Source organism: Canis aureus, chromosome 14 (assembly GCF_053574225.1).
Source record: "Canis aureus isolate CA01 chromosome 14, VMU_Caureus_v.1.0, whole genome shotgun sequence".
NCBI classification, from domain to species: Eukaryota; Metazoa; Chordata; class Mammalia; order Carnivora; family Canidae; genus Canis; species Canis aureus.
Window position 1 is genome coordinate 44,511,162 of NC_135624.1, and position 121,896 is coordinate 44,633,057.

Genomic DNA, 121,896 nt, shown 5'->3' on the forward strand with positions numbered 1-121,896 from the left:
AAGGCTCCACTTATGCGAGGTATTTAGGGTAGTCAGAATCATGTAGAGAAAGTAGATAGTGGCTGCCAAGGGATGAGAGGGGCAGTAGATGGAGAGTTATTATTTAATGGGTATAGAGTTTCAGTTTTGCAAAATAAAGAGTCCTGGAGATAGATGGTGGTGAAGGTTGTACAGTAGTATGAATATAATTAATGCCACTAAACTGAACACTTAAAAATGTTAAGATGGGGGCGCCCATGTGGCTCTGTCGGTTGAGCATCCCACCCTTGAGCTCAGAGTCCTGGGTTCTAGCCCCAAGTTGGACTCCATGCTGGCCGTGGAGACTACTTAAAAAAGAAAAAGGGGGATTAAGATGGTAAACACTATGTACAGCTATTTTTCAAAATAAAAATAATTAAAAATTATAGAACAAAAATAAATGTACCATTTTCTCTAAGAAGAAAAAAAGAGAGGGGGAAAATGACTAAAGTATGAAAGCAAGGAGAATTTCAATATGGAGAGAGCAATCACCAATATAAAATGAAGTAGATAACCATATCCACAAATGGCTTATTTCACTGAGGAAATAACATTCTGCAAGGACATATTGTCTTTATACACTTTCTGTATATCTTCCCAGTAAAATCTTGTGCCCTCATTCAAGTAAAAATACAATGTTAAGTGCTGCTGATGTTCCTCCAAATTACATTTATCCACTAAAAAATTGCATCTCTGTTCTTTATGAGTGAGGCATTCATTGATTTTAGAAATATTCATAGAGAAAACATTTTCTTAATAAAAAATATAAAGCACCAAAACATAAAACAGGCTAAAAGTTACAGAATTACTGGCAGCTGCCCTCTCCCCAGGCCACATTCTCTCTAAGCAGGATATGAAAGCACCAAATAAATAACCATAACATTACAACCTTAGGCCTGTTTTCCAGAAACATACCAGGCTGGCATTAGGCAGATGTGGCTGTAGACTGGTTTGGTAGACTCTTAATCCATTGGAAGACCAAGATTTCTTGAGAAACATCTTGAATTCCCACTCATTTCACTTTAAGCATCCCCTAAATCCACAGGCTAGAGTTGCCATCTCTGAAGCACAGAGATGCAGTGCATTATTGGGAACTTTTAGTTCTTCCAGAAGCACTTATCTTTCTGCATGCTCACAGATCTACTTCCTTTGGACTTTCAAGTGATAATTAAGTGTCCTGTATACGGCTTTATCTTTTCCAGTCCTCAAATATTTGAAAGTGACTATTTCTTAAAAATACATCTTGCTACTTTCACAACAAGATCACACATATTCAAGCAAAGAGCACACCTTAATTTTTAGATGCGAATAATGGTGAGGATTATCAAAAAAATGTCTATATCCCAATAATTTTATTTGGCTTTTAAGCTTCCAGGAAAGTACAAATTTATCACACTAATTATACCTATCCTGGACTTAAGTTAATGCTTATGTGGATTTCTCTTCCTGGAAACAAACGGCATCCTCCTAAAACCACTACCTTTTTCACTTCTTCACTACTATTGAGAATTTCTCTCATCGTGTACTTTGGCCATTTCATATTGGCTATTTTCATAGTTTATCTGTCCATTCTGACCCTAATCACTTATTTTTTTACATCTTGCACCATATCATTTTAAAGCTGTTTCCTAAAAGCTTGGCCACTTTGATATCCTTTTCCACTACAATGTCAATCTTTCTTCCCACAGTAATTGCTACAACACATGTTGGTTGGATGCCCTGAGAATTTATACTGTATTTGAAATTTCAAAGGAAGCATGGATAGTGGTTAAGTGGCCAAGTGACATTTAAGCTGGGTTTTGGTAATTATCTGACCTCTCTGGTTCCTGTTTTTTTCATTCGTAAAACAGCGACAATAGAAGACTTCCAGCTAGCTGCATAGTTTTCTAAATCCAAACCTCTCTAGCCAGCCTCTAAAACTATACAGATAAGCAAACAAAGAGAAGGGAAACAAGTCATACAACTTCCATTCTTTCAGCAAAGCAAACTTAAAATTACCTGTAAATAAAAAGCGAATTAAACTAAATTAAATCAGTAACAGTTCCTGGCATACCGATTTAACAAGTCCCTAGTGTAAGTCTTTGGAGAAAGGTACGGAAGCCTAGAAAAACTGTGCTAAATAGAGAACAAAAGTTTAAGGTACAATCGCTCGTGGAAAAAGAAATCTTCCATACATGCAAAAATACTGAAAAATGAGTCCTGGTATATCAGAACACTGACTATGGGTTTAAACACACAGGATTCAAGGAGTCAGTCTGGGAAAGATGATAATTCTAGGGAGTTATATGTAAAACTGAAGTGAGAGATACTCTTTGAAGAATGTGTGATGATGATGAATAAAAGAAGAAAGAGAGGAAATTTTTACAGCCCCTCAAGACAAAAGGAAAGCAAATGTTTCAAAAGAAACAACTCTCTCGGGGATCCCTGGGGGGCTCAGTGGTTGAGCACCTGCCTTCAGTCCAGGGTGTGATCTGAGAATCCCAGGATCAAGTCCAGTGACCGGCTCCCCACAGGGAGCCTGCTTCTCCCTCTGCCTGTGTCTCTGCCTCTGCCTCTCTCTGTGTCTCTCAAGAATAAATGAATAAAATTTAAAAATATATCTCTCATTGACAAAAACAAAAGAAAAAAATCTGCTAATGAGACCACAATCTTTTAATCTGAAAGAATGTGTTCTTTAACTCCAATTGTATAAACAACCCCAAACTACACCAGTCCAAGAAATATAGACATGCAGGAACTATTTATTGTACAAGTCTACTGGAAAGGATCATCTTTTTTACAATGGGAATTAAACATTCTTGCTAGTGAGCAACCCCACTCCCTCCCTCAAAAAAACAAGAAGAAATTAACTGTAAAACAACACTCTACAATTGATATTAAACTAAAACACCTTGAATCACAAATTCAAAAATTAAAAACAGAAGCATATAAAAAGCAAGAAGGAATGAAATGAGAAATGATTGAACACAGGGAAGAAATGGAGGACAAAGACAACATGTCATAAAAATGATGAAATAATTGTAAGATGCTCAAAGAAGAACAAATTCAAAGAAAATGTAATATTTGCCATTGAATAAAAGGAGGAAAACAATTAAAAGGATAAAATTAAATAGTAAAATAAGTTTAAGAAATGGAATAGAGGGCAGCCTGGGTGGCTCAGTGGTTAAGCGCCGCCTTCAGCCCAGGCTGTGATCCTGGAGACCTGGGATTGAGTCCCGCGTCGGGCTCCCTGCATGGAGTCTGCTTCTCCCTCTGCCTGTCTCTCTCTCTCTCTCTATATATATATATATATAAATATATATCTATCTCTCTCTCTGTGTGTCTCTCACGAATAAATAAATAAATAACATTTTAAAAATAAAAATAAAAAATAATAAAAAAAATGGAAGAGACAGAGCAGCAAGAAGACATCAAGGAAAATTCAACAGATTGTTCAGTCAATAATTATATATTATTTATAGTTATATATATTAATTATGTAATATATTATGCATATAATTATTAGCTTCAGACAAACAAAATAACTGAGCAAAACTAATGTTTAAAAATATAATCCAAGAAAAACTTTCAGAAATTAAAAAAAAAAAAAGACTCAATCTACATATTGGAAGGGTCTACTAAGTTGCTGGGAAAATTTGCCTGCGACAACCCACTGAGTGATAGAAACTATTAAAATATTAGGGTTTGGGAGGTGGCCCAAGACGGTGGGAGAGCAGGGGCCTCCCCGCACCTGCCGCACCTGCCACACCTGCTGCACCTATAGAACTTACACCCACGAAACTGAACACCCATGAACTCCACCTGAGATGTAAGGAGAGGACAGCCGTGCCACAGGCAGAAGCGTTTTGGCTTCTAGCAGGTAGGGAGGCGGGGAAAATAGATAAATGAAAAAGAATCTTGGGGGGGGGAGGGAAGCCTCCAGAATCCCAGGGTCACTAGGAGAGGAGAGGTGCCGCGGGGGGAGTGCACCCACACCGTGGCCCATCTCCATAAAAGGCTGGAATGCATGCCCAGCAGGGCCTCGGGGAGAAGCCAGTCTGTCGGGGGGGTTGGTGGAGGGGCTGTGCCCTGCTGCCTTAGGAAGCCGCAGCCCCAGGAGCGAGATCCCAGCAGCACAGGCTCCAGACCTCAGGGAGCGCAAGACTCAGCTCAGGATCCTGCGGTTCCCCCAGGACGGGTGGAGGAGGGGAGGGCACAGGACTGCGAGGACCCTCCTGCCCTCAGGCGCCCCCGAGCTGTGCAGGTCAGCGCCCCCTCACCTGCCCTGGGAGCACCTAGGCTAGTGCGAGCCTGGGAGAGTGACCAGAGCTGGAGAGCTGGCTGCCGCCAGTGGTGTTGTTCTTCCTGGTGTCACCCGTGTGCCTGGGAGGGGAGGAGGGCCGTCCTAGAACAGAGGACTCGGGATAAACAGCTCCCACTGAGCCGTGCACCTGGCATGGGCGGGACATCTCCCCCAGGTGCACACACCTGAGAACCAGCACAGCAGCCCCTCCCCCAGAAGACCAGCTGGAAGAACAGGGGAAGAGCAAGTTCTTGATGGAGCAGTGCTGGAAAGCTCCAGGACCGAGGGAAAATTGAGGAAAGATAATATATAGAAATAGAGGGCCCCCTTCACTTTGTTTTTAATTTTTTTCCCTTTTTCTATTAGAACTCCTTTTTATATCAGACTAAAAATTTCCAATATTTTTTCTCTTTTCCCACCTTAACTACAATATTTTACCACCTCTTCATTTTTAAGTTTTTTCCTTTTTTGACTTTCATATTTCTACAATTACATGTCTTAGATATGTTTTTTACTTCTGGATTCCCTTCAACATATTCAATTTAATTTTGGGAGATATATGAGATATGGGTTTTCCTTTTGTGTTTTTTGTTTTCTCTGCCTTGTTTTGTTCTACAATGGTGGAAGTTAATACCTTCTAGAACATGACCAGCATGCACGCAAAACCAAGGGGAATACTATGCTGGTTCACTCTGTGAGGTTATAATCTTTCTTCGTTCCCATTCGGTCCCCCTCTTTTATCTTGTATATGTTTTTGTGGTCAATGTTGGGGCTTTCTACAAGTATTGCTGGTTTATATAAATTATATATAATTTATTTAAATATATTAAATATTTTTAATATATTTAATATAAATGTATTTATTTATATAAATTTGGGATTGAGCGTCTTCTAACATACAGAACAAAATACACTCAGAACCAAGAGGATCATCCTCTAGGACCCCTCAGGTAGAATACATTCTCCCTCCATTATAACTTCATCACCATCACCATCCTCCTATCCCCCCCTCTTTTTATCTTTTTTTCTCTTTTACCCCTTTAATTTTTTTCCTTTTATTCTTTTTCTTTCTTCTTCTACTTTGGGGTTTTTGCCTTTTATTTTTTACTACTTTGTTTTAAAATTTGTTTTTCACTTTAGTGGTCCTCTTGTTTTATTTCGTTCTGATCTTCTTTTTCATTTTCTGGTCTCTGACCTCCTCAGAATCATCTAGGGTGGAATTTACCTAGGTGTGGTTGATATTTTTGACTCAGCCCCCTCATACAGCCACTCTGCACTGAACAAAATGACTAGAATGAAGAATTCATCACAAAAGAAAGAATCAGAAACAGTCCTCTCTGCCACAGAGTTACAGAATTTGGATTACAATTTGATGTCAGAAAGCCAGTTCAGAAGCACAATTATAAAGCTACTGGTGGCTCTGGAAAAAACCATAAAGGACTCTAAAGACATCATTACTGCAGAATTTAGATCTAATCAGGCGAAATTAAAAATCAATTAAATGAGATGCAATCCAAACTGGAGGTCCTAACGATGAGGGTTAATGAGGTGGAAGAGAGAGTGGGTGACATAGAAGACAAGTTGATGGCAAGGAAGGAAGCTGAGGGAAAAAAAAAGAGAAAAACAATGAAGAGACCATGAGAAAAGGTTAAGGGAAATAAATGACAGCCTCAGAAGGAAGAATCTACATATGATTGGGATTCCAGAAATCGCCAAGAGGGAAAGAGGGCCACAAACTATATTTGAACAAATCATAACTAAGAGCTTCCCTAATTTGGGGAGGAAAATAGGCATTCAGACCCAGAAGATAGGTCCCCACCAAAATCAATAAAAACCATCCAACACCTTGACATTTAATAGTGAAACTTGCAAATTCCAAAGATAAAGAGAAGATCCTTAAAGCAGCAAGAGACAAGAGGTCTCTAACTTATATGGGGAGAAATATCAGATTAACAGCAGACCTCTCCACAGAGACCTGGCAGGCCAGAAAGGGCTGGCAGGATATATTCAGGGTCCTAAATGAGAAGAACCTGCAGCCAAGAATACTCTATCCAGCAAGGCTCTCATTCAGAATAGAAGGAGAGATAAAGAGCTTCCAAGATAGGCAGGAACTGAAAGAATATGTGACCACCAAACCAGCTCTGCAAGAACTATTAAGGGGGACTCTAAAGAAAGAGGAAGTCCAAAGAAATAATGCACAAAAACATGGACCGAATAGGTATCATGATGACACTAAATTCATATTTTTCAATAGTTACTATGAACGTGAATGGGCTAAATGATCCCATCAAAAGACACAGGATTTCAGACTGGATAAAACAGCAAGACCCATCTATTTGCTGTCTACAAGAGACTCATTTGAGACCTAAGGACACCTCCAGCCTGAAAATGAAAGGGTGGAGAACCATTTACCATTCAAATGATCCTCAAAAGAAAGCTGGGGTAGTAATCCTCATATCAGATAAATTAGAATTTATCCCTAAGACTGTAGTAAGAGATGAAGGGGGACACTATATCATACTTAAAGGGTCTATCCAACAAAAGGACCTAACAATCATGAATATTTATGCCCCTAATGTGGGAGCTGCCAAGTATATCAATCAATTAATTACCAAAGTAAAGACATACTTAGATGATAATACACTAATAGTGGGAGACTTCAACATGGCACTTTCTGCAAATGACAGATTTCTAAGTACAACATCTCCAAAGAAACAGGGCCTTAAATGATACACTGGAGCAGAGGATTTCACAGATATTTACAGAACTTTGTATCTGAATGCAACTAAATACACGTTCTTCTCAAGAGCACATGGAACTTTCTCCAGAATAGACCACATACTGGGTCACAAATCAGGTCTCAACTGATACCAAAAAATTGGAATTGCCCCCCTGCATATTATCAGACCACAATGCTTTGACACTAGAACTCAATCACAAGAAGAAATTTGGAGGAAACTCAAACACGTGGAGGTTAATAAACATCCCGCTAAAAGATGAAAGGGTCAACCAGGAAACTAGAGAAGAATTTAAAAGATTCATCACTAATGAAAATTAAGATACAACCATTCAAAAGCTTTGGGATACAGCAAAAGCAGTCCTAAGAGGGAAATACATTGCAATACAAGCATCCCTCAAAAAATTGGAAAAAACTCAAATCCACAAGCTAACCTTGCACGTAAAGGAATGGGAGAAAGAACAGCAAGTAAAACCTACACCAGGCAGAAGAAGGGAGATAATAAAGATTCAAGCAGAACTCAATTAAATAGAGGCCAGAAGAACTATAGAACAGATCAACAAAAGCAGGAGTTGGTGCTTTGAAAGAATTAATAAAATAGATAAACTACTAGCCAGCCTTATTAAAAAGAAAAAAGACTCAAATTAATAAAATCATAAATGAAACAGGAGATATCACAACCAATACCAAGGAAATACAAAAGATTTTAAAAATATATCATGAGCAACTATATGCCAGCAAATCAGACAATCTAGGAGAAATGGATACATTTCTGGAAAATCACAAATTGCCAAAACTGGAACAGGAAGAAATAGAAACATGAACGGACCAATAACTAGGGAGAAAATTGAAGCAGTCATAAAAAACCTTCCAAGACGCAGAAGTCCAGGGCCGTATGGCTTCCCAGGGGAATTCTATCAAATGTTTAAAGAAGAAATAATATGGGATTCCTGGGTGGCTCAGTGGTTTGGCATCTGCCTTCAGCCTAGAGTGTGATTCTGGAGTCCTGGGATCGAGTCACATATCGGGCTCCCTGCATGGAGCCTGCTTCTCCCTCTGCCTCTCTGTCTCTCTCTCTCCCTACCTCTCTCTTTTTCTGTCTCTCATGAATAAATAAATAAAATCTTAAAAAAAAAAAAGTCCCACATCAAGCTCCCTGCATGGAGCCTGCTTCTTCCTCTGCCTGTGTCTCTGCCTCTCTCTCTGTCTCTCATGAATAAATAAATAAATAATTAAAAAAAGAAGAAACAATACCTTTTCTACTAAAGCTGTTCCGAAAGATAGAAAGAGATGGAGTACTTCCAAACTCGTTCTATGAGGCCAGCATCACCTTGATTCCAAAACCAAAGACCCCACCAAAAAGGAAAATTATAGACCAATATCCCTGATGAACAAAGATGCAAAAATTTTCAATAAGATGCTAGCCAATAAGAATCAAGAGTACATTAAGAAGATTACTCACCCTGACCAAGTGGGATTTATCCCTGGGATGCAAGGCGGGTTCAACACTCGTAAAACAATCAACGTGATAGATTACATCAACAAGAGAAAAAACAAGAACCATAGTATCCTCTCAATAGATGCAGAGAAAATATTTGACAAACTATAGCATCCATTCCTGATCAAAACTCTTCAGAGTGTAAGGGATAGAGGGAACATTCCTCAACATCTTAAAAGCCATCTACGAAAAGCCCACAGCAAATACCATTCTCAATGGGGAAACACTGGGAGCCTTTCCCCTAAGATCAGGAAGGAGACAGGGATGTCCACTCTTACCACTGCTTTTCAACATAGTACTGGAAGTCCTAGCCTCAGCAATCAGGCAACAAAAAGAAATAAAAGGCATTCGAATTGACAAAGAAGAAGTCAAACTCTCCTTCCTCGCAGATGACGTGATACTGTGTGTAGAAAACCCAAGACTCCACCCCAAGATTGCTAGAACTCATACAGCAATTCGGCAGTGTGGCAGGATACAAAATCAATGCCCAGAAGTCAGTGGCATTTCTATATACTAACGATGAGACTGAAGAAAGAGAAATCAAGGAGTTCATCTCATTTACAATTGGACCCAAAAGCATAAGATACCTAGGAATAGGGGATTCCTGGATGGCTCAGTGGTTAAGTGCCTGCCTTTGGCCTAGGGCATGATTCTGGAGTCCTGGGATCAAGTCCCACGTCAGGCTCCCTGCATGGAGCCTGCCTCTCTCTCTCTGCCTGTGTCTCTGCCTCTCTCTGTTTCTCTGTCTCTCTCATGAATAAATAAATAAAATCTTAAAAAAAAAAAGATACCTAGGAATAAACCTAACCAAAGAGGTAAAGAATCTATACCCTTAAAACTACAGAACACTTCTGAAAGAAATTGAGGAAGACACAGAGATGGAAAAATATTCCATGCTCATGGATTGGAAGAATTAATATTGTGAAAATGTCAATGCTACCCAGGGCAATTTACACATTCACTGCAATCCCTATCAAAATACCATGGACTTTCTTCGGAGAGTTGGAACAAATAATCTTAAGATTTGTGTGGAATCAGAAAAGACCCCGAATAGCCAGGGGAATATTGCAAAAGAAAACCAGAGCTGGGGGCATCACAATACCGGATTTCAGGTTGTCCTACAAAGCTGTGGTCATCAAGACAGTGTGGTACTGGCACAAAAACAGACACATAGATCAGTGGAACAGAATAGAGAATCCAGAAGTGGACCCTGAACTTTATGGTCAACTAATATTCGACAAAGAAGGAAAGATGATCCACTGGAAAAAGGACAGTCTCTTCAATAAATGGTGCTGGGAAAATTGGACATCCACATGCAGAAGAATGAAACTAGACCACTCTCTTGCACCAGACACAAAGATAAACTCAAAATGGATGAAAGATCTAAATGTGGGACAGGAATCCATCAAAATCCTAGAGGAGAACACGGGCAACACCCTTTTTGAACTTGGCCACAGAAACTTCTTGCAAGATACATCCATGAAGGCAAGGGAAACAAAAGAAAAAAAGAACTATTGGGACTTAATCAAGATAAAAAGCTCCTGCACAGCCAAAGGAACAGTCAACAGAACTAGAAGACAACCTACAGAATGGGAGAAGATATTTGCAAATGACGCATCAGATAAAGGGCTAGTTTCCAAGATCTATAAAGAACTTATTCAACTCAACACCCAAGAAACAAACAATCCAATCATGAAATGAGCAAAAGACATGAACATAAATTTCACCAAAGAAGACATGTGGCCAACAAGCACAGGAGAAAATGCTCTGCATAACTTGCCCTCAGGGAAATACACATCAAAACCACAATGAGATCCCACCTCACACCAGTGAGAATGGGGAAAATTAACAAGGCAGGAAACCACTAATGTTGGAGAGGATGGGGAGAAAAGGGAACCCTCTTGCACTGTTGGTGGGAATGTGAACTGGTGCAGCCACTCTGGAAACCTCTGTGGAGGTTCCTCAAAGAGTTAAAAATAGACCTGCCCTACGACCCAGCAATTGCCCTGATGGGGATTTACCCCAAAGATACAGATGCAGTGAAATGCCAGGACACCTGCTCCCCGATGTTCATAGCAGCGATGCCCACAATAGTCAAACTGGAAGGAGCCTCGGTGTCCATCGAAAGATGATGGATAAAGAAGCTGTGGTCTATGTGTACAATGGAATATTACTCAGTTGTTAGACACGACGAATACCCACCATTTGCTTCACTGTGGAGGGACCTGGAGGGTATTATGCTGAGTGAAGTAAGTCAATCGGAGAAGGACAAGCATCATATGGTTTCACTCATACAGGGACTATAAGAAATAGTGGCAGGGAAGATAAGGGAAGGAGGGGAACTGAGTGGGAAATATCAGAGAGGCTCACAATACATGAGAGCCTCCTAACTCTGGGAAACAAACAAAGGGCTGCAGAAAGGGAGGTGGGCGGGGGGATGGGGGGACTGGGTGACAGGCACTGAGGGGGCACTTGACAGATTGCACTCGGTGTTATAGTATATTTTGAAAATCAAACTCCAATAAAAAATATTAGAGTTTAAAGATGAAAAATATCTCAATGTCCTGGCAATATTATCAAAGAATTTACGAGGGAATAAGAATTAGACCAGTGTTGGGAGGAAGACTTTTCCTCTGTCCCGTGGTCCTTCTAGCTGGACCTAGAATCACATTAACACAAAACAGATTAGCAGGAGAAAATCAAATTTAATAGGTGTACTTATGGGGTATCCACACAGATATGAAATTCCAAAGACAGAGTGAGGCAACACGAAGCTTATATGAGCTAAGGAGAGGGGCTGGGTCTGAGGAAGCAAAGGATAGAGAGCTCATTAGCAAAAAGGTAAAAACAGATGTTTAGAAAAACAAGGTGGCCCTAGTACAGAGACAAATTCCTTATGTAAAGAGGTGTCTCTATTAGTAGTTTTCTTCCTACTTCAGGCTCTTCTTTCTAATGTAAATGTAGGCAGTTGAGAGGGAGGCATAGAGATTCTCCTGCCATCTGCTGGGTTTTGATTACTTTTAATTCAAAATCACTTTTATGCCAAAGTGGCCCATCTTGGGGCAGCCTGCCCTGGGCCCTTACACCGGCCTAAGACTTTCAAATCAGCATTCGGAACAAAACAGCAACAAAGCAGAATATTCAAGAAAAGATGAAAAGTATGAACCAAGTATTTTTATTCCCACCAAAGGTGTCCTTCAAGTATCAAGACGTAGAGAACAGTTCTAAACATTCTATCCCAGGAGTTTTCAGATGTATAGCAGAGACTGAACTTAATTCAACCATAAATAATTGGAGAGATTTTGGCAAAAGGACTGGTGGTAAAGATATTACATATTTAATTGCAGATCTATTTTTTTTTTTTAAATATTTTTTTAAATTTTTATTTATTTGTGATAGTCACAGAGAGAGAGAGAGAGAATGAGGCAGAGACACAGGCAGAGGGAGAAGCAGGCTCCATGCACCGGGAGCCCGACATGGGATTCGATCCCGGGTCTCCAGGATCGCGCCCTGGGCCAAAGGCAGGCGCCAAACCGCTGCACCACCCAGGGATCCCTAATTGCAGATCTAAAATGAAAACAAAGGTTGGAGACAAAATTGAAAAAAATAATACATAAGTCTTGTAGGATTTGAAAAAAATATTGAAACTAAGAAAATGGGAATAGAGGAGGAGGAAAAAAAATAACAGCTGAATAAATTCATTGACTGTTAGGTAGGCAAAATGTAGTTGTCACTAAAAACGAACACCAAATACTAACAACCCATATAGCAAATTTGTCATACACAAGAACATAGTAAAGAATGTTAAAGAGCATAAAGTTTTTTTTTTTAAGAGCATAAAGTTTAAATACAAAGGTAACTTCTGAAATAGAACTACAAAATTTTCTAAAAAATGATTTTTATAAAAGAAAACCTATCATATAGAGAAAGAAACATAGAAAACATGACATTATATTTATATAATTATATGAGAGTTCAGTTCAGAAAGATCAGTCATATCAGTAAATGAGAACATGGTTTAATCCACGTAGTAAAAGAAAATATATCTCTTTGCCTCACAATGTCGTACTCAATTATATGTTGTGTATAAGAGACATACCTAGGGGTGCCTGGGGGGCTTAGCCGTTGAGCGTCTGCCTTCGATTCAGGGTGTGATCCCAGGGTCCTGGGATCAAGTCCCGCATCGGGCTTCCCGCAGGGAGCCTGCTTCTCCCTCTGCCTATGTCCCTGCCTTTCTCTGTGTGTCTCTCATGAATAAAAAAATTCAAAAAATCTTTTAAAATTAAAAAAAAATAAGAGACATATCTAAAACAAAGAAATTCAGAGGGGCTGAGAACAAACATTAAAACTCTATTAGTCAGATGGAAACAATATGAAAATTGGAGTTTCAATGTTTATAGCAAGTAAGCCAAATCAAAATTCAAGCCAGAAAGAATTCAACCCAAAAAATGTTTACAAACATCTGTCTATCACATAATACAGCAACCAACTTTGTAAAGCAAAAACCACAAGAGACTGAGACATAGGAAAAAGAACTTCTCCTAGGAGACTTACACACTACATTCAGCAAGTACAAAGACAGACCAAGTAGACCAAAAATAATGAAAGATCTGGACAATTACAGCAATCTGTAAAGTATATTAGATGAATGTACACTGACGTTTGCACTCTAGTGAAAAAGAACACACCTTCATCTCAAATGCATAAGAAACATCCACAAAAATCAATCTTATTTTAACTCAAAAAGAAAGCGTTGGTAAATTCCATGACATAGAATTGCTATAAGAAGCACTTTCTGAATACAATACAATAAAACTGGAAGCTAATAATGAATGAATAAGTGAATAGACATATGGAAAATTTTGTACACCAGGATGATTGACACCATGGACGATTATCAAGAAAGACTGTGAACTGTAGAAAATATTAACAAGAAAAGTGGTTGGGGTGCCTGGGGGCTCAGATGGTTGAGTGTCTGCCTTTGGCTCAGGTCATGACCCTGGGGTCCTGGGATCGAACCCCAGGTCAGGCTCCATGCTCAGTTGGGGGGTCTGCTTCTCCTTTTCCCTCTGCCCTTCCCCTTGCTTATGCTCTCTCACTCACTCTCTCAAATAAATAAATAAAATATTTAAAAAGAAAAAGAAAAGTGGCTATCGGATTTCAGTCATTTGGCAAATGATCTAAGTGGGATAAGAGCTTAGCTGGGTGGCTTCTTAAAGCCTCTTCTATGGTGCTTTGATAGGTTATTTAAGTAAAGTACGCATCTCACTGGCTATTTACTTAGAATGTATTCAGTTGTTAAATTTCTTTTAAAAAAATAATAAAACGGGGAAATATATATATATCTCCAGAGCAGAACTGAGGACAGAGCAAGGAGTACTGAGGTTATCTAAGATCCGACACCTTCAAAGAAAGAGCTGGGCTTACTCTTGATAACCCTGCCCAAAAGACAAAGTACCTTGAGCGAAAGCGGCCAAGGATGATTGGCAAGTGTTCTATTTAAGGAGGGATCATATCTTATGTCCTGCAAACACCACCGCCTTTGGAAGGACGCAACGGCAGCGTCTTTATCAAGATGAAACAGGAGAGATGGAGTAAATACACTTACACTGAAGCGATACCATGTGTGCTCCCTTTCCGGGGTTGTCAAATTGTTCTACACGGAGGGAAAAAAGTATCCTAAATCCAGCAGAAGGACATTGAAAGACAGATGATCTTAGCCCGAAAATTCTCCTTTTTTGGCAGCATTAACTCTATCCTTCTACTTGCACAGGAGAATCGTGAGATAATGCCTTTCATGTGCTCCTGTCATAATTATTATCATCCTTCATGTTTGTTTAATAACCTACCCGCCAGCAATTCTATTTGATGATTTCAGATTTTACTTAAATATCCCCGGGAAGTAGAGTTTCCCCCCTCCCTTTCTTCTCAGTTATCAAAAGTTTACAGGCCATCAGGAAAATTCTATACCTCTGCTTCACAGGTTCTGCTACTACGGAGTAATTGCAGAGCATGATTCCCTTGCTTCCCAAGAAAAGAAGGGCAGGAAACACTAGAATCAACTGGTTCTATGTCAACGAAGCCAAAATCAATCAGAAGTTGGTGAGCCTCTGCTTCTGTTCTGTACCTACTTCTACCACATACAGCTATTCAGGTTGTTCACTGCACACAGGTGTCTTGACAAACAGGTTGGGGGTGGGGCTGAAACTAAGTGGCGCTCCAGTCCCAAGGTATGTGCCAACAGAGAGCTGCATTCCTTCAGGTGGAAATTACCTTTTTCAAATTCTCACGAAGATACCCAAGGAGCTCACCACAGCTTTGTGGAGATAGAAATGGTGACCTCACTGAGATGACAAGAAAGCTCCCTGTGGAAAACTGCTAATGGTGACCCAATATCCTGTTCTCCTTCTTCCTGAGAAGCCCTGCATTTATTCATGATGACAATACGTCCGGTTAAAATCATTCAGCTCTTTAGAACTCTTAGAAAACCCATTTGGGCACATAAGATAGAAGCTGAGACTTTCCGGAAAAGCTTTGCTCTTTCTGATATAACCGTCAACCATGTCTGCCTCCTTTTCTTTTTCTTTTCCTTTTTTGCTCCTAAAGCAGCTGATGTGCTAAGGATGCCTCAGTCATTTGGGGGTTAGATGACAATACGAAGAAAAACTCCGTCCACTAAGGAGGGCACAACGGGATGGTAACAAGATCCAGAATATTCATGGCATCACGAGGATGCTTCACAAACTTCCCGTCTCCAGATTGCTTGTTGTGTGCAAAGAATAAACATCTTTATGAAGCCACTGTACAATGGCTATTTGCCGGGGCAGCAGGAAGCACTCCTGACTGCCTGACCTCTACCCTGGCCTCTACCCTGGGGATGGTGGGTGAGAAAGTTTCTGCTAGTTTTTGTATCCAGAATATTTATTGAGTTTTTTAGTCACCCAGTTAAAAAATTTCATCATTAATTACCAAGGAGAACCTGACTTACTGTTTCTACCTCATCGATAAATAATTTAAGTAGGTTTTAGTTAAACAGTACAGATATATAACTAAAGACAAATTATGACTTTTCCCAAAGTCTTGGTAAGAGTCCAAGAAAAGGGGAATTGCAGTTAAAATTTGGTGGAGCCCTGCTGTGTTCTCTGCTGAGCGTGCTTTGGGACAAAGAATTTTTTAGCAGATCCTGGCACATGGTAAGTAAATATTGAATAATGATTACAGTAGCGGCAATATATCCCATTTTACACAGTTTCCAAAAGAACAGTTTAGGCTATAGATAAAAATAGACTGGATAAATTATAGACCCCGATCTTACATCTCCTAAAATGGGACATCTTTTCTATCTTTGAAAATTGGAAAGTTTTACTAACAGTTTAGTCACTAAAAGTAGAGTTTACTAAAAGTCTACTTCCTTATTTTCATGAAGTAAGATATTTTGTGACTGTCATTCAAAAAGAGAGTTCTAGAGGGGAGGTATAGGTGCAGTATGTTTGTGCGCCTAAGCCTGTAAGAAGAGAAGTAATCACTTAGCAAACATGTTCTGTGCCTTCGTCCTGTTAGAGCATAGACTCCAGAGAACCCCAGTTCTCATCCCATATACCCCGAGTCCCTGGAATATTGCCACCCACCAAGTAGTTACAGTTTTTCTATCGTTTTCCAGGAATCATGGTACTGGAGATGAGAAGGTAAGTCAGTCACAGGGTCTCTCTGAAAGTGTGATCTTGTCTTGGAAAAAAATCCATTTTTATGCTAAAGCAAAGAAAATCTAGTAATTGAAGTGGATAAAATTACTTTGCAATTGAAATAAATGATTAAAAACTGCTAGAAATAAAAAGGAACACTGAAATGTGTATTAACTACTAGGATAATTCAAGACATGTCTTTCAGGCTTTGATAAAACAAGCAAGCAAAATAATCCAAGAAATAATAGGAACCTGAATAACAGATTGTTCAAATAGCTCTACAGAGTAGAGTTTGTATCACATAACAAACATCATTTTAAATCCCTGGTAGAAAATTTCAAACATTGACTCTGTATTAGGACACAAAGAAAATGTCAAGTAATTCCCCAAGTAGAAAACTACATTTTCTGATGACAGTGCAATTAATCTACACATAAAAAAGATATAAACACAAACAACCCAATGCAACCATTTAGAAATGTTAAGAAAAAATGTTTCCTTAAAATAATATTGGAGCCAAGAAGAATTCAAAACCTCATTTTTGAATTATTTAGAAAATGATTATAAAAAGAATATTACACATCAAAACATGGGCTGTGGCTAACATTATACCTATGGAGACATTTATAATTACAGAAAGCTTCATTAATAAAATTAGAAAATAAGAATAAGTTAAAATTTATGAGTTAGCATGAAATTATAGAATTTAGAAATATAATTCTCTCTTCAGTTAAACAAATTGTGGATTATTTTTACCCAGCTTTGATGATTAGAAGTCAATTAAGCAAAGATTTCTACCATGGTCTCACAAATACTTTTCAATGTTCCTGTGGTATATAAGGCTTTCTTTAAGCTGATGAGCAAACTGATATAAAACAAAAAGCTTAAAATAATTGGTTAATCAAAGAAACTTCTCTGTGAGACTACATTTAACTACGAGATATAGTAAGAGAAAAACTCTGTGTATGTGTGTGGTTGCAGGAGGTTTAATTTCCCCTTCATTCAATATAAAGAGATAAATCTTGTTTTCAAAATGTGTTACTAACAAATCCCTCACATTTTATGTTATAAATGTAATATATACATATATACATATATATACATACATGTATATACATATATATACATATATAATATACATACATATGTAATATACAGATAATATATGTATACACACACACCCCACATTTTTCTTTTCCATTCATCTACTGATGGACACCTGGGCTGCTTCCATAATTTGGCTATCGTGAATAATACACAATAAACATGGGGGTGCATATATTTTTTTCAAATTAGTGCTTTGGTATTCTCTGGATAAATATCCAATAGTGGAATTACTGGATCATATGGTAATTCTATTTGTAACTTTTTGACGAACCTCCATCCTGTTTTCCAGAGCGGCTGCACCGGTTTGCATTCTTACCAACGTGCAAGAAGGTTCCCCTCTCTCCACATACTCACTAATACTTGTTGTTCTTGTGTTGTTGATTTTAGCCATTCTGACAGGTATGAGGTGACATCTCATTGTGGTTCTGATTTGTCTTTCCCTGATAATGAGTCATGTTGAGCATCTTTACATGTGTCTGTTGGCCATCTTCTTTGGAAAATGCCTATTCATGTCTTCTGCCCATTTTTATTTATTAATTTTTTTCCCTTTTTTTCAGTTTTTTTTTTCCTGCCCATTTTTAAATCGGATTTTGTTTTTTGGTTCCGTTTAAAATTTTTTTTATATGTTTTGTGTACTAACCGTTTATCACATATGTCATGTGCAAATATCTTCTCCCTTTCAGTAGGTTGTCTTTTCATTTTATTGTTTCCTTTGATGTGCAGAAGATTTTTTTTTTAATTTTTATTTATTTATGATAGTCACAGAGAGAGAGAGAGAGGCAGAGACATAGGCAGAGGGAGAAGCAGGCTCCATGCACCGGGAGCCCGACGTGGGATTCGATCCCGGGTGTCCAGGATTGCGCCCTGGGCCAAAGGCAGGTGCCAAACCGCTGCGCCACCCAGGGATCCCCGTGCAGAAGCTTTTTATTTAGTGTTGCCCCAATAGTTTATTTTTGCTTATATTTTCCCTATCTCAGGAAACGTATCTAGAAAGATGTTGCTGTGTCCAATGCCAGAGAAATTCCTGCCTGTGCTCTCTTCTAGGATTTTTATGGTTTTGGGTCTCACACTTTCATTCTCACCTCATGTTGAGTTTATTTTTGTGTATGATATAAGGAAGTGGTCCGGTTTTCCTAACACCATTTGTTGTTTAGACTGTCTTTTTCCCACTGCATATTCTTGCTTCTTCTGTCAGAGATTAATTGACCATATAATCGTGGGCTTATTTTTGCACTTTCAGTTCTGTCCCTTTAATCTATGGGTCTATTCTTTTTTTTTTTTTTTTTTTTTTTTTACGGGTCTATTCTTATGCCAGGACCATATTGTTTTGATAACTACAACTCTGTAGGATATCTTGAAATCTGGAATTGCAATACCTCCAGTTTTCTTCTTCTTTTTCAAGAGTGCTTTGGCTATTCAGGGTCTTTTGTGGTTCTGCACAAGTTTTAGGATTACTTGTTCTGGCTCTGTGAAAAACGCTGGTGGTATTTTGATACATATTGCATTAAATCTGTAGATTGCTTTGGGTAGTATACATAAATATTTCAACAATATTTGTTTTTCCAATCCATTAGCATGGAATATCTTTCCATTTGTGTCATCTTAAATTTCTTTCATCAAATTTTATATTTTTCAGAGTGCTGATCTTTCACCTCCTTGGTTAAATTTATAGCTAGGCATTTTATTCTTTTTGGTGCAATTATAAATGGGCTTCTTTTCTTAGTTTCTCTTTCTACAACTTCAGTATTAGTGTATAAAAATGCAAAGGATTTCTGTATATTAATCTTGTATCCTACAACCTTACTGAATTCATTTATCAGTTCTAACAGTTTTGTTTTTTTTTTTAATGGAAACTTTTGGGTTTTCTATACATAGTATCATGTCATCTGCAAATAGTGAAAGTTTTACTTCTTCCTTACCTAAAAATTCCTTAAATTTTAAAAATGACTACCATCTAAGAGCTGGTGGCTCAGTGGGTTAAACATCTAACTCTTGATTTCGGCTCAGATCATGATCTTAGGATCATGAGATCCCATTCCATGAGATCCCATTCCATTCCCATTTCATGAGATCCCATTCAGCAGGGAGTCTCCTTGAGATTCTCTGTCTCCACCTCCTCTCCCACCCCAACTACACTATCTCTCTCTCAAATAAATAAATAAATCTTTTAAAAAAATTTATTTATTCATGAGAGACACAGAGACAGGCAGAGACATAGGCAGAGGGCTATTAAGGCTCCCATGAGGGACTCAGTCCCTGGATCCTGGGATCACACCATGAGCTGAAGGCAGATGCTCAACTGCTGAGCCACCCAGGCATCCCAATAAATAAATCTTTTTTTAAAAAATGAATCCTATCATTTCTCCTTTGCAAAAGAGCTTAGTCTATTTTTAGAAAAAAAAGTGCTTGTGATGTTTCCAAAATCTTTTTTTTTTTTTTTTTTTTTTTTAATTTATGATAGTCACACACAGAGAGAGAGAGAGAGGCAGAGACATAGGCAGAGGGAGAAACAGGCTCCATGCACCGGGAGCCCGACGTGGGATTTGATCCTGGGTCTCCAGGATCACACCCTGGGCCAAAGGCAGGCGCTAAACCACTGCACCACCCAGGGATCCCAATGTTTCCAAAATCTTAAGTACAATATGGAATTTATTTATTTCTCATCTGAGAGAGAGAGAGAGAGAGAATAAACTTAAGCAAGTATAAGAGAAATTCAAATTATAAAAGTGAATTAGTAAGTTAGAAAACTAAAAAAAGGAGAAAAAAATCATGTTGGGGAAGAGGGCAAAAAATAAAACACTAGGTTTACTAACTAGAAGAACAAAAGTATAAACTATGAAAGAGTCATGTATGAATAACCATAGATAAAAAGAAACTTGAATTGCTTGTCTGAAAATTATTTTCAATGATTTGTGATTAAGTGTTTTTTTATTATTTATTCAATGATAAATTTTGAAATGAGGATGAAGTAGATTATTGCCTCAATTTATACTGAAATTGATCTGAGAATAAGGTTGACAGAATTAGCAAAAAAAAAAAATACAGGATGCAAAGTTAAATTTGAATTTCAAACAACAAACAATTTTTTTATTAAAATATTACCCATTCAATATTCGAGACAATATTTATACCAAAACATTATTCATTGTTCATCTGAAATTCAAATTCAGACATTCTGTATTTTATTTGGCAATCTTACTTAAAAAGGCAAAAATTAAATATGCCAAAATACATGAGACACTTAGGAAGGTGGGCAAACAGCTACCTTTGAAAATAGTGTTCAGGGATCCCTGGGTGGCGCAGCAGTTTGGCACCTGCCTTTGGCCCAGGGCGCGATCCTGGAGACCCTGGATCGAATCCCACATCAGGCTCCCGGTGCATGGAGCCTGCTTCTCCCTCTGCCTGTGTCTCTGCCCCTCTCTCTCTCTCTCTCTCTCTCTCTATCATAAATAAATAAAAATTAAAAAAAAAAAGAAAAAAAGAAAATAGTGTTCAAAGAAATCTGTCAAACCTTTCAAAAAATCCTTATTTAGTATTTAAACAGTTTCTGATCTTAGCCACATTTCCTTTTAAAAATATCAATAAAGGTGATATAACACCAATATCAAAATCTCACAAAGATAATACAAACTAACTGTAAATTATTTAAATGTGTAAGTGTGCAAAATTTTAAAATAAACATTCATAAATAAATTACAGCACTATATTAAACAAATGAATCACCGTGAGCAACTTTCCTTCATTCTAGTAACAGAAATATGATTCAAACTAGAAAACCTATAAACATAATAACCACTTCTATCTTCAACATTACCATCTAGTTCTTTCCTACACTCTTCTAACAAATTTTAGTCTTTCTACATCCATTCTTACTCTTTCTAGTTCATTTTCCAAACTGCCAGCAGAGTGATACTGTATCTTGAAAGCACATATATTAACATTTCACACCCGTTCCTAAAACAGCCCATATTGTTGGTAGAATGAATCCCAAAACTCTTGACAGGACTTAAAAAGCTCTCCCAAAACTCTATGTGTGTATGTTACTTATTTTGTCTTTCCACATGTAAATATGTAAGATTCATGTATTATAATTTATAACAATAAATAAAAACTTATGAACCCATCACTTCAAAGAATAGAACATCAACAAAAATATGCTCTTTCCTAGCTCATTCCTCTACCTATTCACCCCAGCCAGGGAAGCACAACCCTGAGTTATGTAATTATAATTCTCCTGCTTTTTTTTTTTAATAAATGAATTCTTAAGTAATTGGTTTTGCCTGCTTTTGAGATTTATGAAAGTGGTATCTTACTGCATAATTTTCCAAAACTAGCATATTCTCTTAATTTTATTTTACTAATATCAATATTGTTGAGTCTGTTTTTAACTGGGTTGACATTTTAGCATTCTACTGTGATAGATGGAAAGAGATCATGGAAGTTGAACATGTAATCAAGGATGTGGTAACAATGATTGCCTATGGAACATAAAGAATATACTGATGATACAGAGGGCTCAGGAGCATGGAAAGGTGACTTTACCAATGGCTTTATAGGTCCTGGTGGGCATCAAAAGATTGTTGGCCTTAAACAACTAGTGAAAGTAGCTAGAAAAATAGAAAGTAATATTGAGTCAATATATTTTAAATATTCATAAATATGAAAAGATTAAGAGAGAAAAAATATGAACTTCTAACGAAATACCAAAAAAACCTGAGTTTTTTAAAAGCGGAAGTAATATATTTTCTTGAAAAGATCATAAACTGGTATATTTCAAACCAACAGAATTATGTTTAAGGGTTATATCTAGGAACATGCTTATTAAAATTAGGACTAAAATAGTGTTTTCCTCATCATCAATATTATTTAGCATTGTTCTGGAGGAGCTCTTCAAAGCAATTGAATTTTTGCTCCTGCTCAGAATATTCCTGTACAAATTTCTGGCACCCTTCTCAGTAATGCAAGCATCCTCCTCAGATCCAATGACCTTTCTCTTTGTTTCACCAGACCTTTCTATCACCAGAATTGAACCACCTCCAAAAATCTGTTTCTTACACTGTACCCTCTGAGTCGCCCCACTCTCTTTTTCAAGTACATTCCCTGCAACTATAAAGACACAGACCAAGTTTGAAAACAACAACAATAATACACTGAATTACTGCACTTAAAATTACTATATTATTCTAAATTGTACTTTGTTGCTCCTATTGTCATCATTTCTTTTACCCATCAATGAACCACCTTCGACCCACTCATCTGTTGTAACCAATGAAGCCTTCAAACTTAATAAATGTAAATATTAATATGCAAATGCTATGAAAATAGTTTCTCTAGGAATCACACTCAATTTAATGTAAAGCTGAAATAAGTAATCAACACAGTCCTAAGTATATGTACAACACTTGAGAACATTAATTTTTATTACTGACATAATAAGGTTTTGTTTTTTCCTTGTTGCTGTTAGTGTTTTAAGTACTCCATGCTTGGCTTCCCAACATAGGACCTGAACTCACCACCCAAGATCAAGACCTGAGCTGAGGTCAAGATTCGGACCCCACCAACTGATCCACTCAGGCAACTAAGAGGACATAAGGTTTCTAAGGTTTGGGATTACTTAGATCAGTAGTAGGGTGCTGATGCATGCAATGAGTGAAGAAGGCTGCGTGAACTATTAAGGCACAGCCAGGACTCTGTACTTAATAATACGATCATCAGGTGTCCAGGCAGGCTCGTACAAGCCATGGTGTTAGAACTGGCCCTCTGTGTAACACAACTTCTGAGTACCTGACTGGAACAAAGTAAAGGGAAATACTGTCCTTCATTTGTTCTTCTTTGGGACTATAGGTCCCAACATTTTTATGACCACCACTCATGATAGTAGGATGATCTTTGTTGTTCCGGTTCAAGAACCATTTGAATCTTCTAGCCCAGCACCTTCTTGCATGATCCCCATTTCTCATCAGCATCCCTGGGCCTTGCCTCTGGTCTCTTCCTCTTTAAACTGTTACAAATAAAAATGTATTCAGTTTCTTCTTTTTAATGTAAAGATCATTAAAAAAAGTGCTATCAGAAATCATCTCCAGACACTGGCAACATAAAGTTTACATTTTCATTCAGTTCAAGTCTGAATTTTCTCTCAAAGAGTAGTGGGGGGACACATGGGTGGCTCAGCAGTTCAACATGTGCCTTTGGCTCAGGGCATGACCCTGGAATCCTGGGATAGAGTCCCGCATCGGGATCCCTGCATGGAGCCCTCTTCTCCCTCTGCCTGGGTCTCTGCCTCTCTCTGTGTGTGTGTCTCTCACGAATATACACATAAAATATTTTTAAATTATTTTTTTTAAAAAAAGATGAAAGGGAGTGATGCAATCTGAGTAATTTCATTGTAATACTCCAGTTTAAAAAAAAAATCTATCCCACAGTCTTTAATTTTTGAAAAACACAAAATTAAATAATTCTGGAAGAGTAAAGCAACCTTAAAAACTCAGAAGGAACACTGCTATAATAAAATACTCAAGACAGTCTTCTTCTTTTGGAAGGAAATACAATTATTTTCTCCCTTTGCATACAACCACAGCTAGTTCGCAGAGGAGGCAAAGGGAAAATTATCATAGTTTAAACAATACAGTCAATAAAGCTAACCTATTGTCATTGAAAGCCTCCCAATCCATTTAAAGTAAGAACATAAAACACTCAGAGCTTTTGGTTAGAGTTTCAAAGATAAATGAAGAAATGGAGTTATGGCAAGTGGCTTAGGAAGACAGCAAATTTAACCTTAGAGGTGGGAAATTATAAAAACATACAAACTAATTTTTGTCTTGCCTATTCATAGATAGGAAGAAAGCAGATTTACGTACTTCACGTGGAATCATTTAGGATAAACCTTCCTCCTTGACAACAGCAAGTGCTGATGCCAGTGTATTACAAAGAAGGTTGATTTCGGTCTTGGTCACTAAGTTCAATATACTTCCAAGGAATCACAAGAATCACGGACCAGATGCTAATCAAAGGAAACTTCTATGATATCAAAGTAATTGAATCACAGTATTTCAAGAAATAGAAACCAAGGCCTCAAGAAAAAAAAAAAAAAAGGTTGAAATACAAGCAGCAGCCAACATTCTGGTAGAGTCTAGTTTCTAAGTGCCCTAGAAGATTCCCTCTTCCACTGCGTTACTCAGAGAAAAGTATTTTTATCTGTAAAGAGACCCACAGAAAGCCATGGAGTCCTGACACAGCCAACCAAGGTTCTATCCCCCACGTGTGTCTGTCAGATGAGAGCAGAGAAAGGGAGCAAACAGAGCCTCGCTAAAGACAAACTGGGTTTGAGGGATTTGTTGCTTTGGGAAAACTCAGAAATATGTAATATTTGTTGGACATCTCTGGCTCACTAGCGTTATCAAACCAGGTTATAGACTTTGAGTCCAGTTCTCTTGCTGTCCCCTCCCTCTCTCACCATGTCTATCATGATGAACCAGTTCTGCTTGCTTTTGAGAGTACATTATATGGTGTCAAGGGCGTATTTCCACATTTCTGAAGGTATGAAGTCATATCTCAAGCAGGTATATGCTCATAGCTATTGGACACTTGGTTTATTTGTTAAGCTTCTAATATCGTGGGTGAATGTGTCTATTTTGAAAGTCTAACCAACAGTTTTACTTTTTTATTTTATTTATTTATTTGTTTGTTTATTTAATTATTTTAATAATAAATTTATTTTTTATTGGTGTTCAATTTGCCAACATATAGAATAACACTCAGTGCCCCCCTCAGTTCCCATCACCCAGTCACCCCCACCCCCCGCCCTCCTCCCCTTCCACCACCCCTAGTTCGTTTCCCAGAGTTAGGAGTCTTCATGTTCTGTCTCCCTTTCTGATATTTCCTACCCATTTCTTCTCCCTTCCCTTCTATTCCCTTTCACTATTATTTATATTCCCCAAATGAATGAAACCATATAATATTTGTCCTTCTCCGATTGACTTATTTCACTCAGCATAATACCCTCCAGTTCCAACAGTTTTACTTTAAACTGGGATCATTCTCGGGATCCAGCCCTGCGTGGGGCTCTCTGCCCAGCCAGGAGCCCGCTTCCCCCTCTCCCTCTGCCGGCCGCTCCACCTACTTGTGCTCTCTCCCTGCCAAATAAATAAAAATAATTTTTTTTTGGTATTTTTTTTTTGGTATTTTTAAAATTTTTTATTAGAGTTTGATTTGCCAACATATTGAAAATAAAATCTTTAAAAAAACTTAAAAATTAAAAAGGCAGCAAGACTTAAAAACACATAGATTCTGATTTACAAAGATCACGAAATGTTGCAATACAATGAGCTACGATATAGGAGATGCGACTTTAAAAAAGAAAATACAACATTACAAGAATGACATAATGCTTCCAGAAAATAAGAAAAGCTCACTAATCAGGAATCTCACACTGTGGGTGATTTTACAGCCAAATCATTACAAACCATGATTATATTGAACCCAGGCTTCCAATATGTAAGAAATAGGTGGAGTTTTGTTTTGTTTTTTAAAGAACAAAACTCCTAACATTAGTAATGAATAGAATTTGATCAAGATGAATGAATGTTCCCCATCTTTAAAGCTCAGACGGAGCATGCGGCCAAGCTGCTGTGTTCCGAAGGCACGCCTTCAGCAAGCCTGTCCTCTGATTCGAGAACCCTCCTCTACTGTCATCCTGCTGCAGCTGGAATCACCTGCACCCTCTGCACACATGACACACTCGCAGCTTCACCCACGGTGGGCTCTAGTGTCACCTCCTGAGACAGCGTGGCCAGTCCCCCGCTCCTTGACTCCTGCCTCCCGGGCTCTGGCTGCAGTGGCCTGTAGCATCCCTGTCCCTGCCACCTGTCCCGGCAGGTGCGCTGTGCCATCCTGGCCCCTGCCTCCCTGGGTGCTGGGCTTGGCACCGGCCAGGACCCAAACACCAGCTCTACTCATCAGGTCTGGTCTAGATCTGCTTCTGCTATTTTTATCTCTTATCTTTTTTTTTTTTCCTTTTTTTTCTTTTTCCTAGCCACCCCAGTAACCCTGTTCTGTTGCCAAACTGGTTCATGTCAGGCTAATTACTCCCTTGTATAAGAGCTTCTATACAAATCTCAGAGAATTCTCGGCCTCCTCTGTGACTGAGCAAAGCCGACTGCAACACAGGAGCTTTCTGGGCTGTGGGCCTGTAGCCTGATACAGGTGTGTGGCCCACAGCCTGTTGCAGGCCTTCTCCGTCCCCAGAGCCACTTCGTGTAACTGCTGTAGCCACTCTAGTATTTGGGAGCAAAAGAATAACTCCTCTGCTAAAGAAAACTCTTTTCCTAACATCAGGAAGAAAAAAAAAATCCTGTTGTCACATGGCACTGTGACATCCAAATGTCTAGGGTTCATTCTCACATCCTGCAATTTCCAATACCTACGTGGTGCACAAAACTCATTTATGATGAATAGTACAGTCTCTACTGAGATATAAAATGTATTCAACATTGGATTATATATACATATATTTTTAAAGATTTTATTTATTCATGAAAGACAGAGAGAGATGCAGAGACACAGGCAGAGGGAGAAGCAGGCTCCATGCAGGGAGCCCGATGTGGGACTCGATCCCAGGTCTCCAGGATCACACCCCGGGCTGAAGGTGGCGCTAAACTGCTGAGCCACCCAGGCTTCCCTGGATTATATTTTAATATGACGGTTTTAAGTGAACTGTAGCCATCAGCCAAGTAGGAGCCAACCCATATCATGCGTTGGTCCTCTGCAGTCTTTTCAAAACACAAAGGCTTAGAAACCTGTTTATTTTCTTTTACACAGGCAGTAGTAGGACCACTTAAAATAACAATTACTATTCACTTCAATCACAAATATGCATGTGGATATTCGTAGGATATTGTCTTCAATGCCCTGAAAGGTACAGTTAAACGTGAGCACATTCATGGAGTGCCTGGGTGGCTCATTCCATTAAGTGGCTGCCTTCAGCTCAGGTTGTGATCTTGGGGTCCTGGGATCAAGACCCATGCCTGGCTCTGCCCTCACTGGGGGAGCCTGCTTATTATTCTCCCTCTGCCCCGGCTACCCCCACCACTCATGCTCTCTCTCTCTTTCTCTCTCTCTCTTCCCACTTCAAATAAATAAATAAAATCTTATTTCAAAAAAGACAGTACACTCACATAATATTCTAAAAGGCAAAGAGAAATAGAAAGTATATACACTAGAATGTCCCAAAACAAACAGTGAAAAGATAATCTATAGGCAACTAAAGAAAGAGAAAATTTCGAATTTTAGAGATAAGAATTATATATTTTAAAAGCACACAATGAAGATAGGAAACAATAATCTTCATGAGTTGGGATAAAGCTGTTTGCCAGATGTACGTTCTCGTTTTACATGAACTCAAATCATGAATCCAGTAAAAATAAATATATTTGATTAAATTCTCAAGCAAATCCATATTTAAGCACAAAGAATATTTGTCAGTAATAATATGGAGGAAATAACAGCATCCATCGTAATGGAAAAGCCAGTTTTCATAAGAGCAGATTCACCGTTTTTCTAATTATAAATATAATAGAGGCTTATTGTAGAAAATTTGAAGATTAAAGAAAGCCACTAAGTAAAAGACTCATAATTCTATTTCTCAAAGACAATTACATTTTTTGTGTGTTTTTCTTTGCATATGCTTTACCATCTGAAATAATATTAGAAATTGTTAAATTATGTGGGTTTTTACCATTTGATACTATTATTTAAGTATTTTCTGTGTCATGGACTTATCTGCAAAGGACTGAGACCCAATTAAAAGTGGCTTAAGCAAATAAAGGCAAATTTGGGGTTGTGTGAATAAAAAGGTTACTGAAAAGGCCAGGAGTAAGCTTGTTTGGGCTTATGTGCTCAAATGAATTAATCGAAAATCCATCTTTATCCACCTCTCAGCACTGCTTTTCCCTGTGCTGGTTTCATTGTCAGTCAGTTCTCCCCACAAGATGACGGAAAAAAATCCCCAGAAGCTTTTCATTTACTTTTCACTGAGAAACTCCAATGGAAAGTTTTCTGCTTTTTCAGCAATACTCCCACGAAGGGTTCTCACTGGGGTCCTTCACTCCACCCAGGGGGGATGCAGCACTGATTACTCGGTCCTTAATTGCCTGGGAAATTTGGGAGCCATTGGCTTAAAGCTGAATCTAAACCCCTGGGTCTGCATGAGATTACTGCCTAGGGAGCGAGCACAGATTCAGGGGAGGAACGTCTACAGAGTGAGCGCTAGGTCACACCACCAGACTTGTTAGTACAGATGGGCCCCTAACTCTAGATGGTCGACTTACGATCTCTCGACTTTAGGAGGATGCGAAAGTAGTACTCACTCAGTAGAAACTGCACTTGGAATATTGAATCTGGACCTTTTCCAGGATTAGCAGCAGGACAGGATGAGGATGGTCTGATGATGCTGAGCGGGGGACATGGAGCCACAGCTCCCAGTCAGTGGAGATCACCAGAGTGAGCACACCCAAGATCACCTGATTTTCACTTTCAGCGCAGGAGTCAATAAATCACGTAAGATATTTAACACTATGTTATAAAAGATGTTTTGTGTTAGATGATTTTACCCAACTGTAGGCCCATGTGAAGTGGTCTGAGCACATTTAAGGCAGCCCAGGCTAAAGCATGATTCAGTAGATGAGGTGTATTGCATGCATTTTCAACTTGGTATTTTCAGCTTGCAGTGGATTCATCAGGATGTAGCCCCATGGTGAGGTGAGAAAAATCTGTAGATAAATATTTGGTGTTATTTATAGTCAAAAGAGAACAATAGCTGTGGGTTCTCTTTTGTATAAACTCCACATTCCCGGTGAATCGTGAGAAGGCCATGAATTAAGACATGTGTTCTAACATATCCAGAGGTCAGGCCCCAGGTACTACATTTCCAAGAGAAATTATTTCAATTAGTTGATAATACATCATTGAGAAATCAATATCTCAAAATCCAGTTAAAATACTACCATTAAAATAGTACAAAATATATTAAACAAAGCCAACATTTAATTTTGAAGCAAAAATTCATTGCCCTGTACGTAGTGTCTGTAAGTTGTGTCCTGGTCAAACAGGAGAATAAGACAGCCGGCTCGTCTTCAAAATCAAGTTCAATAATATACGGGAAGCCATGATAAAAGACAAGCTGTCATCCAAGATTAACATGTCTTTTTGCACTTGACATAAAACTGCCACTTCTGAGGACATTCAATGTCTACTGAAAATTTTATCAACAACATCAAACTACGCAAGACCAGAATTTTTAAAAGTAATTTTTACCTTACAACAGTTTGCAAAGACCTTGGCATGACAGAAAATACAAAATGAATAACTTTACTACTTGTTCAGCTCAAGTTATAATGAATAATTTGCAATATTTTCTTTGGAAATATATTAAGATATTAATTTTAAATAATATAAAGCAACCTACATTAAAATTTTTAAATAGTATCCGTACATCTGAATAAACTTATTATTAGTTTTAGAACATAGCATAATGTATAATCTGTATTATTCTTGGAAGGAAACTTACATTATACTAAATAATCCATATTTCAGTTTTTGTTAGATTTCTCTGTCAAAATAAAAACTAATTGATGTAAGTTTACAAACAAAATCTTGATCTGCAAGATCACGCGGTCTCAATTTGTAAAACGTCCTGAAAAATTCAAAGCAAACTTGTTAATATCCCCTAAAAGAAAAGATTAGAAGATAACTTTCACGTTTTTGCTATATACTTCTGTTTTGCAGAACTTTTTCAAATAATATCTTTTTATAATTTTTGAGAAGTAATTTATAGTCTTAATGAAGCACTAAAAAAATTAATATGCAAAAGGATAAAGTCTTGGAAAGAAATCCAATATCTGGGGTAGAAGGCCAGGATTGCACATTTTTTAAAAAAGGTTTTATTTATTTATTCATGAGAGACACAGAGAGAGGCAGAGACACAGGCAGAGGGAGAAGCAGGCTCCACGCAGGGAGCCCGATGTGGGACTCGATTCCGGGACCCCAGAATCATGCCCTGAGCCCAAGACTCTCAACCACTGAGCCACCCGGGTGCCCAGGATTGCACATTTTAAGTGAGCAAATCTAGGTGATTCTGGTGAGATTGCCTATAGATCATAATTGAAAAAACACTGATAGAGAATAATACATTATGCTCTAGAGGGGGAGACCTTCCTGAACCTCACAGCAAAGCAAAATCTAGGAAGAAGAGATGGACATATGTGACAGAAATTTAAAACTAAAGTATACCAGAAAATACCGATCCAAATTAAAAAGCAAATAACAAATTGGGAAATTATTTTTATTTTATATTTATTTTATTTAAAAATTTTTGTTAAGTTTTTAAATTCCAGTGTAGGTAACCTACAGTGTTATATTAGTTTTAGGCATACAAAATAGAGATGCAACAATCCTATACATGACTCAATGCTCCTCGTGATAAGTATACTCTTTAATCCCCATCACCTATTTTCCCCACCGTCACCCTCACCCCCAGCTCCCCTCTGGTAATCATGTTTGTTCTCTATAGTTAAGAGTCTGTTTCTTGATTTCTCTCTCTCTCTCTCTCTTTTTCCCTTTGCTCATTTGTTTTGTTTCTTAAATTCTGCCTATGAGTGAAATCATATGGCACTTGTCTTAGGAAAACTATTTTTACACCAAGAACCTGGGTTACCTCTGATATACTAAAATGCTTTAAAGATCAATAAAAGAAAAACAAGCATCCTAATAGAAAAGCCATATACAATTCCATATCTCAAGAAGTGTCTCTGGTAAATACCAAGAAAATCAAGCCATTAACTGTGAGAATTATACATGTTGAGAAGAATAAGGCAAAGCCTTGAAGATTAGATGGGGCCAATCGGTGTTGAGAGTTGGGCTTATAAAGGGTCATAGTGAACCAAAGTATTGAGGAAGCATTTAGAGCGCAGAGCAGTGGAAAGAAAACACAAGTCAATACAAAGAACGGAGCATTGCTGCCAAGCGCCTGACAATCCATGAACTTCTGTTGCTGAGCTTACTAGTGCTGCCTTGGATCAGGGTCCATTTGTATGATGGCCAGCTGAACTGTGGTCTCCATTCTTGGACTCTTTTTCCATCTCTGTCTCTCTAATTGCACTAAATGTTTCCTTGCCATAAATTTCTCATTATCGAGACAACTTGAGTGAGTCTCTGTTTCCTTCACCTGAATGATCCCAACTACAACATCTGCGGAGTTCTATCCAAAGCATCAATCTCAGTGAATCAACTGATAGATATTTGGCCTTGAAAGTCAGTAGGGCAGCCCTCGTTTTTACCTAGGAATAAGCAGCAGCAAAGTCCAAACATACCGTTATATTCATACCACCAGCTAAATAATCCTATTCTATATTTATAGGCAAAATCTATTAAATAAATTGTAAGCCTTTTATGGGAGGGGGTGCTATGTCTGTGTTGTTTTAAGCATCCAAACCCATACGTAGTACTGTGTAGTTGATTAGATATGTATCTAGATTTACTGCGATCTCTCCTTACTCTCCCTTGCCCTATCTTCTCAGTAATCAGAAACAGACAGATGATGAAACTGAAATATAAGATTTGCATATTTACCTTTTTTTCTTAAATTAACAGTACCATTATTTCAAATCAATAATCTCATTTTTGAAATATTTTTTCTTTAATGACACAATCGAAAAGTAACTTGGTTCTATCATGTCAGTGGCACTCTGCTTGATAAATAACAATTCAAAAATTTTCTAGCAAGCACAGATTTTCGTAAACAAGTTTAAAATACATATATATGTACAAGTTGCTATTGGTTATTGATGTCACATTATGCAGCTTTCACGTCATGATGCCTTATAACACTTTAATTATGTTAGTCAAGTCTACAGGCTGTGACCTTGGAAATGATCAAAGATAGATGGATGCTAGATAGATACATAGATAGACAGATAGATAGGCAGATAGAGATGCACACACGCACATACTTTGTTTACCTGGTACCTAAACAATTGAGCTCATGCCCGTGAATTAAATCAGAAGCCACGTGAATGAATTTGGTGGAAGTGTTCACCTAACAAAAACTAAGAAACTAAAAATTAGTCATACCCAAGGTAGAACTCTCTCCTCACGTGAAAGCAGATGAGTGTTTCGGTGTCTGTCAAATGAACGCTCCTTTTGGAATCCCTATAAGAAAGTTTACAAAGTATGTTTCTCAAGCATTACAAGTTTAAATGCTGAGTGTAATTTTGTCTGCATTAAAATCACTTGGTTTTTGAGGTTTACTGTTGAGGTTTAGAGGGTCGAATCGATCCACATTATCTTTTTCTGAAAATAAGCACTGTTTTTGTCAAGTTCCACTGTTAATTCCCACAAACACAGTCTTTTAGCAGAGACAGTAAAATCCTATTAACGCTAAAGCTAGATTATAGAATGCGATAAGCTGAATATTGTCTCCGCTCTGGGTTTGAGCAGAATCTGTACTTACAGCTTTGGGGAATATTGAAGAGGTTGATACCAGTTGACCAATTTCTTAACACTTGTGTACTAAGGACCTGTCCATCTATATGAAGACAAAGTAGAAAGTACTGAACGGGAATAAACTGTTTTAGAGTTTGTAGTTAGAAGGTCCAACTGTATGCTTGGATTAGGCTTCATGACTATCTCTGCTTCCTCTACAATTAAAACTTTAATGGATATGTGGATTATTGAAAGTACAATTCTTACCAGCATTATCTGATATTGATAGTCTACAGAAGACATGAGAATCCTCTGGCAGAGGGCCAGTATTGACACTGACCCCAAATTTGGAAGGAGATGGCTGTGTGCATCATTCTCAATGAAACACTATGTGTGACCAAGCCAAATCTTACATCCCACTGAAAGGCGGCTCCCAAGTAAAGGGAGCAGCTGCTCATATATAAGTACCATTCATAATTCAAAAACAGAGATACCTTGCCAACAGGGTCATCAGCACACAGGAAATGCACTCTAAAAGGCATGCTGATCGATGCAGACACTTCAGCTCTCATTCAGGCTTCAGAAGGTTCCATCAACATTCAGTTTGCACATTCAGGGATATAGGTAGAGATTCTGCATGAAAGAAAAACACCTTTGCAGAGTGTGCTATTCAGAAAACATCGATAGCCTAAAAAAATCAGAGAATATGATTACTTGCATGGTAGTGTGGCCCAGGAATTTTTTCAGAGAAGGGAATATGGCTTAGGATATTGTGGTATTTAAAATAGTGTTTATAGATAGTAATACAGGCAAAGTGGAGGTCAACAGGTAAATTTTTAAGAAGTATTTTCTATAAATTTTAGGAATTTTTGTCAAATTGTTGGAACAAACTCTCTTTAAAATTAAAATAATCACACGTGGTATTACTGTGAAATGTAATGTGGCTTTAGCTCTGCTCAACACATTTATTTAATGCTTTTTTTAAAGCTTCTATTTAAATTCCAGTTAGTTGACATACAGTGTAATATTAGTTTCAGGTGTACATTACAGTGATTCAACATACATCGCCAGGTACACATTGAACAAGAGAAACCAGAGCCTGAGAGCAGTTAAGGTTATTCAGGAGCTATTGCAATAGGGGAAGGGAGACTTCAGTGTAGAACTGGGCTCAATTTGAAATATAAGAACCCGTAGGGATTTATAGCCAAAGATCAGGGTGGTGGTCAGTAGATGGAAAATTAGTAAGAGGGAAATCGAGTAAAGAGGGATTCTGCTAACCAACCTGACAGGATGCTTTCTGAAGGCATGCTGGGGTGATGAGATGTGACCTGAGGGGTTGAGGGGGTGAGGAATTCGATTAGATATTGAAGATGATCAGATATGGAGGGTGGGCGTCCTGGCTAAACTGACTTAGCAGGATTTCTGCAAAAACTTGACAATGCAAAGAGAGAAGGTCAACGGTCAGGCCCTAGATGGGAAGAGGGTTCAGAGGATATTGTCTAAAGTTTGGTCAAGGGGGTCATCTGTAAGTGCGTCCCTGATATAATATAATAAACAACAGTAGAAAGAGATAAAGAGAAAAATAAGTGATGAGTGCTACCTAAAGAATCTTATACTCAAGTAGGGGAGATAGGACGCTTCTTGAATATAAACATTAGATTTGAACCCAGACCAAGACCACCATTACAATCATGTTGCCATTAATGGGCCAAATCGCAAAGGTCCTAAAACACTACTGGATTGAATAGTAGACTTTAACGTGATCTTTCAAGGATTCCTTTCCCGTCATCTCAGGTGAGTCTCTAGTGAAGATGGGCCCTTCTTTGTCAGCTCTTGCAGAAACCAAACGCCAGCATTAAGTCTTTTACTGATGGTCTCCAGCGTCCTGAGGGCACATGATCTTCCTCAGGCATTGCTACTGTCACCGCCTAGCTTGGGAGGGGTATGAAGGATCTGGCCATATATTTCCATGGCAGAGCTCAGTCTGACTTTTCATGCAACTTTAGGGAAAGTCTAAAACTGGATGCAAAAAACTAAATAAATAAACAAACAAATAAATAAATAAATAAAAAACTGTATGCAAATATTCTCAAGCCCACAAGCTCAGGGTTCACACAGCACATTCAGGCTTGGCTGAAAGGCAGATTCCACTAGGTAGGGGCCAACGGAATACCATCCTCCGTACATCTGCGTGGACCGGCACCTGTTGTAGAGTGTTGGATCCTACCTCCCACACTGATCCTTCCCACGCTCAGATCTGTCTTCCGAGTTCTCATTTCTTCTCCTACCTTTTACTTCTTTCCGGGAAATTTTACAGAGGACCTATTTGCTCTATTCAGAGAAAATACCACCCCTACAATCATCTGTAACGTGTCCTTATTCTCTATTCACAACTGGATAATCAATTCAAAACACAGTAGTTCAATATCCTCTGTTTTCCCAAAACAGAGTCATTCACCATATGTAAAACATCAGTGGTTAATCCAGATTGAACAATCACAACTCAATTTTCTTTATTAAATGGTTATTTTATCCAACTTCCCTATCTTAAAAAACTTCAAATCTTACCAAAAAAATGGCTAGAAAATAGTATGATGATCAATGTACACTGCATCTAGATTTGCCTGTAACATTTTACCACATTTTCTTTATCTCTGTGTATTTTTTTGTTCTTTTTAACATTTGAGAATTGATTGCAGGCAGTAAACAACACTTCATCTCTAAACATTTGGGCATATGCCTGCTAAGAACAAAGGCATTTCCTGACATAATCGCAATGCACTTACTGCATTTGGGAAATCTGACAGTCTGTATTCAGTGTTGGCAATTGTCTCAATAATGTTCTTCATGGAGTTTAGAAATTGGATTGGTGATCCCGCGTTGCATTTTATAGTCTTGCTTCATTGTCTCTATTAACCTAAAACAGGTCCTCATCCTTTTTGTGTGTATGTGTGTCTGTCTGGACATCAGCATTTGAGAACATTCCAAGTAAGTTGTATTATCCTACAATTTTTTTTATACTCCATCCTCCAGAATGAGGTGATGTGCAGATTCACATGGTCCTCCAGTGATTCTCTGCATCTCAATTTATTATCTCTTTATAAGCACCTGGTTATCACACACACACACACACACACACACATACACACACACACGTCTCCATAAGAAAATGCAAGTGCATCCCATATACTCACACAGGGAAAAAAATTAGGAGAAAATTCCTCCACTTCCAAATTAAGCCAACACACACACACACACACACACAAAAAAAACAAAAACAAAAACCAAAAAACAAATCTGCATGGAGTCATAGCATTGACTCATCCAAAATAACGATTTACACTGCAGAAAGAATTTTCGGTTTAAAAGAGCTATATACAAAAGACTTGTTCTTTAGTTTTTCACAAGAATAATAGGTGACTATGCCTCTACATTTGTATCAATAAAATACCCATACTAATTCTTTACCTTTTTTGAATTCAGGTTAATTTATTTCAAAAGATATTTGGTATCTCCAGCTCTTGAAAGGTGAAAGTATTTGTGGCTTTCATTTTTAATTAGTTATTATTTGAAGTTTCACAAATCTTTGGTCAGATTTCAGACAAATATACTCCATTACAAAAATTTAATATGGGAAACAACAAATAATCCAGAGGAAAGAGAGACTGAAAAAAAATGGGATGGAAAGATAGTACAGAGTTAGTTGTAAGGGTCCAAGAAACAGAAGATCCCATCAAATGACAAATAAGGGAATTTATTAGCTCATAGGGCAAGAAGCCCTGAGGAGGGAAGCTCTGCAGTTATTAATTTAGCAGCAACAATCAAATTTTTGCCATTTTCCTACTCAACAGTAAGCAGCTAGTCACTGTGTAATACAACTAGGTCTCCTGGCACCAAATATCCCAATGCCATTGAAAGGAGGCAGAAAAAAGTGACTATCTTTTCTTTGTGTTTGCATTTAAAAATTTAGAAACTCTTCTCAGACACCCCTTCATGTCTTACTGGCCATAAATGGGTGACATGTCCAAATACAAATCCATCATTGGCAAAAGTTCTGGGACTTGGTAATTGGCTTAGACCCATAAGGGTTTAACCAAATTCCACGGGGGAAGGTGGAAATAAAACCAGAATGAAATTTGGTCTCAGCACTCAGAGAAAAGATTGGCAATAAGTGTTAGGTGAGCAAGTATCAGTTTTACCTACATCCTCTCTAAGAAGGCAGCATTCTAGCCCTCAGACATTTCTAAAACTATCATTATTGGCATCTGTCAGTCCACTTCCCAATCGACGCTCTGAAGACACAGAAATTAACATAGGGAGTCAGTGTCTAGATGGATCTACTTGTGGACCAACCAGGCAGACAGACGCTTAGACCAACCCCTGTAAAGTTGAAGAGATGGGACATCAAAAAGAAGATTATTGTAGACCGGTCTTCTCCATACTCCTGGCAAGTCTCAGCTATTGTGCCAGTTTTAAAGCCCAATGGTAAGAGAGAAAAGAGAACACAGTCCTTTGATGGACAACCTCTAGAGTTACACTCCTGGTGTACCGGGTCTTGAGATTGGGTCACCCAAGCTTGTGAAAATAGAGGGTTAGGGTAGAGGTGCCATAGAATGGTGTGCTACCAGGTGTTGGCAGCCCAGTGGTAGTGCGGTGTAGCTTGAATTCACCCGTGGTGACGGCGTTAACACCGCAGAAATTCTCACATGTGACAGGCCAAGGATTCCTTCTCAAGTGGAGAGCTGTTGCTAAGCATTGATCGGCAAATCATGTTATTTTCAGCTCTTTTATTTTTTTTAGCCAGATAACCTTGGCCCTTTATACGTATTCCCTTATTTTCTTTACATGTTGAAACTGAAAGTACCTACCTCATGGACGAAGTATGTTTTGTAAAACATTTAGCTGTCTGCTAGGGATATCATAAATAGTCAACACATGTGCACTATATTATTATTACTATGACTGTGGAAGTGATTTTTGCTGAAGGTCATAGTGCAATGTGAATAAGCAACATGTGCAACGGATGCAGGCCCTGCAAACCCTCCACCTCTGACCTGTGCCTGGTCAGTATGATTAAGCCACCTGGGAGGGCTTAGTCAGTTAGGCATCTGCCTTCGGCTCAGGTCATGATTCTGGGGTCCTGGGATCGAGTCCTGCATTGGCTTCCTGCAGAAGCAGCAGGGAGTCTGAGTCTGCTTGTCCCTCTGACCCTCCCCACTCCAGTGTATGTAAATAAATAAATAAATAAATAAATAAATAAATAAAATTTTCAAAGAAGAATATAGATGCAAATACGTTTGAAAAGAACAGTAACAGTTAATGCATCCAGGTTGGAGTTTCCGTGTTTCTTAAATTTATTCAGATACCCGAGCGCCTGGACGGCCTGGTCGCTTAAGCAGGAGCTCTTGATTTCAGGGTTCATGATCTCAGAGCTCCGGGAGGGGGCCCCTCGGTGGGCTCCGCGCTCAGCAGGGAGTTGGCTTGAGGATTCTTTCTCTCCTTCTCCCTCTCCCTCTGCCCCTCCCCTTTCTCGTGCATCCATGCTCTCTGTTCTCTCTCTAAAATAAATAAATAAATCTTAAAAAGATTATTCAGATACCGTGGAGACTGCTTTTGTAGAAATCGAGGTTTGGTGCCATTGGCAAATTATGAGACATCAAATTGGGGTGAGAAATTGTGCTTAGTTTAATGGGCTGTTTTAAAACCTATGAAAGGGACGTAGAGATCCAGGGTGCCTGACGCCAGCTAGCATCTTGTGTGCCTGTTTCATCCCCCTTAATACTCGTCACCTCTCTGTGTTTAGGTGCCGACGTCTGCAAGATGCAAGGGTTGAACCTACCCAGTGGTAACCAGTGCCTCAGTCACTGCCAGCAGAGACAACTTTGGTTTCTTCTCCAATGTCGAACACATTCTACTCCTCAGAACTGGAACTCAGGTCCACCAGACCCAAAATCCATTTATTATTTCCATAACTAGTCGCCAGGTCCTATTGGCCTCATTTCACAAATATAGCTCAGAAATATTCACGATGGCTCCAAGGACCCCAGGTACACGGCTCTTCCTTGGTTTGTCCAAGCACATCAGGCTCTTTTCAGGGTGGGTTTCGCGTCTATTGTCCTGTCTTCCTGGAGATGCTCCTCACTGTGCACAGGGACGCCTCCTCCATCCTTCAGATTTGTGTAAGACGCTCAGGCTGCCAAAACGAAATACCATAGACCAGAAGACTTAACCAACGGAGATGGATTTGCCAACATTTCTAGAGGCTCTAAGCCCAAGATCAAGGTAACAGCCGAGTTCATGTCTGGTGAGACTACGCTCCTCAACTTGAAATTGGCTTCTTCTTTCTGTGTCCTCACGTGGCCTTTTCTCTGTGTACAGAGAGTTGCCTCTCTGTTGTTTCTTCCTCTTCTTATAAGGGCAGAAGTCCTAGAGCATTGGGGCCCCACATTCATGAACTCATTTAATTTTAACTACCTCCTTAAAGGCCCGATCTCCAAATACAATCACACTAGGGGTTAGGGCTTCACCATCTTAACGGCAAGGCTAGGGGCACAATTCAGATCATAATAAGGTTCCCAGTTAAGGCTCAGTTGATCAGCAAGTGCTGTCCTGACCTGACCTCACATCTCCAAATTTAATCTCTTCTGTTTTTCTCTCACTGTACCATGTTCTTTTCCTTCAATGTGCACTGCTTATCTATTTAAATATACTACTTATTTATTTGGAGTCGGTTTTCAGGTCTATGATATAGATAATAGTATAAGGATAAGGACCAAGGCCCCTGTATCTGCAACTATGTGTTCAGCAATAAGCATAGGGCCTGGCGCATACTGAGCAGTCAACACATATTGTGGTTTGCTCACTCATTTATTTACTGTGTAAGCATATTTTAAATCAAGATACAAAAGAAGAATGACTCCTAACACTCAGCTCCTCTATGTCCTGGGAGAGTTTCAGGTGTTTTGCAGGCATTATCTCTTATTCTTCACAGCGTCATAAGTTGTCGCAGTTTTGTTTCCTAGCCATAATGATAATCCTTACCTGCATTTATTATCCACAAAAGTGGAATTACTGGCTCAAGACACATAAACATCTTTAGGCTCTTGGCAAATATTAAGCTGAGTTTCAGAAAAATCTATAATAATTTAGCTACTACGATTCAGTGTCCACTTTACCACACCCTCATAAGTATTAACATTCATCTTTATCTTTGCTCATTTTTAAGGGCGAATGTAGTATAGAGCTGCAATTTTAATTTATCCAATTTAATTTATTTGGTTACCAATGAATCTGAAAGCAAGATCCTTGGCTGTGGGCTCTACCCCTGTCTTGTCTACATGCCTCCATGTGCCCCTGCTTCTTCACAGGAAGTTGCCTAGAGACCTCCAAGAACTGGTAACCTTCAGCACCGTGTTACAGAAAGACCTTAATTGAGATAAAATTGCTCGAGGGACTCATATTTTAGTTAGCAGCTTGTCTGCAGAGAATTTCTCGATAGCTCCTGACTACCTTCAAGATTAAGCACAAGGTCCTCCACAGTGTATAAGTCCTCATAGTGCTGACCATCTCCTGATGTCCAGGGCCATCTCTCCTCCCCCCTCCTTCACCCCCTCAAGATCGAACAACATGGCTGGCTGCCTAGAGTTTCTCCTTTCCTCCTTTGCTTCTCCTTTTCTCCTTTGATTCTCCTTTCCATTTCTTGGCTGAAGTACCCCCACTCCTCCGGCCATGGGAACTTTCCCTGCTTCTCCCCTTCCTGCTTTCCTCAGCCTCATACCCTCTGACAAACTCTCATTTCCGGTCAGCATTCTTCAACAAATTTTATTATATGATTTTTCTGGGCCGAGATACCACCTGCCGTGTAACTACGTAACCACTGACTGCATTGAGTGACCTTCCTCTGTCTCCCCATGGCACCCTGCGATCTTGTCTGAATCGTAATCATCTGTCCACTTGTGTCTTAGAGTCAAGACAATGGACTCCTTGAGGGCGTAAACCATCTTCACTTTATATTCTCAGGAACTAACACAGCGCCAGTGATAATAACACAGTACCGGATATTTAATAAATAGGTTTACATGAATAGGTGAATAAATGACTGAGAAAATGAATTATTAACTTTGAGCAGGAAATGTGACATTTCCTCCTGGTAAGTGGCAGAGAAAGAAGAGACACTAGTTACACGTCTCCGTAAGGGTTCTGTCAAAACAATAGAAACAACCCCAGGTATTTGATGTTGGACGGGATTTAGCACAGAGCGTGAGGACCAGAAGAGCAAAGATGAGGGGGTCTGGTGATCGGGTGTGATGTCATCAATTAGGGCAACAAGCCAAACTGAAAAGTAAGTCAAGCGTTTATTCACTTGTTGCCACAAGTGCCAGCAAGGGACGAAAGGAGACCCCGGCTTCCCCATGTTCTGTTTTTCCCCATGGGATGGCCCTGGCCAGGGCTCAGGCAGGTGTGGTAAGGGTGGCAGGGGTCCTACCACTACGGAGGAGTCCTGAACAGAGGCCTCTACCTCATTATGGATCCATCAGTGGGTGGTCGGGACTCGGGCAGGGGGGCTAGCAGTGGAAAGGTCTGGGAAATGCAGAGGCCCCCCACCCTGGCTGCCTCATGAAGTGGTTTCCAATGTGCAGACGAATGTGGCTGGCCCAGAGGAGCCTGACTCCTTGACTGTCATTCCCTTCAGAGGGTTTCAATGCCCTGGTTATGCCACAGGTCTGCTATGATGAGGGCGGCTTCCCCCTCAGACACCTGCTCAGTAACACCCTGTGATTGCCTTTGGTGCAGCCTGGACAATCACACAGGATTTGGGTCTGGAGTTGGGCGCCTAACAGTGAAGCCTCTAGAAGTCAAGAATTCAAGTTATATGGGAATTGTGGGAAAATGCCGGTGGTAATCTCCACTGCCTGTGGCATCAAACTGGATGAGTGAGGAGAGAATACCTGAAAGGTGGGAAAACCTCACACAGATCTTCCTCCACTTATGATGGACTTAGGGCCCCACGAAACCCTTCATAAGATGAAAAGAGCATGAGTTGAAAATGCACTTACTACCCCTGGCCCGTCTGATGTCACAGCTCTGCCTGGCGTACCTGACATGTGCTCAGAACACTTGCAGTAGCCTGCGGTTGTGCAAAATCGTGTAACAGTGCTGAATACCTCACCTGACTCATTGGGCATCACAGGGCAGGTGGACACCGGAGTGGCTGGATGTGTGCAGAACAGTTGTGAGTGTTCACCCCTGCCATGTGGCTGACTGGGAGCTGCAGGCTGCAGGCCATGCCATTGTGGGTCGTCGTGATGCACGCGGATCGCTTGCCCGGGAAGGTCAAGATTCAAAATGTGAAGGACGGTTTCTGTGGAAGGAGGCTCACTTTCACACTCTCCTAAAGTCGAAAAAATCGTAAGTCAAACCATCCTAAGCCAGGGACCATCTGTATTTGCCTCCTGCCAAGGCCCCTGCGTTCCCACCACTACCTAGGATCAATGATGATCCATCTCTGCTTCTTTCCAGCCACACCTCCTGCATAAAAGTCTTCCTGGAATCTTACCTGGACAACTCAAGGTGGAAGTTTGGTAAACACAATCTCAAGGTTTCTGACTCGCGTGATTCAAAATCACGCACATCAAGGGAGAAATGATCCTGAGTTGTCAGTACACAGCACACAAGACAGAGGGTATGGGAAGGGAGGGGGTAGGAATATCTTTACCACAGAGATTCGATTTCATTTGAAATATTGGAAGCCAAATTGGGAAGGTGTGGAATTGGAGCGTGTGACTACCAGACGACAGCTGTGACCACTGAGAGAGACTAAAAAGGATGGGACAGTGGGATGGTCAGGAACGGTCCAGAGAATTACTTAGATGATGTGAAGAGCTCATTCACAGGTACCAAGAAATGTATAGCATGAAAAATCTGAGTCTTACTCAAAATCAAGCAAATACATATAAATTCTGGTCGCTTAAATTAACAAAACCCTTCAGATGCTGCTCAGTTAGAATGTAGGACAAAACAGTTGTTACTTCCACTGTTACCAAAATCTACTGTTCTCAATTTTCTCAAAGATGATTTGTCAAAGTACATTGAGAAACGCAGAATTGTTTTTTTCTTTAGCTCCTAGGTTCTATTTTTAGACATTCATTCTAGAGAAAAAAAAAAAGTTTGAGTTGCTGGTCACTAACAACCTAAATATCCACCAGCAGGGGAAAGTTAGCCATAAATTGTAACGTGTCTAAAAGGGAGGATTTATGAAATTCATTAAAAGTTAAATACTGGAAATAAGTCCCATGGACTCTGGACTAAGTGCATTTTATAATGTTAAGGGGCATTTTGTGAAAATAATGTGCACCTTTTGTGTTTTACACACACAGAAATGAAATTGGGAGGAACAGCACCAAAATCTTAATGGCAATTTTTCCGTAGGATGTTGTAGGTCCTTTCTACTCTCCAGTTTGTTTTTTGTCTGTTTTTCTGAGTTGTATAATAAACATGTTTTACTCTTATAAAAATTGAGTTGCTTTGAGAACCCATTTGGTATTTGAGTTTATAAACTTGAAATCAAACTAATCAGTCGTTGTGCAATTCTCCAGTTTGCTAGCCTCTCCCACAAGACCACGGAGAAAATTAGGAAACCAGAAGTTTATGTTAATCCGAGGATGTTTACAGCTTAGCAAAGCCCGTTGGCAGAAGGTGCATTGGGCTATGGGAGTTGAGTGTGAGACACCATTGTATCTGGCCTGGATAGAAATAAAACTGAAGTGTCTTGAGACGGGAAAAGAATACTGAAATAAAAAAAGGAACGGACTGAAGAACAGATGATGCTAGTGAAATTTTTCTTTTGAGATGGAATAATTCAAGCAAACAGCAAAGTCCAGAAAGCAGCTATAGTAGTACGACGATGGAGGAGAAATAAAGGCGAGGGCAGTGATTGAGGCCCTCAGAAGGTGGAGCGCAGGACACACCATCTACATGGATATGCAGGTCCCTTGAGAAAAGAGCAGCCCCGTAAGGATCCCAAATCCTCAGTGGATACACAAGGGTCCCCTGGAGGAGGCACCACAAGAAAGAGGGTAAAGGCCTGGCCCGAGAAGCATGCACGAAGTGACAGTGGGGAAAAGATGAGAATTGCTGTACCGCCTCCATATTTGGAGTTCTCAGATTTCTGTTTTCAGCTAAAAAACAAAACGAAAACTCCAAAACAAAAACAAAAACCCAACACTTTGATTTTTTAACGTTTTTAATTATCATCACTCCTTATAAAAATGTGCTCAGATGTAACCAATTTTCCTGTGGTACCTTTATGATTACTTAGCTTCTGAAGGGGAAGAGGTTATAGTATCAGTTAATTTACTTCCCCGCTATCATTACAGTGATTAATGACTGGCCATACAGAAGAGTGTGCTTTTAATTTTTTTTCTCATTAAAATTGTGCAAGGGATGTTGACAGTACCAATTGTACCTTAACAGGCATTTCAGGTTCAAGAATATTTGAGAACCATTCTGTGGCTGGTTGCTCCAGTGAATAGATTTCAAATTACGTGAAATTGGTTTTATGTTGAGTGCAAGAGTTTGTCCTAAAAATACATTAATTTCATCAAATTGTTTAGAGGGTTGGAGTTCCCTTTGGACAGAGCCAGCCAACTTCTTGGGTAAGGACAGAAGGCAAGACCGCCTCCTTTGCCTCCTCTGGGTACTGGGCTAGTGCAAATACTGCTCTAAGCTTAGGGTACCAGTCCTTCCAAAGGTGGTAAACGGGGGGCAGGGGCTTCAGTGAAGGTGAGCACAGAGGTGGCTGTGGTCTCGAAGGACAGCGATCGGGGAGAGACATGCCTTCTGTTTGAGGTCTCATCAACGTATTCTCAGGGTAGGAGCCTGATGGCCACAACATCTTCGTCACCAAGGTTTCTGGCCTTGAGCGTTCCTCTGTGTAGTGTCTTATTCCAACAGAGGGGCCGAAACTTCTCAAACAAGCGGGTTCAAGGCTTCAAGAGCCAGGAGGCAGAAGCAGCCTCTCCTCCTAAGGGTTGGGCCCAGAACCTCGACAGTCATTCCCACCGTAGGTCATGAACAGCAGAGTCAGGAAGGGACAGGAGTGTGTGCAGAGGGACAGGAGTTGCTGGCAGGGGCCGTATTCCCTGGGAGATGCTACACACGGGGAGGGGGTGTCCTGAGGGGTATGGAAGATCGTTCTTAGCAGCCTGAGGAAGAGATTAGGAAATTACTTGGATAAATGGACGGTATGAGAGAAACAGGCGCTAACCTTTGTAGAGGATGGTGAAAGGAGATAAAAATGAGGGGCCTTGGAGAGCGCTGTAGACCGAGCTGTGCTCCCCTCTCCTCAGTTCATACATTGAAGTGCTAAGCTCCAGTGCTTCACGATGTGACCATAGCTGGAGAGGGCTTTTATTTTTTTATTTATTTTTATTTTTTATTTTTTATTTTTGCACCAAAGGCATACCCTCACTTTATTAAAGGGCTGCACCGCAGAGTCAATATAAAAACACAAAAAGTCCTATCAGTTTAATAACAATAAAAAACCCCAAAAATGGAAAACTGAGGAGGGCAGGGATGGGGCCCCTGAGCCAGAGGCACGGGGAGCCCTGCTCATGGCACCAGGCCTGGCTGCAGGGCCCCCAGTATTGCTGTTGCTACGAGGTCAGGGGGCAGCGATTGTCCTGTGGGAGCCACCATTCACCTGGGCCGAGGACCCTACTTCTGGGGTGTGCCCAGCTTCTGCATGCCCTGTATCTTGTCCAGCAGGCCAGAGATGAAGGCCTCAGTGGGTTTGTAACAGTCAACCAGCAGCTCCTTGACCCTGGCGGCCTGGGTATCATCACTTTCCAGGTCCAGGAGTTCATCCACATCAATCTCCAATTCCGGGATCTCTTCTTCCTGGCAGTCATAGAGGCGAGTGAGCTGCTCCAGGATCCACTCCTCCAGGAGTCGTACTTGCGGTCGTACTTGACTGTGACTTTCCCTTGGCACCTCACTGAGCCCTCGTCGTCTGCCCCACCTGGGCCCTCACCAGCCCCAGGGGAGCTCTGAAAGTAGACACGGGGCCCTGGGCCACTGCTGCCTGGTCCTGGGGCAGGGGCTGCCTGGAGAGGGCCTTTAAAGGGATAATTAGGGTAAAATGAGGCCCTAGGGTGGGCCGTAATCCAGTAGGATGGATGGATGTCCTCATGAGAAGTGGCTATTAGGACAAAGAAACCTGACCAAGGAAAGAATCATGGGGGCATAGGTGAAGGTGGCCCCCAGGAGCTCACTGGGGAGGCCTTAGAAGAAACCAGACTTGTTAACACCTGGATCTTGGCCTTAAGACACCCAGTCTGTGGAACTTTGTGACAGCAACCCTAGCACAGCAGAACGATCAGTGTCCTCCAGACGCTTAGCTCCACTGAAGATGTAGACAAACTCAGGCCCTTCTAACACCCACAACAGAAGGAGACACGCAACGCCGTGGGGATGCGTAGAGAAGGCACCATATTCTCTTCCTTTATGTTTTCCGTTAGCATACATTCTCATCACTTTTTCTTTCTTTATTTTTTTAAAAGATCTTATTTATTTACTTACTTGAGAGAGAAAGCAGGCCAGTTGGGGGGAGAGCAGAGGGAGGGGGACAAGCAGACTCCCTGCTGAGTGGGGAGCCCGACATGGGGCTCAATCCCAGGACCCTGAGGTCATGACCTGAGCCCAAGGCAGATGCTTAACCAACTGAGCCACACAGGCACCTACTCATTGCTTTTTCTGATGATAAAGTGAGATCTTTATATAAAACACTGAACTAGGGTAGGTGCTCACCAGGTGTTCATTCCTTATAGATACTTCCTTCCAGCATATTGTACACACACATATTTTTTTTTCCTTTTTCTACCCATCAAAGGGGGAAAAAAGTAGAAAACCAGAGTGGAAGAATCTGAAACAACTTCAACCAAAACCGCAAATGACTCTGGTGGTCAACTCCTATAGGCTGCACGCACCGAGCTCTGAGCTGCGGTGGAGGACCAGCATTGGCAGGTCACGCAGGAGAGAATGACTGCTGGGCCCATGGTTCTGTTGGTCTTTGCGCATGATCCAGGGTGTCTCTGGTGACAATTTAAAAATATTCTGGATTAAAAAAAAAAATTTTTGGATGAGTTTATTCTCCTCAAGAAGAATCTTCTCAAGATTAAACTATGATTGAGAGCAAACATCAGTAAATAGAATCTTTCATTATTATAAAATAGTAATCTATGAAAATACGTTTAAGTAAATACTAATGGCTATTGAAGGAAGGTATTTTATCAAAGCTTATACATGGTCAAAGGTTTATGAAATAGTTTGTGCCGAAGGGAATTTACCATGGGGAAATCTTCCTGGAGGTGGTATTTCTGATAGGATAAGTAAAGCGTTAACGCATATCAGGGAGGAGTTATTTATATTTCTGATTTATCATTTTAATTAAGAATCTTTTTTTTTTTTAAAGAATCGTTTCTTAATGGCACTCGTGACTCAAGGCAGATGAATAAGGTGGGTGTAAGTCAGAAGTGTGCTAAGTGTCTCACCAGGTCCTGTGGTGCCCTGCAGAGACATACCTAGGGCCAAGCCCCAACAGAGACAAGAGAAATGCTTTTGTGCACTGTTTCCAGAAGTAACGCGAGGAATAAAAATACCCTTGCATACTCTATGCATTGTTGTGGGCTCTCTCCAGTGGTCTCTCTGGGAAAATGAAGGACAGTAAACATACAAATCCGGAACAGTACCTTGGGCCCGTGCACAACCATCACGGCCAGGGCCTCAGAGCCCCAGGCCCAGGGGAGCTCATACTTCTTATTCAATAGGCATAAATTCCATTCTTTCTGCATTTTAAGAAGCAAGACAGACCAGGGTGCCCGGGCTCAGCAGTGAGCTCACGGCCCCAGCCCACGGGGTCACTAGGCCGCGGGAAGGGCCTCGGCTGCCTCTGCTCTTTCTTGCTTTGCTTTCTTCCTTCTTTTTAAAGATTTTATTTATTTATGTATTTATGTATTTGTGTATTTATTTATTTATTTGAGAGAGAGAGAGAGAGAGAACACAACCGAGCCGAAGCAGAGGGAGAGGGAGAAGCAGGCTCCCTCCAGTGCAGGGAGCCCAACATCATGGGTGGAGGGGTGGGATCAAGTCCTGAGCCGATGGCAGTTGCTTCACCAACTGAGCCACCCAGGCCTCCCTCCTGCTGCCCCAGCTTGCATCTGATCTTCTGCTTCCATGAGCAGGTTTAATTGTCCCTGGGCCTTTGTATCAGTTCACCAGGATTCCAGGAGCCAACCAGCAGGCCCTGACTGGCTGACCCTGGTTCACTGGCCCCGGGCCGCCAGGGACCAGGGAGGCTGGGACTGTCTGCTTTAGGGGCACCTGTGGGGCTCTGGCGGTTAAGTGTCTGCTTTTGGCTCAGGCCATGATCCTGGGGTCCTGGGGGCTCAGTCTATTGGGTTCCTTTGCTCAGAGGGGAGCCTGCTTCTCCCTCTGCCTCCCACCCACCACCCACCACCCACCACCCTTGTGTTCTCCCTCTTTGTCAAATAAATAAATACATTTATTTTCTTTCAATTAAAAAAAAAATTAAGTGCCTGCTTTGGTGTCTGCTCTGGTCAATGGAGGGTAATACCTTGACTATAAGAGGCGTCGATGCCTGGTGGACAAATAGTTAGACTTCAGTGGAGATCTTTATTTCAAATTCATAGAACTGTGTTAATATTTCTAATAACACTAAAAAAGTTTAGCTAGCCTTGACATAGTCCCCTCACCGATTGCATTACTATGTCAAAACAGTTGTTTTCCACTAAACATGGATATCAATTAGAGCCATTATCCTTTACTCATAATTTTATTCATGATATAATGGAAAAGCAAAGAGTCTTTCTTAAAAGCTCGTCCTAGAGGATCTATTAGAGCCAGGGCAAGTTTCCATTTACTGAGTAATTACTGTGTTCCTGGCTGGCACTAGGCTACGTCCTGTCTATGCAGCAGCTTGTTTAGACCTCATAAAGACCATACAAACTCTGCACCATTGACTTCATTTTCTGTGTGAAAAAGCCACAAAGCTGTCTCTGTGCAGAACCCAAGCCCAGAATCTAGGATTCTCCTTCTCCTCTTCTTTGTCCCCCATTCCCTTCCTTCCCTACTTTCCTCCCCTTCCTACCTTCTGTCTATCTGCTTTCCTTCCTTCTTCTTTCTTAGACATCAAAGTCCTTATACATAGTGTTTTCACCACTTTGTATGGCTAATTAGCAGCGTAAAAGCCCATGAATCCTACCTTCATGAAAAAAAATCTATTGTTTTTTTCTGAAAATATGTATTTGGTCACCATCATCATGGATTCTCTGTGATACAGCCTGGTTGGTTTTTAAACTTAAAAAAAAAAAATCATTCCAAACTTCCACTTAGAAATGAAAACAGATTTGAAAAGTTATGGATCGTTGACTGTGGCACCAAGAAACAGTATAGAACCTACTGTGCTCTAAGAAAAAGCGGAGCAGGAGACCGTCAGTGTGGTTTCGCAGTTGGCATTCTTCACTGGGAACCAGAGCAGAGTAGGAAAACATCTGTCCTCAAATGTTGCAAAGGCCACTGCTCTAGTTAAACTGTTGTGAACTGGGGCACTTGAGTCTAAGTAATTCAGGACTTTTATTTTCAGCACATGTCCCCAATCATTCCTGTAGAAATGAAGGCCATTTCTTGACTCCAAATGTGCCATTTACCCTTAGCACACAATCTGTAACTTTTATCCAACGAGTAAAGACAGAAAAGTGGAAAGATGTTACATTCTCAGATAAAAGAATCTGAAAACATTTGAGGAAAGGGAGAGTGAAAAGAGTAGTCAGAGTCCATTAAACCAAAAACATGTATTTCTAGTTGTGTACCCTAATTATGCTTCCTTTCACTTTATCATTTCTTCTGGAATATGCTCTACTGAAATAAATACAGTTCACCTTTATGAGAAAAGAAAAATATCTCCATTCCGTACAAATCTATGACACATTCATCATTACTTGGAATGGAGAAGAGGCCCGTATTTTGTGAGATTTTCCTATCTAAATGCTAACTAGATCTGAATATGCATAGCTTATTCCAACCAGAGTTCAGAAATGTGCCCGGGAGTCATGCAGGCAACATTTTAGTCCTTTTAGACATTCTGGATTCTTCTTCTATACTGTTATTCTCCATCACGTAAAGCTTCTTGGTGTCTAGTGTGGGCCAAAGTCGAGAGGAAAGGATACATGTGAGCACAATAAATGGTAGACATGTTGGGGGCCATGAAGATGTAATGAGGGTTTTTGCTCAGTAATAGGCAGTGTTATGTGGTGGTTATGGATCCCAGAGACACACTTCACCGATTCAAATCCTGGTTGTTGGTTAAATAGCATTGAGCAAGTAATTTAGCCTTCTCATAACTCAGTAGCCTCATCTGTAAAATGGAGGTGATGATACAAACACTTCATAACGTTACTGTGAAGATTGAGTTATTACTGTAGAGCATCTATGTCAACCCACAGTAAGTCCTCAGTAAATATCAAAATTATGAGAATTTAATACATGTATTTTCTCATGTTATCATTCTTCAAGATGATTTTTCTATCATTACCTAGCATTCACCTATAGAGATGAGTAAGAATTGACTTAACTCACTGCCTATTGTAATAAATTTTTAGGTTATTTCTGATTTCTCAGGGCTATATATTTGCTTATTTTTTCAGATTAACCTTAAAATCATTTTGGCAACGTCCAAGAAAAATACCCCTGGAGTTTTAATTGGAATTATATGAAACCTATATATTTGTTTTGGGGATATTCTTTTACAAAGTTCAGTTTCTTGTCCTGGGGTACAGTATATCCATCTGCATGTTCTAGTCTTCCTAACAAGTGAATCTAGTATTTTGTAATTATTTTCATAGAGATTATCTATTTTTACATTGATTCTTATGTATTTCATAATTTTGCCATTAGGAACTATTAAATAGAATTTATTCTTACTTCTTGCTGTTATGAAATATTTAGTACTTTGTTTATCTGGATATTTATGTGGTGGTTATAATTTTTCATAGTAAAAACATCAAACCTTTTCTGTGTATGACCTATTTCTATGCATAGAAAAATGTCAGCTTACATCCTGAATTTAGAGCAATTTTTACCTATTACTTATTTTAATAAAAGCACTTTTGCAAGGTAAAAATTTTAAGTCTATCATGCAGATGCACCACTAAGCAATAGGATGATTATATAAATAAATCACTTAAACAAATAGCATTCGTACTTCAGGTCTCTTAGATAAAGAGTCCATAGGACTATCTCAGTCCAAGTAGAAAAAGCAAGAACTTAAGAAAACTCCATGACTACTAACAGGTCCATTAATGGGTTTTAGCTACAGAAGTCCAACATTTACTGAAGTCCTGCCTTCTTTTCTACACATTCTTACCTTAGTATTTTTCTCATACTTTTCTAATTGTCTTGTTTATTTACTGTTTATTGTTTATTGTCTATCCTCCACCTCCCACCCCACCCCCACCATTGCCACTGTAATTTCTCTTATGGCTGTAGCCTTGGTTGTCTTGTTTGCTACAACAATCAATACCAAACCACAGTCTTATTCATTCATTCATTCAATAGGTCTTAATCTGCTATTTTTGTCATGAACTATATTGTATTTAGACAAAGTCTCTGGGTTCCACGTATTTAGAGATAGAAAAGAAAGAAACAATAACATAATTTCAGGTATCGTAAGAACTCTGGGAGTGTAAGGCAATTCAACCGACTGAGCAAAGCAAGGAGAGGTTCTGTTTCAGAAAGAATAGCCAGTCAAGGTCTATCTAAGGAGGTAAAATGTGAACAGAGACCTGACTAATATGAAAGATTTAGATTGAGAATATTGCAGGTACTGAACGGTCATAAAGATCTTGAGGTGGCTAAACGTGGTGGTCTAAGCCGTAGCAATAAAACCAGGGAATGGGGGCAAAAATGAAAGATGAGGTCAGGAAGGCAAAACATGGTCAGATCAGGCAAGCTAAGCCTTCTTCTCTCCAGTAGTGCTTTTCAAGCTTTGTTGTGTATACAAATCATCTAGGATCTTGTTAAAACACAGACTCTGGTTTAGTTGGTCTGGGGCGAGGGTTGGGATTCTGAATTTCTAATGAGGATGCTATTGCTATTGTTCTGAGGAGCACTCTGAATAAGAAGCTTTTGAGCTATGAAAAGGTGGTTGAATTTTATTGTAAATATGAATGAAAGTCATTAAAGGGCCCTGGACTTGGGATAATACAAGTGATTTACATTTTTAAAAGATCATGAAGGTTGTGTGTGTAGAAAAACCTACTGGGGAGAAAGCATGTAAGCTGGAAACCAGTAAAAAGATTGTTTTCATCAGATGACAGATGATACTGACTTAATGTAGCATTGGCAGTGAAGGAGCTCATAAGACATACTCAAATTTGGAGTACATTTTGATTACAGAGTCAACAGGATGTTCTGATGGATTAGATGTCGGAAGTGAAAATAAGAGTGATAAAGACAAACTACTAGTTTTTAGACCGAGCAGTTGGGTGATTTGTGGTTCCTGTCCAGAGTTTAGGGGAGATTGCTGGAATGGAGATGGAAATTTGGAAGTCATTAGATTTTAAAGCTATGCAATTACATGAGCTCATCTAGCAAGTGAGTATATACAGAAGAGATTTGAGATTGAGAAGGGGAAGAAAACCCAAAGAATTGAGAAAAAGCCATCAGTGAGATAGGAAAAAAAAAAAAAAAAGTGTGGTGCCCCACAAGTCTAGTGAAGTGGTTCAGCAAAGGAGTTGGTGAAGAGGGTAATCAAATTTCTAGGAGTTCAACTAAAATGAATGACTGAGAATTGACCATTGGACTTAGCCAGATGCGGAGGATTTGCTGATATGACAAAGGTGGCCTTGATAAACAGGGTAATGAATCTTGGCTGGATTGTAAGAAAGAGAGAATGGGTGGTGATAAAGTGGAGGCAGAGACAACAGACATCTGTTTCAAAGATTTGTGTTATAGAAATAGGCCTAACTGGGAAGTGGTAGTGAATCAAAGGATTTTTATTTTAAGATAGGAAATAATGAACCATATTTATGTTCTGATGAGTGACAGGTGTGATATTGGGATTTATAGTATGAAATATACATTTGGCCTTCACCCTTCCTGGCACAAAACTCCTAAAACCCTTGAAACTTTTTAAAAATGTCTTTTGTTATGTTGATGAGGTGACCTCTAGAAAGCCCCAAGGCTGGGGGCTGGGTGCTTAGGGAACCAACTGTTGAACTTTCAGTCCCCAACCTCCTGGAAGGAGAGAGAGGCTGGAGATTGAATTCAATCAGCAATAGCCAGTGATTTAAACAATTGTGCTTATCTGATGAACCCTCCATAACAACTCTAAAGGACCAGGGAGCTTCTGGCCCGGCCAGGGGAACATGGGGAGTCCTTGGAAGAATGATGCACCTAAGGAGGGCACAGGAGCTCAGTACCCTTTCCCCATACCTCGCACCTCTTCCCTCTGGCTGTTCCTCAGTTATATCTTTTTATAATAAACTTGCAATCTAGTATGTAAAATGTTTCTCTGAGTTCTATGAGCTGCCCTAGCAAATGAATTAAACCCAAAGAAGAGGTCATTGGAACCTTCAATCTATAACCGGTTGGTCAGATGGACAGGTGACAACCTGGACTTGCAATTATCATCTGAAATGGGGATGGAGAGCAGACTTGTGGACTGAGCCCTTAACTTGTGGAATCTGAACTATCTCCAGGTAGATAGTATCGGAACTAAGTCAAACTGGAAGGCATCCAGCTAGTGTTGGAGCATTGCTTGGTGGTGTGGGAAAAACCCCTACACGTTGGAACCAGAATTAGAATTTATGCAGATCAAGAGGAAAACGTTAGTTGTATAGGTGGAAGGGCTGGCTGTGAAGAGACAGTGTCAGGAGGGAATGCAGAACATTCTTGTGTGTGTCCATACACACATACACATATACATACAGGTACGTGGAAAGCTGCATATAGTCCGGTAGATTTGTTGGTGGGAAAACGTAGCACTTTTCTTCTGGCTGTTTTAATTTTTCAATAAAATGCAAAGAAAGGTCATCAACCAACAGTGAGAAATGTGGTAGGTGTGCTGGGAGATCTGAGCAGTGAAGGAGTGGTGTGATATGATCCTCTTGGAAGGTGGGAAAGCAAATTCAGTAGGGTAATGTCCTAGGATTCACAAGACAGAATTGTGGAGCCATTTAAGATATAGTAATATAATCAAAGTGAAACAAGTAGAATATCCTCTCATCACATTTGTCTATTTAGAGAGCAAATGGTTAAGGTTACTGAGGACAAATGAGAGAAAGAAATTATAATAATGAACCATGGCATCTAAACCAAGAAAAAGGCTTGAAAAGTGGTGAGTCAATGCATTGTTGGGACAAAGGTGCAGCTGTTACAGTAAATGAACTAAAAAACAGGAGATTCTTTGAATTCTTAGGTAAGTAAAACCCATATGACCCTCCTCTTCAATTCTCCAAAGGTGCTGGATGGTGTGACCTTAACCATGTGAACACAGCTTAAATTGTCACGGACTTTTCTCAAAAGACTCACCATTGCTTTACTTTACACAGTCATCATATGATTTTATTTACCTACAATTTCTTAAAAATAGATCCATTGAGAGAAGCAGGGTCCATCAGTACAACAACTGTATTCCCTTTTATTTTAAAATATTTTAAAATGTTTTAATGCACCAAACCAAAAAGCAAAACATCATTCAAACCAAACAAGTTATTAGAGTACCATCCTTAAGTGCTGTTTTGTCTCTTTGCTTATTATTCTCCCAACAGCCATAAAGCAGAAATCATATTACCAAATTTGAATGCTAACGCATTTTCAGGGTAATGTGAACAGGAAACAAATAGAATCTTGAAACAGCATTTCAAATACTCTTCAGAAAACTGTTAGGAGGGCAAAAAGTCCATAAAATAAGGCACAAGGGTAGGCGACGAGAAGCTGTTGTCCTTTCATGTCCAAGGCCGAAATGAAGATTTTGGAAGCGGAGAGACTACACCAGCCAATGATGACCAGTGCCAACACAGTTCCAAAGGTGCCCCTACGGCAAAGACAAAAGAGATGATTACCTTCTGTCAAGGGAAAAAGACATTATTGAGTCAGAGCTGCCTCTGAAACATCCTTGGTACAATATTTTTAAATACTTCCTCCGTTTGTAAAATGAGGGTGGGGAACCCTACAAACTCAAAGGCCTTGGCCATCTTGAAAATCTGTGAGCCAAATTCCCCTCATCAGAGGTAAACGTTTTATACTTCAGTAAAAATGTGAACTAGTAGAAATGCAAATTTTTGCAGTTACCCCCATCTGTCAACACTCAAATCCCAACTCCAGAAAAACTTTTATAGAAACTAGGGTCTTCTTTTATAGTTACAGATTCGTTTCCCCACACGGTCTTCTCAAATGTATGCATGGTATGAGCAGAAAGATAAATGGCCTCGCATTCCAGTAGGGGCCTCGTCCCTACTGCTCCCAGGTCCACTTTTCAGGTTTCTGAGATGGCAAAGCCTGACACAGCTCAAGGAGGGAACACAGACATGTGTGTGGCTTCCCATCTCATTGCTGAAGATTCCTTTTATAAGTGTATTGTGGATTTTTCAGAATACTGGAATGGATTTGTTCAAATTGATATCTTCAAAGACAACTGTGGAGGCACCTGGCTCTCTAAGAAGAAATGGGCAAATACGGTAGTGAAGTCTAGCTACCATGAGGACAAAAAGAGGAGATGCGCATAGCAAAGAGTGAATTTCTCTCCTTATGTGCAAAACAGAATGCTTTATTTGGAAAAATAAGCTGTAAGATTTAGGAAAGATCACAAGATATCTACTCCACAGCTTTGGATCAGTGAGGTGACACATGGAAAATTGCATAGTAAAACGGGCATTATTAGGTCAAGAGCTAATTCTAAAGGAGGCACAATTTGTATTTTTTACAAAGGCACACTACTCCTTTCACCATCAAGCGACACTGTCTCACTTGATCCTGGTATAATCTGAAGTTGAGAATTATGTTTATTATTTGTGGTAATGACAAAAATATTTACTTTTAATAACTGAACCAAAGAAAAACAAGTGGAAAACTATATAGTATAGCTTATAATGCTTTGGATTATAAATAAACCAAAAATATCTAAAATGCATTCTAATAAGGATTATATTCATTGGTTCAATATCTATTAGAAATAATTTGTAGGTTGATCTAATACACAAGGTTTTTTTTTGTTTTGTTTAATACACAGGTTTTTATGAACAAAAATGTAAAATTATGTCTAATTTATTTGAATGATATAGTAATATGCCCCAAAAGGAAATTTCAGTGTAATATTTTTCAGGGTTGGATAATTTACTCTCCTTTAACATAATTTAAGAGATTTCAAAGTCATCCTTTATCATTTGAGAATGAAAATCTAGGGATGCATGGGGGGCTCAGTGGTTGAGCATCTGCCTTCAGCTCAGGTCATGACCCCAGGGTCCGGGACCGGGTCCCACATCAGTCCCACTCCCTGCAGGGAGCCTGCTTCTCCCTATGCCTCTGCCTCTCTCTGTATGTCTCTCGTGAATAAACAAATAACATCTTAAAATAAAAAGAATGAAAATCTAATGAAAAAAGGTCCAGACTTCTAATGATTCTCAACATCTCATTTTAGTTTTTTATTTTCTTCCCCTAATAATCTGGAGTCACTTGAGGTGCCCCAAACCTTAACTCTGCTGGAAATAATCTTTTAAAGTTTTTAAATGGTAAGTCATGATAGCATCCTTTGGCAAAAGCATTTAACAAAATAGAATTTGTAGAACTAAACTCTGTATTAACATGTCAAATGTCTGTACCAAACAACTTAGTAAATAGAAAAGCTTGCTGAAGAACATGATATACAAAAAGTAGTATTTTTCCATGGATAAGACTCAAGAAATATAACTGACATTGTATTCCATATTCAAGGCATCCATTTTCTGTTTTATTTCTCTTTTTAAAATGTTGAGTACTTGCTGATAAAGTAAGGGTTTGCTCTAAGTTATTCTCAAGAATGTCACCTTTAAAATGAAACCATACTGGGGCATCTGGGTGGCTCAGGTACGCAGCCGACTCTTGATTTTGGCTCCGGTCATGATCTTATGGCAGGCTCTGCACTGGATATGGAGCTTGCTTGGGATTCTCTTTCCACCTCTCCCTCTGCCCCTCCCACTCGAGCTAAATAAATAACTAAATAAATATGAGACCATGTTAAGACAAAGAAACATTTCCAACTAAGACATCTCAATAACGTCATGAAAAAAAAACTATAGGAGGTATCTAAACAAAATCTTTAAAGGCTCTCCTTAAATGTCTACCTTTGGCATTGGTAAGTTCTTTATATAATATATTGTCCGATTAGCAATTATTAGTGCTAATGACTTAAAATATGGATCAATTATTAATGCTAATAACTTAAAATATGGATCATCCAAGAAAAAAATACAAATTGTGCCTCCTTTGGATGTGGAAGGATGAGCACTGATGGCAAATGTCTACTGGGTTCAGAGAATGTAGGGGATGAAGGACTGTGTCAGTCTTTGCTCTCCCCAAACAGTGGGGGATGTGCCCTGGGAAACTGTCCAACAGCAACAGATCTACTGGATCCTCACTAATAGTCATGAATCGCAAATGCTAACTGCCCGGGAAGTAAAAAAGAAAAACAAAAAAATCTATTGGCTGAGCATATAGGCTATAGAGTTCTCTGACATTAACGTCCTCATCAGGGGTCCTGGGAATTCACTGCAAGGAGCCCAGCTGAGGAGGACATGTGCTTGCTGCCTGGAAGGGAGAGGGCCTGGGAACTGAACCAATCTGTCAGCCTTCACCAGGTGCTTACTCTTCCAAAATCAAACAAATGAATTTTCTACAGTCATTATGTCACCCTGGACAATAGTCCTTACTGAAGAATGCAACGACTTCCAATGTGCTTGGTTTATTTTATCATTGAAATCCTCCAAATGGGAACAGTACCTGAGCCAAAATGGACCTACTTCCCTGAATCTGTGTGTGGCTTTTAATAGCCAACGTTCCCCCAATCCCACGACCCAAAAGATCAGGAAGGCTTTAACTGCGGCCCTGGTGTGGCAAGCCTGAGGGAAGGGAAGACTGCACGAGGGGCACCTGGTGTCGCAGACACTCACTGCAGTGAGAAGACGAGGCCGCAGCCGGACAGGATGACCATGGGTAGCAGGCAGTAGCCCAGCACGCTCGCCACGCAGCCACAGGACAGCCCCGGGGAGCTCATCAAGCTCAGCAAAGTGTGAATCCCCAGGCAGCCCACGGCGCTCAGGCCGTACACGTAACCAAACTGAACCTTTCCTGCCTGCAACAACGGGAAGAAAACAGCTGGACACGTAGCCAACATCAAGAGGACACTGAAATGTCAACAAGGCAGAGAGCATTTGAGAACCAATCAGCTCAACACTGTGTCATGTGTTTCCAGGATGGTCATCAGAAGGCTGGGAGTTCTGGGGAGAAAAAACACTGGCTGTCCTATGAATTCAGGTCCTGAAAATAAACCCTCCTTATTGTATTTGGGGTGGCATGTGCATGCCACAAAAAAGATGAAAATTTTCTAGGTCGTTTTTTTTTGTTTTGTTTTGTTTGTTTTTTGTTTGTTTTTAGCAGAGATCATCTATTAGATGTACAAGACATAAGTAGGAATATGCTTGTTCTCCCCCTATTTGTTAATAATTGAATGAATGAATGAATGAATGAATGAATGAATGAAATCTCCACTTTAGCTTTGAAGACTTTATAAGGCAGATTAGTAATGTTAGCAAATATCTATAGGATGTACTGTTAGGTCCTATTCTGAGCACTTCACGTGTATTAAATTATTTAATCCACACAACAGCCTGATGAGATAGGTACCATTATGATACTCATTCTGCCCATGAGCAAATGAAGGTGCAGAGAATATGTAACTTGTCCAAAGTAAAATAATGTTAAGTGGTGGAACTTGGCTTTGAACCTAGTCAGTCTGGCTCTAAAATTAGATCGTGGATGTCTACAGGGTCTCTCACAGGTCTTAAAATAATGGGATTTACTTAGCCTTATCTAACCTGGCATATCCCAAACTTACTCGACCTTATCTAACCTGGCATATCCCAAACAATCCTCTGTTTTCATAACACATATTACCAATTTAACTGAACATACCTTATGAAAAGCTGGTTTATATAAGCCAAATGGTAATGAATCAAAAAATTTAAAAAAGTACTGCTAAAGGGAAATCACTGGTGCTCAGGAGACAACACTGACTTTCTGAGGACTCATAATCAGAACCATCCCCCACAAGGCCCTCGGGATGGGAGCTGACATAGTCCCATTAAACCCACCCAGGGAAAGTCACAATCTACTATTGATTCAACTGAGGATATTCTCACGTCTGTTACCTGAGGATGCCAAAGCTCCGGTAAAGAACGCTTTTGGTGTTTCTATTTGCATAAGCTGATTAGGAATTCTAGATAAATATTGAACAGGCTGACTGTTTTTCACAGAAATTATGCAAGACAATGAAGGATCTGGTAAACTCAGAGAGTGAGCTTTTTAGCCGTCATGTTTTCTTCTCCATGGCTGTTATCTATAGTTTTTATGTCTTACAGAATAAAGAGAGATTTACTTTGCAGTTAATTAATGGAGAATATTATGATCATTTTGATGTTCCAAATTGCCTAGCCATTTTGGGTTCTTCTTCCTCTGTACAGAGGGGGAGGTTGGTCACTATCAAGTCCTTTCACAAAATGTCCCTGGGCTATGCTTGCAGAATTCTCTCTGGCATTAGCCATAAATGTTCTCAGCAACTAACTTCCGTAGTCTCATGGCTAGTTTGTGAAATAATATTAATAATGCTAACGGACATCCTTAAGAAGCCCATCAGCTATTGTTCTATTGGGTGAGTTTGCTCCACTTGGAAAATAGTGACCATTTCAAATCACTTATATGTATTAGAGAAACAGTCTACTTGATATTTTAATTGGACGGGAGAATTGTGAGGAAGCAAAAGTTGTAATGGTGAAAGGCAACTTCCCCACAACCAAAGGACACAGAGTTAGACTTTCCCAATCCCAAGTAGTTTTTTGAACAGACTGGGGTATACAGAGGCTAGACAAAACTAATTTAATAGGAAAACTGTTCCTTTCAATATCAATCGGTGACCTCTCTCTTCATCTCCTTCCTTGTTAGTCTATCCAACTTAAGCTGTAATTCCATTTGGAAGGGGCCACCACCATTTTTAATCTGTTAAATTCTAAAAAGGGCTTGTAACTGAAATGGAAAGCAAATGTTCCATTTCTTTTTAACCTCAAAACTTTACGGGCCTTCCTTGTACAAACCTCATTACTGTATCTGGATTTGAAATACTTATTATTCTTCTGACTATGTTTTCACATAGTCATGCATGATCCTTTTCCAGATTGTATTCTTAGATCTACCAGAAAAATTAAATGGAGTCACACTTTTAAACCACTTATCCTCCTCGTTTTGGGGGTGAGAATAATTTTGAGAGCAAGAATAAAACTCAGTTTATGCTGTTTGGAGCTGTCCTTTTTGGTCTGCCTCCTTCACTATGAAGAAGGGCCACTAAAAGATATGGTGTCACGCCTTATGTCTTCAGAAATCAGAAAAATAAGTATGTGACTATGAGTCTTATAGGTCTGGAGAAAATGAACAAACTGAATATTGTTTTGGATTTAGTTTTGCTTTCTCTAGTACAATGCATATAGCAGCCTATAAACTTTTCTGTTACATTTTAATTCCAGATGTCCAGGGCATGGTCAGCTTAACTTCAAATGGACTCTGAGTGAAATCTGACTTCATTAGTATATATTTGGGTGACTTTTTGTTGTTTTTGGTCCTTCTTGCTCAATGTTTATTGGAGTCAGTTCTGAAGTAATCACATCTGATGGTAAAATCAACCTGAAGAATGTCTGCCTAAAATATTTCAGAAAATATGCATTTTCACATCTTTCCCTAAATTTTAGAACTGAAGGAAATTCAAGAATACCACTTAATACCACTTACATAAACCTTTATTTGTCTTCGAAATGAAGAAATAGAAAACAAAAATGTCAAGATCATACCTAGAGGCAAAGTTAGGGGTGCATCCAATTTTCTCACTTCCAGTTGGGTTCTTTGCCTATATTGCTTTATACTTAAAACAAAAAAGAAGATATTTAAATAATTCCAACTAACAGTATATACCCAAAAAAGATTTTACTTGGATTAATGTTTTCCTTTTAGGGACGGTAATAGTAATGTTTTGTATAGGAAAACAAACAGCTGTTATATTAGAAGTCACTTGAAAAAGAAATATGGGTTAAAATATTAAATTGTTTATATTTGATTAATTGACATGATTTTACTTAGTATATAGCTAAGATAATCAAATTACTGTGACAAAGACAGAAGGGATATTAGAGATTAAATTAAAACTCTAGTTGATATAGTGTTTGATTTACAGAGTATTTGCATTTGCTCTAGTTCAAAGGAAAAAATAAGATGTTATCACTAAATACTATTGTATTGGATAAATGTGATGTGATTTTTAACCATATTACCATGCAGAAACTAGATTACTCTCAGTATTTTGATTGGTATAAAGTGAATAAAAAAGTAAAAAGTGAATATTTAGTTGCAAATACATTTTACATCTGCTTTTGAAAACTGTAGCTACACTGGGGAAAACAGACTTATGGAAAGTGAAGAGCTGTTGAGATGGAGAATTGGACTAATAATTATTTTAAGGGATTTTCCTAGAATGTTTAATTTCCTGTATTCTTTCTCCCGTCAAGTTTATCTCTTTGCACCTTAATCAAACTATACTTTTCAGACTGGCCTGACCATCTTTTTCATCCTCTGTTTTCTGCATTTGGTTTAAAACCATAGACCTTTCTTCATTTTCTCTTTTTCTTCCTTTTTTTAAATGAAATATTTTGTAAAGTATGAGCTAGAATTTCTTCAAAACTTAACTTACACGGAAATGTTTTTCTTTACTTCTTTGGTACTCAATCTCATTACTCCCAGGTTTAAAAAATGAAAGAGGCCCATACACAAGACAAATGGTAAAGTCAGGGGGAAAATGCCTTCATAAAAAGCAGAAAACTAAAATAATAGAGAAATATATAGGTTGAATACATCAAGCCATTGGTTATCATTGCAAATTAATGTGTTTATAATAACCTAAATAGAAACAAGGAAACTCATCTCATACTCATACCTCACAGGGTATTTGAAATATTTTATAGGTGCACTCCAGCAAAGAAAATGATGAGCAAAGAGAAGGGATCTCTCTGGTGTGATGAGAAATGTCACAGAAAACAAGAAATAAAATTTGGGCCTATGTTTCCCAAATTCATGTGTTTTTCAACTCTTTCAGATGGAGGATCTTTTCTAAATAACAAGAAAGACATAAAGGATCCTGTTTTGTGGAAAACTTGCTTGGTGATTTGATTTTTAAAATTCTGTTCACATTTATATTTTATCTGTTGTAATATTTGAGGGCTGCATCTCTTTGTCACTATGGTCAACTATGTCTCACTCACCAAAAAAAAAAAAAAAAAAAAAAAAGTAGTTATCAGTTAAACAAGTGACACTTTATAAAGTAACACAGTTTCTTCTGTACTAACAAAGACTTCTTCAAAAAATGACGCTTGAAAGGACACAGGTTAAAATCAGGTGCTTGCTGATATTACCAGAAGCAAGGTGGCTCCTAGAGTCACACAAAACAGGATGGGCCCAGTGAGGTCCGTTTCGTTCATGATACTGCCGTCTGCTGGCTTCAGTGGGTTTAACACGGTCAAGGTTTTTTGCCATATGTGATTAAAATTAATCCCAAGTTCTGCAAAAAGGAAAAAGAAGGGGAGGGAATAATATAAATATATATAAAAAAATCAACACGAATAATGTTTACTTACAATTAACATATCTAGTTAATTTACTTAGCACTTGATTGATTGTCACTCCTTCAAAATCTAAAGTTCTATGTAACATATAGTAATTTGAAAAAAAAAATCAAAAACAAATTTTTTGTTTGTTTCCAAACAAATACTTTAGAGAAATAATTACATCGAGGAAAAATTTCCCTCCCTTAGGGCATCAAATATAAGCTTAAAATCGAGTTGAAAATTGAGATATAGACACTCTACATTCAAACAGTAAAATGTAAAATGGTAGCTAACAGACCAAAAATCCCATCCTATTGTTTATTTAGATATTTCCTTCTCCCCCACTTTTCCTTAATAACACTTTTGAAATCATATTATACTTATATGAAACATGGTATAATTTGTTCAATTAGCAGTATTATTTAAACCAAACATATTTAGCCCAGATCAGGGATATTATTTCTACTCTGCCTGATGAGAAAAGCAGTTCTATGCTAACTGCCTGAAACTCTGCAGAGGAGAAAAGAGGATGGCCCTTTCTTGCACCCATGTTTGAAGAAGGTCAGTGCTACTGTAGTTGAGTCTGTGTGCTCAAAGATTAAATTCTTGAGACAATTTAACTTTTCCCTTTTGTGAGTAGAATAAAATATCCAAAATCAGTGGGGCTCAGTGTCCATGAATCCAAACTCATTTAAAAATACCTAATTTGAGAGGGCGCCCGGGTGGGCTCAGTCGGTTAAACATCTGCCTTCAGCTCAGGTCATGATCCCAGAACCTTGGGATGGAGCCAGCACTAGGCTCCCGGCTCAGTGGGGAGTGTGCTTCTCCCTCTCCCTCTGCTCATGCTCTCTCTCTGCTCATGAGTGTGTGCACTCTCTCTTGTGCGTTCTCTTTCTGTCAAATAAATAAAATCTTAAAATAAATAAAATCTTAAATAAAATCTCCCAATACCTTGCTTTTAAGTAATTCTGACTGCCACCTCAAAGATCCTTCTGCTAGATCCTGCCCCCTTACATCTTTTTTATTTAAAACATTAAAAAACCAGCCATCTGACACCCACTGAATACAGAAATAAGTATTAACACATCAGTTTCTTTTCCCACCACTTCTATAAAGATAAATGTTAAGATGTATCTTGAGTAGAGAAAGGAACACTCAAAAGAGAGAACATGGGTTTACTATTTAGGAATCAATAATCAAGCTGGCTACCCTCCCTCTATTATTTTAAATTTGAATAAGAGTAACGCAGAGGCCCAGAATAATTAGAGATATACTACTATAAAGAACATACATTTCAACAAAAAAGAATCGAATAGGCTTTTTTTTTTTCTTTGCTGTTTCCCCTGAATTTTGCTGTGAGCTCTACAAGATTTGTATGAATTCATTTCACAGACCTGTAATAAGGCTAGGACTGTTATTTTATTCTTATTTTATGCATCAGATGGCTGAGGTTTTGACATACTAAGAATTTGTCCAGGGACACCTGGGTGGCTCAGTGGTTGAGTGTCTGCCTTTGGCTCAGGGCATGATCCCAGGTCCAGGGATTGAGTCCCACATCAGGCTCCCTGTGGGGAGCCCGTCTCTCTCTCTGTGTCTCTCATAAATACATAAATAAAATCTTTAAAAAAAAAAAAAAAGGATTTGTCCAAAGTCACAGAACTAGTAACAGAAAGTCTAGGTTTCAACGCTAGAGGATCTGACTCAAGAACCCAAGCTTTCCCTTCTAAGACAAGCAATCCAATTACGAACTGGGCAGAGGACATGAATAGACATTTTTTCCAAAGAAGACCTGCAAATGGCCAACAGGTACGTGAGAAGGTGCTCAACATCACTAATCCTCAGGGAAATGCAAATCAAAACCACAATCAGGGGCGCCTGGGTGGCTCAGTCAGTTGGGTTGAGCATCTGCCTGGGGCTCAGGTGGTGAACAGAGGGTCCTGGGATCAGCCTGCTTTTCTCTTTCTCTGCCATTTCCCCTGCTTGTGCTGTCAAATAAATAAATAAAATCTAAAACAAAACCAAACCAAACCACAATGAGACACCACCTCACCTCCATTAGAATGCTATTATCCAAGAGACGAGAAACAACACACATTGGTTAGGATGTGGAGAAAGGGCAACCCTTGTGCACTGTTGATGGGAATGTAAATTCATGCAGCCACTGTGGAAAACTGTATGGAGGTTCCTCAAAAATTGAAAAATAAATAAATAAAAGGGCTCTCACATTCCCAGCATGCCCACTGTGGTCTGTCACCAGGCCAGGCTGGCAACATGTCCACCTGCAGCTGAGGACGTGGGCTCCTGGAGGTGGTGGCTTCGGCTCGGAGCCCTGCGGGTCAGTCCCCGGGGACTATGACCTGAGCCCTGAACCTGGCCTGTTTAAAAAAAGAAAAAAAACATAGTACTACTACATGATCCCACTTCTGTATATAAATACCCAAAGGCAGCAGAAACAGGATGCTGAAGAGATATGTGCGCTCCCACGTTCAACGCAGCATCTTTCACAACAGCCAAGACATGGAAACAGCTTCCATGTGTGTCAGTGCATGAACAGATCAAGAAGACACGGTGTTTACACACAATGGGATATTCATGCATGAGACAGAAGGAAATTCTCCCATTTGCAGCAACATGGATCGACCTTGAGAGCATTATGTTAATCGAAATAAAACAGAGAATGACAAATACTGTGTAGTGTCGTATGTGGGACCTAAAATCATGGAGGAAAAAAAGAAAAGTCAAATTCATAGAAACAGAGAGGAAGAGTGGTTAGCTGAGGGTGGGAGAAGCAGGAAGAGGTTGACATGAAGGTGCACACACACCGTCTACGCAGAACAAAATAACGCCAACAACAGGAACAAAAACCCTGCTTTCAATCACGTAGCTACGGATGCCAGTGTATATCTAATCTCATAATGGTTGTATTTTTTTTTTGTTGATTGAGCCCAATTCTCCCCCTCAATCATTCATACAAGGCATTCCGCTTCCCTTCCCAGGACTTAGGAATGGTCTTTGGTCGGGTATGGGGTCTGGTATGGGGTCTGCTTCTACAGGAGACCCCGACACCTGACATCCTGCATATCCGACACAGAATACCAGACGGATGCTTGGGACTGCCGTGACCTAGAGGGGCCCTCCTCTGTCAGGGACCTAGACATTTCCAAAAGCTTTTGCCAGACATTGATAAAGGTATTTTTTCACTCGGTTCATATCCAGGCCGACAACCGCTATCCCTAGCTTGAAAAGAAAGAATGCGACTAGTTAATAGCGAGGAAATCATGCCTATGTCAATTTCCACGCTGCGTCCTTTTTATTATCAGCATATTCATATATTTCTTAATGAATATACACTTTAGAGAAGATGAGCGGTTCATCACACTTAAAATGAAGTTAGAATGTCAATGTGATTTTTAAAAAGCCGGAGATCTTTAAAAATGAGAAATATTGTGGTTTAAATTAATTTCGCCTAAGCCTTATGTCGTTTTCAAACTTTATTTTCAATTAAGACATTTAGGCTAGCAATGTGTTTTCAGTATTTACCACGAGAAAGTGGCCTTTCATTCAAAATACCTTTTTTCCCCTCAAAAAAACATAATAATGATTTCCTGAAGAAATTCAGATGAAAAATGCCTTATGAGACATTATTACTGATTTCAAACATTTATTTGACGGCATAATTAACTTCTGCACATGTTTCAACATCGAGTCGTGAAACCGTTGAGTGAACGTTAAGACCTACTAACCATCATCACCCCAAAAAAGATTTTATGTGTTTTCTACCAAAATACACCTTCACAATATTTTGTTTTCGAATTCATTACGATATGCAAATAAGATTAAAGTATTTGTTAATTGCAGATATCCTAATATAACACCTTATTGTGTGAGATAAAAGAGGAAACTGCTGTGAAATGTGAATGTAAAATTTATTGTTTTGCTGTCATCTAGTGGTAGTAAAGTATATGATATATATGCTATAAAAATGAATTAATATCTTTGTTTTCTATGCAAATTGTGGCACTGGCCTTTTAAATATAAACATCAGGCTGTGCTACAAATATAAGTACTGAGTATCAGAGTAATTTTGCTGGTTTGACAGACTTGAATTGACTATTATTCTTCAAGATATATATTTGTTAACATATTGATTGTACATTATCAAATAGCAAAAGTTATCATGCTTCTATAAAACTACCATACGAGTCTTTTAGACAACAAGGTGTTTAAGGAATAAACAAGCACATTTTCAAATAACATATTTTGGTGTGAGGGATGTTAATTATTACAGCTTCATAATGTGATAGCCTGTTTGGCGTGTGCTCAATAAAAACTAGCAAATGCCATTTATCACCTTATCCTAGACACCCTGCCTATGGCTTTTTCATATCTTTGAAACAGATGATGCTTGAGGCTTCCACAAAGCCACCCACTCTGAAGAGCATATTGAATCAGCACCCAAGAGTTTCATAGATTCAAAATGCAAAATTATATTAGGTGCAATCTCTTGTATCCCTAATACACTAGCAATTTGCTGGGGACAATCACAGAAAAAAAAAAAAAAGTCTGAGAATTTTCTCTAAGCTATATAAAATGGGAGGGGAAATCCAGTATATTTCTTATTTGAATTTAATAAGATATTAGAGGAAGATGCTTTAAAGTTTAGAATATCACAGTAGAGACATTTAGACAAGCCAAAAAGATTGTTTTCAATAAATGTTATAGGACAAGTTTGTTAATCATTAAAGAAAAAAAATAAATCCTACCTCACATACTAACGTAAAATAATTTTTTAATGAATCAAAAATTTAAGTGCAAAACAGAAAGATAATTCAAAAATTTAAGAATACACAAGAGGATATAAAGAGTACCTAGAACTAGAGAAGTACATTCTAAACAAAAGAGCAATCAGGAAGGAAATTTACTAAGAAAAATATTGTAGAGTTGAAAACATAAATATTAAAATTTCTATACGCTTTAACGCCCTATTAAAAAATTAGATGGCAAACACCATCTAGGAAAAAAATGCTTGCCATACATATTCCAGGCCATCATTAAATATCATTACCATAAAATATCTCTAAAAATAAACAAGGAAAGGAAAAATCTTAAGATTCCAAGAAGAAAATCTGAAAAAAAAAAAAAGAAAAGCAGGAAGAATAGTCAATCAACATGAAAAAAATGTGACTTTCCTAGTAGCCAAGAACTACAGAGTATTGCTTTATGCCCACCCGATTCACCAAGACCTCTCCTATTCTACTATGAGCGAGTGAGAGAGGGAATAGCAGGCTCCCCGCTGAGCAGGGAGCCCCCAGTGGGACTCGATCCCAGGACCCTGCGGTCGTGACCTGAGCCCAAGGTGGACGCTGGACTGACTGAGCCGCCCAGGAGCCCCAGCTGGTGTGTGTGTGTGTATGTTTTTTTTTTTTTTTTTAAATAGAGATGTTGGTGGAATCAAGGAGAATGTTTAATGAGGACAGCTTATAATTTTCAGGTATTGATTATCACTGCAGAGGCAAACTAGAATGAATTGGTTAAACATAACTGATCCCAAAATCTAACTGGCTTCTAAAAAGCCAACAAATCTATTACATAATTTTCTGTGCTTCTCTAAGTGGTTTACATCTTTCACAAAAAAAAAGAGAATGTTTTAATGCCAAGCGGTTGGCTGTGTTCATATGAGGCAAACACTGGTCTTCTGATGTAGAATATTGGGAGTCCTAATGTATCCCTTCTCACTTGAACACCTATAAAGGGGTTAGAACATAATAGTTAACCTATTACTATTTCTCCGTGGCTCTTAAATTTACGTCTACTTGAATTTTAGTTTCCCGGTCCCTCTGCTTCTAGCATCAGTGCTGATTTTCTGTAACAGCAAACACAGCAGATGAGGGGGGCTGGATTTAAAAAAATAAAATAAAAATAAAAGTCAATGGTTAGAAGACCCCTGAAATCCCTGAAGGACCTTCAGCTGCACGGGTCCAGTGGTTTCCTTGCCACCAGCAGTGCTATTTACTGCAATCCTACATCCCTTCCCATTTACTGCAATCCTATATTCCTTCCCATTTACTGCAATCCTATATTCCTTCCCATTTGGCCACATGTAGCTGAGACGAGGGGGCCTCAGGGAAGAGCCAGGGAAGAAAAAAACAAAAACAAAAACAAAAACTGGCTTGTCTCCATGATAAAGAAATATTGAGAAACGACCCCCTGGGCTCCCAGGCATCATAGCAGAAGATACGACCTGCTATTGGGAAGTGGCTCCGCTCCCTGGGGTGGGAAGGGTCGTTCCCTTGGTATAGCCACTCTGCTGAAAGATGAGCACTTGAAGACACCCTCAGTAACTGCCGGGCCCCCCGCTGCCGCCCGTTGTCTCCCCACTCACAGGAGACAAACCCCAACGCTGAAGCCCCTCAGCCTGGCACACCCGGCTCTGCACCGAGGTGTGATGCATGCGGCCCAGACGCACGTGCAGGCCACGTGCTGACTCTTGCTCTCAGCCTCCCAGCTGTGCACACACGAACAGCACTTCCTTAGTGTACCTTCTAGCAAAGGAGGCTCTTCCTCAAAACTGTCCACGTAGGAAGACTGTGAATAATAATCTGGGCTGGACGCTGGCTGGAAAAGTTGGGCCTCGCCACCTGAGGGCAGGAGCATCTCCGGGGGGATGAAGGCAGGCTGACGCTGGTCACCGGCTGGCTGTCTGAAGAAAGGAAAATACCAATTTTTATTCATCTCAGAAAGGGACAGCGTGACAAATCACGGAAGGAAACTTCTATGAGTTTCTATGAGTTTCTATGAGTTCTCTTAGTGTTTATGAGGATGTACCCGTGGAAGAAAGAACTTGCTTAAAATTTACCTTTAATTAAAAAAATGAAGTCACTGGTCGTGAGAAGGTTTTAGAAGAAAGATCCATACCAACTAACATTTATTTGATTACGTGCAATGTGCTGGACACTTTCCCTCATGTTTTGTCATATGATGAATACTCTGGAAGGTTAAAACTGTGGTTTTAATCCCATTTGACAGATAAAGAAATGAAGGTTCATGGAGACTGTAAGGACTTGCCCGGTGTCACAGAGTAATATTTCAGGGGTTGGAGTCCTGAGAGAAGCTGTCTGAGCAGTGCTCAGACTATACAATGTTGTTTTTCTTTTAACTGATTTTCAGGGGCATCACCAGACATGACAACCCTTATAAACCTATGGAAGCAACAAGTAAAAATCACAATTTTAATAGTAGAGTCAATTCACAGGAAACAAACCAAATACATCAACTGCCTTTCTGGCTCTGGCCATTCCCAGACAGTTCCTGCCCAGTGAGTGATCTCTGAGACCTAAGATGATTCTCTGGCTGGCCTAACGTCCTTCTTTGGAAACATGCAATTTAGTGGTGTTGAAACATGATGTTTCCATACTTCCTTGACTGTGCTTTTTAATTTGTTTTTTTTTTTATTCCACCATTTGCGTGATCAAGTTGGAAAACAACACTGAGTACGTAATTTCTTACTAGAGCTAGAGAAAAGGAAGGAAGAAGGAAAGTATATGAGACTCTTTTGTCATTTTAAATTATTTTTACTTGAAGGAAGGGGGAGACACCTAAGGCCTTGTCCTTATTAACACGTTTAAGTTTCTTTCATCAGAGCCCCTTAGGCTGAGCTAAAAATTCAGCCCAGGATTCTGAACTTTGCAGCTCCCTGTGATCTGTGTTAAAATATTTACAAAATGGCTTTTCATACTTTCCCTCCAACATTAATCTTAATATGAAGTCTAAGGGTAACACACTCAACTTCCCTTATATGAGTAAGCCTGACAGAGAAAATCATCTTTTCTGCAAAATAAAGCTACCGAGATAGAGATATGCATTTAATCATTCACTAACTCAACCGTAAGCTCATTAGGCTCAGGGACCTGGTGATACTTCTTGGATTCCCCCACAGCAAGTGTTGATTATTGTGATTGCTCACTTAGCCATGGGACATAGCCTTTTTTTTTCTTTTTCTTTTCCCAGCGAAATAGAACCACTATCAAAAGTACCGGTAGAAATGAAAAATGAATTATAACTAAGAACCTGAATGGCCTGTTGGCTGATAAAAGCCCCCTCTTGATCTATATATACATTTTTTTTTAAAATATAAGCATTTCTAGAAGCTTAAAGGGGGGAAATAAAGTTGACTCAATGGGCCAGCATCTAACGAAAGCTACTTCACTGACAACTGTCCTGGCCTCGCCATAACTCAGGCCCTGGTGTGGCTAATCAGGCTTGCGGAGAGGGAACTTTCACGATTACTCCCTGCCAAGCAGTTTCCACGTATGGGGGAATTTAGCATAGTTGGCTGCCTTGAGCCAACCTCTGAGAACAGAAAAACACAATGGAAAAACAAATTGTGCACATTTCCAGCTAGATCCCATCCCTTTCCCTTTCTTTCCTCTCTCTGTGCTCCTTCATCCAGCAAAACTTCTATATCAGGAGCTCGGCCTCTGGTGGTCCTTATCATAATGGAGATGTAATATTAAAATTCCCCCACCATGTATTTAAGAAAGTATAATTTCAAAATTTGTCTAACAAAGGAAACCCCCAAAGGTTTTATCTACGAAAATTACCACGGTCCCCTGCTATCAGTGTCTGAATTAAAATTCTCTCTTTGTATCTTATAATTTTGTACATGTTGACGCTAACATCTTGCACTACGTGTCAATAAATGAAATCTAAGCAAAACTGATATAGTCACATGGTTAGTACACAGTTCTACCCAACAAACTCTGTAAAATAACCCAGTTCTCAGGTTTTAGGCCTTTTTCTGAAAATTGCGATGAATAACTATAGTTTTACTTAACTATGTATCTTTTAAATTTTTTTAATTCCAATATACTTAACATACAGCATTATAATAATTTCAGGTGTACCATATAGTGACTCAACAATTCTATGCATTACTCAGTACTCGCTGTGCTAAGTGCTCTCTTAACCTTGTATCTTGGATACTTTACTAATTGCTTTGTCAAGCACATAGCCCTGACTTATTAACCTATTAAAGGCAATTGCATGAGTTAGATTGGTGTCCCCAGTACTTTAGACGGTAAGGTTATATCATATCAGTATTTTGTATAGCAACGGGAATTTTGCAGAGTTTTATCAATGAAATATTCCTCTTTTCCTTGATTACAGAGCATCTTAATTAGCTCTAGGAGAAGGCGCTTTTTGATATTTTGACGATTTCAAACTCCGCACATTATTCCATGTGAAACAAGTGTCAACCGAATTAGACCAAAAGAAACGACTCTGGCTGGTAGAGTTGAAACGTTAATTTTGTTAGTAGGCATCTCCTCTCCCTGTAAGCATTACTCAAAACAACTGTGAGAGGACTGCAAAAGATTCCTTTAGGACAAGTGGCAACATTGTGGTCATACGGCTCTTCATCTGCTTCCTGGCTCTGCGGGGGTTATACTTCTGCTTGTAAAAACAGCCCAGTGATAGAATTTATCTTAAACCAAGCACAGTGGTTAGCAAACATGCCTCTGGAGTTAGACTGCCTGTGTTCCAATCCCAGTGTTATAATCTCAGGCTAATCACCTCACATCTGTGCCTCGATTTTCTCATCTGTAGAAGGAGGATCATAATAGAATTCACAGAACAACAACTTGTGGTTACTAGAGGCAACTTGAGGTTTACAAGTTTGGGGGGGGATGGGCAAAATAGGTGATGGAGATTAAAAAGTACAAGCTTCTAGTTATAAGACAAATTGCGGGGATGACAAGTACAGCATAGGGAATATAGCCGATCACACCATAATAATAATGCACAGTGACAGATGGTGAGGAGCATAGGTTAATGTCGAGAATTGTCTGATCATTACCCTGAAACTTATATAATTTTATTCGTCAACTATACCTCAAAAGATATGAACCAATAAGAACCAAATAAAAAATAAACCAAATAAAAAATGTACTATCAGTAGCAAAGTAGAATAAGGGCTTGAGGTTCTTCTACCAATATGCCCAAGCCATTAAAAAAATCTCTTACATAATAATTAATAATAATAATGGAACTCATAAGATTATTGTAAATTAAATTAGCTTAAGTAAAAAGCACCTAGACTGGTGTTGGGCATTCAAAAAATGATCAATGAGCATTAGCTATGTATTTGTATGGCCTTCTCTTCCTGAGACTTACACTAAAGCATTCTAGACCCCTCCACACGCCCTGGAACGGCATCTTCTATATTTGTTAATGGAATTGTCTCTTCCTCAAAGAAAACGACATTAATAGGAGGCCAGGAGTTTATATGCCTTCTGTGCTGTTCATCTTTAGCTTTTTATCATTTTGGTTTCCTTGCAACACCCAAACAGACTCTGACCACATCCCACCAGTCTTGCGTTTTCCTACCAGGAGAATCTCCACTACACTCATTCAGGACGTCGGTCTCTGAGCAATAAAGGCAATAGCCATATGCCTGGTCTGTAAAGAAAACACTCTGTATGTTCACCAATTCTTCAGCATTTCCCTCTTCACCACCCATACCTGGGTTTATAAAGTTCCAGCAAGTCTCCAGACGGATGATGTTAAGGTAAGGCATAGTCTCCAGCTGGGGACACTTTTTTTGCCTGGCTCTGAGGCAACAGGACCTCACATTCATCTTAAGGCAAATATAGAAGATCATTTTTAAAAGACTCGGTAATAGTTTTTATGATTACGGAAATATGTTTTCTGTGTCCTATCATAGAGTCACTAGCTGCACACTTTATTGAAAGTTTTCTTCTTCCAAAACTGTAGGTTTGGACTTCCATCCTGACGGTCCCCTGATGCTCCTTTCCACCGTCAATCTGATCCAGGAGGCATGTAGGTGATGAGCTGACTCCCAGGGTCACATGGACAGCTAGGGTGTAAATCGGCGGTAAGAAATGTACGTACAGTTCACTGAAAGATACGTACAGATATGTACAGTTCATTGAAAGTTTACCTGCACATCTTAACTAATATTAAAGTGTGGGTATATTTCACGTGGCCAGGTGACAGGAGCGTGGCTCCCGAAACTCAAACTAGGAAGGGTTTCCGAATTTGCAACACCATTACCTCCAACGGCCTGACACAGCAATATGACTGATCTACAACCAAAATACCCTGTGGACTTAAAAAAATTTAGTCTGTACTCCCAGAAACATTTTATTTATAGACGTCTCCAGGTGAGTCAGTAAAATCAGACATTTTAAATATCTTCAGTAAGAAAAAAAAAAAATGTACAGGCTCAGTTGAACGGTGGTGTGTTTTAGGGAACAGTGGCAGGGGAGTTGACTTCTACGTTTCCAGATTCTGGGTGACTACATGCCATGTACTATGTGTGGAACACTAGAGGAAGATCAGGTCTGGGGGATTCAGAAAAGCTGGGGATCCGGTATCGGTCTGTCCAGGTCCTACTAAAACATTCAAAGGGAGTTTTACAGTTGTCCCCTTTTCTGCAAAAATATCTATGTCTTTCTCCAAATCATTTGAATAGATTTCCCATTTTAAAAAAACAGAAAAAGGGCAGCCCGGGTGGCTCAGCTAAAGGTTTAGTGCCTGCCTTCAGCCCAAGGCCTGATCCAGGAGACCCGGGATCGAGTCCCACGTCAGGCTCCCTGCATGGAGCCTGCATCTCCCTCTGCCTGTGTCTCTGCCTCTCTGTGTGTGTGTCTCATGAATAAATAAATAAAATCTTAAAAAAAAATAGCAAAGTCAATTTATAAATAAATAAATACATAAATAAATAAATAGCAGAAAAATATAGTTGGAAAATACAGCCTCGACAACTGACTACAGGTGATTGGAAATAATGCCTGTCTGCATGACTGGATAGTTATTTAAAATGAGGAAACTCCTTTCTTGTTTATTCTAAAACAAGAAAACTTGTTTTTAAATATAAATATTTAATAAATAAATAAATAAATAAATAATTAAAAATTAAAAAATAAATAAATATAAATATTTTTAGGGGCGCCTGGGTGGCTCAGTCGCTGAAGTGCCTGTCTGCCTTTGGCTCAGGTCAGCATCCCGGGAGTCCTGGGATCAAGCCCAGCACGAGGCTCTGCTCAGCGGCAAGTGTGCTTCTCTCTCTGACCTTCACGCCGCTCGTGCTCTCTCTCTTGCTCTCTCAAATAAGTAACATATTTATATATATATAAAATATATATATATTTTAAAATATATATTTTTTTAAATATTTGTATAAAAATAAATATTTTTATTGTTTTAGTAAGCACAATCAGCTTTCAGATCAGTATGCCACTGAGAAAGATTTTTAAGCAAGCTCCAATAGGGGGACCTGGGTGGCTCAGTTGCTTGAGCGTCTGACTCTTGATTTCAGCACAAGGTCATGATCTCAGGGTTATGGGATTGAGGCCCAGGTCAGGCTCCATGCTCAGCATGGGGTCTATTTGAGATTTTCTCCCTCTGCCCTTGCCCCTACTCATGCATGAGTGTGTGTGTGTGTGTGTGTGTGTGTGTGTGTGTGTGTGGTCTCACACTCATAAATAAATAAACAAATAAATAAATAAATTCATTCATTCATTCATTCTTTAAAATAAGCTCCTATCTACAGGGATGGGGGTGGACAGAGACAGAGAGGAGGAGACTAATTGCTTATAACTATCCCCTGGATCCCTGTGTCTTTTGCCAGGATGGTCAACATCTTATTTTGATTTTAGGTGTATTTTAATTGCACTCACTATTCACCATATGAATAAAGGATCAAATCTCTGGTGTTCCATGTACCCGGGTAAGTCACTGACTTGACTCTGTGTTTTATGTACCTCATAAAACTACCACAGCTAATATGCCCTTTTCTAATTCCTGAGACTTGCAGTGTGGATTGGAATTTAAATGTTACTGTGTCCAAATCATGACTTGGATTTAAATGCTAAGCAACTGAAGCAGGCTGGGCCACCACCTTAATACAATATAATCTTGAATTTTCCCCACTTGATGATGTTAATTTCCATCTCTTCGTCATCTTGATTTCTGGACAATGTTGATATGCGTAATCAAACGGAGAAAGAAAATTGGGTGGCAGCTTGGCGGGGGGAGGAAGCTGTGGTCTGTGAGTCCCTGTATGAGGATAGAGCCTTGTTTCTCTCTTATTGGACATGTTAGTTTAATTTACTCTGAAAATGTAGATTATAGATGCAACCCAGGTGTTTATTCCATCTGGAGAAAAGAAACAGAAGGTGACGAGTTTCCTTCACTACAACAGGAGAACTGAGCAGAAAAATCTTATTAGATCACTCTCATTGCCGATTGCCTGTTTTGAGCTACCATCCTGTAACACCTTAATGCTCAAACTACTCCTGCTTGATTAACACTTTCCTGGCAGCAGACACTTTATCTTGAACTTCCAAAGCGGTAAATCATAAATGAAATAAAATTAAGGTCTTTTTTGGTAGTTAGAGTCTGCAATGGATTGAGCCAAGTCTCTACAGCCTTACCCTTTTGTCTTATTTTTTAATAAATATTTTTAAAAGTATCTTAATTTATCTAATGATAATACTCAGAGAGAGAGCAAGGGAAGAAAGGAGCATATAGGTTTTCATTTTAGGAGATTTTTATAGGAACCTGGCTGGCGCTGGACAACATAGACTGGGTTCATGAACGGGATTAAACTCCAGATATTTAACTTTTATAGTTTAAAAAAAAAAGTTGATACCAATACGTTTCCCTACCACCATAGAGGAATGGCTCAGCAGGAGTAGCTAGGAAACAGCACCTATCTGGCCGTGTCTTCAGGAGTGATCAGCTGGTGGAAACCATTTCCCAGTTAGTTATCCTTTGCATAGCTGGAACAGAAGGGTTCCCACTACCTGTCGTGTTTATTCTAATTTTTCCTCCTTTACCTGGAATTTCCAGGGTACTTACCTGTGCTTAGAAAACCAAAACTCCAAGAATTAATAAGTTTGAAATATTTGTTATGTGTTTTTTTTGGCTTAAACTTCTTGGAATGAGAAGCAGTAACCACACATCCCAGTTTTCCTAGGATGGTCCAATTTTTTATTCCTATTATACCAACATCATTATTACTAGTAGGCATTTTACTATTAAAAATGTCTCAGGTTTACAATAAATTATATGCCCACTCTAGTAATGAGTCTAATAAAACAATTTTGAATTAAAATCCAACCCCCATTTCTTATTACTGTGTGTCCCTGAAGAGGTTCCTTAATTTCTCTGACTCCCTGCCTTCTCATAACTAAAACAGGGAAAAATAATGGCCCTCATCTGAGGATTATGTGGGGAACCAATGAGTTAACTGACATAAAGTTTACAAGTGCACCCAACACACAGTAAGAGGTCAGTAACATTTCTCTCAGAAGTCAAAAGGTCTGACGCTTCCCACAGTTCACTAATCTGGATCCACAAAAGAACATCCAAAGCAGCAGCAACTGTATGAACAAATATAGTCCGTTTAAGTGACGTTAGACAACAAAATGTCCATTGCTATGGCAAGGTATAGCTATAGGAAAAAATAACATTTAAATAATAGTTTAACTTTAAAACACAGTTTCCTACACATTTTCACCAACTGCTCTTCATAATTCCATAAGGTAGGTATTATTTATGTCCTTATTTATCAGTGTAAGACACTCAGGGAAGTTGAAAGTCTGTTTTCTTTCTTTCTTTCTTTCTTTCTTTCTTTCTTTCTTTCTTTCTTTCTTTCTTTCTTTCTTTCCTTCCTTCCTTCCTTCCTTCCTTCCTTCCTTCCTTCCTTCCTTCCTTCTTTCTTTCTTTCTTTCTTTCTTTCTTTCTTTCTTTCTTTCTTTCTTTCTTTCTTTCTTTCTTTCTTTCTTTCTTTCTTTCTTTCAGATTTTATCCATTTATTCATGAGAGAGAGAGAGGCAGAGACCCAGGCAGAGGGAGAAGCAGGCTCCATGCAGGGAGCCCGACATGGGACTCGATCCCAGGACTCCAGGATTAGGCCCTGGACTGAAGGCAGCGCTAAACCACTGAGCCACCCGGGCTGCCTGAAAGTCTTTCCCAATATCACAAAAGCTAGAGCCAGAACTTGAACCAATTCTTCTTACCCTAAATGCCCCGTTTCCTGTAGTAAAGGGTAAATATTAAATTCTTAGTCGTTTTCACTTTCAACTCAAGTTGAATTGTCAACTCAAAATAACCAACACATTCTGAAATATGTTTATTTCAATTCCATTTAAGAGTTTTCACATTGGGACGCCTGGGGGCGGGGGGGGGGGGTGCTCAGTGGTTTAGCGCTGCCTTTGGCCCAGGGCATGACCCCAGGGTCCCGGGATGGAGTCTTACATCAGGCTCCCTGTATGGAGCCTGCTTCTCCCTCTGCCTGTGTCTCTCATAAATAAATAAAATCTTTTTTTTAAAAAAAGTTTTCACACTGTATTACAATTGCATATTTAATTACCCACTAACATAAATTCTTAAATTTTATGAGGGAAAAGATGATAGACTTCTTTTTTATCTTTGGGTTTGTAGCTCCCTTCTAATACCCAACACACAGCAGGCATTCAAGAAATGTTTACTAGTTAAATAAAATCTATCTCTTGAGCAGTGTCCCAGAAAATATCATGTAAAATGAAAACACGTTCTGTTCTATCCAGCGCCTGTATTCAGGCTTCCTGTTAAGTGATATTTTGAAGAGGAGACGAGCTACCCACCTAGAGATGGGCCTGAGGTGAACTGAATTAACTTCTCTCACCTTTCCTGATATTTCTTCTTGGGTACTTTACCAAGATATGCTGGGGAGAGCTTTTGCTTTCCCCCAGGGAAGCCTTCCCTATGTGGAAACCCTTGCTAAAATATTATGACTTCTTAAAATAAAAGCACATTTTTTCAAAGTACTTACTTTCCAGATACATAAAGATGTCCATAGGCATTAGAATCTTCAGAACTCAGCTCCTGATTATCAATAGTATAATTAGATTGGTAAAAATCAGAGTCAAATTGTCCCAAGTTTGACATCCTGAAAAATAAGAATGTTTTTTACTGAGAACTTTATGAGTCAATAAAACCTCTTTTGAGGTATTTCCAAGGATTAATTGGTGATGTGATTATGGGTGGATTCCTATTAGAGAACAAAGTATTCTTTGGATGGGTTAAACTAAGTATTAAGAAAGGGTATAGAAATGTATCTAGAAAGTCATCTATAAAATGTATATCTTCAAAATTAACTTTTCTGAAGTTTTCACTCACGAGGACTGTGACTTTAACTAAATTGGCTTTAACTGATGAGAAAGAACTAACATTTTCCACCAAATTCCTTATTCTCAGCAGTTTAAGAGAAAAAGTTTAAAATTAGTATACATGTAGATTATTTTCCCTTGAAAAATATTAGCTCCTCACTTTGAATGTGTGGACACATGTTGAGAAGCCAGAAAGCAAATGGCTGATGATAATCTTATTTGAGTTTCATTTTTCCTAGAGCTTTAAAATATGCTAACAGCCTCCCCTGCCCCCCGCCCCCCACCCACACACAAAATCCCCAAATCCTACATACCAATCTCCTAGTTTTACTCTCCAATTCCTAAAATGTATTTGGAACATTTTCCTTTTTCTCATTCCTTGCCTGCTGCTCCTAGGCTTCTGGCTAAGTCAGAGGGAGAAAGGCTCAGTTCAGCTAAGGGAGGACTCTTTCTATACAAACTCTACATAAGTTCTACTAACTAGGAGCGAAGAAGAGTGTGATCTTGACTTAGATCTACTTGGCTAGAAATACTAAAAGGAGGAAGAAAGTTTTGAGAGAAGAAGTTGGGGAAGAAAATAAAAGGTGATAGTGGCTCTTTGGATGAAAATTACAGAATGGAGAATTTTTTTCAAGTGGACAGATATGGTTATTCAACTCAACATTTTAATCTTTATTTTTCTTTGAAAAAATTTTATTTCAAAGGAATGAATTTAAAAATCATGAGGATCAATCCACATAATACAATAATTTATGGAATACTGCTAATAATAAGTTTCAAATGAAATTGCATAAACAGCCTTAGCTCTAAGATCTTCATTAATCAGAAATATTCGAGTAATTGCCAAATATATCAAGTTTTTTCAGTTCAGTAGAAATATAGGAAGTTTTTCTAAAATTAGATGCAGCAATTCATATATCTGACTTAGTAAATCAAGACTTTTCATTAGTAATGTGTATGAAAGTAGCTATGAATTATGATGAATTATGCAAATTAAAATCTGGACTAGGAGAATGTAAGTTTTTTTAACAATTTATAGTTTAAAGAATTTAAAATTTAATAGCATAACTTTCTCAGTCCATGAAAACATGTTGTTATAAAGCATAGTGAGTAATTTCAAGGGAGAATACAGTAATATGCAACACTTTATGTAACATGACTATCGGTAATGGAGTCCTTACATAATTCAGTTTCATGTTTTGTTTAAATGCCAAGTTTTTTAGAAGGATGAGACACATACCTTTATAGTTTTTATGTCAAAAGATGTTCCAAGCAATGTAGCTTTGTAGCTTTACTTGAGAAATATATAACAAATCAGTTCGTGAAATGATGACCTGCTGGCTCTCCACATAAGTTTCTAAATTTGTACTCTGACACCCTGAACAGATGCTACAGCCAAAAAAAAAAAAAAAAAAAAAGGCCAAGGCGAACAACAACAACAAACCAACCCTGCTAAAAGCTGGGATATCCAATATTGTACAGGACTTGTTAAAGTTTACAAACACAGTAAATGGTATAGAGATATATAATTTGATAAAGTGAAATGGTAGATTGAGTTTCTCTGTGTGCATCTCCCATTAAACTCTGATTTAAGATCACTCATTTGAGGCAAGCAATGGAGAGCAAGAGGCCTTAATCTTCCTTTTGCTTCATAATCTATAAGAATATATTTAACCTAGACAAGATTTCCTAATAACATGCAGCCAAAATCAATATATAGTACATGACCTTAACATAATGATTTTATCAACAATCTGATAATGGGGTACTGCCAATTTTATCCAAATCTGAACCAACTTACATAAGCAACATTTAGGAAAGGTACCTATAATCTACCTCTGATTTTTTTTTTTCCTTTCTTTCTTCTCCAGCAGAGCCCAAGACGGGTATACTTCTGTGATCTGATCTAGTAGAGCTTATTGGTAGGGCATGTTCTGTTCTGTTTTCAAGCCAATCTTGACCAATTTCCACCCCTAGAAGCTACCTGAGTTGGTTCCCTCTTGTATCTGTGGGTCATTTCCAGGAGTCATCTCCCTAGTTCTGACCCAGGTATCCTGGCTAATACTCCCCAATCCTACCAGGACCTGCCAATATCCACCTCATGGCTGAAAGCCCATTTCCTCTGTGATCTCCTTCATGTAAATTCCCCTCTATAGGACTGAGATTTCCCATGTATCCAGATCTCAGTAACTGAAATCTGCTGTTCAAGGGTGAATATATTTGGCAGTTAGAAATTTTCAACTAGAGCCAAAGGCAAGAACGATAAATTACAGTTTTTCCCACATTATTTTAAAACATTTGGAATTTGAATTTCTCTGATCAGAGCTGTCAGTCAGATAATAGTGGCTTATGTGTGTACTGAGGATCTACTATTGAGTGCCAGACTGTGTTCTAGATGTCATACTTACAGAAGTGTGGACAAAATTATAAAGAGAGATATTTTATTATCGATTCAACTATATCTACAGCAAATAATAATGACTTGCAAGGCATTGTTCTATGAACTTTAGGTTTAAATCATTTTAAGTTTTGCAACGACCTTATGAAGTACGATTATCTCATTTTAGAGGAAAAGAAATAGAGATTAAATAACTTTCAGAGGTGGAAGCTAGTAGGTGAAAGAGCCAGTGTTTGAAACCTGTAAGCTAAGTCCAGGGCCCACATTATTATTCTAGATAATTTCAGGAATCAACTGAAATCTATCAAGTAGTTGGCATATGCTATTAAGAGGTAGAATACAAAGGGGGGGAGGCATTCAGTGAAGGCCTCGTAAGAAGGTCACTTGGACTGAGACTTGACTGTTGAGAAAGAAGCCACTTGAAAGGCTATGTAAAGAGGATTTAAAGCAAATTCTCATGAATTTTGCAGTTTGTGGCTTAGAGAGAAATCATGCAGTAGTGGTTCTGAATCAGGGAAAAGCTGAAGGAGATGGAGGTTGGTGGCATAGACGGAGGCCAGAGTAAAGGACATGGTAAGGGGTCTACATTCTATTATAATTGAACGAGATGTCATTGCAGGATTTTAAGCAATGGGATGACATGCTCAGTTTTTGCAGAAATTGGTTAGGAGGATGAGACACAGGTGGCTTAGACTAGGACAGCAATGGAAGCAGGAGAACTGGTGGAAGAATCTGGGCAGCTGAGGAAAGGATGCCTTGGAAGGGTCAAGCCCGGGGCAGGTGTAAAAGTAAGAGGTTCATTCTGGGCAAATGATGGTAAGTTGTTTTAAGTGGATGAGGAACGATGGAGCTAGTATTGAACAGGTAAAAAAAGATACGTGGAAAGAAGATAGGGTAGGATTCAACTTCTACTGAATAGGAGGGAAAAAGAGAGGGGCATAAAAAAAAAAATAAAAAAAATAAAAAAAAAAAAAAATAAAATAAAAAAAATAAAAAAATAAAAAATAAAAAAAAAAAAAAAAAAGAGAGGGGCAACTGTTGAGGATGATCTCTAGAATTCTGACAACTTCCTTGTCCTCATATATTAATGTCATAAGAAAAGGCCAAATTGTTATATAGTAGCCATATTTGGATCATCATACTTTCCATTCTTTCTTTCAAAGTTCTTTGTGTGAGAATGTTAAGTTCGTTCCTGTAACAGCAAGGACGCAGAGTGCATTCTTTTTTTCTGACCTACAAATTCACTGAAAAGTTTACCACAGATAATATGTTCAATTTTACTCCATTTAAAATTTATTTTTTTCCATTTAAATTTTAGTATTTTTTATTTTTTCCTATTTAAATTTTAAACTCATTTTGTGATTTCGTGCTTTTCAACTTAGTTTTCCTTTATGAAAAACAAGCTTGACCAAATGAATTGCAGAAATACATGGTCCAAAAATGGCATATAAGAATGAAATTAATCTAAACCTCAAGTGAACTATAAGCCATGAAACACTGAAAAACAAAAGGACTTCATTCTGCTGATAAGTGCATTAATGAACATTAATATATGCATCCGAATACTTTGAGCTAATCTTATACATGTAACATTGTATGTGAATAAAATATGCATTTAAATTTCTTTTCCATGAACGAATAGCCTCTTATATACATAATGTTTGTATATAGTGGAGATATATATGTCTCCAATAAAGAAAGTTTAAACCAATATTATAAACAGTCAGTTTCATCAATTATTTTGGATCAACTACACAAATAAATATTTCTGGGTTCTGAATGATCAAAGACTGGATAATATGAGTAAGGATTCTCATCTGATACAAAGTGCACTCACTATGTTCTGTTCACAATCCTTCTTTCCTTTCCTCTTTTCCCTTTCTCCCTACCTCCTGTCCTTCCTCCCATCCTTCTGTTCCCTCTCTAAATTCTCTCCTATGGGGGATCCCTGGGTGGCTCAGTGGTTTGGCGCCAGCCTTTGGCCCAGGGCGCAATCCTGGAGTCCCGGGATCGAGTCCCGCGTCGGGCTCCCGGCATGGAGCCTGATTCTCCCTCTGCCTGTGTCTCTGCCTCTCTCTCTCTCTATCATAAATGAATAAATAAAAATATTTAAAAAATATATAAATAAATAAATAAATTCTCTCCTACGGTGATGTCATCCATTCTCCTGGCTCCATACGCTGTCCATGTATAGACAGGTCCTGAAGTCACACACATAGCCCTCACCTTTCCCCACAGCTCCAGACTATTCGGTATTTCATAGACATTTTGAGCTTATCGTAACTGATTTTACCCAAAGTGGTTTCTAAAAATCTCTATGCTATCCAACCTAACGCTCTCTTGTCTGTTCCAAGAAAGGGTGTTGCAAACCACTCACTCACTCCTATAAGAAATCATCTAATTCTTCAATGAATACTACAGACTCTACCTCTAAAATGCATCTTCTGGGACCCCTGGATGACTCAGTGGTCTAGTGCCTGCCTTGGGCCCAGGGTGTGATCTTGGAGACCTGGGATCAAGTCCCACATCGGGCTCCCTGCAGGGAGCTTGCTTCTCCCTCTGCCTGTGTCTCTGCCTCTCTCTGTGTGTCTCTCATGAGTAAATAAATAAAATCTTTAAAAAAAATGCATCTTTCACTAACCAAGTCTCTCCATCTCCACTGCTGTCACCCTGGGTTAAGCTACCATGTTCTTCTTAGACTTCTGTTTCTAATTACTCAAGAAAGTAAGATGTCCCTTTCAAAGTAGCAGATTGGTAGATGATAACAAAGTTTACACAAGGAAGACTATAAAAACTGTACCTTTAATGGCATAGTGACTTACCGAAATCAGGAAAAGAAAAAATCTGTTGTTGCTGACTATAATTAGCAGTGGTCATGAGAAGAATTTCCATCCACATAATTTCTTATTCTCTCCGGTGATCTGTCGGGTGTTGAAGAGATTGTGAGTTGATCAACAGCTTTATCTGAAACAATTCGCCCTTTATCTGACAATTAGGCAAACATACACATGTTAAATTAAAAAATGAATGCTTAAAAAAAAAAGATGAATGCTTAGATGGATGATCACTACTTTTAATATTGCATATTTAAAGCCCAGTATTTCTAATTGATCTAATTGCTGTGTATTGATCTAGGAATCCCATAACATTATGACATCTCTACTGTAATCCTTTGATATAGAAATGGAGGCTCAGAAAGCTAAGTGACTTGTGCAAAGCCACCCCCCTAGTATGGGGCCCGACTTAACTTGGAATATCAATTCCCACATCCAGCCCTGTTTTCTTTCATTACTCAAACTGTTTCTCCCAAAAGACTGTCTGTCGCTGTCAAAAATACTGCTGTTGGGGATGTACCTGTTTGGAAACACTAAATATTTATGCGCAACCTGCAAAAAATATTTTTCTGCCGAGCAGTTGCCAATGATCCTTGAGAAAAAATGTGTCATGACTTTCTATCTCTGCCGACAGAGAAATGGATTGTTACCAGTGTTTATCAGTAATTATTTTATTGGGGCTGTCTGTATTGAAGTTTAATGTACAATGATTCCATTGTGACTATCAATTACTACTCTTGGTAAGGCAGAAAGAATACAAGACAATCCGTGTTCCATTACTTTAAAAAATATATATATATATTTTTTGGTCAGTATTCTCTACATGTTCCTTTGTTAATACCATGTAAGATCTGCTCCTGATCATCCGCCTTTAAAGACCATGCTGCTTCCATTTTATAAGCCTGAAACTGCAGCCCTGAATATTACATAGTAACATGAAAATGGGCATAAAATTGTTTCAATGCATGAATTTTAAAGAGCTCAATGTGTTCTATGGTAAGAAAATGAATTACAGGGTTGTCCCTCATTAATGTTGTCATAATTTATCACTGAATTCCAATTTAGCTATTTCTTGTTAGCTTGCACTTTTATCTGAGGGAAAAAAAAGGAATCTAGCAGAATTATTACTGAACACATGAAGTTTTTAGTTTGGTAATGACTTAATTAGCAAAAATATAAATTGCATCTGAAATTATGAAAGTTGATATGAGTAGTAGGTGAGTTATCCATTCTTAGTAAACATACTACTATAAAAATCATTTTAAAATGTAGTAACAAAATCTAATTCTTTCTTTCTTTCTTTCTTTCTTTCTTTCTTTCTTTCTTTCTTTCTTTCTTTTTTCTTTTTCTTTCTTTCTTTCTTTCTTTCTTTCTTTTTCTTTCTTCTTTCTCTTTCTTTCTTTCTTTCTTTCTTTCTTTCTTTCTTTCTTTCTTTCTTTCCTTTCTTTCCTCTTTCTTTCAGATTTTATTTATTTATTCATGAGAGACACAGAGGGAGAGGCAGAGACACAGGCAGAGAGAGCAGCAGGCTCCATGCAGGGAGCCCAATGCAGGACTCGATCCCAGGACCCTGGAGTCACGCCCTGGGCCGAAGGCAGTCGTTCAACCACTGAGCCACCAGGCATCCCTCAGAATCCAATTTATATACATTTAGTACACCAAGAGAATTTTTATAGGAATTCTTTCCTGGGAATTACATAAATTCCTCCACAACTTCTGTAACTACATGGATCCTCAGTTCTCTCACCTGTAAAACAAGAATAAAATTTATACCTACCTCTTGGGGACTATTTTATACTTCTCTCATCTACTTAATTTTATTTTTCCATGTTTCATAATATGCCTAAATTATTAATCAATAAGCAATGTAGATAAATAGATAAGCATAAATAGATTTGTGTATAAAACAGGATTATACAGGCTTTTATAACAGGAATAATTAATACAGTGTGGGGCAAATAGTAAATGCTCAGTAAATGTTATCTGTTATGATTATGCTTCTAAGTAGAAATAAAGTTGGAAAAGAGCAGGTATTTCCATTCCCTCAATCTACAGGCACTCACCACAGAAATATTTCTTATGAATTCTATTTTGCTATGACATAGATCCACATGAAAAAATCCACTGCAGCAAAAGAAGGTGATGGGTATCTGTTATGTAGACATAACGATTAGACATAAAACATAACTTCAACATTAATCTCTTATTTTTTATAAAGAAATAAAATTTTAGCTTTGCACAGTGGCAGCATCATAGCCAATGAGGTTTACCCAAGGCGCGATTGCTAATTGAAAGAAATACAATTTTTAATAACATAAACACTAAGAATGGATTTTCTTATAAATGTACCACTTATTATTTTGGTTAAGCTCTCTTAGATACTAATCAGTAATGTTGCAAGCATACATTGTCTATATTTCCTTCAGTAATGAAAGGCAAAAGCTTTCCCATGTTCTGCCATAATTATACCTTTGCAATTGTGCCATTAGATTTTTTCCAAGGTATTCTAAGCTTGAGCATTTTATTATATCAAGTGGGTGAAAGTAGTTACAGTAGTTTGAAAAAAAATGACCAAATATTATATGTATTTAAATACAATTGCTAACATAGAAATTTTATTTCAGGGACACCTGGGTGGCTCAGAGGTTGGGCGCCTGCCTTTGGCCCAGGTCATGACCCCGGGGTCCTGGGATCGAGTCCCACATTGGGATCTCTGCAGGGAGCCTGCTTCTCCCTCTGCCTGTGTCTCTGCTTCTCTCTCTGTGTGTCTCTCATGAATAAATAAATAAATCTTTAAAAAAAATATTTTATTTCAGAAAACAGTATCTCCAGCTTTGGCACTAGGACCTCACTAATTACTTATGCTTCAAAATTTTAATTTAATGGACATTTACTCAAACATTGTCTTGATACAGACGCATCCCTTTACAAACGACTCTGTACTTTGAAGTGTTTATATTTTCATTCACAAACAAGAAGTAGGGAAAGTAGTGTACAGAGTAGCAAATCAATATTTTGAATAAAATTTCATTTTTTTTTCATTTATTTTTAAAAAATGTTCTGGATCTCTGGTTTAAAATGGCATTCGGGGGATCCCTGGGTGGCGCAGCGGTTTGGCGCCTGCCTTTGGCCCAGGGCGCGATTCTGGAGACCCGGGATCGAATCCCACGTCGAGCTCCCGGTGCATGGAGCCTGCTTCTCCCTCTGCCTGTGTCTCTGCCTCTCTCTTTCTCTGTGACTATCGTAAATAAATAAAGAATTAAAAAAAAAATAAAATGGCATTGGGTTAGAAAGTTGCCTCACCATCCCCAGGAAAAATACTCATGGGGATTTAGAAAGAGATAAATACTCCACAATCTCAAAATACTGATGCTTGGAATCATCCTACTGCCAGAATCTGGGAAGAATTTCTATGATAAAGTTGATGAGTCTACAGTGAGAAAAATGACTTTTGACTATTGCTGCATTCTTTCTGTCATGCAGAACAGTCATTCACATGAAAAGAAGCAGATAGATTCCTGAGGTCCCTGGAGTCTTAGATTCTAGACAAAATAGAAGAAAAAGCAGCCATGCCACTACTGTAAGGATTCTGGTTTTTTTCAAAGAATTTATTTATTTGAGACAGAGAGAGAGAGTGGAGGGGAAGGGCAAAGAGCACAAGCAGGGAGGAAAGACAGAGGGAGAGGGGGCGATTCCGAGGGAGCCCGGTGCAGGCTGGATCCCAGGATTGGAGATCAGGACCTGAGCTGAAGGTGGACTCTTAAGGGGCTGAGCCACCCAGACACCCAAGGATTCTGCTTTTCAAAGTGCCAGTGGAAAAACCCTGCCATCTGCTCCAGGGCCCATAGGTATTTAGAGAAGATACTTCTACCGAGAAGGAGCACTGGTGTCAGGAAATAGGAAGGGGAGTTTCCACAGTGCGACTGGGGTGGAAGTTCTTGCTATTCATGGCCTGATGCGTCCTGGAGCTACTGCCTCCCATCTCTGCCGCTGTGGGTAGGGTAAAGGCAGGAGGTATTCAGGGACAACGTGTATTGAGAGAATAGAGCTTTCCGTGTCCTATGATACTTTCACTTGATGACCTGATCAAGTAAAACATCTGTCTGATGACAGAAACCAACAGAAGAATTACTATATGTGTTTATTCTTATCTAATAATGAGGAAAAAAATGAAGCTTTTCCAGCACTTAGTGTACAGATTTATATAGTGCCCTCGCCGTTTTCCAGGGTTTATCTGTAGTGTTGGTGAGCTCCTGAGGGAAACATGGGCGCCCACACCTTGAAGTGGTTTCCGGTAGTGTCCGTTTTCATCCCTTCTCTTATGTAGGCCCACAACGTATTGTGCCTTACACATGCCCACTAAACATAGTGATGCAATGGATTTTTTTTTTTTAGACTTAAGTTTCCTGCACAATATGCACACATAGCTTCAAAGTCAAGACTGATGGAGGACTCGATCCCAGGACCCCGGGATCATGCCCTGAGCCAAGGGCAGACGCTCAACCACTGAGCCACCCGGGTGCCCCAACTACCTTGGTTCTAATCAGTAAAACACGGCAAAAGTGGTGGGGTGCTATGACCACGAGCAAGTTACAAGTGATCGTGACTTGTCTCTATTGTCCTCGTGGCTTGCACACTCCAATGATGCAGGCTGCAGGGTGGCAGAGGCCCGGGTGGCACAGAATCGGGAGGGCTCCAGCAGACAGGGAGGAAATGGGATCCCGAGTCAACACGATCTGAATGCTGCCAATAATCACCGAGTGACTTTAGTCATGGACCCTTGTCTGGCTGCAAGTTCAGAGGAGACTCTGGGTCACATGACCTTCCAAGTTCAACACCTTAATTCCAGCCTTGTGATAGGCTGTGATACACAGGGCCCAGTGAAGCATGGGAAGTTTCTTGACCAGAGATGATGAATGTATGTTGCTTTGTGACAACAGATCTCATAAAAGAGCCTTGTCAGTAAAACTGCCTTTGTGTAAGTTCTTAAAAAAAAAAAAATAGGGATCCCTGGGTGGCGCAGCGGTTTAGCGCCTGCCTTTGGCCCAGGGCGCGATCCTGGAGACCTGGGATCGAATCCCACGTCGGGCTCCCGGTGCATGGAGCCTGCTTCTCCCTCTGCCTATGTCTCTGCCTCTTTCTCTCTCTGTGTGACTCTCATAAATAAATAAAAATTAAAAAAAATAAAAATAAAAAATAATAATAATTAAATGAACAAAAACTCATCTTCAAAAATGTCATGCCAATATTATGCAACTCTCTTGTCCTGAGAAAGTCAGATAATTTATCCAGTAAACCAAACCAATAGCCATTATAACATCTCCTGTAGATGTGAGACACGTACATGATTTCTCCCTCAATCATTTATGACAAAGAAAGGAAATGGGAGACATTAGATTCATTCAACAACACTTACACGATACCAGAGGATCTACAGCTCACCCTTTTCCAGAGGGAAGAATGGTCTCAACTTTCCCCACTTAGACAGCCACTGAGTGTTGTCTCAGAGGTTTCCCTAGGCATTATTTCCTACAAATAAGGAGGCTTACGTCGAATAAGGAAAGAGGTCTTCTTCCCCATTGGACATCAGGCAACTTACTTAGCTTTTCTGGATCTCCATTCTCTCATCGATAAAATGAAGTGTGTGGAGGGGTGCCTGGACAGTTCAGTGGGTTAAGCTTCCGCCTTCTGCCCGGGTCCTGATCTTAGGGCCCTAGGATCAAGCCCCGGGTTGAGCTGGGCTCTCTGCTCCGCAGGGAATGGGCTTCTCTCTCATTCCCTCAAATACATACGTACATACGATCTTTTTAAAAATGAATTTTTGGGACTATAAAGTATAAAAACACCTCCTATCCCTACTGAAACACTGAGGATAAGCACATTGAGGAAAAAAGCTGCCCTCTTGATGTGGCCACAGCAGAAGCTTCTGATAGACGCTAATTTGTGATGCAAAGCTGCTTGGCGGGCAGCCTGAACGTGCCAACAATTTCTGCTCACGCATCTTTACTGCAAACTTAAATCCACTGCAATCCGCAGAGATCTTTTCAGTAGAGGCTCTAGGCCTTTCTTTGTTTTTGACAGCTGTTTACTTTTTTCATATTCTTAGCGCAATTTCAAAAGTATTCATTCCTCATGTCCTTTACCCTGGGTGTGGCGATTTCTTTCCTTCAGAGCAATAAAGAAGTAAGTCCCACAACCACCAGAGAGAAATAAGCACAAAATGGAATGACACGCCGTAAGGTAACGCCCTTTCCAATAAATTAATACTAGTGAGGGGCTTCATGAATCTAAAACTAATGACAAAAAGCAGAGCAATTGGAAGAGGAAAAAAAAATGATCAGCAACTGTACAAATAGTGATTCTAAAAAAAAAAAATAAAAATAAAAATAATAAAAAATAAAAAAAAAACAGAGAAGATAAAGATAAATAAGTAAATAAGTAAGAAGTAGATGCCAAAGTGATTTTCCAAAGACAGATGGAGTCAACAAAACATGAATTCCCTTAAGGAATAAAGATCTATTTTCCTTGGCATTTTTGCTCTTAGAAACCCACTCTTCTGGATTGTTTATGAATCCTTCAATCTCTATAGTGGACATTTCCTGCCACAGGCTTCCACCGGTTGTCAGGACCTAGTTTTTCCTGTGGAGAACACCTGCCGAGGCGAGCGAGCCGTGTGGTTCGGAGCAGAACGACAGCTCGTCTTCTGGTAGAAACACTGCAATCACCAAGAATCTTACTGCTGCTCCTTCCGTGGCTATTGTTGTACACGTTGGGCTCAGATATGCTCTCAGTTTAGATGCTTCCAGGCTTGCGGTGCCTGCTGGCTCAGCCCCGGGAGCACACAGCCTTCTATGTCAGGGTTGTGAGTTCAAGCCGCATGTTGGGTGTGCGGCCTACTTAAAAACAAAATGGGACAACAGAACCACAAAAACAAAAACCCACTTCCAATCTTATGCTTCCCCATATTTTAAGACGATAAAGACTACACGTTGACATTCATATTGGATTACTTATTTGGAAATTTAGTTTTTTATAACGAACCGCTTAAAACCTTTAAGTTGTGGATTCTTAAATGAAATACAAACGCTCGTTGACATTGCATTTGGAAGAAGACACCACTTTCATGGTTTTCCTAGGGAAGATTTGTGCCTTCAAACACACATTTCAAGGGGCACAGCCCGTGCTGGGCATTCCCTTGTGGTTCTGGAAGTTACTTTACCTGACTGCTGAACGCAGCGGCTGGGCCGTTCACGTGTGACATAATCTGGTGTGTGAGGAGCCTGTCGTTTCAGCAGGTCAGAGACTCTAAGCTCTGAGGTCATCAAACAGGCTTCTGTATACCCAAACAACAAACGTGAGAATGCCTGGAGGGTATGATGCTGAGTGAAGTAAGTCAATCGGAGAAGGACAAACATTATATGGTCTCATTCATTTGGGGAATATAAAAAATAGTGAAAGGGAATGAAGGGGAAAGGAGAAAAAATGGGTAGGAAATATCAGAGAGGGAGACAGAACATGAGAGAGTCCTAACTCTGGGAAACGAACTAGGGGTGGGGGAAGGGGAGGAGGGCGGGGGGTGGGGGTGACTGGGTGACGGGAACTGAGGGGGGCACTTGACGGGATGAGTACTGAGTGTTATTCTATATGTTGGCAAATTGAACACCAAAAAAAAATAAATTTATAAAAAATAAAATAAAAATAAAATAAAATAAAATAAAATAAAATAAAATAAAATAAAATAAAATAAAATAAAATAAATAAAATAAAATAGTGAGGATGCCAAAGGCAAGTCATTTCAGTCATTTCTAAATCCCTGAATCAAGAAGTTTCATGGAGGAATTTGTGAAGCAGAGGCTTTGCTTTAAAGGTTTTTTTCTTTTTCTCTTTTTTCTTTTCTTTGTTTTCTTTTCTCTCTCCTTCCTTCCTTCCTTCCTTCCTTCCTTCCTTCCTTCCTTCCTTCCTTCTTTTCTTCTTTCTTTCTTTCTCTTTTCTTTTTCTTTTCTTTTCTTTTCTTCTTTTCTTTTCTTTTCTTTTCTTTTCTTTTTTCTTTCATAATAAAGACTAATATCCCATGAAGTTAGAAAGTAGTTGACTTGGTCTTCACCTGGAAAGGTTGTCACAAGAGTCTCACTGGGGCAAAACAAAGCAAAATGCTGCCTCTTCTGTATTCTTAATCTTTTAAACCAAGGGATGTTATTTCAGATGAATGAAAATCACAGACCAGTTGACACATTTCAAGGATTAAATAGAAATTTTTTTTCTTCTTCTTCTTTTTTTTTTTTTTTTTTTTACTTTGGTTTTGTAAAAGTTGCCTTTTCCACATTCAGTTCCCTTTACAAGGCAGGCCAATTTTACTTTCCAGTCAAGCGTATTTCTTCTCCATCCACACTACCACTGCCCTAATAAGCTATCATCATTTATCTCCTAAACCTAACTTATCCCCTGCCTTCAAGCAGCTGTCAGAGAGACCTACACGAGCACTGACTTGCCACATTCCCCCCCTTGCCTGATACCTCCTAATGTTGCAGTGGGGCTGAAATTACCTACAACATAAACTCCAGGCTCTTCCTTCCAAGTCTGACTTCTGATTTCCAGCTTCCTCTCCTCCTGAACTCGAAATTCCTGCAAGCTAGAAGCTGCTAGAAGTTCCCCATATGTGTCATGCCTTTGCTCACATAGGACCTGGAATGCCACCCACCACTTCCGATTATCAGCCTGGTTAAAACTACACCCAACTTAGGGGGCATGACTTTACGTCCAGTGGAATGGTTTTGAAATCTAGCATAGGAGTGTCTGAATGTCCCTTCGCCACGTGCCATGTATGTGAATGCAAACAAACTAACCTGCCGAAGCCTCGGTTTCCCCATCTTTAACATAGGGGGTATAATACTAATTACACGGTTGCTTCAAAAATTGAGGTAAGATTCATAAAGGGCTTAGATGAGTATGTGGCACGTACTAAGTCCTTATAAGTGTGTATAAATTCACTTGCCACATGAAGATTTTTCGTATACCTCCACCCCGAGTGTGGAGGGTGCCTTCTTTCTCTTCTCCTATAACAACTGGCCCGTATTCTATCCTATCAAATACGACACTGTAATACTTGATGGCGCTCTTCCCTTTTTTGCGAATCCTTTCAGTACCACATCCGTTATCTATTTCATTTTTGCATCCCTTGCTTCGTACTGTGCTCTTGGATAATCACTGGAATTTCTAAAAAAAAAAAAAAAATGTAGACACGCATCATACATGCCAGTCTGTGAACTGTGTCGTTCCATGAAAGGGCATCCTACTTAGTGTGTCGGGTTCTCTTCTCAACTGTTTTATTTCCTATTCTCTGACCTCAAAATCTCCCACGGTTTTTGTCATTGTCTTTTTTATATGTGGTTTCCAAAATTTTAGCCCTGAGCTTTTTTCCCCTGGGCTCCATTTATAAAACCCCGCTGGATTACGGAGTATTGAAGTTTCACATTCTAGTAAACATCAATCAGATTCTCCAATATATCAAAGCTAGAAAATAGAAAGTTCTCCTGGACTCCTCCCTCCCTCTTACATCCAATTAATCCTAATTGTAGCTCCAAAATATCTACCAATTACTCTTTCATCCCTCTTCTCTGCCAGCAACTCATTCAGGCCCTTACTGTGTCTCATCTAGGGGAGAAAAATAGGAGCCTCTCCTCTTTTGGCCCCATTTCTGCCTCGTCACTTCTCCTGTGTTCCTCTTCTACCTCTTTACACACCATCGTTAGAGCAAGCTCCCTAAGACAAAAACCAGATGTGTTATTTCCTTGCGTACAGTACGACGCCAACTAGCAAGACCCTGTTCAAGGCTCTTCACAGACTTGACTGAAACTGCTTCCTTCATATAGAACTCCTGCCACTTTTCTCCTTCTTTCTCCACGTACCTTCTGCTTTGTGATACAAAAATACCTGTGCAGCCCTCACCTGAAAATACATGAAACTCTGAAAATAATCCCAGATTTTATTTTTTTTAAAAGATTGTATTTATTTATTCGTGAGAGACACACAGAGAGAGGCAGAGACACAGGCAGAGGGAGAAGCAGGCTGCATGCAGGGAGCCCGACACGGGATTCGATCTCGGGATCCTGGGGTCACGCCCTGGGCCGAAGGCAGATGTTCCACTGCTGAGCCACCCAGGTGTCCCTAAGTCCCAAATTGCAGATTTTAAAAACAGACTTAGAAAATTAATTCTAAAAATAAAAATAAAAATTTAAATTTAAAAAGAGAAAAAAAAGAAAATGAATCCTAAAAAAAAAAAAGAAAGAAAGAAAGAAAAGAAAAAAAAAATGAATTCTAAGCTGTATTTTCCACTGGAGACACGTGGTGGCAGCAGTCTAGCTGCCTAACAGCAGTCCTGGAGACCCTCAGTTAACATCCACGCATGTGCTGCTTATCAATTTGTTCACGTGCTTGTGAGCACTACTGTAACGTTAAACATTATTGAGAGTATGCTAGTGTTAAAATGCTCCGTGACCAACTTTGAAACAAACTTAGAGGTGCTAAAATCGTTTTATGTATTTTTATTTATCATTCACTTCGTTATGGGCTATGTTGTGTCCCTCGCCCCGCTCCAAATTCATATTGGTGCTCCTAACCCCCGTACACTTCAGAACACGGCTGTATTTGAAGATGAGGTCTCTAAAGAGGTGCCTGGGTTAGAGTGAGGTTTCTGGGGCTGCCCCAAACCTAAAATGACTCACATGCTTGTAAAAGGGGCCTAGGACACGAGCACAGAGGGAAGATCATATAAAGGCACAGGGAGAGGACAATCACCTACTAGCCAAGGAGAGAGGCCTTGGGAGAAACCAGCCCCGCGGACACCTTGGTCTTGGCCCTCTAGACTCCACAGCTGTGGGAAGATAAATGCTGAAGCCACACAGCCTGTGGCCCTCTGTTAGAGCAGCCCCAGCCACCTGCAAGCCCTTCAGATGTCCTAATATTCGTACACATGATACATGCAAATAGGGCTGCTGTGGATTGATGCAGCGTGTAAGGCGGTAACTTCTCTACTACTCGGTGATTCATGGGGCCGGGGAGGAGGGGGGACACGATTCTCGATTTCTGGGAGTTTTCAATCACATGAGCTCTTCGGGAATCCCTGCCTCGAGTGAAATGTACCTGTCCCGGATCTTGCCCATTTGCCTCCACTGACCATTAACGGACAAGTAACTGGTGAAGTCCTAGGTTTGTACCCCTTTGCCCTCGCCCAGCGGACTTGAACGGAAGGGTTACAGGTGGGGACGCTGGAGCCGCACTGCTTGGGCTCCCAGCCACCGCGTCACTAACTGTGGGCAGTTACTTACAGAGCCGCCTTCTCCTCCGAGGTCTGTGCGGGAACAGCCACAGGAACCCCTGTGCCAGCAGGTGGCAGGAAGCATCAAGCGTGGCAGGCAGGAGCCGTCACCTCACCTGTGGTTCCTCTGCTTGGTCAGGCCCTGCTTGGCTCCTTGAGCAAAACTTGTCATCCTTCAAGGGCCTTAGGGAGGCACACCTGCACCTTGAAACTCTGGTGGCAAAAAAAAATTAGAAAAAAAAAAAAAAAAAGAAAGAAAGAAAGAAACTGGTGGCTCAACCTCTCCTTCCTTCCCAGACTGAACACTAAATAAACCTGGGCTGGTGAAGATCATCGCAAAGGGTTCAGCTTTGGTTTCAGATGCAGCCTTTTTCCATTCACCTTTTTGTGCGATTTCAGACAATTTGCTCGTTTTCTTTGCATTTCCGGATCCAGGACAGTACCTGACGAAGGGACGCTCGCTGATGCTTTTTCAGCTTACAGGGACGATGCAAATTTTCCTTTTAAAATAAATTACGGGGCAGCCCTGGTGGCTCAGCGGTTTAGTGTTGCCTTCAGCCCAGGGTGTGATCCTGGAGACCCGGGATCGAGTCTCACGTCGGGCTCCCTGCATGGAGCCTGCTTCTCCCTCTGCCTGTGACTCTGCCTCTCTCTGTCTCTCATGAATAAATAAATAAAATCTTTAAAAAATAAAATAAAATAAAATAAATTACGTATGTTTTTCTACTGAGTGCATGTCTCATCCGTGGGTTTGTGAATGCAACGTCGGCCAGGTAAGACCCTGCAGGGTGACCGAAGCGTGGGAATGATGGAAATAAGGAGGTGGTTTCAGGGGAGAGAAGCATGGCATCAAGGGCACTCAGTCCTGCAGGGAAATTTCTGCTCTCCATTTTATTTCAAAGCTGCTAATGAGGTCAAGGCCAAAAATCTTTGGTGCAATGTTTTTAAATTTTTGTCTGATGCCTGTTAATCTATGTTTTTTGTTTTGTTTTTTTGAGAGAGAGAGAGAGAGGGAGGGAGAGTGCCCATGGTGTGAGCATGAACGGGGGGACAGGCAGGAGGGGACGGGAGCCTGACCCTGATGGCAGGGCCACCTCCCAGCCTGCGCCCAAGGCAGATGCGCAGCTGTCCCAGCTGCTCAGGGGCCCCGCTGCTCCACGCTTTTCATCAAGACGGATTCAGAGCCTTTCACAGGTGAAATCTTAGCATTGAATCCCATTTTTTAAAAAATCTATTGATTCCACTAACTTTTAACGTATGACAGCTCGTGATGCTTTTTCGACTTACGGTGATGATGCAAATCTTTCTCTTAAATCACGTTGGTGTTATGCTGTGTGTTGCCAAATAGAACTCCAATAAAAGATAAGAAGAAATAAAAATAAAAAATAAAATAAAAAATAAAATAAAAAATAAAGTAAAATTAAATTAAATTAAATTTAATAATTTAATTAAAAAAAATAAATGCACCTGCCTTCAGCCCAGGTCATGACCCCGGGGTCCCGGGATCGAGTCCTGCGTTGGGCTCCCCGCATGCAGCCTGCTCCTCCCTCTGCCTGGGTCTCTGCCTCTCTCATGAATAAATAAGAGCTTTTTTTTAAAAAAAAGAATAAATTACGCATAAAAGGTAATTTCGGGTAAAGAACCCCCGAGTGTGTGGCGGGAGCGTGTGTGAACCGGGGAGGACACTGACCGCTGCGGTCTGCCCGTCACTGCTGGAGCCCGTGGATGACGTTGTCCCTTCAGGCCGCTGTGACGCGGGCCCGGGGCAGAGGCGACGGCAGGCATCGGCGGGGCCGGGACCGCGGTGACCGCAGCCCGACGGCGGCCGGGACCAGGCGCGACCCTGGGCTCTGCTCGGCTGCTGCCCCGTCGGTCTGCACCCACCTTTCCGCGGTCCAGAGAAGAGCAAGGGGGACGGCGGAGGACCGCGGGGGACGTCGTGGGGACGTCATGGGGATGTCGAGAGGGACGGTGTGGGGACGTCATGGGGACAGCGTGGGGACGTCATGGGGACGTCGAGGGGGACAGCGTGAGAAAGTCATGGGGATGTCGAGAGGGACGACGTGGGGACGTCATGGGGATGTTGAGGGGACTGTCAGCCACCGGCGTGGGGACGTCATGGGGACGGCGCGGGGACGTCATGGGGGCTGTCGAGGGGACTGTCAGCCACCGGCGTGGGACACGTGGGGGGACAGCGTGGGGACGTCGGGGGGGACGGGCACTGACGCGCTACGCCGGCCTCAGCACTTTTTTTTTTTATTCAGAGCGAGAGGAGAGACCGAGGCAGAGGGAGGAGCAGGCTCCACGCTCCCTGCAGGGGGCCCGACGCGGGGCTCGACCCCGGGGCCTCGCACTCTCCATCCCGGCGGAGGCCAGCGTCCCGGACGCCGAGGCCGAGGGGCCGGGAGCCGGGCGGGAGCTGGCGGGCAGGCTCGGCCGCCTTCCGCGGGGCGCACCCCTGCTCGGGCCCTCCCGGACGCAGGACCCGGCCTCGGGCCTCGGAGCCGCGCTGCCCTCTCCGCCCCGGGCGAAGCCGACTCCCCGCGCCGCGGCCGGGCCGAGCGCTCCGCCCCGCCTTTCGAGCGGCCTCGCGGGCGGGCGCGCTGACGTCACCACGCGTGCGACGTGCCGACGCCGGGAGCCGCGCGGCGTCCGCGTGACGCGCCGGGACCCGCCGGACCTCAACCGGGGCGAACGGGCGCGCGATGGCGGCGAGCCGCGTGGAGACCCGCCCCTGAGGCCCGGGAGCGCGCAGCATGTGGACGCCCGCGGGGCGCGGCCGGTGGCACGGGCGCGCGCTCAGGCTGTGGGAGGCGGCGACCGCACGGCGGGGGCCGCCGGAGTCCGGCCCCGCGCCCACCCGGGCGGCTGCTGCCGCGGCCGGGACTCCGCGCAGCCCCGACGGCCCGGCCGACCGCAAGGTGAGCCCCGCGCGACCGCGCCTCGGAGCGGGGCGGCGTTCATTGCGCAGGCGCGACGGGAGGGGGGTTGTCTCTCGGCGGGGGGCGGGGTCTGCCTCGGGGCGGGGCAGGGCGGGGCTTGCGCTGGGCGGGGGCGGGGCCTGTGTGCGGGGCGGGGGCTGGGGGCGGGCCGGGGGCTGGGCTGCGCTCGGGGGCGGGGCCTGGCAGGCTTCGCCGCCTCCTAGAAGCCTGCCGGGATTCCCCTGTCCTGTGGCTTCCGTGCACCGCGTCTGCAGGCGGCCGACGGCGTCCAGGGCGTGGGCAGCGCGGGCTGGGCCCGGGTGTGCTTCGCGCTGTTCCGGGGCATCTCGAGGCCTGGCGCCGGCGAGGGAGGTGAGCAGTTCGTGACGCTGGGCCCAGGAGTAGTCGTGGGCGTGGGTCCTCGTAAAACCCTAAAGAGGATGCCTACAACTAAAAATCTGGAGTTACTTTTTTTTTTTTTTTTTTAAGATTTTATTTATTCCTGAAAGAGAGAGAGAAGCAGATACCCAGGCAGAGGGAGAAGCAGGCTCCTTGCAGGGAGCCCGACGCAGGACTCTATCCCAGGACCCGGGGTCACGTCCTGGGCCCAAGGCTGATGCTCAACCGCGGAGTCCCCCGGGCTGCCCTATAAATAAAATTATTCCAAGAAGACTATAGGAATGTTCTTGGAATTGGTATACTTGTTTCATATCCCGCAAAATGTATGCTCATAAATGTTTTATTTTTCTTCCTTTTCTAGGAAAAAATCGACATGTCTAGATTCTCTGTTGAAAATACCAGAAATTTCAGCATCATTGCGCATGTGGATCATGGCAAAAGTACTTTGGCTGACCGGCTCCTGGAACTAACAGGTATTTTCATTTTATGTTCTATAGTTAATTGACAGCCACGAGTGCTTAATCATCATCTTTACTGTGCCTTTTAAAATTTTGGTTTTGATTTTATATGCACTGTTGTGTCTTTTTTTTTTTTTTTAAGCCCATAGAAATCTCAGTAAGTGTTTTTCTCCTTGTAGGCGCAATTGATAAAACAAAAAATAATAAACAGGTTCTTGATAAGTTGCAAGTGGAACGAGAAAGAGGAATCACTGTTAAAGCACAGACAGCGTCTCTTTTCTATAATTGTGAAGGAAAGCAGTACCTTCTAAATCTCATCGATACACCGGTACATGTAATATTTTGTCTCTATTGTTGAGTCAGCCTTGGATTGATTCTGCAAACAAATCCCTGTTCAGTTTTTGAACTGAGCATTAAACATTTTGCTTTTGGTTTTCTCAGTGTTTTTACGTTTGAGTCAGTTGTTTCACAAGTATTGTCTAAAAAAAAAAAGGTATTAATTTTTTATCAAGGGGATTCAGTAGATTGACCGTAATTCCTCTCCCTAAAAAATTACAGCTCATGGGCAGCCCTGGTGGCTCAGCAGTTTAGCGTCTTCCTTCCGCCCAGGGCAGGATCCTGGAGACCCGGGATCAAGTCCCGCGCCAGGCTCCCTGCAGGAAGCCTGCTTCTCCCTCTGCCTGTGTCTCTCTCTGCCTCTCTGTCTGTGTCTCTCATGATTGAATAAATCTAAGAAAAATCTTAAAAAAAAAATTCAGCTCACTTGAGAAGTATGGATATTTTCTGTTCTTCAGGGCCATGTTGATTTTAGTTACGAGGTATCCAGGTCACTGTCTGCTTGCCAGGGCGTTTTACTTGTGGTGGATGCAAATGAGGTAGGTACTTGCAATTTTATGTGGTGTGACATGCTATTTGGTTGTTTCAAGAAGTTTTCCTAAAAATATATTTTGGAAATAGAATTTTTATGTTTGAAAATAATAAGATTTATTGTATTAGACCAAATCATATGCTTTGGTCCTGTTGATTTCAATTTTATTGCACTGAAGCAGTCTGAGGTTGACTCGTTCATATTTTAAAGACTTTAATCTTCTAGAAGAATGAAGGATTGTTGGAGTATATACTACATTCATCCCACCAAAACCTCAATTTTTGGAGTTCTTAATTTGGGGTTTTAATATTAATTTTTAGCAGAACTTGAAAATGAATATATCGCAGGTCATTTTGGGTGATTTTAAGGTGATTTGGGAAATATTACCGTTAAGGAAATATGTCAGTAACATTACCAAGTTATTTTGTGGTGTGAAGATAACCATAAAAACATATTCAGGAGCTATGATGTACTATTAAAGTAAGTCTTTGATATGTTTCATTTTCTCACAAAGTTTTCATTCAAAACCCAGGGTATTTGTTGTATTAAACCTTCCTTGCTCCTCAGGGAACTGAGGAACAGTCAGTGTCTGCCTTAGGTACATTGGATACGGGGCTCTAAGAACCGTATCACATGACTGTGTCCTTCAGTAGGCTTTCATGACCTTGAGGGCTCATGTTTCACGTCTTTTGTCTCCAGTAACATTTCCTGATATGAAAGGAATTTTCACAAGGAACAATCCGGATTTCTGGGAGTGAGATACCATACTTTTTTTATAACTCTGCTTTTGGTGAAGATGTGTGGAATGGTTTTAAATCCTAGCTTTTGTGATAGATGGTAGAATGCTCATATCGGTACCTTTGTCTTGATTTTTCTAGGGTATTCAAGCCCAAACTGTAGCAAACTTCTTTCTTGCCTTTGAAGCACAGCTGTCGGTAATTCCAGTTATAAACAAGGTAATTCTAATGAGACAATAATACCCTTTAGTATTTTACTTTCTAAAAGTGAATTTAGTGTTTGACTATTAAGTATACTATTTTTTATGTGAGGAATCTTCAACTGCATATTAAATATATTGGTAAGATTTATTTCTTTGAATTGCACGTAATAGAATTGCAACTCAATCTCCTAATCCTTACATGTAGTTGAGAAGATCATCTCCCTGGATTGACATGGAATAATTGAGGGCTATTTGTGGAGGAAAGGAACAACATGCAGGGCAGCCAAAGTACGTTTATTACGCTAAAACACATATAGGAAAAGAAAAAGCCCTTAATTGGGGGGAAATAGTATAACACATGGAACATAACAGTGAAGTCCTAAGCTGAGCACTGTTGATAAACCTTAACTTTTATATTTTAAAATTAACAGTCTTAATTTAAAAATCTACTTTGCAGGATGCTAGGTGGCTCAGTTGGTAAAGCGTCCAGCTCGATCTCAGCTCAGGTCTTGGACTCGGGGTTGTGAGTTCAAGTTCTGAGTTGGGATCTGTTGGGTGTGGAGCCTACTTAAAAAAAAATCTGAATTGCATTCAGTTGAATTTTGTTTACATTATTAGAGTTAAGATTAAAAGATGCAAAGTTGCTTATAGGTAGGACAGTTCGCTATCATAAGTTATATCTAATTTATAAAATCAGTTTATATGATCTTGGTTGATAAATTGTTATTGAACTCTTTTACTACCTTGAGTTGCCAGCTGCGTAAAGTTATTGCATGCTCTGTTGTCTTCCCTCTGTTTTTCAGTGGATGTATTTCTTAAAATTATATTGCCTATGTCTGGATTATCTTAACACTTTTGAAAAGAAAGATAGAGGTATCAGTTATCGTAGGTATGCTCTTAACTATCTCTGAATACTATTAATATGTAATACATCTTTTTTTACTGTATTAACACATAATGAATTTTTTTTTTTAAGATAGATCTGAAGAATGCTGATCCTGAAAGAGTGGAAAAGCAAATTGAAAAAGTGTTTGATATTCCAAGAAATGAATGTATTAAGGTAAAATATCCTCTTTTTTTTGAAGACATATTTACACTTTTAAAAAATCTCAGGGATTGGGATGTCTGGGTGGGTCAGCGGTTGAGCATCTGCCTTTGGATCAGGGTGTGATCCCGGAATCCTGGGATCGGGCCCCACATCAGGCTCCTGCATGGAGCATGATTCTTCCTCTGCCTGTGTCTACCTCTCTCTCTCTGTGTCTCTCATGAATAAATAAATAAAATCCTAAAAAAAAAAATCTCGGGGATTGGCCTCAGTGAAATTTTATAGTATTTGATGGCCCATTGGTATATAAAGTTTTCATAATTTTACAAATATTTACTAATATTTGTAATATTTTACTAATATTTCATTTGATCTTCATCAGAAATCTTTGTTAGGATAGACAGGAATTATTCTTGTGATCCACTTAAAAGAACTAAGGCTCACAAATTTTATCGCCTAAGATTACAGATCTAGTTAGCTAATGTGTCAGGACAAAGAAACAGGTCTTCTACAGCTGATGACAGTATTGCTTGTTACTATTTTGCCTCCATGGAATTACTCCATTCATTCATTCATTCATTCAGTCAAAGATTTATTTTACACACAGTGTGCGCATGAGCAGGGGAGAGGCTGAGAGGAGGGGAAGAGAATCCTACTCCTTGCTGAGCGAGGAGCCTCACTCAGGACTCCATCCCAGGACCCTGAAATCATGACCTGAGCTGGATGCCTAACTAAGTCACTTGGGTGCCCCTGGAAATACTGTTCTTTAAATAGCAGGTTCAAAATAATTTAAAGGCATTTGTATGTATTTGTTTTTGAATTGACAAAGCTTTTTTTTTTTTTTGCAAAAGACCTTGTTATAGTAATAATCTTAAGAAACAATAAATTTTTATTTATATCAAAGTTGGTACTATTTTAAATTGGGATTTTATGTACCTTTCAATGATGATGTAGGTGTTGAATAGCCTGAGCCTTGTGTAGCTGTATGTTTGTATAGAAAGTATGTCAGTGCAACAATACAATGTTCACCTTCCACTTTCCATCTCGTTTGATTTTTGAAGGAGCAAGTTTGAGGTGACGGAGTGATTTTTGTTTGTTTAACCTTAACACGATGGATGATTATATACAACATGGTAGTAACCGAAAAAGCAGTATTTTTTTCTTGGGGATAGATACATACAGAATTCAGTGGTTCTTATTATAAAGAGAAACCTCATAAGGCAGTCCTGGAATTATGGTTTCATAACTTGGGTCATATTAAAGTATAATTAACATTCTGATTTTAATGTATCTTTATAAAATTCATTCAGATACTAATCTGGTATGTGCCAGCTAGGCACACAGCATCAACAGGATAGATGAAGCCCCTGAATCATTGTGTTTATATTCTCCTCAGGGAGGCAGTCATTACATAAGTAAAGAAAGAAGTAAGTGTAGTAATTATTGAGTAAGAGAGGTGTTAAGAAAATTCATTCAAGAAATTGTGTTTTAGGGGATCCCTGGGTGGCTCAGCGGTTTAGCGCCTGCCTTCGGCCCAGGGCGTGATCCTGGAGTCCCGGGATTGAGTCCCACGTCGGGCTCCCTGCATGGAGCCTGCTTCTCCCTCTGCCTGTGTCTCTGCCCCTCTCTCTCTCTCTCTCTCTCTCTATGTCTATCATGAATAAATAAATTAAAAAAAAAGAAAAGAAATTGTAGGTGGAGTATCATAGAAAAAAATCCTTTTTTCTCAGATGCAGAGTATGTTAGGTAGGGCATCTCTGATGAACTGAGACTGAAGAAATGAAGAGTTGGGGGAAACGCATTCCAGGAGGAGGAAAGAGCAAGTGTAAAGGCTTGCATGTTTGGCAAGGTTTGGCACGTTTAAGGAACAGAAAGGAGGCAAGTTAGGTAAGATGGCTTTGTAGAGGTAGGCAGGAATCAAGTCATGCTGAGACTTGCTGTGCTGAGGTTTGTAAACTATTCTAAGATAAAGGATTTTAAAGCAAGTGAGGAAAATAAATTGATCGTTCAGGTGCTTTATAGAGAATTCATTAGGAAAGAATAAGAAGAGCTAGGGGAAGCCAGCTTGCAGTAATAGCTCAGGGGCTGGGGAGGTGGCTAAGTATGTGATGGTGATGTTGCAGAAGTGGGCAAATTTGATGTATATTCGTAGATAGGATAGATTTGCTCGTAGGCTACGTGTAAGGAAGTGATAAAAGAATGAGGTAGCTTTGGATTTAAAGCAAGTAGTTGATAGTAGTAGTTGATACCGATATGAGGAGAAGATACAGGAGAAGACAAAAGCTTTGCTTCGGATGTAATGGGTTTGAAATATCTATTAGACGTCCAAGTAGAGATACTGCGTAAATCTACAATTCAGACATTCATGTAGAGAGTGGGGTCAGAGATAGATATTTAGGAGTTATTAGCCATATATGTGGTATTGAGGTCTTACAGATGAATATCATTTCCTAAGGACGAGTGTAGAGATAAGGTCCAGAAGCCAAACTATGTTCTTATCAGTTTGAGGGTATTTATGAGTAAGAACTTGAGAAGGATCACAGTAGGATTTAGAATAGGAAGTGGACGGATTGAGTATTCAGAGAAGGAATAATTTTCAAATGTAATGGGAGACAGCAAAGAGGTTGTGAATATAAATACAAGTGTATTTATATCTTTTGGGTAAGGGAGTTTGTGATATTTTCTGTTTTCTTAAATGAAATAATAGGTGGAGTCATCAACCAAGAGTGAATTGGCCAAAGGGGGAAATGTGTGATTGAAAGGAAGGTGTTGTGAAATGCCCTACTGAATGATAATGTGAATTTACTATAGGACGCGTCCTGGGAAGTTGGAAGTTTAACTGCATGTTGAGATGCGTGGTCATAAATTCACAAGAAACCAACCAGACCAGTTACTTGATTTTTCTCAGTAATGTTGAACCCTCTGATTATATTGTAGGCCTAAAAAGACACATTGTTGGGGTGCCTGGGTAGCTCAGTTAGGTGTTGCCTTCAGCTAAGGTCATGATCTCGGGGTCCTGGGATTGAGCCCCGCTTTGGGCTCCATGCTCCACAGGGAGTCTGCTTCTCCCTCTCCCTCTGTTCTCACGTGTGCTCGCTCGCTCGCTCCCCCCCCTTCTCAAATTAATAAAACCTTAAGAAAAAGACAAAACATAGTTGGAAGCAGTCACGGTTGAGTTTTACCAACCTTAAGATAGGGAGAGAATAGATAGTGGTTGAACAGAGTGATTATAAATAGTGGACCTTGGAGTCTCAGCTGGGAAAGGAGGGGGCAGGGAGCTAATGGATAATGAGAAAAGGTAGTCTATTCAATGGTGTAGACACGGGAACTTAAAAGGATCCTTGCAAAGAAGGTACTAGAGCCTAGAGCAGCGGTTCTCCTTAGAGGGTAGTTTTGCCCCCTAGGAACCATTTGGCACCGTCTGGAGACATTTTCTTTTTCTTTTTTTTTCTTTCTTTTTTTTTTCTTTTTTTTAATTTATTTATGATAGTCACACACACAGAGAGAGAGAGAGGCAGAGACATAGGCAGAGGGAGAAGCAGGCTCCATGCACCGGGAGCCTGACGTGGGATTTGATCCCGGGTCTCCAGGATCGCACCCTGGGCCAAAGGCAGGCACTAAACCGCTGCGCCACCCAGGGATCCCGACATTTTCGTTGTCATTCTGGGGAATGGGTGCTACTGTCGTCTTGTGGGTTGATGACATTCCGTAGATTCTGTTAAACATCCTAAAATGCATGGAACAGTCCCTAAAACAATTATCATCCCAAACCGTCATTAGTGCTGACTTGGGAAACTGATCTAGAGACAGCTTAAAGGTTAAGAGGTAGTTTTTAGGGAATGGGCTTTGAAATGAGGATTTCAGAGGCAATCCAGTTACTAATAACAACAAAGGTGAGTTGTGTCCTTTTTTTTTTTTTTTTTTGAGTCTTCAGGCTCGCTCACGCTCGCTCGCTCTCTGGAGAACGAAAGTAGTAATATGCCTTATAACTATATGTGTGCCATGCATGTATATTGTTTATTCTCTTTATATGCAATAATCTTGAGGTTTAGGAAAAATATAAAGTCATACATTGCATACAGAGTTGTAACTGTTACTCAGATTTTTTTTTAACTCTTAGACCACTTTTCATACGGTAATCAGAATACTTTTGTAATTTAATCCAAGAACCATAGACTCCTCTACTGTAATGGAAGAGTTTTGTCAGTGTTATTATATGGTTTGTGCTTCTTTTTACTGCTTTCTTCAAATTAATGACTGTTAGAATTCTTTCTTTTTTTCTAATTATAAAGCTCAGTCATCTGAATAGAAAAATAGTCTTTAAATGCTTATTTTTTTTGTGTATTCTTTTTTAGATTTCTGCGAAACTTGGAACAAATGTTGAAAGAGTTCTTCAGGCAGTCATTGAAAGAATACCCCCGTGAGTACTTTGCTGTTTTTCTACTGTTTGTCTTTAGCAGACAAAGGCCATCAGTCTGATCTGTAATTTTAGATTAGATCATTCTTGTGAGTGAAAATACAGTCTTTTTTTACTTTTAGTAATAAATAGAAATCAAGTACAGTACAGAAAAAGAAAGCAAACAAGGGTGGTAAGGATGGATCTCTTCCTAATAATCCTTGAATATGGAGACTTGAATACATTAGCAATTACTGTGTTTTAATACTGAATCAATGTATTTCATCAGTTTCGTAGATCTTAAAAGTCATTTATTTAACACTCAAGATTGAATTAAAACTAATATAAAAATAGGCATTATACTTCATAGGAAGATCTTTTTATTTTGGCTGTCAGTTATCAGCCTTTTTCAGGTACTAGAATAAATTAAGCATAACATTTGAATTTAAAAATAAGCATTTTATTAAGATTTTAATTTATCATGTATATATTTTCTTCTCACTTATTTTTAAATAGTCCCAAAGTGCATCGCAAAAATTCTCTGAAAGCCTTGGTATTTGATTCTACCTTTGACCAGTATAGGGGTGTGATAGCCAATGTAGCATTATTTGATGGAATGGTTTCCAAAGGAGATAAAATTGTATCTGCACATACTAAAAAGACATATGAAGTTAATGAAGTAGGAGTTCTGAATCCTAATGAGCAGCCAACACATAAACTGTAAGTAATCTGCAGTAGTAATTAAAATACCTTTGTGTGTGTTTCTACCTCTGCCTTTCTCAGCTTGCTGTGCTTAGGGTGATCCCAGTTGGGTGACTCAGAAAAAACCCAAATGGATTCTTTAATGAGACTAAATATTAAATGCTCTTGCAAAAGGAATCTCATGTGAAGGACGGTATAAATTTGATATATTTTTATTCCTTTTGACTAGTCATAACAAATTTAATGATCTGGTGCACACTGGGCCCTATATTGATGTATTTGAAGAGACCATGAAAGAGAGAGTTCTCTTCACCCATATCCGTACTATACTGGGCATCAGTTTGGTATTTGATTTTTTATAAGTATATTTATATGTATTTATAAGTACATTATAAGTAGATCATTCGATGTAAAAGTGAAGAAAAATTCGGTAATTTTTCCTTTAGTATGGTAAGACTTTGACTAACTAGAATCCATGGTTAGGAAGGTAGTGTGCGTTGGAAAAACTGAATTCTGAATTTGTTAACGAATATTTGAGTGCCTACTCCAGCATTACACCAGGTACTGAGGAGATTAATCACCTGGCACGTACGTGGGGCAACCTAAGGTCTTTGTTTCCTCATAGGTGAAAACCAAGGCAGTGAATCAGGCGACTGTGTAGGTCACACTTGATAGTTTAATGTCTAAAACTAGCACTATTTTGCTCATTGCATTTTTTATTTGAGGCATTAAGTCTATTTTAATTTTACTCAAATATTTCTTATCTGTGTTCCATCATGTAGATCATGTATTGACAGTTATCGTATCTTCACTTAAGATTCTGATATCCTAAATGTTGTTTGTTACTATGTAGGAAATTTGCTTTAGAACCAACAACAAAAACTAAGCTAAAACTCTGAAATTTTCAGATGTGCTCTTTTCCTAAGGATAATTAAATTGGTTTCAGATTCATTTAGAGTTCACACTTCTCTGCTTGGTTAAAAATCTTTTTTTTTTTTTTAAGTGCATCAATGACACAATTCATTAATAAAATAGTGTTTTACAGTACAAGAAATATCTTATGTTTCTGCACTTAGTTTCACTATGTTTCTATTATATTTTAGAAGCTGTTATTTAATTTGCAAAGGCAGGCAGAGTCCTGAAGAAGGCCATAGGCTTGTGTGGGAGAGGTCTTTGATAATGGATTGTAAGGCATGGTCATGATCTTTTACTGACCGTTTAGCGTTAAGAATTGATAGGAAGCACTTACTCTGAATTAGATGAGGTTTTATTTGGAAAATGTTATAATTTCCAGGAAAGGTAGAGCTAATTGTGAGTATGCACTTGAAACATTAAAGCAGTAAATATTTCCATATAATAATTTTATTTAGATATGCAGGACAGGTGGGCTATCTGATTGCTGGGATGAAAGATGTCACTGAAGCACAAATAGGAGATACATTATATTTACATAAACAACCAGTGGAGCCCTTGCCTGGGTTTAAATCCGCGAAACCAATGGTATTTGCAGGTGAGGAGCTCACAAATTCAAGGATGAGGGACAATTTATTCTGTAAATTGAAATAATAATTACCAGAAATAATCGTTTTCAATAACAGCTAATTCCAGAATACTCTTTTTGTTTTCATTTTTTGAGTGCTATTTATGTGTCAATTTCATATGTATATTGAAGCTTTATGTGGGAGATCATTTCCTACACTTTTTTTTTCTTTTAGGACTTCTTGGAAAATATGGGCTCTCTGATATGTAAAAGAACATAGTGACATGGATTTCCTTTTTGTTTCCCTGGGGGTGTAGGCCATTGCATTTGGAATATTTCTTGAATTAGCATGCATTCATGACTAATTCTCAGGAGACATTTATTGCTGCCTTCCTGTTAGTTGGACTTCCTTTAACATTGTATAGTACCAGTGTAAGCGGCAGAGGACGGTGCGTCTCCTCCGGTGCAGGACTTCACAGCCTTTCGCTTCTGTGTGGTGTGATACATACTTGAGGAAGGAAGGCCTGATCGGAGGTCATCAGGTTACTCCGTGCTGGTATCCAGCACCTGCTTTTCTCCCCTTGTATCTGTCCCTGGGAATTAGGAAGTTTGTCTTTGATTAGGCAAAGCCAATCATTTGGATTTTGGAGGATTTGAGAGATGAGGACTTGAGGATCAGATGAAAAAGGATCTGATGAATCACTAACTTGATGGTTTTTGTCAATGAATTGAGAAAAGCAAAACATATCTTTGATTTTAATAGATTATCTGCCGTACAGAGTGAAGGGTTCAGTGTAGTTTTCATTTCTAGTTCCGCTTTTCATCTCAGGGAATTTCATTTGTGGTTGTGGGATGTCTTCAACTTTTGTTTCTTGAAATAATGCATTTTTCTAATAGGCCTAATTCCGTGGTTCTTTTTTATTTTTCTTATATTTTTGCAAAAGGATAAAAACATCACTTGGAGTGTGAATACAGTTGTAAATTCATTAAGGCTTTAAAACTTGCAATATACTTTGAAGCCAGTGTAACTTAATATTTCAGGTTTTCTTAGTAAACCAATTATTGCGGTCGTTGTAATATAGGGAAGTAATTTAAAAGCTAAATGTTTAATTTTGGTCTTGGAAGCATTATATATTCGGTTTTTAGGCAGATTTTCACATGTGATAATTAGAAATTATTGTGTTCTCAGGAATGTATCCTATAGACCAATCTGAATATAATAACTTGAAGAGTGCTGTAGAAAAACTGACTATAAATGATTCCAGTGTGACAGTTCATCGCGATAGTAGCCTTGCCTTAGGTGCTGGCTGGAGGTAAGATTCTTTTACCCTCCCTGTAGGACCAAATTTTTATTGAAAAGTGAAATTTAAGTGGTTCATTGTTCCTGAATATTTGGTTAGTGTAAAGCACACCAAAACAAACGTCTGCCTGTTTCATACTCTATTCATGTTCTATGGAAAAGCTTTACAGCAGTTTTAAGTAGAACTCCAAAAGAAGTTTTTCTTTTTTTTTTTTTTAATTTTGAATCTTATTTAATGAAGTTTTGCTAGCATTTAATTATTATTATTTTAAAGATTTTATTTATTCATGAGACAGAGAGAGAGGCAGGGACACAGGCAGAGGGAGAAGCAGGCTCCCTGTGGGGAGCCCAGCATGGGACTCAATCCCGGGACCCTGGGGTCACACCCCGGGATGAAGGTGGTGCTAAACCGCTGAGCCACCCGGGCTGCCTAGCATTTAATTATGACGTGAATTGCTTGAATGACTTTTTGTTTTTATTTGGATTTTTAAAAGATTTTATTTAGTTGAGAGAGACAGCGAGAGAGCATGAGCAGCAGTCAGGGAGGGGGTAGAAATAGACTCCTCGCTGAGCCAGGAGCCCCATTTGGTCCCAGGGGGGCACCATCATGACCTGAGCTGAATGAGGCAAACGCTTAACCGACTACGCCACCGAGGTGCCCAGACTTTTTTTATTTGGAATGACTTAATCCCACCCCTCCCCACAAAGTAACACTACGTTCATCAAAGAAACCAGAGCCCATGAAATACACATTTTGGAGTTTGACGTTTTCTCCCCCCAGGTTGGGATTTCTTGGACTTTTGCATATGGAAGTTTTCAACCAGCGACTGGAGCAAGAATATAATGCTTCTGTAATTTTGACAACCCCTACTGTTCCATATAAAGCTGTTCTTTCATCAGCAAAATTGATAAAGGTATTGTTGTCAACCAACATACAAGGGAAAACCAAAAAGTGTGTGTGTGTGTGTGTGTGTGTGTGTATGTATGCAAAATGCAAGAGAAACGTTTATACACCATTAACTTAGTTATTACATGAAATATTTCTTGATTAGTAGCATTGAATTGAATTACTTTATGACTAATAATGGAGAAGCCACTTGAGAACTAATTAATGCAGTATTTTTCTTAACCTGATAGAAACCTGTATATTGTCAAAACTAACCTGTTACTGAGAATAAAAAAACAGAATTAGTAATTAAAATGCTGTTCTAAACCCAGTACAAAAAATGAAGAATATAATTTTGGTCGTAAATAATTTATCTTACGAAAAGTGAAGCAGTCATTGCTACCTGGATATAGGAAATTTCAAATTTCAAGCTAATGACAGAGACAGTATTGTATTGCATCTGAATTGCAGTGAATTCAGTTTAAACAAATTTTAACTTTAACATCTAAATATTTTCTATCAAAGTTAACTTAGGAAACTATGCTAATGCCCTATAAAAGGCAGATTAAAATGTCCTTTTACATATTTTTTTCTGAGTGGTACATGAGATGTGTTTAGTAAATGTCCAGCAGATGTTATTTAATAAAATGGCTATTAAGTGGTTATAGTTGTATGGTTTTTAAAATATAAGCTTGTTAAGATAATAGTCTAACCTTTAGGAATTCTTTTGTTTTTATTCAACAGATGCAATTATTATAAATTCTAATATTTACTATAAATTAAAAGCCAATTTTAAAACAGGGTAATTAAGTTTTTTTTTTAAGCTTTTGATGATTTTTCTTATTTTTAGGAATACAGAGAAAAGGAAATTACGATCATCAATCCTGCACAATTCCCTGATAAATCAAAAGTTACAGAATATTTGGAGCCGGTTGTTTTGGGTACCATCATCACACCAGATGAATATATTGGAAAAGTAATGATGCTTTGCCAGGTATAAGTGTAATACAATTTAATATAAAAGTAAATTTTAGTTCCAACAGTGGTTTCCCACTGAGGTTTTGAAAGTTTTCTCTCTGTAAAGCACATTAAATTTGTAAGAAGTTTCCATAAAGATCTACGTCTACACGCGTGTATATTTATTATATGAAATAGATACTTTTAAAATCAGTTTGAGTTTAATAAGAAAAATAGAACCAGAATTTTTATCATCTGTGTTAATTTACTGAGTTGACATGTTAGCCCAAAGAAAAGTTTGATGCTTATTTGTACTGACTAGCTAAAAGAATGATTTTTTTGGAATTGAAGATAGTTTTAAAGATAACTGTAATAAAGGGTGGATATTCTCCCTTTTGTCTTAGTTTTGCCATGATGTAATAAATGACTTAATCCACAAATCATCCTCAAAACTATTTGAAATATTCCGATGCATATAGGAAAGAACTGTTAAGTGAGTATTAGTGGATTTGCATTTTAATTCTGTAATCACAAACTAGAAAACTTTGGCCATTTACTTAATATCTTCGGACCTAAGTATTTGTAAAACAAGAAATTAGAACTTTGACATTATCTGTAATTGTATTTGGTTTATCATTAAATACTATATAATTTAAAAAAGATAAAATTGTTAAAGATAAAAGATTTAAAGCTTTGTTATTAAATATGTTACAATTGAAGTATGAAATAGTTCTCTCTGTATTACAAGTATTGTCTGCAAGTTCTTAGTAGACCAGTAAATATTCCTTCATTTTGCCCACTCTTTATTAGGATCTGTAAGGGAATTTTTAAGTTGGTAATTGACAGCTTTCTATGTTCATTATAAATCATTTAAATAGGTTCATCATTAAGTACACTTTTTTTTCTTTTTTAGGCTCGAAGAGCAGTTCAGAAGAATATGATGTATATTGATCAAAATAGAGTTATGCTTAAATACCTCTTCCCTTTGAATGAAATTGTGGTGGATTTTTATGATTCCTTGAAATCCCTGTCTTCTGGATATGCTAGGTAAAATTTAACAAGAAGTTCAGATACTTGGACAATTCTTTTGAAATATTGACCAACATGAGTATACTAATTCTCAGCTCATTTAATAATCTCTGTTCTCTTAAAAATAGTGGAGAAACAACTCTAAGGATAGAAAGGCTTGGAACAACCTTGTAAGTGTTAGAGTGTTCATAATTTGCTTTGGAAGAACAAGCTTCTTCAACTCATCAAACCATTACCCTTCTTTTTTTTTTTTTTTTTTTTAAGAATTTATTTACTTCTTCATGAGAGACACACACAGAGAGGCAGAGACACAGGCAGAGGGAGAACAGGCTCCATGCAGGGAGCCTGACGTGGGACTCGATCCCGGGTCTCCAGGATCACGCCCTGGGCTGAAGGTGGCGCTAAACTGCTGAGCCACCTGGCTGCCCCTTAACCCTTCTTTTAATAAAAAAGTTATAGTGTCTTCTTCATGAAAGAGTATACTCCCCTGTTAAAAATTATATGTGATTTCAGAAAGCTGCTGTGGTCTCAGTGGCACATTTGAAATGTATTTGTGCTTCTGTATTCCTAGGAGCACCAGAATATATTTGGAAAACAGATGTACATATTTAGTCTGTAAAAAATGTGAGGTGTGCCCCTGGATCTGTGAGCACTTTAATACCTTGATCTTCTCCAGAATAAGTGGTCCACATTATGAAAACCAGGAGTACATGGGGGGAACTGCCTGATAGAAGTGGAGGAAGGTGTAATACTAAGTAACAACTCAAAACATAGCATTTGGGGAGTATTTTATGTTGGGATAAATAACTCTAGCTGCCCACAGTGTCCTAAAATCTTATGTTAATGGATAGCATATATTAGAATATAAAGAAAATATGAAATATGCTGGGGAAGTAGATGGGAAAATGACCATTCCCATCTATAAAATACACGTGCATCTGCACACATGTGCAGGCATATTTAATATTAATATTCAAAGAAAAATTCCGGTGTTCAGAGACTGGGCTACAGTGACCTGGAAATTCAGCTTTATAAAATGAGCTTTATAATGAAAGAGTCATCCTAACTGTTTACAAAGGAGTATCCTTTGTGTTTGTGTTGAGGAATTAGTTTTTCTACTTTGTCACCCCTTTTTTTTTTCCTCCCATGTCTTCTTTCCGATAACGTAAGCAAATAAGTGGCAGTGGGATTTAGAGGAAGATGAATTGTTGTTAAAAAGCAGTTGTAGGGGATCCCTGGGTGGTGCAGCGGTTTGGCACCTGCCTTTGGCCCAGGGCGCGATCCTGGAGACAAGGGATCGAATCCCACGTCGGGCTCCCGGTGCATGGAGCCTGCTTCTCCCTCTGCCTGTGTCTCTGCCTCTCTCTCTCTCTCTCTCTCTGTGACTATCATAAATAAATAAAAATTAAAAAAAAATTTTAAAAAAAAGCAGTTGTAGTTGAAAGAACAATGACTAAGCTAAATGTTTACAAACATTTGTAACCAAGTCTGTCAGTCATATTCGCATTTAGATACCACTTTATGAATTAAGTGGTCCTAAAATCTTTTAGCTTAGAAACTTAAGAGTACTTCAGAGTAAATGAGAGAGCATGCTTAAGTTTGAACTCTGTAACAATAAAAGAATGCCAGCTTCCAGGATTAATGTGATTCTTATGTTCAGGATGGATCTTTCTGTTAAGTAGTCAGTTCCTAACTTAATAAAAATGCATCATAGTCTGTGACCATAGTCAGCCCTCCTGGACTGAGATAAGGAACATTTTCTCTTAGACCAAGTTTCAAGACTCTTGTGCTGCTGGGTCAGAAGTTTGATGGAGCTGTTTGTCCTTAAACCCCCAGGTAGCCTTTCAGACTCCTAAATGTGTTTCCTGCATTCCTCAATGTGTTGTACACTGGAATGAATAACTTTTGAACGAGCTTAGGTTTCCATTTAGCCAGCTTGGAAACACAGACAACATTTGTATAATGGTTTCTTTTGAAAAAAATGAGTGAAGAAATTCTAAAATTTTGGAGCACACAAGATTTTAACATTGTCAACAGGTGAAATCTAGGTCCTATGTGTAGATTTTATCTTCGTGTTCTGTGTAGTACTTAAGATATCTTTCATATAGTAAATCCTAATGTTTGTTGGAAGAAAGAAAGGATTTTAGCAAAACTTTAGGTAGGCTGGCTTTAAAGAGTATTAGTATCAACTTGTGACCTTCCTGCTATAAAAGCTTAGAAACCAAACATTTCCAGCTCTAGGCATCAGGGTTTTTTTTTTGTTGTTGTTCTTTTTTTAAAAAAATATTTTATTTATTCATGAGAGAAACAGAGAGGCAGAGACAGAGTCAGACGGAGACACAGGCTCCAATGTGGGACTCGATCCCAGGACCCTGGGGTCACGACCTGGGCTGAAGGCAGCTGCTCAACCATGGAGCCACCCAGGTGCTCTGGCATCAGTTTGTTTTAAAATTTAAGACAATTTAGGCCATACATGTCTAATCCATAATTGAAAAAACATGTAAGCATGAAGTTTTCCTTCTCACTAGACTTCAGTTTTGTAAGTTAAACCTGTTTTGATTAGCATTCTAAGCTTTGACTATATTGTTTAATAGCTGATGCTAATGAAGTGCTATTTGCTTGCGAGGCTGTGTTCTGAACACTTTTTTTGTATCAGGTACTGTTTCAGTGCTTTACATGTATTCACTCATTTCATCCCCAAAAAAGCTCTGTGAAGATTCAAACTGAAGAGTAGTAGGTGAAATCCGAAAGTCTTATTTATAGTGACCCTTTAACAGGGCATAGTATTTATTTAACTGGTAATAGAAAGCTAAACAGAAGCCCACACGTAATCTCTGCGAATGAGCTATGAATATATGCTGTTGTCTACAGCCCGCCAGCTCTTGGGAGGAAACATTGGGAAGAAGGTGACATTTGTCTTCAGTGTCCCATTTTCCTAGACTTGCTTACCATTTTATTTTCCTCTTGCTTTTGCCTTTCATTTCATAAATGTAAAACGTTGAGGGACTTCCTCACTGTGGTCATCTAGATCTGTTCATGTGAAATGTATATTTAATATTTTGATAGAAAGTTATATCTTTGGGTGGGGGGGTATGGGAATGGGTAGAAAAAATCTACTTTGCCAAGAAAAATAATAGTCTCTTGGGAAGTATGTTTATCTATCACTTGGATGTTTTTCCTTGTTAGTTTTGATTATGAAGATGCAGGCTACCAGACTGCAGAGCTTGTAAAAATGGATATTCTACTGAATGGAAATATTGTAGAGGAGCTAGTGACTATTGTACACAAGTAAGTTGAATAGAAACTAATCATGGAATGTGAAAGGAACCAGTTTTGACATGTTTCTATTTAATCATTGCTTGCTTATTTTTATTTGAGAGCTACAGTTTAAACACTTAAAAGTAATTAAATTTCCTTGTACTAGTTTTTCCTTCCATTCTTTTCCCATGCTTCTCTTTCCAAACTGTTAAATATGAAAGAATAGAATTACAATAGCCAAAAAGAATAATGTCATGGAAAGAAATGTTTCCCACATCAGGGTAAGGCAAAGTAGAAGAAATGGTTTTAAACTTTGTGTTAGATTTAAAATTGAAAACAAAAAAAAATTTTATATTCATAAATTGATAATGAAAAATATAATATCCTACATATTCAACAAATAGATTGATAAAAATAAATAATGGAGCACCTATTTAATAATCTTAAGGTATTAAAATTATATTGTACAGTAATATTAATGACATTAAAATGCCTATTCAATAAAAAATAGACATATGCTATGATTCAAACTGTAAATAACAAACTTATGCAGGAAAGTAACTGGAAGGACATATATATGTTTAACACACATTCTAAAATGTTTAACATTGGCTTTCTATGGTGAGGGGAAAGGTAGCAAGAATGGTTTTCCTACATTTCCTGTAATAGGTATATTTTTACAATCAGAAAAGTCATGATTCAAAGTAAGGGATATTTATGGCAGTTGAGTTCCCATTTGAACCTCTTTAAGAAATCACCTTTACATCTATTATGTGTATGTACTAGAAAAATACTGTAAATATTTGTATTTAGGATATGTGTAAATAGTTACATTTTCTCTCTCAGGGACAAAGCACACTCTGTTGGCAAAGTCATATGTGAACGTCTTAAGGATTCTCTTCCTAGGCAGCTGTTTGAGATAGCAATTCAAGCTGCTATTGGAAGTAAAATCATTGCAAGAGAAACGTGAGTTGAAATTTATTTTTGTTTTCTGTTTTAGAATAAATGGTTGGAAATGATAGGAGTAGAACTATATTATGAAGTGTGATATTAAAAAATTTAACTTCACATTGGTTTAAGCCTTATTCCTACTTGTAGAAACACTAATCTGATTTTAATTCCACTTAAGTGATAATTGTTATTTACTTAAACTGCACGGTTATTTTAATAATATATTAAAATATAAAATATTTTATATTAAAATATAAATTATTTTAATAATTGTTATTTACTTAAATTACACTGAGTGGTATTTTTTAGAATTATTGATATAATGGACATGGGTTTGAAGAATTGCTTTATTTCCACTCATTTTATTGCATGACCACTGAATTTCCTAGGTAAGTATAGCTAATAGCAACTGAAACTTTTTAAGCTTTAGAAAAAACTTTTGGAGCTACTCTTCCAAAAGACAAAACTAAATTAGTTATTTTTTTTAAAGATTTTATTTGTTTATCAGAGAGGGAGCACAAGCTGGAAGAGCTTCAGGCAGAGGAAAAGGCTCCCCGCTGAGCAGGACCCCAGGGTCATGACCTGAGCCTAACTTTTGATCAGCTGAGCCATCCAAGGGCCCCTAAATTACGATTTTTACTTAAAGCACTTAATATCACTTCTCAGAAGTAGCCAAATTAGAAATCGGAAAGATGACGGGCAGAGGAATGCTAATATGTTGAGCTTTGCATTGTACATTGATTGTGTGACATATAGTAGAAATAGAAGATAGGCTGATTCAAGTAGGACCCTGGTCTTTTTTATGAGAGATGTGATATGTATAAATCAGAACACAAGCTGCTCTACCGGTAACAGTTAAGTGCAGGAAATACCTTGTATCATGTTTCCTTGATTTCTGGGAAGTCGGAAGTGTTCCTTTGCTGGAAACTGCCATTTAGTGTAGTTTAAACCCAAACCTACACGTATCAGTAATGGTGAAATTACAACCACCGTTTTTACATAGTTTTGGAATAAATTTTATGCCTATGTTTGCAGTGACTTTCATTTCTTAGCACGATTTTGCTTTAGTTAATGGTTTTGAGTTGCATGAATATCCAGAGCTTAGGCAGACTAGAACGGATCACCAGGGAACATCCTGGAAGGTGCAGTTGAAAGTAGCAAATGACTCTAACCTCAGCGTGTGGAGGTAGAAGAATCCTTACAGAAAAAAAATAGATTTTTATCTTTTCTTATGGAATACATATAAAAGGAACTTTTTTCAAATTTCTTCCAAATTTCTTAGAAACACCCATAGAAATAGATTAGCTTGCATTTGCTTGGGTGGATTTGTTAGAATTATTTCATTTGCCCTGAAAAGGGTTTTACAAAAGTAATACATTATTTCCCAGTCAGTCTTAATGCATATTTGGTAGAGCTGGTAATGTGATGATAACCGTGTTTAAACTTTTTGGAAGTAGTAGTGAGTGGTAGGAACAGTTTTAGGCTGAGCCAGACATGACCTTGTATAATTCTTAAAATTAAGATCATACTATTGAATTTGGCCTAATCAAGACTACCCACAAGCCTTGACCTTTTTTTATTCTTAAATTTATGTTGATATTCATGTTGAATTCATTTTCTCTTTTATGTCAAATACATGAAAATAGATACAAGAGCATTTGAGCTACCTAATTATTTGTTTATATCCGTTTTACTCAGTATGGCATGATCATTTAAATCTTTAGTAAAGTGGAAATTGTTTTTGAAAATAAAATTCTTTTAAAGAGTGTTGAAATTATGTAATTTTTATGTAAATCTCCTTTTTTTTTTTTTTTTTTTTTTTTTACAGTGTGAAAGCCTATAGGAAAAACGTTTTGGCAAAATGTGTATGTATTCTACTTTGTAATAATATATTTATTTCAAGAGTTTAAAATCAAAGGGCGCATAAATAAATCGGTTTTCATGTTTTTTTTTTTAAATAACCATTTCATCTCTAGTTTTCTTTTGAATAGGTAAATCTCAGCTTGGCTGATAACATACTCATTTTGATAAATTCTTGTTTTTCCATCTTTATAAAAATGTCCTTATATGAAGTACTACCCAGTGAAGTATAATGGTTACGACCAGGATAACATGTGTCATTGATGTAATTTATGAGGAGACATTTTGAAGACAATGACTGTGTCTTAAGTGTGAAGAGTATGGCAGTTTGAAATCCACCTCTCCTACGTTGCTTTGTTGAATTTGTGGTCTCATAGTTCTTAACTCACTTATGAGAAATAAATGGTAGATGCTTTTTCTAAATCTTTATTGTAGGGACTGGCACACTTAGGGCTGTGTGAGTTTATTAGTCTATAGCTACATAATCCAGAATCTTAAGACTGGAATCAGTAAGAAGATTGATAATTCTTTTTGACATGATAACATGTCATGGGGTTTCCTCGTGATCTACCTCTCCACCCAAAAAATAAAAGTCTTTATCATTCTTTGAGAAGCTGTTAAATTATGATCTGCTCTGGAGGAGGTTAGAAAGGTGACTTTGCAGACGTCTGCCTCGTGGGTAATAATTGTAAGGTCATTATAATCGTATTATGTCTCTTACATGATTAATTTTCTGTGGAGTGATTTGGACTTCCAATTTTTAAAAATATTTTTCAGTATGGTGGTGATATTACCCGAAAAATGAAACTTTTGAAGAGACAAGCAGAAGGAAAGAAAAAACTGAGGAAAATTGGCAACATTGAAGTTCCAAAAGATGCTTTTATAAAAGTCCTGAGAACACAATCTGATAAATAATTGTGGGGAAAAAAATGAATTTTCATAAATTAAAACTTGTGTATCTTTTCATTTTACTTAGTAATCTATATGTTGACAACAGAATGAAAAGTATAAAATTTGTTGGTTTCAGTATTTTTAGGTTTAAATAATCAATTAGCTCTTTGAAAAGGAAGAGGTGGCAGGATATGAGCTTGGATTCTGAAACCATATTGCCTGCTTTTAAATTTCTATTCCAATCACTCCCCAAGGTAAATTATTACTTTACTCCTTAGTGAAATCAGGATTATACTGTAATTTACCTCCCAAGGCTGCTGTGAAGATTGTATCAGGTAGTATGTTTAAAATACTCAGAAGAGGGCAGCCCAGGTGGCTCAGTGGTTTAGCGCCACCTTCAGCCCAGGGCCTGATCTTGGAGACCCGGGATCGAGTCCCACGTCAGGATCCCTGCGTGGAGCTTGTTTCTCCCTCTGCCTGTGTCTCTGCCCCCCTCCCCCCCCTCTTTGTCTCTCTCTGTGTCTCTCATGGATAAATAAAATCTTTAAAAAAATAAATACTCTGAAGAGTATGACACAATAGTAAGTGCTGAGTGAATTTTAACTATTTTGTTTTCACACATTTTTTTTCTTACACTAAGAGGCTCAGCATACTTAAGATTCTATCTAGTTCAAGCCTAAGATAAAGTATTTTCAAAATCATCTTAAGTATCAGTTTGTTGTTAGCTGGATAAAATCAGATTTATAGGGAGTCAGTGATTTTTTTTTAAAGATTTTATTCCAGAGAGACACAGAGAGGCACGCCCGGGCTGATCACGCGCTGGGCTGAAGGCAGATGCTCAACCACTGAGCCCCCCAGGTGCCTCACGAGTCAGTTATTAAAGTCAAATACCATACTAGCTGGACATGTGCTGTCTAGTTTTTGTTTAAATTTTTATAAATGTCTGAAAGAGTTTATTATATTCACATCTAAATTAAGGATAGGGGCTGTCTTAATTTTGATAATTAAGGTACATTTGGTGCAAAGTGATAGGTGTCTGGTATTAGCAGCAGCTGTTATTAATGGCAGTTTAATAATTATTTCCAGATGTTGTAATTGAGACTGAGCTTTAAGTATTAAGATACTTGATATCACACAACCCGTAAATGGCTGTCATGTTTCAAAGCATGTATGTACTCTTCACTCCATTCACCCGGTTAGTGAACAAACCAGATGGCAGGTTGTATTACCAGAAGATACGTAATTTAGCCATTGAATTTTGTCCTCTACCTTGAATGAATTAAGTAAATGTCTTTTAGAGATAAGATTATCAATGCATTTTTAAAAAAATATTTGTGAGAGACACAGGCAGAGGGAGAAGCAGGCTCTGTACAGGGAGCCGGATGTGGGACTCGATCCCAGGTCCCTGGGACCACACCCTGAGCCAAAAGCAGATGCTCAATCCCTGAGCCGCCCAGGCTTCCCTACAATGCATTTTATACAAAGGTAATTACATTGTGAATATTGTAACTATAAGATAGTGGGATTTACTTAAAATTGTGTACAGAAGGGGCTCCTGAGTGGTGGTTAAGTGGTGAAGTGTCTGCCTTCAGCTCAGGTCATGATCCCAGGACCCCGGGATCGAGCTCCACATCAGGCTCCCTGAGCCTGCTTCGCCCTCTCCCTGCCGCTCCCCCTGCTTGTGCGTGTGCTGTGTCAAATAAATAAATAAAATCTTTGAAAAAAATTGTGTTAACCCGTGATTTCATCCTACCTCTGATCTCGGGTACCTTCCCTATCCCCCCCTAGCTGTAATAGTTAAAATAGATTTCATAACAATATTTGTATTTTGTGTGGTATATTTGAAACCAGAAGAGCATTTACAGATCACGTCTAAGACAGGATGTTCTGTTCTGTGACTGTCAGGAGAGGGTTGTAAGTTGGTACCTGGCACTAAGTATGGACCACGTTTCTGCTGTTAAAGCTTTGTGCTCTATTAGCGTGTGTAGAATTGGGACAGATTTAGTTCTCTTTCCTTTATCCTGACTTTGTAGGAAGCAGTTTTACTTGTAGTGATAAATGTAGTTTTCA

The 121,896-nt window shown here is 39.3% G+C and overlaps 2 protein-coding genes across 7 annotated transcripts; one reads left to right on the forward strand and one right to left on the reverse strand.

Moving 5' to 3' along the window:
• Positions 1–54,485: 54,485 nt before the first annotated feature.
• YIPF7 (Yip1 domain family member 7) lies at positions 54,486–95,590 on the reverse strand. Of its 6 annotated transcripts, XM_077847892.1 has the most exons (7): positions 95,496–95,590; positions 84,160–84,258; positions 78,603–78,719; positions 69,304–69,464; positions 62,573–62,718; positions 58,019–58,200; positions 54,486–54,909 (listed from the first exon to the last, which is right to left on the reverse strand). In XM_077847892.1, the coding sequence occupies exons 3-7, from the start codon at positions 78,716–78,718 to the stop codon at positions 54,747–54,749; spliced, it is 768 nt and encodes a 255-aa protein (XP_077704018.1). In that variant the 5' UTR covers position 78,719; positions 84,160–84,258; positions 95,496–95,590; the 3' UTR covers positions 54,486–54,746. The 6 variants fall into 6 exon arrangements, 5 of the variants coding, with proteins under 5 accessions (XP_077704018.1, XP_077704019.1, XP_077704017.1 ...); XM_077847893.1 differs by lacking the exon at positions 95,496–95,590 and having other exon boundaries at positions 84,160–85,438; XM_077847891.1 differs by lacking the exons at positions 84,160–84,258; positions 95,496–95,590 and adding an exon at positions 80,180–80,317.
• Positions 95,591–98,226: 2,636 nt separating this feature from the next.
• Positions 98,227–121,552, forward strand: GUF1 (GTP binding elongation factor GUF1). The gene is made up of 17 exons (XM_077847886.1): positions 98,227–98,406; positions 99,167–99,278; positions 99,443–99,591; positions 100,058–100,138; positions 101,010–101,087; positions 102,048–102,131; positions 106,472–106,536; positions 107,029–107,232; positions 108,585–108,724; positions 109,884–110,007; positions 110,776–110,908; positions 111,731–111,874; positions 112,751–112,884; positions 116,053–116,154; positions 116,971–117,090; positions 118,904–118,940; positions 119,713–121,552. Exons 1-17 carry the CDS (start codon positions 98,242–98,244, stop codon positions 119,848–119,850), a joined length of 2,010 nt encoding a protein of 669 aa, XP_077704012.1. The 5' UTR covers positions 98,227–98,241; the 3' UTR covers positions 119,851–121,552.
• The last annotated feature ends 344 nt before the right edge of the window (positions 121,553–121,896 follow it).

Coding starts and splice junctions, on each gene's coding strand:
- YIPF7 (XM_077847889.1), bottom strand. CDS start 79,315: ATGAGAAAAAGGAAAATGTTCCAAATACATTTTAGGAATTGGAGAGTA. Junction 69,465..78,602: donor CATCTTTATGTATCTGGAAA/GTAAGTACTTTG, acceptor TCCTTTCTTCAG/ACAGCCAGCCGGTGACCAGC. Junction 62,719..69,303: donor AGAGCCTCCTTTGCTAGAAG/GTACACTAAGGA, acceptor TCCTTTTTGCAG/AACTTGGGATTAATTTTAAT.
- GUF1 (XM_077847886.1), top strand. CDS start 98,242: ATGTGGACGCCCGCGGGGCGCGGCCGGTGGCACGGGCGCGCGCTCAGG. Junction 100,139..101,009: donor TTGTGGTGGATGCAAATGAG/GTAGGTACTTGC, acceptor TGATTTTTCTAG/GGTATTCAAGCCCAAACTGT. Junction 101,088..102,047: donor TAATTCCAGTTATAAACAAG/GTAATTCTAATG, acceptor TTTTTTTTTAAG/ATAGATCTGAAGAATGCTGA.